Source organism: Cebidichthys violaceus, unplaced genomic scaffold (genome assembly GCF_023349555.1).
Source record: "Cebidichthys violaceus isolate CVI_PGR_0920_01 unplaced genomic scaffold, fCebVio1.0.p SCAF_10, whole genome shotgun sequence".
NCBI lineage: Eukaryota > Metazoa > Chordata > Actinopteri > Perciformes > Stichaeidae > Cebidichthys > Cebidichthys violaceus.
Genome location: NW_027176263.1, coordinates 12,098,675 through 12,241,407, shown reverse-complemented (window position 1 = coordinate 12,241,407; position 142,733 = coordinate 12,098,675). Strand labels below are relative to the sequence as shown.

The window sequence follows — 142,733 nt, the reverse complement described above, 5'->3', positions numbered from 1 at the left end:
GAAAGGATCAACTTCAGATTAAATCACACTGCATTCATATTGCTAGGAGTATTTTACTCACTGTTTCATTTGCAAGTTATGTAGCGATATTGTACTTCACTTTATATTTTGCTCCGTTAGTAGTTTCAGAAACATTTCACGACTACTTTTGTTAGTAAATATTATGTGTGTTTATGTATATATATATATATATATATATATATATATATATATATGAAGCTTCAGGATGTAAGATTGTATGACAGAAAAGGACAGACTAATGACTGAGAACTGACTTTTTTGTCCATAGCTGATGTATTTTTATCAATATGTAGCATGTTGGATTGCTGACACATTTGTCCCTTTTTTGGATACGTTTCTCAGCCAATAAGTTATTCAAAGCCATGTAATTAGTTAACTCCATATGCTTGAGGGAAGATACTATGATGAATATTTCCAATTTCTCCTTTATTGCACTGAGTGGAAGTTGAAAAGGCCCATTGAGTCTTCTGAAACGACAATAAGTCATTGTTATGTCACATTACAGTGCAAAATGTAGAACACGGTGAGATGTCGAGACTTCATATGAATGTTTTTACAGCTTTGGTTTGTCTTCAAAGTTCAGCGTAGAGATGGCATTTGATTGAAGTTTTAGATCAAAACACTTCAGTGCCAACTACAATCTAAAGTTTTGAGAGCACAGGTTTATTTCTCCATGGTTTCACATTTACGAGTGTAAGCCTGCGTCAATGGCCCGATCTGTCTGCAATCTTATGAAATGCATTAAACGCTTTGTGAGACAATGATTTGACAGGGGTGAAAATGGTCCATGAGCCCATAAGAAAGGGAAATAAGCAAAGAGCCAAAGTGCAGTTTACCTGCCTGCATCATAGCAGGCAATATTAGGGAACTTTGATTAATAATGTCTTCAGAAAGCAGCTCACGCAGCTCTTAAATCTCATCTGATACGGCTACACGAAGAATTCACTTTCTCACAACGCTGGGCTGATCCACCTTCATGGGCTTCTCACTTATTAGAGGTGAATAATTATGTAGGACTTTGTTTTTTGTTGCCCACGTATCTTCAAACAGGACGAGCGAGATGACAACTGAAGGTTATGAATATTTAATGTCACATTTGCAGCATTTATTTCAATTTCAGAGGGAGCACTGAGCTTTTAACCGGAATCACTTTAAATAAAAGAAGGCTTGTTATCTGTAAGTGCATTTAGGCTTTCTGCTTAATATGGGGCTGTTATCAACAGCGCGGTTCATTAGTAGATTTGCAATTCTTCTGTAAGAGAGCTGGGCCCTTTGAATTTCTGCTGCGAGACTACAGAGTGAATCCCAGCCCTCTGTTTTCTGCTTTTATTCCTCCAAATTCTACTGTTCTCAACATTAATTTCACTGGACAGCTGCTAAATGCTGGTTAAATGCTTTGAGGATTCTATTTGTACCTTCTGAAAGGGTTTCTAAGCACATCACCTCAAATCCATTAAATCCAGCTTTGAATCTCTTGACAGTTCTGCGAGTCATCCTTGGAGCCACATGTAACATTGCCATGTGATTACAACGCTCCTTGATCAATCTGAGTGAATCACTTCATGATTGAGCGCCTAACTCCCCAGAGTCTCGGGCCTGAAATTGTCCTTTATAGATTTGGTATTATATCTCCAGCACTCCTCCTCTGCCATTAGCCAGACTTTCACATTTTCAATTTCACCTCATCTGGAGGCGCTTGCCTCCAGATGAGGGTGGCACTGTTGCAGTGTTGAATTGTCTCCCCATTCATACATCTGGGGAGCACATCTCACAAAGTGACAGATATGCTTAGATTAAGGGTTTTAGAAGGACAGGATACCTAACTTGGTATTTGTATTAGCGTTAAGAAGTAATCCAAGCCTGGGAGAAAGCAAATCCCCTATTTTCTCTAAATGACATGGGCTAGATAGGTGACTGCAGGTTCAATCTGGTCCTATCCATCACAGGTTGTTATGGGCCAGGTAGGTGAGTCATACTGCTTAGAGCATCTTGGAGGACAGCATCTCAGCATTTCATCCACAGCAGACAGCCTGCGCCAATGTGACCTGCTTGCTGAACACTTTTCAAGGGGGGCTCAATTCAGCAGAGCGCTGCTGAGCAACGCACATCTGCATAAGTTGCTGTCAGACGGGAGATAGTATTGTGGATTGTTAGGTTATCATAAAGCGAGCAGCTTTTGTGTCGGCCTTGTGGAATACCAAGTGTTTGTATTTGCAACACAGCGTTCATCCTGGGGTATTCTTTTTTTTCTCGCTGCCCTTGTATGGTAATTCATCATTCAGGTCTCGATACATACTGTGAGACTGCCCGCTGAATGTATTCGCCACTGGCTCACACTCTGCTGTAGCCTCCCATGGGATATTTTGAACATGAAAACTATAGGGAAGACAGACCTCAATGCAAACAAGCTAGCAGAATTAGTTTCCTTGCTTTTTTGCTCTCCCAAAGAACATAAAAAGCCCTATGGGCAGAGAGGAAATGGAGGTTCAGACCGTGGGCGACCACTCTGTGGTTTCTTTACTGTGTTTTAGCCTCGAAAGCAGGTAATTTCACTTTGGTCAGAGGGAATGGAAAAAGCCTAGGTGGGCAACACGGTGGCGGTTTAATAATGGAAACCAAGGTCTCGGGGGACAAGTCCATCTTTCTGAGCAACAGAGAAAGTCCATTACCCTCAGTGTTTCTTTACCTAATGCAATGTCTTATTTGTAATTGAAAATCAGAGGTGTGTTATTGCGCACCGATCAAACAGCACATATGTGGAGTGGTGTATGCCACCTGACAGCACGCCACAGAGCCCAAAAAAATCCCTAAATGATCTAAAACGGTGGTGCCCGACCTTTTAGTCTGACCGCCATGCCACCCCACAAAGCTCAAGTACCCCTTCATCATTTTAGTTTTAGCTGAAAATGTATTTTTCTACTACTTATCCATTACTTTTAGCTGACTGTCTCTATTTTTCCATTACTTTCAGCTAACTGTTTCGGTTCATCAATTACAATAAGCTATTTCAACTCATTTAAATTTTGGATATGTCGGACTATAAACTTTTCACAAAACTCGTGAAACTGCGTTAATATTTCTGGTTCGGAATCAAAAACGCTAAACCTTTGTCATTTGCGTGACTTGCTTGTCTTTTAAACAGCGCTTGTGTTCATTTGCATTTATCTTTGGATCATTATTTCTCCCTTTCACACTTAATAGTCCTCCATTTCTGGAAGCTCATGGGTGTTCTTCCTTGTAATCTAATTAATTACTATAATGATGTGAGACCTGAATGGGTGACTCACTGTACAGTAAGCCCCCCCCCACCAGTTATCTCCTGTTGTCCTTCCCCCGTCTTCTTTGCAAGGAAGACAGGGACTGTTATCCCAACTCACTCAGGATTTACAGCTGCTTGTATATCTGCTGTTGTCAACATATTCATCACAGAAAGTGACATTTCATTATGCCGACTCTCCCCTGGGGAAAGTTAACATTAAACATCATGCTCATGCGGCATCATGATAGCCCGGAGGGTGCTTTGCGGGGGAAGAGTGTGTGTGAAAACTTCCATATTAAAAGCATAATAAAAGGAGCAGATTTTTCACTCCCACCATCCTCATGAAAAATGTACAGCGGCATATTCATTACTTCATCGAGCTAAGTGAGTGTGACAAGCGGAGAGCTGCAGCAACCGAGGGCAGGGAAGCAGCACCACAATGAAGCCCTCGGCCAGTCTCTGAGGACACGGCTACCCCCGCCGCTCGTGGGGGCTTCATCTCTGCACTCTGCTCGGATTTTATCCGAACGGTTGAGGGTGCCGCACACAGCATGAGACAGAGTTCACTCAGGCCAATTTGTCCTCTAATCTAATGCATGCATGGTCATCGGGGCGCTAATCAATTCACCGCCTTTTCAGTGTGATGAATATGACCCATGAGCTATGACTTAAGACCCTTATGCTATAAATGTGATCATGCATTTTCATCAGTTTACCAGACATACGGACATAATCCCAGAAGTGGTATGCATTAGGCTAAGCATCAGACATGGATTAGGTTCTTTGTTATGAACTGGATTGTAGGCTGTACCGTGCATACAAAGAGACGGATTTACACGGGTGTGACTTTCATGAGATATAGCCCCAAAGATATCTGCCCAATGCATCAAAACTGGATGACATGAACAACTGCAAACAATAATATCTGTCTGTCATCTGTTTATTTACTTGATTCCCTAGCGCAGTTTGCAATGAAGGATGCTGTCTGTCTGCATTTGGGAGCGTCCTCTGCCCTCTTGGATGATCCCTTCCCCCCCGTAGCCATAACTCCTCCCGGCCCTGCCTGTCTGATCCCGAGGTGTCATGCCGGGTCACCCTCAGCCCCGTTGTCTGATTACCAAAAATAATGCCCTGCCCAGAGCACATCAGCCCATATTGTCTTCAGCCACAACACTACAATTGTGACTTTGCTTTGATGACCCTCTGCAGCAGCACCAGCAGCAACAATGCCTCTTAATCCAGAGCAACAGTTTCCCTCGGATGAATGCAGCCTGCACAAACGAATGACTGCTGCACTGTAGCACGGGACCTAGCACCATTGGCAAAATGCGCGACTTAAATAATTTCTGAGACTGTGGAGGAGTCTAGAGAATAGCAGACACGCTGACTAATAACACGGGATTCAGTAACAAGAGCTGCTCCGATGGTAATGACTCCTCACTCCGGAAATATCGGATTTCCTGCGAAAAATACGGTCGTCTCAGGCTGGTATTTCAATTCCAAATGAAACAACATTAAACATTTTTTTAAATAATTGGGATACAAAGCATTGTGTGTAGTGAGGAATTACTGATATGGGAATAATTAATGGACTCCAAATGCAATAAATCATGTGGACCCCTGGACCTATATAACCTCATTCGTTAGAAATGTGTGAATGTAAAATCAGCACAGATCTCATTAGACCTAAGACTGATGCAAATGGTATGTTGGTTTTTTTCTTCTTTTTATCTGGAGAGCTCACATAAGATCTCACAAGTGTCATTTGTGCTCTCCTTTTGTGGAGGAACATTGTGTGGGAGTCAGGCATATTCACCACTCAGTTATCAGAATAACTCTAATTAGGCTATTTTTAACACATCCTTTTAAACCGCTCTTGGGTGTTTACATTTGCTAATGACAGCCTGAGTGAAAATCATCTATCAGCAAGCATCACCATCATCGCCACTGACACATTAACATGGATCCTCTCCCAAGAAAAACGCCACCTAGTCAGGGTGCTTTCACTATTCATATAAAGCATGCATATGCATCTCTAATATGTGCACCTAAACAGCATATTTATGTGGAATGTTTACATTTGCACAGTACACTTCAGACAACCCAAGCAAACTAATTAATAGGCACTGAGGCTTTTTTGCTCCAGTAAATACAAGACAGCTCTTTCAAGCCGGTGCATTCGCCAGATTACAGCGTTTGTAAAAACACCTTTTTTACATGCCTGTGATTTACATAATTTTCATTTAGTTTACCGTCAAATTTAAAAACACGGCTTGCATTTGAAGTCGACTAACTCCACTCCTGGTTGTTGTTTTAGCCGGCATGCACAGAAGAAAAATCATTTTAATATTTTTTCAGGGACGTAAAATGTGCCTGAGGTCTTCAGCATTGGCTTTATGGTCACCTTGTTGTGCTTTAATAGTATTTTTAATCGTATAATTTATCATCATAATATTGCAAAAGGGACTTGTATTTTTTCTGTGATATTTGTGGACTGTCATTTAATTCATGGGGGGGGGGGGGGGGGGGGGCAGGACAGCATACACAGGCCTGTTTTGTGGCGGTGTCGTCTGACAACACAGGCTCTATTGCTCCATCTAGTGGTCTTTTGGAGGAAAAGCAGACAACTGCTATCTTCTATAGAAACGATTTTCTTCTTCTTCAAGAAAATATACAATTCATAACGCATCACAAGAAGTAATGTAGCATTCTCTCGGGAGGGTCAGATCAGTAAACCCTGAGGCGGGGCCGAGCCTTCTCATTATTATTATTTGCCACCAAAACACATTGGAGCGCAGAAAGGGACAATAGGCGTCCCTGACGACTAACAAAACATTTTTATTTGGTCCGTGTGATAAATTATTGTAAGTTGCCAGAATCAGCAGCTCGGAGGAAACATTATTTGTCACGAATGCTCCCCCTGAATTATTGGGCTATGGCATCCAAAACAGATACTAGGGAGATGTTTATTAGATCCTTGTTCTCCATTATTATAACAAATACAGAATAAACATTCATACATAAATGTTGTGCTAAGGTATGTGGAGCTACACACCTCCACAGACAACAGGTCATGTTGCTTCTCTGCATATCAGTAATTTGATCTGAGCAGCAAACAAAAACGGTCTCTGGGCAACCAGTGCTTACTGCATCATTATGCCTGATAGCACTTCTATGACGTGCTCTGTCAACCACACACACATATATAAGACACACACACACACACACACACACACACACACACACACACACACACACTGAGTTTCTCCCCAGGCAATAATGGCAGCCGTTTTGGATCCCTACAAGCAGTTTTCTGCAGAGCTGCATGCCATCAGACGGCTGAACTCCAGCCTGTACGGTGCTGGCGGTCGAGATGGACTGGAAACTGGACGTGCTGACTCACCTTTTGCTAGATGTCACCCGCCCGCTGAGCATGTCAACCTGGCTCCATTACGAGACGACGTCCTGCTGCTGGACCCTTGCTGCGGTCAGCTGAGCGCCGGAGCGGAGGTGGACCTGGGGCTCAGAGGTCGACAGAGATTCATAGATCTTCAGCATGTGCCCTCTGCTCTGTGGGTGCCTCCAGGTTTCAGGGAGAGGCCACAAACGGCTCCCAAGCCCTCTGGTATCTGTGTCGACCTGAGCGAAGACAAAGCCTGGAACTCCAGGAGGATCCCTGATGCAGTCTTGAGGGCAAGACTCTGTGGTAAAATAAGCGGAGATTAGATCTATATTTTCTTCAAATAACACCATTGACATTAATACTTGTATGCATTGCCAACCGTGATGTATATCAAATCATGTGCAGGTTGGACGCTGTATCTACTGTAGAGTAGTCAAAGCTGGCTTACCTACAGGACAACTGCCCCAGGGCCCCTAACACTCAAACTGAATCTAGACTAGAGCCCATCGACAGAAAATTAGTTGGCAAATCTTTAATTTTAACTATAATTGTTCAAGCAAAACTGCCAACCACTATCTGGTTCCAGCTTCTCAAATGTAAAGATTTCTTGCACACATAGCATATGAACATATCCAATAAATACAAATTAGAGGAGGAGTAACTCAACACTATGTTGAAAAGCAGCATTTCACTACTGTTAAAACTCCACAAGACATATGCAGCAAATACAACTGCTGCCAGTGCTGCTGTTATGTGCAGATGCATCCCTTGATTGCACCATTAATAATAAGGGCCCTAAGGTGGCTCCTGCACTTCTACCTATGTATTGGTTATAGTGGGACTTTGCCATAATCTAGTTTTATTGCCTTTATTTTTCTGCTGTCTGTTTGTGTGCATTTAAATCTGTTAAATAAGACTTTGGATAGTGCAGTGCCCCCTACTGGTCATTCGACAACAGTAGTGAACACAGGGCGACTGTTTCTCCTGCTTAAATATATATTTTCACGTTGTTGCTGTTATTACGTAAGTACTTTGTTTTATTAAATATAGATAGTGTAAGCAGAATATAGTTGCTGTATTTTGTTGATAATTGAGTCTCAAGTTAAGCTAATTGATAGTTAGCATAACATTAGCTGTTAGCTAACTTAGTAAGTTACAGCCATGTGACTCTGCATCTTAAGTTTCTTTAAATGTGTATTTGTTCTGTGTATATTGGTTTAATTCTGCTTTCCATTTGTGCTTTTATTGTAGTTTCACAGATGTAAATATTTACTAAATATCCAAGAAAGTTTATCTGAGGATTTTGACCTTGGACAGGTGGTAATCAAGGGGGCTTATATCTGTGTTCCCACTGTCTGTTCCTCACCTCAATATCCTCTTACATTCACAGCATTCATATCGTGACAAACAACTATTAGCTATGTAAAGATATAGAGAGTAATGGCTACCTGGGCAGTAAAGGAAGTCGCTCTCCCACTCTGTGTGCCGTTATTCAAGTTTCAACTTTCTTTGTTGACATATCAGGGCCGGCCGCGCATACTTTCTGTGCATGCTCGTGCATGTGAGCGTGCCACACTAGCTAGCTCACAGCCGCCGCTCTGCAAGGCGCTCATATCCGGTTTCAGCTGATTTTGCCGCTACGACCGACAGCGTCCACGCCCTCGCGGAAGCGTAGCATCCATCCTCTGGTTCCTCCTCGGGTACACGCTGTTAGCTCTGCCGGCATCACTAGCTGTGAGCCGCGTCGCGTGCAATAGAAATACCCCCAACATCTGCATGGGGCCTTTTCACAGCAGCCATTTTTTACGTGTCATTGCAGGCTAAACACAGGTGTAAGAAATACCATTATTTATGGCCCTGTTCCATTTAGGTTTGTCAGGACTGAGTTATGTATGCTGGCTCATTGGAAGGCTGTGACACAATAAATTGAATGGGACCGTAATTTATTTAATCAACTTGTTTACCATGCTGTGACATGTCAAATGGCTGCTGTGAAAAGGGCCTATTATGCAAATGTGAGAGGTTTTATCTTCTCAGCAATGCTTTTTCCCCCCTATGTCAAATACATGCTTCCCTTGGTCGATATGTCAAAATCAACCACCTACAGCTTATAGTCTACAGATGTTATACTTCTTGCAACATATGCCATCAAAGTTGCAGATGCAGTCAGACAGTTTTCTTTACTTTAGACAATCTCCACATTGGCTGAATGGATTTGCACCATTCAAAATTGAAACATCCATCTCACTTTGTTCATTCGAGAAGATAGCCTATACTAATCTCTTGCAATGGGGACCCTGGGAACACAGGGATGACCCCGTAATGGGTGACAAGAGTGGTAGTTTAGTTAGTTTCTGGGCAAACAAACCCTGTAATATTATATGAACTGACATTTGTAGTCTGCTGTGTTCTCTGTTCTCGGTGGTTGCTCTAAGGCTGCGGGATTCATACACAAGTCACAGTGTGGGAGGAAGAAGGGTCAATATACATGGTTGATTTTTGCCCCAGGGCCTGACCTTGAGAGCAGTTACTACTGTGCATAAAGTTGGCAATTAGGCATGTGTCCCAGATACTCAATAGTTGCTTCATCCTAAGGTTCGACTGATCCAGTTGATGTTCAACCACACTCACTGAGGACGTCAACTGAAGCAATGTTGCACAGCAGATTCCCTGATAAACACACTGGACCTCAGGTGGGTGATGACTGTATTGGCTTTTCTACAAGTCATTTGCATAACAGCATGTGTTTACTACATGGACTCCAACAGATCCTTATTTATTATCATTTATTTATTATTTATTTTCCCCTGCTTCTGAGCACATAAACACTCATTCATCCATTCATTCAATCAACTGCAGTGTCGCAGCAAATTTGCCCAAATTAATGCTGGCTTGGTTTCTAGCAAACAATAGTTATTATTTTGTTTCATCAGATGCCTGGTCAATTAGTCACTTAGCCATGACAACACAATCACATTAAGTATGAAAGAGTAATCCATCAACACATCGTTTTTAGTCTCACCACACATGATAAAGCATCACATTAGCCCACTGTCATGTAGGCAGGTATTTCCTTTGAGTGTCATGCTTTATTATTTTGTTTCGGAGTCTCCTTTTTGAAGTAATCACGATTACCCTGATGTACATTATTATGGTTTAGGAGAAGCTCTGCAGCACTCAGCTGTAGTGAAGAGCTTAAAGTGTTTTCTAGTGAATGGAGGCTTGATTCATATCTGTGTTGAAGCGCTTTGAGACGTGGGAGGAGAGTGTTGAAGACACTGCTGCATGTCGACGCGTAAACACATCACATTATCTGATTGACTCAATCAAGAGAGTATGTCAGGAGTTTTGTCTTTATGTTTTGTAGTCGTTTAGACAAGCTCCTGACATGTACAATTTGATACAAATATTCCAGAATACTTGATGCTGTTGATCTCTTGATTCAATGGTTCAATATCCTATGTTGTCGTCTTTTAGGTAAACATCTCAACATCTGGATTTGCAGATCGTTACAGACCTACAAGAATCAGAGGTCCTCTGAGAGATCATTAGGCTGATATAATACTGTTTATACTAAAAACTAATGGTTCTACTTATATGACATTTTAAGTGAATGTGATCATATGTACATGGATTTTTAATATGGTGCAGGTTAAAAAAAAGAAATACACATAATAATCAAAATACATTATCATTATGTCAAATAATAGTGTTTATGTACAACATGAAGAAAGGGAGAAAAATAGAGTAAAATACAGAAAATGATCCACACTAACTAGTGACCAATTAGCATCTTGCGTTTTAATCTCCTTTCTCTTTTGGCATTGCTGCCTGGGCCTTTAGATAGACACAAAATATATCCCCTGACAGTATAACTAAGAATGTTGTTTGTTTTTGTTGTTTCAGGATGTCTTCTCTTCTCATCTGAAGCCGTGGAGACACAACTCACCGGCAGTTCAGCGCTTCAGATACACTTCTGCAACACAGAGGTCAGAACACACTGACCTTTAGTAGTCTCCTTTCCATCATAGTGAAGCTAAACAAAGCTCACCTCCCACATGAATCATTATGTACAGTCCACGCACAGTGTCATTTTGCCTTGAGGGTTTTTGAGAGTGAGCAGGTTTGATTTGTGTGCTCCGGTGATGTCGTCAGGGAGCGGTGTGTCCTCTTGTTGTGTTAATTCCTGCTCAATGAAATCATGTAGCTGGACTGTGGCCTTGCTCAAAGTCTCAGGAAAGACTTGGCTCCCCAGTTACTAAGCCATCTAATATACTTTGTGCAACAGAGGGGGCTGTTTAAGAATCCAAATTAAAGCTAATAACTTTTGAGTTAATCATTTTCAGCCAAGGCACTCGGCTCCGATGTTTACTGGTAGGTTTTTCGTTCCTTTGCAGGAGTTATGAGGAAGTTAGTTGGGATTCAAAGTTACCCCGGCGCTTGAAGGCACCAGACACAACCCTGGAGAAAATGGCCGACCCAGTGAGTGAGCTTACCTCATCGAGGCGCTACGGGAGTCGACCTCAGCTGTGGCAGGTGAGCCATGGAGAACAAACGGTGACCAACTCTGCCAAGGCTGGAGCTCAGTGGTTTTCTTTCTCTGCAGCTGTGGGCTCCTAGAAATTGAAACTCACCCACAACTGACTGAAGGAAATTTGATTTTTTAATAGCTGATTACCAGAGGTGCAAATATTACATGAAAATTCTCCACGGAGTAGAACTGCTGTGCTGAAGTAATTAAGCAGTGGGTGGTTTTCAAGGACGTCACTTACTATTAAGAAAAATCAATCTAATTGTGTTACCTGAATGTAATTATGGTTAGAATAAAAAAACAAACTGTTATTTTCCCCCAAAATTATAACCACGTTTGCGATTAAGAAGTACATTTGTTTTATATTTGGTTTTAGTGAAAGGGATAAAAATGTCATTCCACCATGTTCAGAAGTTTGTGTTATTTGTGCTGTACAGCAATATGCCTCTGGTGCCTTAAGGTGGAGTCTGCAATTCTAATCCACTCACTTTTTGTCACTTTTTGTCAAATTCACTGCATATCGTTCTGTGTGTGCGCTTAAAAAAAAAAAGAAGAGAGAATCACACCGAGCAACACAAAACTATTCCAACCAATCAGCAACAGGGAAAGGCCATGAATGTTGAAAAGATAAAGGCAGTGGGAGCGAGAGAGACGGTACATTTTTGTTTTACTTGTCTGGGTGTTGGTTCAGATATCAACAATCTTGCTCCAGAATCACTGACTCCACCTTTTAAAGGGACAGTATGTAGGATTTGGTGGCATCTAGCGGTGTGATTGCAGGTTGCAACCAACTGAATTCCCTTGCGTTCACTCCTCCCTTTCCAAGACTGCGGTAACGTGAGCAGTCGGGTGCAAAACCGAGCCAACGCAAATATAGCGGACTCTGCGAAGAAGACCCGCTCACTTTGTAGATATGTATGGCTCTCAATGCTAACAAAAAAATAACAACTCTTAGTTTCATTATTCACTAAACTTATATATAAATATTGTTAAATTAATTTCTGCCAATAGATCACCTGAAGTGAAACACACTGGCCCTTTAAAACAATGCAGCACATTGTCTGGTCAGTTTTTGACCCGTTGGCCCACGATGTAAAATGCAGAATAGAAACTGAAGCAGGCATAAAGTACAAGGCTCGTAATTATTGCCATCAATATGTTGACATGTTTCCACTGGTCTCAGTGAGCTGCTTTCTTGAATCCACTCTGTTGCCCTGGCCCTCCTCTCTGACTGTCATTGGCGCTGCTATGGCTGCTTTCACCAGCAGCTCTGAATGCATCCACTAATTATTTTTGATAGACTTAGATGTCGCTATTTTATGCGATTTCAACTTCTTCTTGACAGCCACAAAGGAACCACACTGGTTCGGCCCACTCAACTGGGACACAACACAGCCCTCTCTTTGTGTTGTGTGTGTATGGGTGGGTTTTTTTTTCACTGCATCGGCCCAATTTGTGTAGCACCCCAGTGGAAAACTTCTTGGTAATCGCAGAGCGAGGCACTCCTACCTTGTTGTAGCTTCCTCTGTGCAATAGACTTTCGTAGATGTTCAGAAACTGTAACACTTTAATGAGCCGCTGAGTGATATCCTCTTTCATTACTATGACCGTGGGCACTGTGGGTAATTTTGAGTGACACACCATTCTCCTGCCATTACTCACAAAAAGAAGTGAAAATGTGTATTAATCCGTGGCTGAAAGTGGTCCCCAACGAAATGCCTTATTTACTAATGTTTGAGCGATGTTTGCTAAAAAGCCATATCGCCTGGCTATTTTAGGAAATCACAAATTAAACAATAAATTTGTGACTTTATATTGAATATATTAAAGATTTACATGTTCAATGGGAACAATGGGCTGAGAGCCAAGAAGCCAGAAGTGCCAGAGTACAGAGAGACACGTAGAAAAATCTATAACGTCCTTTAACGTCTTCAAATCCGTGTGATAATAATTTACTGATGATGAAATCCTGCATGCACCGTTTATCAACCTTAACATTGTCACGTGTCTACCACTGTATGTGTGTGTGTGTGTGTGTGTGTTTACACAGTGAAGTGAGGTTGTGTAGGTGTCTTAATGAAGCTGTCTGATGCATTCTGCTAAAAGATCTGCTGTTACTGTTCTTTCCAAGTCGATCGGAGTTGAGTGGGGCAGGCAGCAGCTTCGATCGAGGAATGATGCCAGGAAGCCCATATCATTGTAAGTTTCCAACAAGCAGTCTCTTCCGTCTCAGGAGCAGCAAATAATGATGATCACTGGCTTTAAAGCGACATCTCTCTCTCCTCCTTCCAGCTGCAGTGGATGTCCGAGGTCAGGTCAAATCCCTCTGTACACGTGAGTATGAGGTCACCGCAGATGTCTTACACATTTCAGTTCACAATATTGACTGTCAGTGTCTCTGGAGCTGACCGTTGTGCGTGGGTTTTGTTATGTGTGTGCAGTGGTACGATCGGCTCTGAGAACATGCAAAACATCGACGACATGGATGGAGACTTTCACCCTCTGACCCTGAAGAGGAGCATCGTGCCCTCATACGTGCCTACAGCTCGGTAAGACACACACACACACACACACACACACACACACACACACACACACACATACTCACATTCACTGAGGATCTCAAGAGCTCCATTAATTCAGCGTGAAATTTATTTTGCACTTGACATATTTTGTTTATTATTACACCCTGGGTGACTCAAGCACATTCTAAAACAGCTTATACCTTTGAGATTCCTCTCACATGGCGATGTTCATTCTCCTGTAACAGATTCTGATAAGTAATGTGTAGACTTGTGATATGTGCCAGGAGAACCACCATCCCTGGATATACGGGCAAGGCTGCTTATGCAAACTCTGCTGCTGATGCTGCAGTCTCTGTCCCAGCTGTCTCCAGTCCTGCAGGCTCCTCCGGGTGAGTCTTCACAGTGACTTTTATGAGGCCCCTTAGGCAGCAAAATAAACCATTACCTGACAAGGACTCAAAGCAAACACTACTTTATTTGTTGCTAGCGGGTATTTGATGAATCTGTAAAAAAAAAAGAAGAAATTCTTTTCTCTTTCTATTCTTTTGTTTCCTCTGTTGCACACTGAGACGTTCTTGTCCCAGCTCGACTCATATCCTCAATACACATTCATTTTAATACGTTGGACATGAATGCTCACAAATGTCCACTGGAGGGCGGTCTAATGCACTCCACGGACACCGTGCCTCAGGTTCTAGTCTGACTTCAGCATACAGATGTGCACATATTTTACTGCTATTCATTTATGAATGAAACGCAGCTCAGATTAAGCATCATTAATATCAAGACTGCAGTGGGTTATACTCAGTAAATGAATAATTTAAAGTGTTTGGTACATTTTTCAGCAAGTATTTCATTAGTATTGAGTGCTAAAGGACGAAGCCAAGTAGTCGTTTTATAAAGAGTCAAACCTTCTTGACAATCCTGGCAATCCTCACCAAGAAATATTGATTCTGAATCACCAGAGGCAAATATAACAAAACAAATTCAGTCAAATGAAGAAAAATACTTGGTATCTGTTTGTTTTTTTAAAGAGAAATAATAAAGCCTAAAATGAGAAATAGTTGTAATACCTACAGTTTTATTTGCAAATGGGCATGCAAAACAAACAATTAATTTAATTAATGCAATAAATAATGAATGATCCATTTTTTTCTTCTTTTTGCATTTCATTCAGAATATTTAGATGTTTAGCTTGTTCCTTTATGTATTTGACTGACATCACTTTTGCCATTTTCATCAGCCACATGTTTTTCTTTTTTTTCTTTTTTTTTGGATGAGTGGGCCGATGAGATACAAGTTAATGGTCAGTTGATAAAGGCTACAGTAATTGAAAATGTTCAGACAGTGATTAAAAACAATGGATGTCGTTCCCGAAGATAGACAGGAAGGAAATTGGAAGTCTTGGAAAACTGGGCCTGAAAATGACAAGAAGGTTAATTTGAGGGCAAAATAACATTCTTGCGTAGAGGAGACTTCACAGCAAGCGTTCCGATTTTCTTCAATGGCATCAAGAGCAGTGGAAAATATTTCCTTTCAGAAAATGTAAAAAAAAAAAAAAAAGTGTCAGCTTAACAGTGATAATGTCAGTGTACAATGAATAAGAATGTAAGCACTTTTAACACAGCTCACTGTGTAGAGCCAACATCCCTCCGCTCTGGGAGTGCTGTCTGTCTGTTAAGGAGGCGTAAACCTGTTTCCTAGTTGGGCCCCAGTTAAGCGAACTTTACCGGCTTTTGGAGCAGGCATCTCCAGATGGCTGAATCCAGAGCAGCTCGCGGTAATCGTGGTTTTTCACAACCTAGATCCATTTTCCTGGTGCCCGACAGCCCCTGAGATCTGTTTCCTCTGCTGATTAGGCTGGCCTCCCATATTTTTTCCCCAAAACAGAAAAAAAGACAAGCACTTGGATTGATTAACTGTCTGCAGCAACTGTCAGACGACCTCTGGATTTTTGCTCACCAGAGCTCGCTCATTACACAAGTGCTTATGGGTATTTTTTAAGTATCAGCCTGTAGCAGTCTCAGTTATTTAGTGTTTCATTTTTACGTGATCCAGAATAAATGATAATTTACTGACTTAAAATGGTGATATCTTCACAGTCCTGCTTTTGGCCATGCGGCGCCCCTGTCTCGAATGGTGACCACTGTGACCCCCTGCAACCCCTTCCTGAGACCTGTGCTTCCTGTCACCCGCAAGCACGCAAGGAGGCAGTAGACAAAGCCGACGAGAAAGTTTTGAAGGTGTCAGCTTCCCTTTTTATGCCATCCAATCTGTTTGTATGAATACGTCTATAATGATGTGATGTCAGTGACTGATTCGGAGTGAGTTGGAGAATAATGAGATGCCCCATTATCATAATTTCCCTGATTTAGATGAGTGGTTTTCTAACTCCGGGTAGTGAGCTCTCGCATTGTCCTCTTAAACATTCGCTCTCTCACTGACTCGCTCACTAGCTCATTGTGTGTGTTTGTGCGTGTGTGTGTGTGTGTGTGTGTGTGTGTGTGTGTGTGTGTGTCTGTGTCTGTGTCTGTGTCTATTTCAGCCCACACACTTTGTGTTTCATGAAGGGCAAAGAGAGGGACCAAACAGAAAATATTGAGGGAAGTAAGGGTTGTATGCACTAATGTTACATTTTTATCAGTATAAAAAACAAACAATGGCAAGTATAACAGATCCATTATTAGTCCCATTTTAGTATTAACCCAAGCTAATTTGGTCAAAGTACATATTAAACACAGTCTGCAGTTTAAGCTGCACACATAATTTGAGCTCTTAGTTGTTCTCTAGATGTGACTGTCATGCAAATTGACATTATTATGAAGTGTCTGCCAGCTATAGCTTCATGTCTGTGGTTTGTGCAGCTTCACGCTTAGACAGGAAATAGGGATGAGCTGGTTTTCCTGTTTCTCTTCATCTATATTTTGTTTAGATTTACATTGCACAAGGATTTCTACTTGAACACGCTGGTGATTTTGTGAGGGCTTAAGATTGCGTGATCACCGATGCATCACAATTCTAAATCACATCTCAATTACCTTACACAGCTTGTCATTAAAGGGACACTTCAATGATTAAGTATTGCCCTTCAATACAGGTTTAGGGGAGTCACAAGAGAAGATTTTAAAAAGACTGGTCAGATTTGAAGCAGCAGAGGCTGAAATACCATGAGTTTTAGTCTAGAGTATGGGCCAGACTCCAAAGGTGTCAGATCCTACATTTCCCACAATGCAGCTCAATAGCATCTTTTATTAGTCATCACCAGGGTTCATTTTTTTATAAAAAAAAATGAATTACTCATTACATATTACACATTGAAAAGGCAATTATCTTACTCAACTAGTTACTCAACAATACAAATAATAATTATTTGTTACTTTTTTGTATTCGTTATTCAGTACAGCTGCGTAAAAAGGGGACTTTAAAAACTGAAAATCTACTACACATATTTACCATGTGTAGCAATTAAAAACAATACATTGGTTTTTGCAGTCTGCCTTTGTTTGGAGGTCACAGGCCTCACACATCCTCCAGCTCTGAACAAACCCAGGTGATTCCAAGGCTAATGGGCAATGTTAGCAAGCCAGCTAAGAACACACGTTTAAATACAATAACTTTGGAGTTCCCGGGAGTCCCATTTCCCGCCTTTTGATAGACGCTAACTGCCTCCCCGTACCTCCAGGCCCTGCGTCAAGCTAACATGTCCTGGACCGGGCCGGTCCCTCCACTCAGTGCAGAACTGATATCAACCCTCCATCAAACTCCCAGTAAGACAGCACACAAGTCGCCTCCCAAAGTCAAAGTAACGGAGCATCGCTGGGTTTAATAACTGAAACAGTCAGTTGCAACTGAATTTCCAACTGCAAACCCACATTGGCTACTACCCTTAACTAAAAAAAGTGATCATGTTACTGTAACACTTTGTGGCAATGTGTTACCAAACAACACTTCACTTCATATTTAAAAGATTTGAAACTCCCCCTTCAACAGTTCAGACGTGTTGAGATTGATCGTTTTGTTTGCACTGTAGTGAATCCAGTAAATCTAAAGAGTGCACTCTTCTTTTTTGGCCTGATATCAGCAAACAGCTCAGATGGTGATTGACGTCTAGTAATCACCAATTAATGTGGTGGACAAACTCGACTGAGAAAGCCAGCATTCAATGTTCACCACTTTGTTAACACTCGGCTACTGTTAACTTAAGCATTTTCAAACTGATTAATGATCATTATTTCACCCGTTTAGGACGTTAGAAGATGTTTTAATAGTAACGGCAGTATCAGCAATATGACGCTACAGCTAGAAAACAGTTAGGGAGGCGTCGCTTAAAGACTGGAAGCAGGGAAACAGCTAACCTGAGTCAGTGTGAAGGTAACAAAATCTGCCCAGCAGCAGAAAACCATTCGGTAGCACTTCTTATTACAGCTCTGTAACATGGTAATAGTGGGTTAATAGTTTGATAATAAATAGGTAGTAATTATGTAATGCCATGCAATTACTAAAGAATGAACCAGGTAATTACTTGGTATTAACAATGGGTAATATTAGACTGAAATGTATACAACAGGGTAAAAAGGGGGATAACGGGGAATCACATTTAAAGATCGCAACAAGGCAAAACAGTTATATTTTGGTGACAATAAGGTAACCTGCGAACAATAAAATGTTTTTATCAGTGCAAGCTTTGGATTAAAAATGGTAATGCGGTGACATTGATGTGTTAAAATGACTCGATAATTATGAGGTATTCTGGGCTGATGTTTTCACAATATTATATGCTACTATCAGCGTAACACCTTCAAAATCACCTGACCATATTGCTGAAATTCGTGTTCCAAACGTTCCGTTTTCTTCCAAGGAAATCCTGTACAAAGAAATTTAATGCTGTTACCTGCAAAACACACTTGTTTCTGTGTAATAACGATGAATCACGATTTCTCACTACTTTCAACTAAACGCATTTTATTTTATTGATGCCTTGTTTGACATTTCAAAACTTCATTACTCAAAATGTCAAATTGTTTCTTTAAACTTGGCATCGCACCCAAGTTTGTACGTTTGCTGTTGTATTTAAAACTAATAAAATGGCGTAAACCTCCTCATGGCAATCACAACTCTATTTGCTAAAAGCGCCCTCCTCCTCCTCCTCCTCCTCCTTCTTAGATTTTCCAGCCTGTGGTCTGAATCTCATCACTGGCTCCTTTTCAAAACAGGCTCACAAACATCGTGATTGATTCAGCCACTATCCTCCAGGATCTCTCAATGCCTGCCTGGGCTGGAGATTAATTTCCTCTTCCTCATCTTAATTTTTACTCATCTCCGCTCCATAAAAAGGCTAAATGTCAAGCATGCCTGACTCCTTCTAGTGACACGTCTACTCCAGCAGATAATTACCATAAGGAAATAGATGCTTTAGTGTGCAGAGGGGAATTTAATTTACTCTGACATCCTCGCAGCATAATGCATTCCTAAAGAAAGAGAGTTTTTCACTTTGCAATTGACTTTTTAGATAAATTGGACTATTTAATGTGATTATCAGTCTTGAACGCCTTTGACTTATTAAGGTGTTGAAACCAATTAAGGGTTACATGCTGCCCGTGCTTCCAAATGTGAAACAGTGAATACTGCTTAAAGATCCATGAAATAAGAACCAGCCGGAGCCTATTGTTCGGTAGTCGAGCGGCTACATTGCCTGATGATGTTTTGAGACTTGCCAGGTAATGACATTAATTACAGCAACATGGCTTGCATCAGGTTGTGGATTAACCTGGAGGAGCAGAGGGTTGTGTTTAGTTTGATTTGCAGCCGTGGATTACATATCGTAAAAACCTTAACAGCTGCAGAATTTAGTAATTGTGTGAAACCTTGAAGCCCTCTGCGGAAATTTCCATCAATTTGCCGGCATATCCCCTTGAATAATACTGTGTTTTGTAGAAAGCAGACGTTAGGAGGATGATCAGCAACTCAGCCAGCAGTGAGTGTTGATCCCACCTCTGCGGCAACTTCTCTAAAATCTTGACTGTATGCGAACGAGTGAAGCTGCTGTGTCACTGGGACGGGACAGTATCTCCGGGGCATGGAAGACCACAGTCATGATCGGACCCCTCTGCGTTCGCTGATAGCGCACGAGTCACGTTTCAGTCCCAACATTCCCTCCGTGCGGAGGAGTCCTTCCTGCAGCTTTTTCTTCACACCTGCATTGTGCGTCCAAAAACCTGCATTCTCTGACCTCTTTTATAGAGAAATGCAGCACCGGGCTGTGAGGAAGTCGGCGAGCGTTGCTGCAATTCGTGATGCGGCCGTGAAGACACAGTAGGCCACAGTGCTCCTGCCCAAAGTTCCTCCTTTTGCAACCAACTGCCTGAATGTTGTGCCTCTTCGGAGATAAGGGCAGCCTCCCACGAAAGGTGACTCAGCAATCCACACACACACACACACGGCCTCTCCTGAGATAAGGGTGCTCTGCAGGGACTGAGGACAGTGGGATACTGGGGGGGTCACAAGCACAGAAAACAGGGGAAGGCAAATTCACAGAGTATAACCACAATTTATTCTGGGAAATTGAGTACAAACTAGTGCAATTTATTCAGCATAAAGGGGAAAAACTCAATAGTATAAGCTTTGAGTGCATCAGTAATTTGAAATACAGTAATTACAGCAGAGAACCAAATCGCCAGATATTAATGTGAGACAATAATGAGTTATTTTAGAGGTGCAACTCATTTTTTATTTAGAATTCCCATCAATATTAATCGACAATTTATATTTATTTTAATGATTTCAGGCAGTACATCGGCACCCATCACTCTGTGGCTTTAGCTACGCGACTGTGCAAGAGATGGACATTTAGATTTCCATTATAAGAAAATTGAAAAGTAGTTATTAGACATCTTTAAAGGCCTGGCCTTATATGTTCATACTATCAGCATGAATGATGGCAGAATGGTGGGAGATGAAGTGGTGCTGTATGCAGTAAAGGCTTAGACTGTGGTGACGGTTTACTCATTTACATTCAATGTTGTGGATCTCAGTTTCAAGTCATTTTCCAGCAGTTTTGAATTTAGGTGATTTACTTTTGCAGCAAAACGTCTACAAAGTTGAGGGTCACACGGGGCTCATCCAAAACTGAAATGTCCCCGATGGCTTTGGATTCGCAGAGCCAGTGGCTTCAGCGTTGGTTTGCACACAAAACCAGAGGGAAGACCACATTTCAGTGAACATAATCCACTTCTACGAGACGGAGCCAGTGACTCTGCATGTCAAAACAGAAAGTAACAAAGAGTGAAATGTTTGAAGAAAAAAAAATGTGCTCAGGTTGTGACATCTGGACACTCTCTGATGTGATGAGGCGGGACAGACCGAATGCTTTGACTCCAAGGGCAGCCATAACTGGAGAGAAAGAGCAAAGGCAAATGATGAAACATTAAAGAGAGAAAGAGAAAGAAACTCATTATATGGGAAAGGAAACACTTGTGTTAATTTCATGGACTGCCAGAACAGGTGACAGAAGGGGAGCTGTCCAATATGCAAGTAAGGAGAGCCTCCCCCCCCCCTCCCTCAGCTTCCTCGGTGAGAATGAAATAAATAAACAATGAATGGTCCACTCTCCTCGCGCGCCTCATCCCATCTCATGCATGGCTGCCAGTAATGGTCTACTGGGTGTCAGCTTTTATTGGCACGGCACAAAGCAAGTGCCAAGGGCTCGGCGGCTCGACTCCCCGCCGCAGACTCGGCCTGTGGATAAAAGCGAGCAAAATGCCCCAGCCGAGCTCAGAGACATAGTCATGTTGGGCTGGAACGAGGAAGTGCAGTGGAGAGGGGAGGGACTCAGGGCGCAGCTCCATGGGGCCGCTGCGGCGCTGCGACCTTCTGCACATGGAGCCGGGGAGAGTTGGAAGAACTTCATACTGCAAACTCAAGGAATAGCAGGTAAAGTGACTTCCATCGCGCTTTTCAGCTCCACGCCGACCTCGGGGGCTCGAACGACACCTTTAAATTAAACTTCTTCTCAAGAGTTTTAGGAAACATTTGGCACCTGACTGGAAGAAAAAAAAGAGAAAAGAAAAGACTCTCCTTATAGTTTCGGTGCAGGTGCGCCGCAGCATCAGATCCCGTTTGGTGCGCGTTATTCTCCGCCGGTCAGGACATGTAGCGGATTAACAAAGCAGAGTACCTTATAATTAGGAAATACAGAAAACTATTGTCACTTTTCCGTGTCGTTCGTTACTAAATAGTTAGCTTTTTAACGGAAGTAGTGGAATGTTCCCCTTTTTTTCCTGTCTCTTTTTCTCTTGGGAACACATGGATAAATTATTTCACAATCACTTGGATTTATTTAAAAACACTAATGTAATGTCTAAGATATCCTACTAATTATCGAGGCATTTCGCTTTAATTCTAACCTGTTTAATAGGTTGTTACGCTTCTGTCACAGCACCTGTTGCAACAGATGTGCGCGCTCAGTAAACTTCAGATAATCCCTCTGTAGGCCTGTCTGAAGTTTGATAAAATATTAAAATACACATTTTAGATGAAAAAACAACGACTTTTGATTAAGACGCAATTTTTGTCCGGGGCCAAAAACCGAAACCGTAAATGTGAAAATACTTTAGCGCTGCTTAAACAGGAAATCACTATGCAAACTCTAGCGCTCGTATACATTAATAATCGATACATCTGATAATTTTGTATTCACCTGTTCGAACCACAGTCTCAGTTAGTTGTTAAACGTCTGTGTGAAGGGAAGAAAAAACACACACATGTAGGCAGGACTGATGAAACTTTTTACAGTGAGGTGGAAAGTAGTTCATCAACGCCCAGACAGAAAAACCGAGAGGCAAACTGTTGAGGAAATAAAGTGTTTTCATCTTTTCAACACCTACAAAAAAAGTTCCTGCTTGTCGAAGTTGAGCATCTGCAAAAAAAAAATACATATATATATATATATATATATATATTTTGGCTTTTGATCAAATTAAGAATTAATGTAACTTCATAATTTTATCTTTAAAGTGGCGCTGCTCAGATGTAAAGCACCAAGTCAATGAGTTTCCATTAGTTTCTTTTCAAAGCTTAAACTGCAGGAGAGCATCTTTGTTTGATGTAATATGATTTATTTATTTTTTTAGCAAATATGAACGCATTTGAATTTTGCTTTCAAGTGAAATGTCATTTTTCTATGAGTTTGACACATTAAAGGGAAGTTGATAATTCACTCAAATCACACTTAAATGCAAATATCCAACATGAAACTAACACTCGGCAAAGTTAGTAGAAAAGATACGTTTGTTTCAGATCTTAGACAGATTAAAAACTCAGAAAGGAACCCCGGTACCTGCACACATAAGACTTTTTCATATCTCAGTTGGAAAGAGAAGTGCGGAAAGTGCTGCAAATCTGTCTGCAGATACATCATCTTTCTTGTCAGTAGAAACAGAAGTAGGAGGAGGGGGGGGGGCAGAGGAAGGCAGGCAGTTATTAAAATGATTGTACTGTCTGAATAGCAGAGTAGTGAAGTGTATCAGATGCAAATGAAGGAAACTTCTCTTCAGCGCACCTTTAGTCTCCCCTCACCCCCTCGGCGGGCTCCCAGAACACATCCGCTAACACTATCTACCCACTCACACCCATACATTTCATGAATTACCGATGAGAGTCTCCATGTGCATATGAACAAAGGTGACCGTGCACCACATTGCTTGGCAGTGTGGGCTAATCTCTAATCCTAATGGCTGATAAGAAAGCAGCCACAGCTTCATTACTACTCATACGACCCACGCACGGGTGTGAAAATTATGAATTCAGATGTTTTCATTAATCGTCAGTAGGTCTGTTTCGTGACTGTCTGAAGTGGAAACTTTTAGTTATTGTGCGTGAGAATAGAGAATTATGATTCGTACCGTTTGTGCATGTAATCGGAGTGAGGTCAGCATTAATGTGCGAGGAAACTGAGTTTATATAGTGTCAAAATATTATGTATACTTATATACGTGTTTTATTTCAGCCAAACGTCTAATTGTCATAAGCAGAAACATGAAACAAATATTTAACATGAACCTCCTGGGCCATAAATCACACTTTTATTTATTTTTTAAATGTTTAATCATTCAATTAAAGGTTAAAGATTTTTTTTTATCAAATTACGCTGTAATGTTGGATTATAATAAAAAAATATATTTCGGGATTATTTTTAAAACATGACATAAAACTTGTTTCAATTCTAACTGAAACACAAAAATGTCTTTTCCTCTATTTCTGTACTTGAGTGTTGCTTTGTGCGATCCAGTGTTGACTGTGCATTTTAAGTGTGTACCATGTGCGCTCATTTAAACAAACACACCAGTGTCTTAAGCTTCCTCCTGGGTATCCAAACTTTGCTGGTGTGGTCCTCAGTATCTGTTAACGGTTTTGTTGTTTCTCATCTCCACCCTGCTCCCTGGTGTTGCTTTTGCACCCCACTATGAGCAGACGCCTCTAACCCCCCCCCCCCCCCACCAAACACACGCATGCACACACAGACAGACACACACACACACACACACACACACACACAGGAGGAGGACCGAGAATTCTGTCAACCCACAAGCCTCTTCCTGCCTCTCCTCACTTGACATATAGTCAGACCAAAACTTTTCCAGTCCCCCTGTGCTGTGTCAAAAGTATTTTCTGTGACTTCCATTTCACTGGTTGAAAGATTCCACCTGTCCCCAGTTCATACACACACACACACACACACACACACACACACACACACACACACACACACACACACACACACACACACACACACACACACACATCCCCCAACAACAACCAGGACATGAGCAATAAGGTGTGAAAATCCTGCTATTTTCATAATTTCTGTTTGATTTGATTAAATAAATGACAAAAAAGTCATGACTGTTAAGTTGGATGAAAATATTTAAGGTACACAGTAGATGGTCTTTTAAAAAATAAAAATGTCATCAAAGTAGGACTTTAAACTTTGATGAGTTAAAATTCTAAATCACAACTAAAACCTAAATGGGATAAGTTTTTAAAATAGTACAAATAAAATGTTGGTAACACGTAGAATATAAAAACAGCATGAAAAGAGAATCACAAAATAGCAACTTCCTGAATATTCTCCGTGCACCTTACTTTCCACATGCCTACGCAAGTGGGTTTTGGCTGAACGTAGGAACTCTCTTTTTTATTTCTGCTGAAGCCCCCCCGCTGACACATCCGTGTTTCCCCTTCGCGCCATCTGCCCAGAAAAAAAAAAAATGGCACATGAGAATATACCCGCCCTCTGCCCCCGACCTCCAAACTCCAGATGCTGAAGAAGCGCGCTGCAGAGGCAAAGCTCAGCACAGTAACACGCACCACCCCGGTGTTGTGCTGAACAAATCTTCTGCACCAGTGACCTTTGCCCCCCTCCTCACACTTGCATCCTGGGCGTCTGCATGCCGCCGAGCTCCTGACTTGACTCCGCAGAATGTTGTGCGTTGCGACAGAGCGGCCCGGTCGCTTCCCACTATTTGTTCCAAATGTGTGGAGCCATCTGTCAGTAAAACAGGAAGGCCTAGGTTCCCCTTCTCCCTTGGGCTTGTTTCGCTATTTTCGGGAGCTTCACTTCTCCCTGTGAGGCTGCTTGGACTGGGCAGCGGCCCCACCAAGGGCTTCTTGAAGTGGCGGAGCTGGGGCTGAGGCTGTCGGGCCCATCTGCTGCAGGCTTGAGGGCCATCCATTATTAATGGGGCCACGAGCACTGGTGACTCCTCAGATATTCAGCCCTGGCCGGAGGATTGCTTCTAAAAAAAAAAAAAAAAAAAATTCATAAATAAAGAGAACTTCTCTGTCCTTCGGCCTGCTTTTCTGTCTCTTTTCTTTTCTCCGCGCCTTCCTGTTGGGTTCGCTCTCCTGACCTCTTGCCCTCCCATTGCTGTCTACATCTCTGCCTCTATAACTATCTCGCTGCTCTTCTGTCCCCCTCTCCTCTCTATTACTCTCCCTCTCTGTCCTCCCCGCTCTTTGTTTCTGATTGTGGCTCGCATGCGTCTGTGCCCAGGCCACGGGCTCAGCGATGCATGCTCAGTAAATTAGAGAGAACACGAGCGCCGATCAGCTGTGAGCGGCAAACACCCGCATCCTCGTGACCCGGGGCCAGTTAATTTTCTGCTTAATTTTGCGGCAGTCAGTTTGCATTTTTGGATGATTACGTGGCAGGAAATTAACAATAAATAACAAATGTGGTCTGAAAGCCTGTTCCCAGCGACCCGCCGCTACCAGCGGGCCCCGTCAGCTGGAGCCTAGCCACTCTCCGAGCTCAGTCTCTCTGTCAGACTTGTAATGAAAATGTCTGTGATTCTTTGTAATGTAATGTGGGGGACAGTGGTGTGTCTGCGGCGGTGACGAGTGATCTCACTGAGGTGACAAAGTCACGCCGAGAAGTACACCCTTTACTCCACTCTGGCTTTTTATAATGTTGTTTTCTCCGCCTGCACTTGATTAAACTCACACACATCTACATCTCCATCTCTCTCCCATTAGAGTACTTGCACCGCATGGAGACGGAGGAGGCCCAGGAAATGGCCCAGATGCCAGGTAAAAGACTACCCACTGCATGATTGAGCTGTAGAGTGCAGAAAGTAGACACAATAGGCCCAACAAACAGGCTCTTACAGCGCCCGGAGGTAATTTTGCATCTCCTGAATGAGACACGTCGTGGGGCCGTGTGGTGAGTGATGCGTGTTTGCTGGTGTGTGTCTCCCCAGGCCGGGACAGCCCCCCCAACGACACATCCGAGGAGGCAGAGGAACCGATGGCCGTCCCCGAGGACCTGTCAGCCAGCTCCACCCACCAGCTGAACAACAGAGGGGACAAAGGTATGAGGCAACGTCTCACCAAACGCACCCACAGCCACCCAGAACATCACTGATGCTTGTGCGAATTAAGAATGAAGTAATCCAAGTGCGTGATTGCTACGTTAAATTGAGTGTATCCATGAAGCAGCAATCAAAACGAGTCAAACCCACCGCAGTGCCTTTCCCAACAGTAATGTGTTCACTCCCAAAGCATCCAAATCAGTGTAAAATGGTTAAATGAAAGTAATGTCAGTATCAAAAGCATTACATATATATTCATAAAAAAGGCATTAAAATGTTTTTACAACCTAATCCCATACACATCCAGTGGGAGATATTTGCCGTTCCAAATCCCTTGGAAAAATTAATTTAAAGCTGCAAAGAGACACATTTAGGTCATTGGCAGAAAAGGTAAAAGGAAAAAAAAAAGATCCCTTTGATCCATGGCATGTCATTAATAAGCTGAATCTTAAGGAATAGCTAATGTGGCCTTGATTTGAGTTTGTGAACATCAAGCCAGGGAATATCATGGTGAAAATAAGGATGAAGCATGCTAGGGGGATTCACATCGAGGCGCCGTATATTTATCTCAAGTCCCCTAACATGGGTGGTTTGTGAAAAATCAGGGGGAATCATTATTGGTCATTAAAAGCTAATCAGTTTTACATGACAGCAAGATGAATCAGACATAAAATTCAGTTTTCATAGCTTAAATAATACAGGTAATGTTTCTAAGTTGTTGTATATTTATGAAATTATAAACATTTTGATACGTTCACTGAATGTCCAAAATGATAGGGAACGTCACCACTTTGAAGATGCACTCAGATGAGGTGAATTCACATGAGGGCCATTGTCATTCATTTATTTGATTTATTAAATCGTCACCAATCACAAAGAAAGGAGATATGGAAGACAGGAACGTAAAGACTTGGACAAGTTTGAGATGTGAAATGTGCCTGAAGAGGTGCAACTCAGTTCAACTGAAATAGGATGTGCAAGAGTTTCCTAAGAAGAACTTGCCATCATACAGTTTCAACACTCCTGGAGATAAAGAGTTCAGGAAGAGGGCCGAGCTCAGAGAGATCAGTGCATCACTACACCACATAGGTCACACACCTGCACACACACACACACACACACACACACACACACACACACACACACACACACGCTTACTCACAAAGGCTCTCTGTTTGACTTTACAACTGTTGAGCTCAGAGCTCAGAAATCGGTTCTGAACAAGTGCTGCGATGGCAACAATCAACACGTTAAATCGAGTTAGGGAGCTTTTGTAGAGCCATGTTTTATACGACTGTGTACATGTTGAGAGGGCACAGCTGTCTGTGGCGTGTATGACTTTATGTACTACATGTGAGTTTCTGTTCATTCCCTATAAGAGTGCGATCACTTTGCGTGTGTGTGTACGTGTGTCTATATAGGGGCAGAGAGAAAGAAGGGAAGTGCAAGTATCTGGTACATCTATGCATGGCTGCCTCTGTGATAAAAGGCAGAATGAGTTATAATTATCACCCAGGATCATGTGCTGCTCAGTTCTTTGTCGTGAAAAAAGTAAAAAAGCAGGGGAACTATATGTGGGACACGGACCTCATAGTATCGAAAGCTCAAAACCTCAAAACCCAGGTTGTTTCCTGTTACGAATAAGTCTTCACAGCATGGGATCGTCACTGTCACTGCGCATTCACAACGCTGCAAGGTTTTTGTTGCCCATATCAGTGTGTTCAGTAAATTGTCACAAAAATGCAAACTAAATTCATTTAATTGTCTTCTGTTGCTTCAAATGAAAATTTTAATGGAAGCATGTTTGGTTAAAGGCAGTAAAGGCGGTACGATGGCCTTCTCGACATCCTAGTGAAATGATTTTTCTTTCACTTTCGGTGATTCAGATAATAGCCTTTGCTATTTCAGAGACATGAGACTAAGAGGGAGACTGAACTGTCTAGTTCCCAAAAACGTGGAGGCGAGTTTCAGAAAAAAAAAAAGTGTGAGGGGAAAAGCAGGCTGTTTTTGGCATTGAGAGTGTTACTGGCGTGGTTTAACACATGTGGTCCCACTCTTTTGCACACAGGGTTATTTTCAGGCAGTGAGAGCAGCACAAGTCAGTAACAGGAACCTCCAGCAGGCTCCCTGTGTTTCCACACTGCAGAACTAACGCACTTGCTAAATGGCTTCCAATCTTCCAATTATTTCTTATTATACAAAAATCCGTCTTTTACACTAGTACAATAGCTTTTTTTAGATATATATTAGTAAGTCACTTCTCTCAGTATTTGTCATTGATGCATTCTACCCCTTCATCTGTAACATGAGGATTAGATTCACATCAGGTTATAACTATTATATTGCGACCTTTTTTGTTTGTCTGACCCTTGCTTCCCAAAACGAGCAAATCAGGATGTGTGACCGTGACAAACAAGATAAAAAGTAAAAAGCCTTCTTCCTATTCCCAATTCAGTCACAACTTCCCCATATCCATGAGAAGTGTGGAGGGGGGGGGGGGGGGGGGGGGGGGGGGGGGGGCAGCCCAGCGTTCATAGTTCCCTTCTGGCTGCTTTAGCTGGCTGAAAACCTGACAACCACAGAGAAACACAAAGGTTTTTTAAAGTTCATCGTTCAAAGAATTCTGAAATAAATGTGAAGAAACACAATTCTTTTCTTATGTAGCCTACAGTATACACCTTTTTATATTTTTATTACATGTTTCATTGTTTTTAAATTATCTCCTGCCAATACTGAGCAATAGTTCCATTCAGCCTTTTTATTGGTACATCATTTTACAACTCCCTGTTGACATTAGTAACGTATTTTAGTTACCCAGAAAACTGTGGCAACCAGAGGTTATGTGGCTAAAACCATAAATTCAATTAAGAGTGTTGAAGTGGTGTAGCCACTTGTAGAGTTTTGCTTTCGAGCTCTGTGATATGCAAATGGGACAAACCTGAACACTTGCCCGAAAGAAAATCCCTCCTCCTTACGTGAAGTGCTTATGCCTGACTGAAACCCGGTAGTGGTTCAAGTGAGATATTCATATCTCATACCTATTATTTGTAACGTGCAAAGTAAAGTCTCCGAAAGACATGACTCCGGCTGCTTAGTGCAGGTTGTAATCAAACGTGTCTTAAGTGAGTGTTTCCCAACCAGGTGTGTTTTCGGGGGAGTACTTCTGTTGTTGCATGGAGGAGTAATACAAAAATTAAGATAGAAATTACAATTTCAATTTAAAAAAAAAAAAAAAAATCTCATATTGAGTCACGGGAACACCACTTGTTGAGAGTGTGTGTAATGTAGTAGTAGTAGTAGTGTAGAAAAGGAGAAACAGTTAGCTAACAGTAATAAAGAAACTGTTTGAATAGTTAACGTTAGCTAACAGTAATGGATAAACTGTTTGAATAGTTAACGTTAGCTAACAGTAACAAAGAAACTGTTTGAATAGTTAACGTTAGCTAACAGTAATGGATAAACTGTTTGAATAGTTAACGTTAGCTAACAGTAATGGATAAACTGTTTGAATAGTTAACGTTAGCTAACAGTAACAAAGAAACTGTTTGAATAGTTAACGTTAGCTAACAGTAATGGATAAACTGTTTGAATAGTTAACGTTAGCTAACAGTAATGGATACGTTGATAAAATAGTTATGATATGGATAAAAGGTTAAATAGTTGAAAGTAATGGATAAATAGAGAAATGATGTTAGCTAAAAGGTTAAAATAGTCTGAGTTAGCTTAGAGTAATGGATACACATTTAAAATAGTTAGCTAACAGTAATGAATACATGGGTAAAATAGCTAACGTTAGAAGAGCTCAAAATAGTTAATGTTGTGGATAAAAGGTTATATAGTTGAAAGTAATTGATAAATAGAGAAAAGTAATGGATAAATGCTGGATATATTAAAAAAAGAAAGATGTAATGGATAATACCGAAACTCATCATCAGCTTTTGCACTTTAGTAGAACATAAGCACCATTTTGTTTTTACAAACAGTGAAGCCTTTCGTTTTCTATGCGTGCACGGCTGGTGTCTCTCTTATCTCATCTGCTCAGCAACAAGACGCAAGAGTTTGTCCACAGAATTTTAACAGATGAGCAGATTGTTGTTGAAAAAATGCGTGGAGATGGACGATGGGATTATGCTACTTTGATTCGGAAAAGCGATCATAAACATCTCATGATCCTACTCTGTTAGTGTGCTCCATCTCATCCTATCTGACATTCTGTACACTAGGCGATTTATGTGCTCACGTTGAAAACAAAACTCCTACAAAAGGAAAAAAAGCAACAACAACCAGGTTTCAGTTACAGGCTGTTTAACAATTCCTTTCCCGTGCTTCCCTTTCTGTCACTTCTCCATAATTCTTGGTATTTCAGTTAGGCTGGCCCTCTTTCTGAAGCTTCCCCTTTTCCATGGATTCCTATATTTCATGATTTCCACTTCTTCCTCTTCACTTGTACAAACAGAGGTAGAGGCATGGGGAAATCAGGCTGCCACCGTGACATGCAAACCACAAGCTGTGTAGCTGTGGGACTTGCAAGATCTGTCAGTTCTCTTAACTGCTCTGTGGTGGGAAAAGAAGGAGCAGGTAGTTCGGCACAGAGGACACTTCTCTTTTGTGATCACTTTGGGAACACCACACATTTAGTAGAGATTATGGTTTAGTATAAATTATAGTTGGCATTCATCAATCATGCAGCATTTAGTTTCTGTACTCTGAAAGGCTTGCATTAGGAGGATTAAAACCCGTCTAAATAGTGAAATGGCCGAATGTGAGTTTGTCTTGTGTGTGCCTGCGTGTGCACATCGCACTCTCTTGCTCTGATAGTTACCGCCGTCGTCCCTAGTTTCACACTGCTTCCTGTGTCTCTGTTTCCTGTTTATCTTGCTGTCATTTGTTTTACCAAAGTGTGATGGTGCTAGATGATCTGTGTGTTTCTTCATCACTGACATCCTCAAACAGTAAGCACGCTATCCACCTGTGTATCCCTATGCAGCTATGCTGCAGGGAAATAAATAGGCAGTATGGTCTACGGTTTAGATGAGCAGGTTGATCTTATCTGAAGATTGTTGATTTTTCACCGGCTTTATTCACAAAAATGTCTAAAGTAAAAGGGGAAGCTTTTGATGCAGCATCCTGGTAAACATGAAAATGTTGCATTGTGCACTAAAGGAGGTTTTTCCTTGCAAAGCCGTTGTTGCCCTAGTTATATTATAGTGCAGTTGCAGTGCCGTTAAACACAGAGTCTATCACGACAGAGGAGCGAGGGGATGAACAGAAACACATTGGCTACAATAAAGCCAGGTCCTATTAAAGTTCAGTTTCATGGCTGCAAGAAACACAGTTTGAGTTCGTCAATTTAGTCTTTATAAAATGAGAAAGTATGTAATTTATTTGAACAAGTAAAAAAATGTCACACATAATGTGAAAAAAAAGAAGAGAGCTTTAAGGAAGCATCTCACCAAAATAAAATACAAAACATGAGACGAGGAATAATTTATCTATGACAATCTGAAAAATAAATATATATATTATAAATATATAAATAAGAAGTTGGGAAAGAAAAGTACAAAATAAAGACAAAAAGAATTAAAGATTAAGAAGAACAATATTAATGGCATACTTAAACTATGTTTTTACTTAGAATGAACAAACCAAGTCATACCAAACAAAATGAAATAGTTCTCTTGCATTTTTAGAAATAATCAGTGAGATAAAGTCGATATAACGACCAAACATTTATCAGAAACATCAATTCTTTCAGTGAAGACAGACATTCATGTTCACAAAATCGTTTCACTTTCCTATTATGAAACCTTTCAGGCCAGGCAAACGCAACTCCAAGGCTACACCACAATGTTACAATAAGCAGCTCTATCTATTCTCATGTCACAGTATCAATATCACACTGATAATTGCCCATCTTTAGTACATAACATCATGAAAGAATCATGCTCGTATTCTAAACCGTGGCCCCCCCTTGCCCTCTTTTCCAGCCTGTAACATTAAAGTTGAGGCTCGCAGTGATGAGGAGAATGGGCTGGCCTGTGACATGAATGGCGTGGAGGAGGAAGAGTGCGCGGAAGACTTGCGCGTGATCGATGCCTCGGGGGCCAAGGTGAACGGCTCACAGCCGAGCCTCGAAGCCAAGGCCTTCTCCTCGGCCGGCGGTATCCGGCTGCCCAACGGGAAGCTCAAGTGCGATATCTGTGGGATAGTTTGCATTGGCCCCAATGTGTTGATGGTGCACAAGCGAAGCCACACTGGTAAGCCACCTGCAATACTTCTTGCCCTTCCTTTACACCCATGTTCACTGTCAGTATGAGAGGATGGATGAGGGGTAGAAAGGTGTCTGCCGTGGCTCCCGCACATGTGTAGAGCATTTCTTCTGACTTTAAATGGCATAAATGAAGCTTAGATTGGTTGTCCCCTACTAACACCAGCAGTATCATTATGCATAAATAAACTTTAGAGCCTGTTCTTATGTTTGCAGTCACCCTTATACTCAGTCGTTTGGCTGTATGCATGTCAGCCTTCCTATCGTGCGTGAAATAGACTTTGAGCATACCATTAGCATTCATTATTGTTCATCTAAATGACTCTGAACTACCACATAACAAGCAACAGTAACTTATCAAATTATTACAGCGATAAAGTAGCAGAGAAGAACTTGGTCCGAAAAAACATGCCCTCAGTTGAGAAACAGGATATATCTGCGGCAATTAAATGGAATCTCTATGAAGTGACAATTATCTGGCTATTAAAAGTTTTTTCAAATTTCAAAATTGATATTCTATTGTAATGAAGCCAAACCAGTGGTGGGGAACATTTTTGAAAAAGGCACTTAGCTGTCAAGCTTTAGAAACTAATGAAACTCAAAATGGAAGAAAGGAACACTAGACTAATGTAAATGCAAAAGAAAGTACAATAAAAGATATAATGAAGTGCCTCCTATTTAAATAGAAAATACTCTGTGGTGAGTCTTTGCTCCTGAAATGCATTTTTAATGAATTTCCTTTTTTATATATTTTTGCTGCTTCACTGGTGACTCTTATTTTATGGGGGGCCTTTGAGAAAAAAAGAAAAAAAAAGCCATATTAAAACGTTCTCACAGAATGCCACAACACTCGGAGAGGCTGGATATTGGTTTATTCCAGAAGCGCTGATCAGGAAGACTGGCTCTCAACACAAAGTGTTTCCTTCGCTTTATTCAAATGAGGCTGAATTTGCATTGTGATGTGCCGCTCTTATTTTAGAGACGAAGAAGAGGAAAAAATGAGATTTTCAGATCAAATTGACCTAGGCAATGGTGCATTACGGAACTGGCAGGCTGAGTCTGAAAGGCTCTTGTTCGATCAGAGCGGCAGAAGCCGGTGGGGCAGGGGGAGCACGGAGAGATGGAGTGTCACTCTGCTGTGAAACCCTCTCTCAGGCTGCTGGAGCGCTCTCTGCCCCGGAGACGCTCCGTCATCCGGCTTGTTCTGGCGCTCGGCGTGCTTGTAGTGCAGCGACCCCACATTTCCTGCAGCGCGCTCCTTCATCCACGCGTTAAAAGACAGAGACGTTGTGCTTTTGTCGTTGTCAGTGGAGGGATCGAACACAGAGAGGTCAGGGAGAGTGGTGCAATGAAGACAAACATTAAAAATCAAGAATATAAAATAAAAACATATATAAAAGTGAGTGCCAGTAAAACCTACGCATTGTGTTTTGAGCTGCCTCTTTACAATAGTGTGCATCTGTTGTGTTGTTGTCCTCAGGAGAACGTCCGTTCCAGTGCAGTCAGTGCGGTGCCTCTTTCACCCAGAAGGGCAACCTGCTGCGTCACATTAAGCTCCATTCGGGGGAGAAACCCTTCAAGTGTCACCTGTGCAGCTACGCCTGTCGCAGGAGGGACGCCCTCACCGGCCATTTGCGCACCCACTCGGGTGAGTAAGCAAAGGTCACCCTCACTGAAAATGTATGCACTCGTGGTAACTCCTGGACTGCCTTTACAAAAGGCATGTCCTGTTTCGCAGTGCATACGGTGAGAGATTAGTGCTATGTAAGGGGAAGTTGACAGGGTGTAGATATGGTGTCACTTTTTTTTTCTTTTTTTTCTGCAAATGCTTTGCAGAAGTATGTGCTAATGAAATATTTGGGTGTAAACAGCACACTTACAAAGCCCGCTCTGAATAGCTCAGCAGAACAGTGAACTGCAAAATGATTCTTGCACAGCAGTTTCAACTTAAATCAATTTAATTTGCTGTCTTTGATTACCGTGAAAGGCTTAAAACCAACAGCGTCTGTCAGTACTTTCTACTAGGTTTGTGACACTCAGCTCCAAGACCATTCATTCTTACCAAAGGCTTTAAAACAGGTCACAATGAATATAATGTCATTTCTCAAAAAGGCTGAGCAATTTCCTAAAATCAGCAGGGCACAGTAGTTTTTGGCAAACATTGCTCAAACTGCAGTAAATAGTGTATTTGTTGGGGACCACGTTCAGCCATGGATTAATACACATTTGGTGCTCTTGTAAGTTTTTACTTTGAAGCAGCAGGACTTTGGGATTGACTGAACACCAAAAATAAACAAGGGCCGTAGCCAGACTTTTAGAAATACTGAGGTCATTGCTCCCTTTTTTCAAAATTCATTTACAATTTCAATAGATTTTATTCCACAACCTTGGCTCTATTATTATCTAGTTTAAAAGCCTTCTCCACAAGACCAGGAATAAACTTCTGATGGGGAAATACCTTATTTATTTATTTTGTTGCCATCATTTTTTTAAATATACACTCGACAGCTCATAAAATACCCACTATGAGTACGTTTTTATTTGTAAAATGTAAACTCCCCCAAGTTGCCTCCCAAATTCCCCCCAAAAAACACAGAGGACATGACCTCAGTGGTAGCTACAAAGATCACCTGTCAATCAAACAGTGTGGGCGGTACTGCCAGGTCCTTTTTCATTGGGTTTTCTCTCTATGAACCCTTTGTAGGCGGTACTCTTTTCTTTGTCTTACCACTCTTCACGCTAAATACCCAGTTTGTCTTCTTCCATTTTTTCCCGTCAAACTGGAAGTGTAAAATCAGTTCCTGTATTTTTCCAGGGAAAGAGCCACCAAAAGGCCAGTTAGAACAGCAGAATAGCTTAGGCTGAATCTCTATTGTGTTACGAAACCAAAATATATATAAAGGTAATATCATCAACCATGACATACAATATAGCACTGCCTTGTTCACTGATCTAATGTGGGTTTTTCTCTCTGCAGTTGGAAAACCCCACAAGTGTGCGTACTGTGGGCGGAGTTACAAGCAGCGCAGCTCTCTCGAGGAGCACAAGGAGCGGTGTCACAACTACCTCCAGTGCATGGGGCTGCAGAACAACATCTACACAGGTTGGTGCCTCACGAGACGCACACTTCACTTTCACCCAAATCTGAGGGCCCACTTTACCCTGAGTGCAGGACGCGCTATGCATGCAGCAGCAGTGCACCTTGAAGCTGTTACTAAATGCTCCAACAGGTCAGGTCATTTCCATTCGAATATATCATGCAGAAGTTCTTCAGCTGTGTTAAATGATTGCAGGGATAATTTAGTCAATTTAATCATGTTGTCAGGATAAAGTTCTGTTTTTATCCATGTTTACCCAGCAGTCATATATTGAATGAACTGAGATATTTCATGTGCAGGGTGCTGTAAACCTCTGCACTTAAGCCTAGAAAAACACGTATACCTCATCTGTGAGCATGAACTAATACTTTATTTATAGACCAAGTGTGTCTAGACTCTGTGTTCTGTGAGAACACTATACCATCAGACCAGAAAATACCACCGTGTGTTGTCAGGCACTAGCTCATCACTTTGAACAGGACAAATTCAAATCTCTTTGACTCTGAAATCTACTTTTCTGTCTTGCTTTCCAGTAGTAAAGGAAGAAAGCAACCAGAATGAGCAGAGGGAAGACTTAAGCCAGACGGGATCTGACAGAGCCTTGGTGCTAGACAGACTAGCTAATAATGTAGCTAAGCGTAAGAGCACTATGCCACAGAAGTTTGTGGGTAAGGGCTGAAATCTGCTTCTTTTGTGTAATATACAATATCGCTGCTTTTGCTGATACATTTGTGTAACCGCTGCGCCTGTGAAAGCTGCATAGGTGAAGCTGCAATGTGTTTTGTGTTTATTACGTTGTCTTTGCAGAATGCATGCAGTGTGACAGAAAAAAAAGTATATTTTTACAATTCAGCCTCAACAGGAATTGTGCCTTTAACTTGTTTGAACACTGTTAGAAAAGCCTATGTTTGAATGTTGAAATGGTGTTTAATCATGTATATTGATATTACATTCAGATGATGATAATGTTCATAATAAAAGACAGAGAAAAAGCTGAAAGTTAGGAGGCTCAGGAAAAAAGCCAGTATGAGACTAGAAATACCAATATGAGACCAGAAGAAACAAAAACAGTGAGTCGTTGTCTAACTCAGCTAGAGAGGAGCAGGCTCGGTATTAATGTGGTGTAATCACAGGACGGAGGTGAAAGTTCAAGCGTGTCAGTGAAGTATAACCTCCACATTGCTCTTGTGTCTCTCTCCCAACCCTCAGGCGACAAACGTCTGTCAGACCTGTCCTACGACGGAGGAGCAGGTGAGATGATTCAGCCCCACGTCATCGACCAGGCCATCAACAGCGCCATCAGCTACCTGGGGGCAGAGTCGCTCCGGCCTCTGGTCCAGACCTCCCTGGCCTCCTCTTCTGACGTGGGCCTCAGCTCCTTGTACCCGCTGCACAAGCCGGCGCCCGAGGGCCACGTGGGGACGGGCCTCAGCCTGACGGCCAAAGACAGCGCGGCCGAGAACCTGCTGCTCCTCTCCAACTCCAAGTCGGCCTCCAGCGAGAAGGACGGCTCGCCCAGCCACAGCGGCCAGGACTCCACGGACACCGAGAGCAACAATGAGGATCGCTCCGGTGGGGCGCCGTCCGGCCTCATCTACCTGACCAACCACATCACCTCGGGGGTGAGGAACGGTATGCTCCCTCTGGTGAAGGAGGAGCAGCAGAGGCAGTACGAGGCCACCCGGCCCAGCATGGAGATGGCGTCCGAGGGCTTCAAGGTGGTGACGGCGGACGGGGTGCAGGTGAGGGTGTACCGGTGCGAACACTGCCGCGTTCTCTTCCTGGACCACGTCATGTACACCATTCACATGGGCTGCCATGGCTTCAGAGACCCCTTCGAGTGCAACCTCTGTGGTCACCAGAGTCAAGACCGATACGAGTTCTCCTCGCACATGACGCGGGGGGAGCATCGCTACTGAGCCCCGTCCACCAGACAACACACACCTCCACACAGACAAACAGGTGTGTGTGTGCACACACACACACACACACACACACACACTCAGTCATGCAGACATGCAGCTGATATACATGCATAAGAAATACAAGATGTAAAATACACTGTTGATGTCTGAAAGTTGTGTTTTTTTATACAAAGTATGCATGTTTGTGGAACACAGATTCATGTACAACTATAAAATCAAGACTTTTATTTCCCCTTTCAAATGCTATGTTCAAATGGAAGAGTAGTCTTTTTTTTTTTTTTAAACAAAATGATGTTCAGTGAAGATAACACAGCAGAGTTACTGAGCCACAATCCTACAGAGGGTTAAATGATGTATTTACAGTTTGCCACATGTATAAAATATGTCTTTTCTTTTGGAAAACCATGCAGCAACTTTTTTTCTAGATTTAGTATAGAAACGATTACCATCCTCACATTTACAAATCTGTATATTGAAGTGTCCGAAATGTTCTGCAGTTGTTTCCAGTGCAGTAAAAACCATTTTAGAAAATGAAATACAATCAATAAAAACAATCAGTGTAGATAACCCCACACGTCCCTTTCAAAGTTTCAACCTGTTCTTGTATTTGTAACAACCTACATATTATTTATATCACATTTACACGCCTGTCTGTTTTTGTATTTATTACAGTGATCGATGTTTGTTTGTAGAGTAGTTAATAAAAGCTGCATCTCTTTCTGTCCAACTGTACTAAATGTGTTTGAGGTGAAAACAGGACCGCTGCTGGGTTTTATTTTGAATTTTATCAGAAGAAAATGTTATCCTGGACTTTTGTTTTGGCACCTGATGGCTAAGAATCGTTTCACTCAGAAAGAAAACGAGCCATTTGAGGTTTGAAGGAGCTTTATGCTTGCAAAATATCAATAAAGGATATTTTATATATGCACAAAGAGCGGGCTAGTGTTGTGTGTTACTGTGGATGAGTGTAGTAATAAGGAGGAAGTTTAGTTTTAATGACTAAAGGTCCACTGCTAACAGACCTGCAGCTACCTGCAGGGGTCATCTCTATAAATTCATATGGATATTTTTATTACTATTAACCAGCTGTCAAAATGTCCACGTTAAACTGAAAATCATTCCTGGAGTTAATGAAAAGTTTTTACCTTCTTAAAAAATATGGAGATTTCATTTCTCACTCTCGAACCTTCTGAAATAATTAAGTTTAGATGTCATTCAAGATGCTGCTCTCTCCTGCCTGTCAAGGAAGAGCCAAGAAAGAGGGCATGACTGGCATTTGTGTACACAACACACAAACACTGAGAACATCTACTGTGAGAGGAGAATAAATAAACACCTCTCCACATACGATTACCATGAGTGGTTTCAAAGTATTTTGATGTTGCATAAAAGAGCTAATTTCCGTCAAATATCGATCTTTTCTTCAGTGTGGTTGTAGTTCTAAACCATACGCTCACATATTCTTTTTCACGAAAAACATTCCCTCATATGAATTCACCAAGGATGCCAAACAGAAGGCTGAAACATCACAGGGGCATTTGTCCACACAGAGACCCTCGTGTTAAAATTGTGACATCAAGGGAGTACATTGTAGCATAAGCAGCAGACACACACACACACACACACACACACACACACACACACACCAGCATGTGGACATGTGCCGTGTCCAGGACCTGAAGAGTGTGGTCCTCTGAGGAGCAGCGAAGGATCGGGCACTGGAGCAGAAGGCAGGGGCCGGGGCTCTGAGGGCCGGGCCCGTCTGCGGAGGCTCGGTCGGGGCCGGCAGGAGGAGCTCGGTGGCGGCAGCCTCGTCCAGATGGCTGCTGTGTGATTTAGCAGAAACGGGAAGCAGCTGTGGCCAGCGCCGAGGCTCCCCCCCACACACACACCCCCACATCCCCACGCTTGACTGGGACCCAACAGGGGAGGGAGGGCATTTGCATGAGAGGGATTAATCTGGCCAAACAATTCTGGCCCTGCCAGAATCCCAAATCTCACTTCCCCTTTCAAGCAGCTGAAACACTCTTAAGAATCAGATTCAACCAATTCAGCCAAGGATCCAACAAGACGTTAGTACTCAAGGTGTTTCACACTTTACATGACCGTGTGCCATTAATAGAAGGCCACAATAGAACATTCACTGCATACTTTGTGAATTCAGTCGCTGTTTCAGCTTGTGTTTCCCAACATGTGGGGCCAAATTTCAGCATCAAGTTTGGGGTCTTCACCCAGTAACTAAATATACTCACTCAATGGCTGTACTTAAGTACAATTTTGAGGTACTGGTACTTTAATTGAGTATTTATACTGTGCGCTTTATACTTTTCCCAACCCATCTGGCTTGTGAGATCTTACAAAGAAGCAATGTCTACTTGGGGCCTCTTGTCTCGTTTTAGATGCCTATGAGTTGTTAGCAGTTCCACCAAAGACACGTTTCCCTTCTAGACTTCTCTAGACATGGTTTCATTTTGGCTGCTTGAGGCCCGAGGAGGTAGAAGTACTCAATATCTTACGTGCAAAAGATAATGGAAAAGAAAAGAATATATACATTTGCGTCGCAGAACCTTTTCCTCAGATTCATCTTGTGACCCGTTTGGATTATTAAAGTAGCTAACTGTCTGTAAAGTAGTAGAAGTAAAAAGCTACTCACGCACTGGTGCATCAGTATTACAGATTAATAATATAACACATTTTCAGGAAAGAGTGTTTACTTATAATCCTTACGTTTTTAGGCAGGATTGGTTTTGGTGACACCTGTGCTCACTGGTGGTAACAGCTGTTTGAAATGACTTTGTCAGGAGTAACTGCCACTGGTGTATATTTAAATTTATAGTGCAGCCAAACAAACTTGTGTTGTTTTGCTAATACGTTTGTCAATAATTATTGCAAATGTAATCTGATTTCAGTCAAGTAGTTTTCTGAAATAATTATAAATAAACTGGACTACATGCTACATCGTTTGCTATAAATTTCCCAATTTAAATTCAAATTCAGTGCAGAAATGGCGGACCCCGCCACCAACAATGAGAACTGCTGGATAGAGAAGTGATTACAGAATGTAGATGCATTCAATGACTATTGTTGGAAAAATGCATACATAATATAAAAGAATTGGGTTTCATTTAATACAAATCTTAAGGGTTATAATTTCGGTATATTTTGCTGTAGAATACTTCTATGCTTTTACTCAGGTACATTTCTAATACAGGACCTTATTTTGTTTAAAGGAGTATTTTTACTTCAGTAAAGGTTCTGTACAATAAAGCAACTACAAAAAAAACTTACTTAAATACTCAGCTGATGTTATACAATTTATACCTTGATTTCAAATGTCAGTATTACAGATTTAAAGAACAAGCACATAGGCAGTCAAATTACATATTTTTTTTCAATACACCTTAGCTATATGTGAAGTGTGTTTGTGACCACACAACCCCAGATGTGACCACTGCTGCACAGCCACACACTGCACACTTACAACATATGGCACGTCCAGTGGATTTCTGTGCATCTGTCCCGGTCCAGCTGTGTGTGTGTGTGTGTGTGTGTGTGTGTGTGGGGGGGGGGGGGGGGTGACAACTTCCACTGCAAAGTTTCAATACAGTGGCCAACCACACGTCTGAAATATTTATCAGGGATCTGACAAAAAGATGAAAAATAAATGAAAGTCTTCTTTCATGGGCTTCCAAATTTTCAAAGATTGTCCCATTAAATTTACATGAGAATGTCATTTCATGTGCGCACAATCTATAATGGTCCTCCTCCGTAGTGGATGTATGACCAGCGACAAAACATCAACACTGTTAAGAGTCTCTGTTGACCAGAGCGACCACTTGGCGATGGATTAACCAAGTTTCTGCTGTGTGGAGGAGAGCGAGTGGACATCTTAGAGCCGGGAGATTAACTGGACAGACAGAAATACGTACAGTTGTGGTCAAAAGTTTACATACACTTGTAAAGAACATAATGTCATGGCTCTCTTGACTTTCCAGTTATTTCTACAACTCTGATTTTTCTCTGATAGAGTGATTGGAACAGATACTTCTTTGTCACAAAAAACATTCATGAAGTTTGGTTCTTTCATGACTTTATTATGGGTTAACAGAAAAAGTGACAAAATCTGCTGGGTCAAAAATATACATACAGCAACATGAATTAGCAATTTTGGTGACTTAGAAAGTTGTGTCAACGAAATGAGCTTCATAGCATGGCCTCTTAACTTCTTGTGAGTGATTATGAGTGACTACAGCTGGTGACTTCTCTGAGGCCATTTAAATAGGGCTCATTGGATACAAACGCCCACAAACGCTACAATGGGAAAGTCAAAGGAGCTCAGCATGGATCTGAAAATAATGTATATTTTTGACCCAGCAGATTTGATCACTTTTTCTGTTAACCGATAATAAAGTCATGAAAGAACCAAACTTCATGAATGTTTTTTGTGACAAAGAAGTATCTGTTCCAATCACTCTATCAGAGAAAAATCAGAGTTGTAGAAATAACTGGAAACTCAAGAGAGCCATGACATTATGTTCTTTACAAGTGTATGTAAACTTTTGACCACAACTGTACATCTACGGCGGCCATGACCCCTGTGGATCAGGGCGAGCGCTACAGTTCAACTTATGGAGCTCATGCTTCTTTACTAATGAAAAGAAGGTATTGCAGTAACAGATTTTCCTGTTGAGTCCACTGCTGTCTTAATCACCAACAGGAAGGGAGGGAAAGATTTCTTTTTTTTTTTCTTTTTTTTTTAACAGCTTGAAACCAATCTCTGTGTTGCCCAACTTCTGTGGATAATTAGCACATACAGCCTCAGGAACAATTCAGGAATAATACCAGAGATGTGACAATAAAGCTCTTAGCAAAACACGCGCTGCCCTCTGTGGATTAGATGAGAGTACGGAGGATCGAGTAAGAGAAAACGCCACAATACACTGGAGATCATTTCAATTTATTAGGAAAACATACAATGTTGGCAATGCAATTAAAGCAATTTAAATAGATTGATTTGAAACACAGTTCAAGCAAACAACATGGTGTCTAACGCTTACACCAAACCAGAAAGCAACAGTGAAGTGAACATCCAAATAAAACAGTCCGGCCCTTACAAATTTATGAAAATTATTTGAATGCATAATGAGCAGAGGGATATTTCTCTCTCTCTTGTTTTGCCAGGTGCTCCTGCTATTTCGTCCACCCACGCTGTGTGCTTCGTGTGCAACAAGGAAAATATTGGAAATCTCTAGATTCCTCCAGAGTCGAAAGTTTTATCTCAACTCAGTTCAAAATAACACCCATAACTTAAAACAGACCGGGACCAGGAGCCCCGCTTAACGTCCACATCCAAAAGTCTTATTCCAGTCTTCATACTGCTCCAGGTCTTTCGACGAGACGCTGGGTCGTACCGTCTTCAGGGCCTCCTGGAAGTCACAGTAGAGGATTGCTCGCACCTGATCTGCAGTGATAGTGGCGATGTCACTGAGCTGGATGCTGCGGATGGGCCCCAGCGCCGCCTCTCGACACAGCTGAGTCATGTCGGCCCCGGAGAAGCCCTCGGTGGCGTTCACCACGCTCTCCAGCTCCTGCTCCCTCAGCTGGTTCCTCTCCTGAGTCATGAGGTTCGTTACTATCTGCCGACGGGCGGCTGCCTCGGGCAGGGGGATGTATAGCCTCTTGGCGAGGCGTCGCCGAGCAGCCTCGTCTATCTCTCGAGGCCGGTTGGTGGCGCCCACCACCAGGATGCGTTCCTCGGCGGCCGTTGCCGCCCCGTCCAGCTGAACCAAGAACTCCGTCTTTATCCTACGCGACGAGTCGTGCTCCCCGTCTGTCCGCTGGGACAATAGCGAGTCGATTTCATCAATGAAAATGACCGCGGGCTGGTGGCAGCGGGCAATGGCAAACAGGGCTCGCACCATTTTCTCTCCCTCGCCCACCCACTTGGATGTGAGCGATGAAGCGCTGATGCTAAAGAAGGTGGCGCCCGACTGGCAAGCTATGCATTTACCGATCAGAGTTTTCCCGGTCCCCGGGGGTCCAAACAACAGGATGCCTTTGGGTGGACCACGGAGGCCAGTAAAGATGTCGGGTCGCAGCATGGGCCAAACCACAATCTCCTTTATGGTGGTTTTGGCAAACTCCAGGCCCGCTATGTCATCCCAGGCGACGGGAGGCCCGTGGTCCATGATCTCGCTCATGATCAGCTCGATTATCTTTGGCTCAAAGTTTTTCAGACGCTCATCCAGGATCTGAGGCTCCTGGTTGGAACTACGGCTCGCCCCTCCATCTTCCTCCTCCTGTCGCGGAATGGGTGACACAAATTTAGAAAATGTACCTCGGGGCCTGTTGGCACCCAGAGATTTCTTCAAAGTTGCTGCCATTCCTGTGGTCTGACCCCTCTGGGGCTGATTGGAGTGTTTCTTCTGTTGATCCACAATGAACTGCTCGTGAGCCGTTTTGAAGTTGCCTCCAGCTCGCGGGTCAGTGCCTGCTTGACCTCCGTGTTGCCCCCTGCCACCATCCCCTCCATCTGGGTTGTAAAAAGTCTTCCGCTTCGACGGGTTGGAGATGGGGAAGAAGGAGGACTGAGAGTTCCGTGTCCCCCCTGAAGGACCAGGGTTTCCCTGTGGAGGAACTGGAGAAGAATGACTAAACATAGACTGCGGTCGGGCTGGAGGTCGGGACAGCGAGTTTGGATTACCTGACATCCCCTCAGAGCCTATTGGCCTCTCTAAAGTCATATTAGTTGCAGGATTGCAGGTGGTGCTGTTGACCTCTGTTTTAGGCTGAGGTGGACGTACGGGTTTGAACAATGCAGCCTCTGACCTGCCCTCTCCCCCCACAGATATGTTAACATCTCCCAGTGCCACGAGGGAGCCTCCTCCCCCTGTCCCTGCCCGAAACATCCTCTGCACGCAGGGCAGCTCCAGCACACTCTCCGTGGTCAGCGACGACTCCCATTTGTCGCTGTAGTTCCTCTGACTGCGGGCCAGATGCAGCGCGCTCTCCGCGTAGTTGTTGAGCCCCGTGCGGGGGTCATCCGAGTCCAGCACCGAGGCGTAGCGCTCCGAGTAGGTCCTGAGCAGGCTGGCCGTGCCGGCCTGAGAGAGCTGGGAGCTTGCCCATGCATACTGAATGGAGAGGACGTGGGCCCGGTAGGCATCGGCCGTCTGTTCAGGTGTACAGTTGCCAGATGAAATGTCAAAGGACCTCCTCTGCCATTCGTCCAGGTGTGCTCCACTCATGCCTGGCCTGCTCCAGTCTGATGAAGGAGAAGGGACCCAAGTTATTAAAAATACATGAGCTCAGTAAAAGCCAAGGTACGCATCATCACTGACTCCATACACACAAAAAAAAAAGTTACATCTAATTAAATGATATACAGTTATATGAACAGGCATATGATACAGGGACCCATTGATTTAGTATGCTTACTGCATACGTTCAGTTAATAGCATGGCCAAAGCATGGATGTATACATCCCACTCATTAGCATCTCTGCCTTAAGTTAAGACCCTCCCAGCCTGGTGACGTCAAATGCCCAAAAGTCTTTGCAACTCCACCACTTTCATTTTTGAAAACATGCTTTGCTGGTCTGCATACAACAGTTTAATTTAACCTCTAAACATCGTTGTTTTATCAGTCTTGACCAAGCTTCTCCAGAGTCACAGAGGGGAATATAAAACTGTTGTCACGTGATGAATAGCGACGTTACATTACAATGTGTAAAAGTTGTCTAACGCCCCTTTGAGCAGCTAGGCTGACGTTAAATATCTAATTTGATGAATGTGACGTTAGTTGTAACGTTACTCGGGGGAAGTTCACTGGCAAAACGTATGCAGTGTCATTTAGCTTTTAGTAAACATTCATTCAACTGACAGGGGAGCCTAGCATGTATTCCCCGTGACATGCAGTTATGCCTGAGGTCCTACTCATTTACAACATACAGGCATCACGTGTTCAATGGAAATACACTGCAACACACAACAGGCCACAATACTGAGGATGACGGACGACACTTACTATTAGGAATATCCTCTGATTCTCTGACAAAGCAAATAGGTGCTAGACTAAACATACAGGGGTTTAAAGCTGCTGTTTACTTGTTCCCGCCACTTGTTTCTTCTTCAGCTGAACGACTTCCTGTCACGTCCCAATTCGTTCTCAGGAAAACCTAAATTTGTCTTTCAGAATCGCTTTCACCTAATGTAGAGACCTCCAGCCAAAACTAAACTAATTGTATATGTATTGGATTTGCAAAACATTGATTTATGATGAAAATATGAGAATAATAAAGAGCTAAGCTGAGGCAAATAACTTATTTTGAAAATGTCGGAACGGGGCCCATAACTTGTCACAACTCGGGAGTGCTGCATTTATCCCCTAGGTCCGCCCCAGAGAGCGGCCACGATCTGTTATGTGTTATTATGCCGCTCTATCAATTTCCACGTAACGCTTCTTGATTCGTGATGATATATTACAGACTACGAGACAGTCTTACCCATAGTGAGAACATTTCTTTTGAGCATTAAAACTTTATTCTCCAGACTGTGGTATCAACCAAAGACACAAGTGTCCGACCTGCGGACGTGTAGTCAGGTCTACGGCGCCATCTTCTGGCCGAAGCCACAACCACAATGCGATAAATGTAACGATTAGATTGTCGCTTTATCGTGTGGCATGCTGGGAAATGTAGTACCAGCTTTGTTGAAATTCAGTCAGGCACTGACTTTCAACGTAAATATGTTTAAAGGGGAAGATAACTTTACACAAATTGCATTCAAAATGGTGTTTATTAACTTATAATGTGTGTTATAAATATTGAAATATGTATTACTCGTGTTATTAGTGTACGCGCAAACTACACTAACCACAAACGTGGAGCTTTTTGTTTATTCTGTCGACAGTGGATGACAGCGACTGTCGAGCTGCTGAGTATCAAAGAATACGCCGTGGGAAAAAGAGCCGCATTCGTGATATTGTGTAGCTAAATAGGTAGTTAGTTATTATTTTTGCACTACTTGGTATTAAAATCTCTGTCTTTGAGGAGAGATACAGAAAAAAAGTTTCTTGAATAGCTATTCATAGTGGTCGCAGTCCGTTAGCTAAACCGGAGACGGGATCTCAATTATCGTTCATCCAGACGGGACCAGCCCCAGGAGCCGGTTGCAGCAGTCAGTCACACCCTTGTCTGGGTTTAGGGAACCCTGTCTGCACAGCGACCTTACATTGCTATCCTCCACATGTTACGGTGTTTTATTCAAACAAATACTAATAACCTCAGGCTTCTGAATCGGAGCTTCAGAACAATACTGGGAGTTAGCGGTTAACTGGGAAGTGTGGGCTGGATATGACTGACTCATCGTCATGGCACGGACCGAGGAGATAACCCCGAACAGTCTGTCTGCTGCAGTGTCAACCAGACAGTCTCATACCTAGCTACACAGCGAAGTTATCCAGACGTTAAACTGTTCCTATTACATACTTCCCCTCGTAGTCAGCGTGGCAGCATGAATACCCCGATGTACACGTTTGTCACCCGTGACGAGAACAGCACTGTTTATGCAGAAGTTTCCAAAATCCTCCTCTCGACCGGACAATGGAAGAGGCTGAAAAGAGACAATCCCAGATTCAACCTAATGCTTGGTGAACGGAACAGACTGCCCTTTGGACGTCTGGGTAAATATGTTTTTATCTCTTATTTCACTTGATGCTGACACGAGTTTGTTTGTGTGCCATATTTGGTGTGAAGGACGAGACAGCTGCCGTGACTGCGCAGGGCTGCTTCCTCCAGCATCCTGTGGAAAGATGGTCTCTCTCGTTTAGATGTGCACGCATGTGTTTTAATCCATGTCATCACGTGGGTCCCCATAGGTCACGAGCCAGGACTGGTGCAGCTGGTGAATTACTACAGAGGAGCAGACAAGCTTTGCAGAAAGGCGCCCCTGGTTAAGTGAGTATTTCCCTTTTTTAATTGACACATCTGTATCTTTTGCTGTCATTCATGTGTACTTTTTTTGTGCATGAATTATTTAATGGGGGGGGTTACATTAGCTGACCATTTCTCTTCTCTGCCATTAGGCTCATAAAGACCAGCCCAGAGCTGTCCGACTCCTCTAATTGGTTTCCAGAATCCTACATCATCTATCCCACTGACCTCAAGACCCCGGTTGCTCCAGCCACGAATGGCATCAGCCATCTGAAGAGCAATCCCAGGACGGATGAGCGGGAAGTGTTCTTGGCCTCCTATCACTCTAAAAAGGAAAGTGGGGAGGGCACAGTGTGGATAGCCAAGTCTTCCGCCGGAGCTAAAGGTAAAATCTGTTATCCATGTATTATTGTTTTAAATCCTAGATAGGAGTAAGCCTTAGTCAGACATTTCCCCTCTGGTGTCACACTTTCTGAGCTATTCTGAAGAGTTTTTTTCCTTTTTTTGTCAACTGTTTTAAGTTGTGGTACATGGCACCAGTGGCAGCGTCACATGTTTGTTCTGTCTTGCAACAGGTGCTGGTATTTTGATATCCCACGATGCTAATCAGCTGCTGGAGTACATCGATAATCAGGGGCAGGTCCACGTCATTCAGAAGTACCTGGAGAAACCTCTGCTTCTGGAGCCGGGACATCGGAAGTTTGACATCAGGCAAGTGGTTTTTTTACGTGTAACCCACTGAGAACACGCCAGTCTGTCCGGACTTTGTAACTGACGCTGTTATTACGCTGTGCCGTTGCTAGGAGCTGGGTGCTAGTGGACCATCACTACAACATCTATTTATACCGGGAGGGTGTGCTGCGGACGTCCTCGGAGCCCTACAACAGCTCTGACCTCCAGGACATGACCAGCCACCTGACGAACCACTGCATCCAGAAGGAGCACTCCCACAACTACGGACGATACGAGGAGGGCAATGAGATGTTCTTTGACGAGTTCAGGCTGTACCTGCTGAACACTCACAACGTCACCCTGGAGGCCTCCATATTACCTCAGATCAAGCAGATCATAAAGTAGGTCCTTCTTGTTTTTGCTGCTGTTTTTATCATTGGATCTCACGTAACAGAAAGCATTGCTACGCTATCACACATCCCATTGAAACATGAAATACATAATGGGTTTTTTCAGTCTCACACTGTATCCAAACACAAAAACTAGCATATTCGTGTGCGTCTTCAAACTCTACTACTGAAAAAATGCTGACTGAGTTGTCAATTCAAATCTGTCCTAGTTGACAGTGAACGTAAATAACATGTTCTCGTTCAAGTTACTTGATAAGTCAATGATGTATTACTCTTATATCTAACTGGATACAAACGAGACAGATTAGACGAGACAACGCTTTTGTACGATGACATTTGGCAAATGTGAAAGCCACTGACTTCAGCTTGTAGAAAGTAGCATAAAATCATATTATATTTGCGGGGACTTTGATAGGATTGTTCACTAAAAACAAAAACAGGCTTTCAAATGCACCCTGTAGGCTCATACAGGCCTTTTTAGACGAGGTAGCGGCTCTAGGGATGTTGATCTGTCAGTTGGTCCACCGCTTTGGTTAAGACTGAAACATCTCCACAACTATTCAGTGGATTGACGTGGAACATTCACAGTCATCTGGTCAGACTTTCATGTTGTCCTTTACTTAGGTTCATGACCAAATACAGATCAAATCGGCTGTACTTTGTGTTTTGTGCTAATTAGCAGATGTTAAAATGCAAACCCGCTAAACTAACGCGATGAACGTGGTAGAGCTCATCTTTAATTAGCTCCACTGCGTGTTACTACTGTGACTCTACCATATCTAAGCTACCACCACCAAGGAACAGGTGGGGCCTTGGCCGTTAGCATTGTACTGTGCACTTCTTGTTCCAGCGGCGGTAGAGGTCTGTAAAGAAGCGCTCCTGGTGAATCGTATCGAGTGTTTGCACGCGGCGGGGCGTTGTCGAGGTGTTTTGTCGAGCAGCCAGGCGATTTGGAAATGATTTTACCGTCTGGTTTCACAGGAGCTGTCTGACATGTATTGAGCCGACAATCAGCACCAAGCACCTGTCCTACCAGAGCTTCCAACTCTTCGGATTTGATTTCATGGTGGACGAGAGCTTCAAAGTGTGGCTCATTGAGATCAATGGAGCGCCGGCCTGTGCGCAGTCAGTACCCTTCAGCCCGTCGTTTGTGTTCAAAATGTTTCTTTCTGTTCTATTTGTCTGTCGTTACTGTTTTTATTCCCCCGTCCATGAATCGTACAGCCTTGTTCTCTGTCTCCTATTCACATCTGTACCTGCAGTCTGCATTTAGACTTCTCTTGGTCTCCGTTTACAATATGGAGAAAACAAGCTTTGAATCCATTCCCCTTGTTACGTCAAAATGTCTTTGGTGAAACGTTAGAATATTTGTTTGTTTGTTGTTTTTCTTCCTTGGAGGGTCAGAGTCAGAAATAGGAAAGCTTTGAAAACAGTATAATTGTTTCAAAGATAAACATTAGAATTTCCTCTGCTGGATATTAAATTAGTCACCTTCCCCCTCCAGGAAACTATATCCGGAGCTGTGTCAAGGCATCGTGGATGTGGCCGTTTCCAGTGTCTTCGCCCTGAACAGCGGCGGTGACTCCTCATCTGCATCCTCATCCCCTTATTCTTCCTCCCCGTCCTCCACCTCCCTCTTCACCACCAACTCCTGCTCCTCCCCCAAACTGAGAGGGCCTCTCCACGTGGGCCCTTTCACTCGACTGTAAGCACACGCGAATCCCCCCCCCCCCCCCCCCCCCCCCCCTCGTCTCCTCCGTACGGCTTCTTCGCACTCCGTCCTCACATCTGAACTCTACCTGAGAAGTAGCACGTCCCGGCGAGCATGGAGAGGGACTCTTTCTTTCTACGGAAATCACCGAGCTGCAGAGACGATCTCTGCTCTCCTGATACGAATGTTAAGAATGTGAAGACGCCGACGAGCGGATTCTGGGAGTTTCTGAATTGAGGACGGACGTCCTTCCATCTCAGTCCCACCACCAGACTGTAGTGCCTTACATTTCCAGCCACGCTCCCTTACAAAGACTGCCAGTTAGCTTGCTCTGTTGCTGTGACTCCTACTTCTTCTATAAGCCTCTTTGCACTGTTGCCCAGTAAAGTCGATGCGATCATGATCAGTCCACAAGAATGAACATAAAACTAGACACTTGGCATTTGAGATCTTAGTGAATTTGTGTAATTCTGAATGTTATTTTTCTCATTAGACATGTTGTTTTTTTGTTTTTTTTAAATCTACTTTTATTGCAGCTTGTCTGCAGCTATCTGTACCCCTTAGTCTCATTTAGGAATGTGAACAGCGATCAATAGTTTAAACTTAAAAAGACTAAAATACTAACCCAACTGTCTGATGAGCTGAACAATCAAGCCGTCAAGATCAACATTCCTCTCAAGCTAACCGCGTGGACGCAACATTTCATTTACATTCAGGGCAGCTGGGTGATCTAACTGAACAGGGAGACCGTCCGTCACCTAAACCCAGGTTTAAGTCCGTCCTAACAAGTGTCCCTGACCTCCGACCCCCCTACGGCAGAGAGGAAAGACAGAAGAGAACTCCCATGAAGTATTTGTTCTCAGCAAACCTTACTAAACGTAGTCCAGCTGAAGATATTTTTGAGATATTTGTCATTTGAAGAGAGCATGTTTGTGTGAAAGCATGTAGTAGAATGCGTCCTCATTCAGGCCCCCGCATCGGCACCTTTCAGCCCAGTTTGTAAAAAGAGCTGCCCTAGTGTCTGTTTTATTGTGTGAAGAGCTGGACTGTCATTGTGAGGTGTTGTCAATAAGTGTGTGGATTATGTTTGTTTTGAACCGTCGTCATGAAAGTAGAGTAGCTTGTACGAAGAGTGATAAAGAGCCCAAAGTGACAGGACGCGAGAACATCCGACGCTACTTCATGCTTTCTACAGCGGTCTTCTTCAACATACAGATGTGTTGTTACCAAAGAGACGGTTCTTCATCCCATCAATGCCTCTTCGGTTACTGTTAGTGTTTGATCAAGTGTTTCTACACTTGTTTTTATTATTATTATTACTATTATATTATTATTCCTTTACTTTTCTTTTGGTTAATCTCTTTGTAAATAGATGAGACATTAGATGTGTAACTGTCCAAGAGGACTTCAGACCTAGCTGGAAATTTGTGACAGCTGCACTTTGGGGAAGTCGACTCAACTGTTTAACTCTAGGCGCTCATTTAGGACTTGTAGTTGGCGTGTCTGTCGTCATGGTAGAATCCCTGCTGTTCCTCTCTTCTATCCTCAATTCAAACATGTGAGGCTTCACTTCCCATGTTGCGAGTACCATCCGTTAAGGGACAACATCAGAGCATTTATTTATGTTTTTAAAACGTGTGTTCTTTGTGTTTACAAGCTGACTCTTGGGAAATATGGGATATGTAAGTGACTGAAGCTCAGAGAGATGGAGTAGTTACAAAGCAGGTCACACTGTCAACACATGTGGATATTATGGGATTAATCCCAGTGAGTAATCACATATGATGAATCCGTTCCTGTGATGTATTGCAGAGCCCTGATGTTGCTGAAATGATGTATGAAAGTTTGGAAAAATATCAGTGTTAGCAGAAAATTGGTATTTTTGTGTTGGCAAATGGGTCACAAGTGTTTGCTGATTTTCTTTAAATTTTTTTTTATTATCGGAAGCAAACTGTCAGTATTTGTTTGAATTCAATTTTTAAGGGAAATGTCTTTTCATCAAAGGGAAAGTTGCCTTATTGGGAATTACATTTTGATAAAAAGAAGCAATGAACCTCCAGAGTTCAAAAGCACCTTCATGTGTTTGTATTTAAGAGATTCTTCCTCATTCATTATACGACCTCTTGAATTCAATGATGTCATTTTCTCAATTTATAATGTTTTCCTCATATTTCTCATGGATTTCCTCATCTTTACCAAAGATTATATTCCTGCTGTATTTTCAGCGTCAAACTATGTTTTGTATTTGCTGTAATCTGGATGTTATCACATTAACTGGCCAACAGGATCCATAATCAAGGCTCATATTCAGAGGGACGTCTGTGCTGTGTTTTTGTTAGCTGATGTTTTATCCAAACTCTTGCATGAACATCTGTCTTCATCAGACACAATATTACTAGAATAAAATAATATTACTAGTATCAAGCCATGTCATGTGTATATTTCTGCTTCATGTGGTTCATTTCCCAAAATGTTTGACTGTTTCTCTACTATATATATACTTCTCAATATGAAGCAACATTAAACAGAACAAGATGAATGCACCTTAAGAAACACTGAGTGGCCAGAAAGAGGCTGATGTGATGTGAAATGCAACAACAGCCCTGTAACAGATGTTCAGTTGTTGTTTCCTGTGTGTTGACTTAATGGTGTTTTTTGAATTTCAGTTTAAGTGAATTGAATTATGTATTTCGGTGTTTCTTGTCTGTGTGTAATGAGACGACTGGAGTCACTATACTGCAGCACGCCTGGCAAAATAACAGACGTAAAAGTGTTGTCTCTGTTGCAAATATTGAACGATTTTTCATTTAAGCAGCAACAATAATCGACAGGATGTAACATTCATTTTTGTTATCCATAGCAAATTGAGTATTTTAAGGTATTGATAATCAAAATGTCCCGACAGCTCTGGTGGAGATGGACTCATCCTGAGGACGGCTGCTGTCTTCCAGATGTTTTTACGGTCAGGTCACTAAGCTCCTCACTGATCTTGATGAGAGATTTAATAATTAATGACGTTTACGAGGCTGTGCCACGTGTGTAAAATGCGCAGAACGCCTCTTTCAATGTGGAGACGTCGATCCTGCTGCTGTGTGATTTAGTGTTTAATAAACTAAAAGGAAAAGATACTAAATACAAAAAAACAGAGTAAACAAACACATTAGTGCAAGGATAACTTATTGGTAAAAGGCGTTACTTTAACTCTTTACAGACTTAAGAACATTAGCATAAACAATGCATTTGAGCATTGTTTATGCTAATGTGATAGAGCAAAGTGAAAGAGCCATAACTCAACTACATGTTGGAAGCTCCAAAATAAAGATGAAATGAACAGTTAGTAATAGCAGAAAGACGTCAACCCATAAGTAGCTGTTCTTGAGACTGGAGCCACACGTCTGTCAAGCTTGACTGAGGACGCAGTCAGACGTGAACATTTCTTCGTCGTCACATGTGGACTTGATCTCGGGCCTTTTGCAGGCTGATTGGATGAAACTTTAGAGGACAGAGGTGACATGTGTCTGTAAAAACCCACGCGTACTAAATGGACATGATTCCATTGTTGTACTTCTACAGGTGCATCACTTCTACAAGCTCATCGTTGGTACAAAAACAAAACCTCCAGCGGTCAAGAAAAGTTTTTCACAAGCTTCACTCAACATTTTTGTCCAAGTTAAGGCTCCTACTGAGAACTTCTTACATCCTGACAACGACTAAAGACTCACAGAGAACCTTTAAAGCGACACAACTAACTTCCATCACGGAACATGTGAGATTTGAACTCTTTGAAAGTCGACGGTGTTTTCTATGTGTTTTACCGATGAGGCTGTCTCAAAATGACGGCCTCAACCTACTGATGATAATAATTTCATCTTGTTATGTATAAAGTGATTCATATCACAAATGTATATCACCCAGCTCCCATCTGGGACACACAGTGGTATTGTGAATTTAAGAGTCATGAGGACATTATATTTTCTCATCATTTCGTGGCGATTTCATAGATTTGTTTGTGTGAACATGAAACTAGAACATAAAACCATGTGACATGTTTACTGTGCTCATGGAGCCTCATTCTAACATGTGTGTACCACAGAGAGCAAGCAGGCCTGCAGCTTGCAGACAGTGTCCATGCTGCAGGGACGACCAGGTCACACGTTTCACTCTCATATTTTGGATAGAAAAAAAAGTTGATGTCGTAAATTGTTCACAATGACGTAATTCGAGAACTAGAGAACCAGACCGCTTTACAAAATGGCAAGCACATGGTGGACTAGTCAAGAGTGAGATGTGTGTGTGTGTGGGGGGGGGGGGGGTCAACGGGTTACATAAACACAGAGCTTATGTCCAAGTGGCCGCTGTTTGAGTCCCTACAAAACTAAAAGTAAATGTTCAAATGTTTTCACGTCGGGCATTAGCTATGCGAGACATTAGACACTAATAGGTCATGTGACTCGTTTGTCCCCCTTTAGTCATGTGAGCTGACAGTCACTTAGTAGTGACGCAAGTTGTTAACGTCAACCAGGCTCTTTTTCTAAACCTGTTCAAAGGGTTTTGTTGCCTAATCCTAACTTCCTGTGAAGATGGAAGTTCACTTTGAAAAGACACCGTGCATGTAACACGTAGAAGCTGACACGCCTCCCTGCCACGTCCAAAGCTATTACTAGAGGGGAACCTAGAGCGTCAGAGTTTGAAGCTTAGGGCCGCTGACCAGGCGTCGGTATTTGACGAGTTGGGAGTGAGAGCGTGTCGTCTATTCACAGGTGTGATCCCACTACTGAGCACCACGGAGGCTTTGACCTGCTCCGTCTCAGACCTGGGCCGGTGCTCCCCGCCATAGAGGACCTGGTGGTCCTGGGCTCCCCCAGAAGAACCATATCCGTACCGGAATGTAATAAGGCATAACATTTACGTGATATAAGCAATAGTATTGTTTCTGATAATATGTTTGGTATGTTTGGTATGTCTAATAACCTATATATATATATATATATATATATATATATATATATATATATATATATATATATATATATATATAATTTAGATTTTCATTTTGTTCTTATTTGGAGGGCAGAATTTAACATATCCTCCAATGACTATGCTCAGAGGATATGCCACATTTCAAGTATGTAGATTCAACAGGATTTGGAATAGATCTTCTTTTTATACGTACAGCCAGTCAAGGTTTACAGTTATTTTTAGGGAATTAAAGTAATGCTCACCTTAGATTATCAACAAAAAAAAGAGTTTATATTCACAAATTTCCCTAGAAATGAATGCTATTAAAGTTTTTACTATGTGACACCCAAAACACAGTTACTCAATTATTATAAATCATATATTTTAACAATGCATCTGCTGTTTAATTTACATATAGATGTAGTTGCAACCGATAACTCATTATCATGTATTTATATGCTTTTTATAAGTGAATATATTACACAAATAGTATCACAAATGAATGATATTTGTTGTTTCAACAAGTTGAAATAGAAAGAAGGGAGGGTTTATGACATGGTGACTGCTGGAGGTTACACAATTTTTATTTCTTCTGCTGTGATATATACAGTACATGACAACTTGTATTTTCACAATGTATTCATTCTGGGAATAAAAACAACTAAACTTGGCTTCATCAGTACATTAGAAAACAAAATGATCTCAAGTTTCCCTGATTTTCACCCCAGCAATGGCTCCATGTGAACCTGAATTGGAATCCAGATGAATACGGAGGCATCAGGAATGTTCATGCAAGAGTTTGGATAAAACACCACCTCACAAAAACCCAGCACAGACATCCCTCTGAATATGAGCCTTGATTATGGATCCTGTTGGCCAATTGATGTGATAAAGTCCAGATTACAGCAACTACAAAACATAGTTTGACGCTGAAAATACAGCAGGAATCTTGTCTCTGGTAAAGATGAGGAAAACATGATGAACTGAGGAAATTAGATGATTGAAATGTAAGAGGTCTTATACAGATTGAGGCTGAATATTTCAGGTGCATTTCTTCTTTACATCAATATGCAATTCCCCATAATGCACCCTTCCCTTTGATGGAAAGACATTTCCCTTAAAATCTTAATTAAAACAAACACAGACAGTTTGCTTCCGATAATCAAAAAACTCTGCAATGACTGTGACCCATTTGCCAACACAATCATCACATAAATACAAAAATTCTGCTAATATTGATATTTTTCCAAACTTTCCTCCATCATTTCAGCTACATCAGGGCTCTGCAATACATCACAGAAATCAATTAATCATATGTTATTATTCACTGGGATTAATCCCATAATATCCACATGTGTTGACAGTGTGACCTGCTCTGTGACTCCATCTCTCTGAGCTTCAGTCACTTCAAACTGTAAACCACGTCTTGTGCTACTGAACCATGAGCTCTCTGTATTGTTTCACAACTACTGTTCATATTTTAGGCTGATATAATAATCACTCAATGAAAACAACAAACTTACAACAAGATAGAAAATCACATTTTGAGATGTTTGTGATCCAGATTGTTATAACTTGAAGAGTTATTATGGAGATATTTTCGTTATCTGAACAGAAAAACAAAAACAAAAGTGTTTGTTTGTGACTATTCACTTCTCCATCAAGTTCATTGGACGTTATAAAGCGCCCCGTTACTTTGCTGTATCTGTGGTGCTGCACTGACTTCTGTGATTGATGCTCATTGCTCCTCTCCTCCAGGTGGAGGCGCTGTAGGACAAACAAACACAACTGGTTTCTGAACGTTTTCGTGGGAACTAGAATATAAAGAAGCAGTGATGAAGCTGCTGTAACATGTAAACACGTTGTTGTTGTTGTTGTTGTTGTATCAGCAGTAAAAAGACTGGGTCCCGCTGTGTTACTCAGGCTGCACTACAGCGTCTATTCACAGGCGCGATCCCACTACTGAGCGGCACGGGGGCTTTGACCTGCTCCGTCTCCGACCTGGGTCGGTGCACCCCTCCTTAGACGACCTGGTGGTCCCGGGCTCCCCCAGGAGCACCATATCGATACCGAACTTAGTGCGGACACCCGATCGGCATAGTCCGCTGCAGCTCAGAGCTCCTGAGCTCAAACGATCCTCCAGCCTCAGCCTCCCGGTAACTTGGATTACAGGCGCGCGCCACCGCACCCGGCGAGACAGCTATTCGTTCAGAGAGGTTTGGGTTTCTACAAACGTGACGTCATCAGGGTATACGATCAAGCGGCATCTAGCGATGAAAAAAACCTGCAGCTGCAACGTTGAAGGCTGATCAGTATTTGTACGATTTACCTAAAACCTTATTTCAATAATGATTAATACTTTATCTCGTATCTTTAAACATCTGTGTGCTCAGTATGAGTTTGTATCATCCACAGTCATGCGCAGTTGATGTTTTTCATAATGTCAACAGATTGCATGATACAATAACTTATATTCACAATCTGTTATTCAAATATAAAGAAGTTATGCTTGTTCTGACGCTTAATAACAAGACAGTATATTGAGCTGAGTAGCTTAAAAGTGGATCACAATGTGACATATTTTCTTTATTTGAAGAATAAAATTAATAAGTTTCTGGAACTACTTTTGTCTCCAACATTTCAATGACAGAGGTGCAACATGACAGCAACCTCATCACACCTAAATCACAATTTAGGTGTGATGAGGTTTAAAAAGCCCTTTAACCTTTTCTGATTGTAAACTTCTTAGACTGGTAATTTGTTGTTATTTATGAGCCTCTGGTTTATTTAGTGAAGTCTGGTTCAGCCACACAGCTTCTTTCATTTGTTGTCTATTAGTTCTCTTGTCAGGACTTTGTAGATGTGTACTGACTGAGCTCTCTTTACACCTTCTGACTCTCCTGTGTTGTTACTTCTGATAAGGTGGTACGATTCACATCTTTATAATATATTAACCCTGTTATTATTGTGGCAAAAATGCCCCAAACTGTATCTTAATAACCCACACACCATGCATTCTGGGAAGTGTGTGAACAACCTCTCAAAAGAAGTTGATTTGATGAGTTTAGTTTAACAATTCGTTTTACATTTAGTCAAAAGATACATTGTATAAGTTCTGAAATGGTTCAACAATTAAGAAACACAAGTCAACAAAACTTTCTGCAGAGATTGATGGTCTTTATTGAGCTTTGAGAGGAGCTGGAGGTGATCGTAGAGGAGGAGGAGGAGGAAGAAGAAGCATCTCTGATGCACTTCTGTTGTAGACGGTCCTTGATCAGCTCCTGGTAGATCTGGAAGTCTGTGAAGTCTACCAGGGCCTGGAGAAAACCACAAAGAAAACGTTCAAGTTATTTTCCTAAACTTCCGCTGACGTTGCAGGGAGGTTTACACAGTGGAGATGCTGGCAGTGTTGGCTGCACTACAAAGGGTGGAAAAAACTAGACATGAAAAGGAGTTGATAGGCTCAGACTCATTCTCAGCCTTAGCAAGTTTAAGGTTTTTTCATTCAAACAGTCATCAAGATATACTGTATGAAGTCCTTCAGTCAGCCAGAAGAATAACAAATAAGGGAGGTCAGGGCTTTAAAGAAAAGAAATATATTTATATATTTATAAATAAAATTGGGGCATTGTGCGCTAAACAAAACATTGCAAATTATAGGGAAACACCAGACAGGCTTGTGTGAGGGATGTCAGGAAGAGGAGTCAGTTGAGCATGTAGTTTTGAGTTGTAGGGAGTATGAGACGAAGAGAGAGATGAAGAGGAATTATAGGTGCAGGAATGCACACTAAAAGGATCACTGAGCATGCGTGAGAAAGCACAGGTTAGGGTTCTGTTATCTTTCTCAATTAAGGGAAACAGGTTTTTTAAAGGATAGGAAGGATAAGCAGGGATATGGTGCAACGGTGGTTGTCAAGGGCTAGAATTTTATAGTCGGTCTATTTTTTATTTCAATTGTTGGCCAACAGGATCCATAATCAAGGCTCATATTCAGAGGGACGTCTGTGCTGTGTTTTTGTGAGGTGATGTTTTATCCAAACTCTTGCAAGAACATTTGTCTTCATCAGACACAATATTACTAGAATAAAATAATATTACTAGTATCAAGCCATGTCATGTGTATATTTCTGCTTCATGTGGTTAATTTCCAAAAATGTAGGACTCTTACTCTACTATATATACTTCTCAATATGAAGCAACATTAAACAGAACAAGACAAGAGTTTTGGACCATGAATGCAGCTTCAGAAACACTGAGTGGCCAGAAAGAGGCTGATGTGAAATGCAACAACAGCCCTGTAACAGATGTTCAGTTGTTTTTTAATTTCAGTTTAAGTGAATTGAATTATGAATTTCAGTGTTTCTTGTCTGTGTGTAATGATAGTCTCATCTGTGTAATGAGATGACTAGAGTCATTTATACTGCAGCACTAGTTTCACTTCTACCAGACCCAGCCAGGGGAACAACAGCATGCCTGACATTCAATGTTACTTAATGTGAGCTAAAATGGAATAAACATTGAAACATGTTAAAATACAGAGCTTCATCGGTGAGTCTTCGATCTTTGTTCACAACACACTTAGGGTTTCCCTCCAAGGTCACTCTTTGGCCCCTTTTGTGTTTACATGGCAATCCCAGGGGTCCTTAATCCAAAACATGGTGAGCGGCTGCGTGTTTAGTCCGTTCACATCGATGCATGGGTTTAACATGGGGTAGAGAGGCTCTGTGCACTGCACACAGAAGGAGTGGAGCAGGGTCATGGCATCAGCGTCGTAGAATGACAGCTCTCCCTTCTGGAGATTTGCCAGTATGCCCAGCTTTCTGACTCTCTTCCCCACTGACAGCTGCTTCTCCTGGGTGTCATGGCATGCCAGGTACTGTCCATCTCCATGGTAGATGCACCAGGATGCATTGTTCACACCCAGGCTGGAGGAGCTCTGACTTGGTGCATCTCCTTTATCGACTGGCCCGGTGGTCACACCCACTAGCCAGTAAGGTTTCTCCTGAACAATGACCTCCCAGTAGTGCCTGCCAGTAGTAAAACTCTCCTGAGCGAGGACGCTGTACTGGAAGTCATATAGCTGAGGGCTCAGAGCTTCACCGACAGGCTGCCTTCTCCAGCACACCTGTTTCCTGTCCTGGGATATTTCCAGTTTTGGATGTGCTGACTTGGAGTCCAGAGCAGGAGAACTTAGACCTGCAAATACAAATCTACATTCAGAACACAACTACAGAGATAGCGATTAGATTGCAAATTATAGGATACTAACATGACCACATTCGTGGGAAGTGTTGGGACAGCGCCACTGAGAGGTCATCCACCAGCCTCTCCACTGTTCTCAGCTTCTCAAGGTCACACAGATCTTTGTCTACCTCCGGGATTGGTGCTAAATCCAAAGGGTTGCTACAATAAAAAAATGAAAAGTATTAAAAGGCAAAAATCATACCAAAAAAACGAAGTTAGGATAGAAAAAGTAGAGCATAGCTACACTCACCAAAGAGTCTGTGCTGTGATTTGCTGTTGAAATTAAACAGGTCATGTGTTACTGTTCGTATTGCAATCGCAGAAAACATTTTAGCTGCATTTGTACTTTCACATGATCACAATAACACGCCATCATAATAATAGGTAACCTACCTGTAGGAATCGCAGCTCAGTTTTCTCTTGGAGGAGTGATTTGCTGGAGGCTCTGAGGCTGTCTATCTCTTTGATCTGAGCCTCCATGTCGCCCCTCTGGGCCTCCAGCCACTCTGTCATGTACGTCTCCTCTGCGTCTATGATCTGCATCATCAGACGCTCATCACCATCCAGCACAACGCGAATCCTGCTGTACTTGTCCGAGATTCTTTCTCTGAAATCTGCAGCAGACTTCTATGGGAAAAAACACATTATACAAAAAAAATACATACAAGATGGGATTCTGCAAATAAAACAACAGAATAGTTAAAAGGAGGTATTTCATATTGTCTGTACCACTGTTTGTGTATACAATGACTCCAGGTCCCTGATGGCGTGTTCTGCTTCACTTCTCCTCTTCAGCAGCTGGTTCATAATGGTCTCTAACATGCTCTAAATAGAGAAATACAACAGGCCTAAACAACATGAAAGCCCTGACAGAGAAATAAAGAAACAATCACGACATTTACAAGAAAATAAAACACACTAGTCAATGATAAAACACTACTAATATCCACCTGGAAGTCTGCGCAGGCCTCATGGAGTTGGAGCGCTTTGTGGTTCTTGTGCATGCCAACCAGGACACACAGACAGCACACAGGGACCCTCTCCTCCATACAGAAGAGCTTGAGCTCCTCACGGTGCTCCCTGCACTTCAGAGACAGCGGATCCCCCGTCACCTCCACAACTGTGTGCTCCCTCAGAGCAGACCTCTGCTGGTGCAGCAGGGCGTGAGCTTGGCACAGTGCGGCGTCACAGGTCAGACAGGTCCTGATGGCCACCGAAGGTGTCTCTATGCAGTGGTCACAGTGGATAGCTGAAGATGATGTGGTAGCCCTGCTTGGTGTTGTTGTCCATGGCTCTGTTGTTGACGGCCTGTTAGTGGCAAAGTCCTTTACTTTGGTCTGAAGGCTGGTGTTTATCTCCAGCGTGACATCAGAGGGGAGGAATATCTGACACTCTGGACAGAAGAAAGGCCCCTCATCAGACCCCTCTGTTTCCCAGACAGCCTGGATACAGGTGAGACAGAAGTCATGTCCGCATGGCAGCGTCACAGGATTTGTGAAGAAATCCTGGCAAACTGGACACTTCAAAGTTTCCACGACAGTCCCCATAGCTCTGCTTGCACCTGCTATGGCAGCTCAGTGTGCACTGTGCTCCTGGCCTTTCTGCTCATGAATGTTTCACAGGCCTCTGTTGGCATGCATACGTCACTCATGTGCCCCAGTGTCAGGTTACTAAAGATGAGATGATATCTTCCAGGAGCTTATTCAAGCCATTGACTCTCAGGAGACCACACACAATTGAGTGGCACATTTCCAACAAACTGAATCAAGTAGATTAAATTACAAATTATTTGTTCTAAATTCAGCACAATTTAAATTCAATCAAATTAAGCTAATTAATTTTAGTGTGAAAATCAACTATTGACTTTGTGTTCAGTAATTTGACAAAATAATCTGAATTCAAGGTCCACTTATTTAGCTTTATTATGAGCTTTTAACCACATGTTTAGGTCATCAGTAAATTGAGTTTGGTGGAATGTCATTCAAGTGAACCTTAAATTGAGATTATTTTGTACAAAATGTGGCAAATTATTCAGTGACAGTTAAAAGCAGTTACAGTATTATATATATATATATATATATATATATATATATATATATATATATATATATATATATATATATATATATATTCAGATCAACCCTCCACCTTTTAATTTGTCAATAACATGGTCTCATTTTAAAAACGAATATATGTTATATTAGATTTCAGCTTCTTAGAGATGTCTATTTTTATTTAAGCGCAGTTGTGTTTACAATAAGTGAATCAATATCTTCATTAACATGTAGCGTTATCTCATGTTAAACAATAATTCATCATTTGGGTTTGTCTTTTACAGTATGCTATTTGCACTTAATTGTATGTAGAGATTTTCTATTAGTGCAGCAATTTGTTTGTTTTCTTGAAACTATGAACTAGAATGAACTGTATGTTTCTTTTACCCTCCTTCCCTGTGCTTGTGCTTCCAATAGCTACGTCCACCAATCAAAAGCACTATTTCTGCGTACGTAAAGACTGAATCCTTCTCTCTACGTGAACGTATCATGGATGTATTGGCGTATCCAGATGTCCTACGTAACCTACGTTCGTGCATCGCTCAACTACGGCACTTCTCAAACAACGTGGGCTGTGGATGTGGCACCAAAGCATCGCCCCGGACCTCGCTGACTACGTGTCTCCTGCAGTGCACTCACAAGTGTAGTTGTAGTTGGTTTTCAAGGTTTTCACCCTGTGAGGTAAGGAGTCCTTTTGTTCAACATGTATTCGGTCCGTTTGGTTTAAAATAGCCGCTGAGCTTGGCAGTGAGGCAGCTAATGCTAGCTAACGTCAGCTAGCCCCAGGTCCTTTCTGACAGCAGAAACACCAAACAATAGCTACAGTTTATCTTTAATAACTTGCTAATTTCAATGGCTTCGTATATGTTAGAGCTTATTTATATGAACAGCACCTATCAAAGACATATTACCTCACATTACCAGCTGTGAGGTAATATGTCTTTAAGTCACTAAACTCAAAACAACATAATAGTCACTGGATAAGTGTGTCAAGTTCAAGTAACCCGAAAACACTATTCTAATAATACCATCATGGCACATGATGCAAAGCTTCCCTGTGAGATAGAATAATGTGAATTGATTTTGTTGTATTTGATCCTCTTTACAGTATTGTGAAGATATCGTATCCTAAAGCTGCTTGTCTCTGATGAGGTTATTGCACTTGTTGTTGGAGTAACCTGACAGTAATCTGTTTGTGTGTTCATCACAGCTGTCCTCAGGTGTTGCGTGCCATGCTTGCCAGACTGGCCTTGTGCTCTCGCTCGCCATCCAGAATCCGGCAGTCAAATGTCTGTCCGGTCTCCATCAGAGCGTTTGCCCAGGCTAAATGTAAGTAACCAGCCACCTTCTTTGTCATACCCGAACGGGGCAATATGAACTTTATGCCTCCAAACTCTTTGCTGATGTGTAAATAATGGTGTCTTTGTTATTCTCTACAGTCCCACGTCCCCATGGGAAGTCTTTGGCCCACCGCAGTGAGTTAAAGCAGGCCAAACGTATTGTAGTGAAGCTGGGAAGTGCTGTGGTGACACGGGATGAGTGTGGTCTGGCACTGGGGCGACTGGCCTCAATAGTAGAACAGGTAACGCTTCATTAATATTGTTGATACAGACCAGAGAGACACTGTGATGATGGCTGCGTGAACATAATGTTATGTGGGGGTCAAGGAAGACATAAAGACAAACTGGAACGTCGGAGGGATCTTGGCTGAGAAAGAAGAGCTTGAATGTTGAATAGCCTGTGTGTGTCCTGTCAGGTTGCCATGCTGCAGAATCAAGGAAGGGAGATGATGATCGTCACCAGTGGTGCTGTGGCGTTTGGGAAGCAGAGACTGAGACATGAGATCCTGCTGTCTCAGAGCGTCAGACAAGCCTTGCATTCTGGACAGAACCAACTCAAAGAAATGGTGAGTAATGATCTTGAATGCTGTGAATTGTAGTCCACTTGTTGAGGAATTGTTAAATATTAGACAATATTTGTTAAATTCTGACCACAGTCTTGTTAACTTTTAGTGAAATTCCTGTTTTTCAGTCAGTTCCAGTTTTCGAGGCGCGGGCCTGTGCAGCTGCTGGACAGAGCGGTCTGATGGCGTTGTATGAAGCTATGTTCACCCAATACAGCACCTGCACTGCACAGGTATGCACTTTACTATTCTCACAGAGTAAAATGCTGACAGAGTTCAAATCTCACTTAATTCTCTACATTTCCGTCCACGTCTGCAGATTCTCGTCACCAACCTGGATTTTCACGATGAGCAGAAGCGTCGCAACCTGAACAGCACGCTCCACGAACTGCTGCGGATGAACATAGTTCCTATCATCAACACCAACGATGCCGTTGTTCCGCCCCCTGTTCCCAACAGTGACCTGCAGGGGGTAAATGTGGGTACTGTGTGAAGGGCATGCTGGGAGTGCTGAGTGTGGTCCAGAATTGTGATGGTGGATTGCTTAATTCATGCGTAAATGAAAGACGTATGTTGCATTCTACTTCCATTTCCACCCTCATTAACATTAAACTTCATGGGCACATTGTTTTCATTTTCAGGCTGCTTTAAATGTTGACTACTTGTTCAAACTGTGGTGGTTTGCTTTTTGCCATTCTTGTGTGCACAGACCTGCTTGTTTTATTGCTTTTTAGAAAGAAGTGACCATGTGGTGTTGGTTTTACAAATGGATGGGACCGGAAGGCTTTTGTTGCATGGAAGCAACAGATAAGCTATTATTCTACAGTATCGTGTGAGATCCAGTCATTTTCCCTTTGGCTTAATGACATTTCTGTTTGTTTTTCAGGTAATAAGCATCAAAGATAATGACAGCTTGGCTGCACGGCTGGCTGTTGAAATGAAAGCAGATCTCCTCATTGCCCTGTCTGATGTAGAAGGTACAGAAATCACCTCCAATTTCATGATTAGTTAGGATTTACTTTCCATGTGTGCATTAACATTACATCTCTTTGCGTGATATTTCATGTTTCAGAAGGTCTGCTGAATCGCTCAGGATCATTTTTGATCAATTTAATTTATCAAATTTCATTTTAAATGTCAAAATTGATGAAGAATACTCATTGTGAGTTACACCAAACTCAAAGTGATCCCCGCCAAGAGGTTTTTTGTCTTATCAACCATATTTACAATAATATGAAACAGAAAAAAACTCTAATCTGTGTAACAGTAACAATTATTGTTTGATAATTATACATAATAAAAAATCACTTAAAGGGCCACAGATTTTACACACACAGTTCAGTTTACTTGTCATGAGGAGAACTACTCAGCCTGTGAAAACAGCTGTATAACGTCTGTGGCTGTGGAGCGACTTTAACAGAGGAAGGTTTTGTTGCTTGCCTTGGGACTTAAACTTGTTAACAGAAAGCAGGTGCTACAAACCGGAAGTGTGGGGTTTCAAAGAAATGGACATCTGGAAGGCAGAGGGGGGCTAATGAAGGATGCTACTGAGTTACTGTACATTATAGGGAATTTAGGAACCAGTGTTTTTTTTTAGCTTTTTCTGTACTAGAGACATAACGGCAGGATATCTCAACATCAGCTGCTCTGTTGTTTTTTTTTGTGAGTCCCCAAACTTTAGTGCAATGCTAAATCACGGGTGAACTTTAAAAAGTTAATCAGGAATCAAAATCCTCATCAGTTAATCAGCTGATCATTTCAGCAACAATCTGCCGTCACTGCGTTGCTTTTATTAATGAACATCTTACTTCGGTGAGTTTACCTGTTAATATAAACTCTCTGTATATTGTCTGGCCTCTTGGTCTATCAGTCAATGTGACTGCTTCGGTTCCATGTAGGATAATAGATAAAATGCTATTTTACAGGTTTATACGACAGTCCCCCAGGAACAGATGATGCCAAGCTCATTGATATATTCTATCCTGGAGACCAGCAGTCAATCACGTACGGCACTAAATCCAGAGTCGGCATTGGCGGTATGGAAGCCAAGGTCAGTGTGACAGTCGATATGTTATCTCAAAGTGTAAACAGGACTGATGAAAAAGTTGCATTATACTCAATCATGTTGTCGTCTGAATCAGGTGAAAGCAGCGCTTTGGGCTCTGCAGGGCGGGACGTCTGTTGTCATCGCCAACGGCACACATCCTAAAGTCACAGGGCATGTCATCACAGATATCGTGGAGGGGAAGAAAGTTGGCACCTTCTTCTCTGAAGTGAAACCCGCAGGTATTGGGTAAAACCATGTGGAAAGAGCATTTCATTCACTTGTTGTGTTTGTGTCTTTATATTTGACGCTTGTATCATTAACACCACCAGGGCCGACTGTGGAGCAGCAGACGGAGATGGCCCGGCATGCAGGCAGGTCTCTGGCCTCCCTGGACCCAGAACAGGTGAGGTTCTTGCTCCCTCAGTATGGTCTGGTATTAAAAGGCTTTCGTATTTGAAGAGGATGGAATGGCATATATTTAGCACTGATGTATTCATATTTAATCCCACAAGACGTGTAGTTAAGTTCTAGGTTAAGTCCCCTAAATTCAGTGTATTGGCGTCATTATACTGTTCCTAAATTAATTTAAATTACAAGAGGGAGAGATCATCTCATGCCTAACACTCAGCAAACATAATATATTAAAAAAGCTATTAAACTGGAAAAAAGTGAATCATTTTCACATCAGGATGCAGGGAGTCACCAAACTCATTAAGTGGCTGTAATTACTCTTGATTCTGGTATTTGTTGATCATATATCGAGGTGTGTTTGTTTTTCCAGAGAGAGGAGATCATCTGCTCTCTTGCTGAGCTGCTTACAGAGAAGAAAGATGAGATCCTTAGTGCCAACAAGAGAGACATGGAGTTAGCAACAACGTCAGGTACAGAGGCACAGAGAAGACTCACAGATCATAGTAATCCACCGCTGCATGCGATCGTCTGACTCAAATCCTGGGTTCTGCCAGTGGTTTTCATTCATCTGTAGCACTTCTACTTAGGAACGCTGGCATATGAAGGAGGCTTGCATCATCTGCATTGGGTAGAATTTCTCTTAGCTCTGGTGTGCATCAGCTATGTTGTCAGTAAGAGGCTTGTGAATGCATAGTACTTGTAAGTTTAGAAGTTTGCTTGCAGTCATTGCTCCTCTGATCTTCTGAGTATCGCATTGTCGGTGTTCTTTACCCGTTCGTAGGTCGTCTCTCCCAGCCTCTGATCGACCGTCTGAGTCTGTCACCTGCTAAGCTGAACAGCCTTGCCATTGGCCTCCGTCAGCTTGCTGTGTCCTCCAGAGAGAGTGTGGGTCGGGTGCTGAGGAGGACCAGGGTGGCCAACAACCTAGAGCTGGAACAGATCACTGTGCCCATCGGTGTCTTGCTGGTCATCTTTGAGTCGCGTCCTGATTGTCTCCCACAGGTCAGTAAACCCAAACTCTCAGCCTGTAGACTTAAGGCCTTTACACACCAGGGCCGTGATGAATGAACGGCAAAATGTGAAATACACATTTGCCAATATTTTGGCATATTTTTTCAAAACTATTTGGAACGGCAGCAAAGCAAATTTGCGTCAGTTGCAACACTTTTTAAATAAAAGGTTGCAATAGATTCATGCAGGCAGAGGATCAACTGCCCGGATCCTTTTGACCCAGAGTAGCGTCTGGCAGGCTGTCTGAGGTAAATCGTTGTATAGCCTAAGCCACTGTTAGCTGTTTTATTGAGTTTCCTTCATAAAAATGCTCTGAGTGAATTTGAGTTCCCTCTGGTAAACAGTCACCAGTGTATATGTCTAAGGCTTTTATTGTAGAAGGTAAGAACAGAAGCAGTGAATCTGGTCTGCGCTGCCTTTATCAAGGTTGAAAAAAGTACTTAAGTTTGCCGTCTTGGGTCAGACTACGTAGCCTCTCTGTCTTTGTGTTCTATAATGTATTTATTGAATTTGTCCGTTCTGCACCACGTGATCGGTTGATGCCTTTATTCGCAGTGCGATAGCTAAAAAAAATTGACATTGTCTATTAAAAAAAAGAAAGAAAATGTCGCTTTTTTGCCACGTAATATTCACGTTCTGTGTAAAAGTACTCATGACAAAAAGCAAAAGTTTGGAAAAAAATATAGATTAGACTACAGGGAAAAAAAGCCCCTGGTGTGTAAAGGCGTTACATCACCATCAGACTTTGCACAACATCGTCATTGAAAGTCCCATTGTCACATATTTAATACTGCGTTTCAGGTGTCAGCTCTGGCTATAGCCAGTGGAAACGCTTTGCTGCTGAAGGGGGGCAAAGAAGCTTCCAACACCAATAGAATTCTACATCAACTCACTCAGGAAGCACTTTCCATTCATGGAGTGGCAGATGCCATTCAACTGGTAAGACTGAAAGCATTGCGTTATTGAAACACAGTTTTCACACGGTGACAATATTGTCGATGTAACATTATAAACTTTATCCTGACGTGTAGGTGAGCACGCGTGAAGAAGTCGAGGATCTGTGCCGACTAGACAAGTTGATCGACCTGATCATTCCGAGGGGCTCGTCTGAGCTCGTTCGGAACATCCAAAAGGCGGCTAAGGGTATTCCTGTTCTGGGCCACAGCGAGGGCGTCTGTCACGTCTACATAGACAGTGAGGCCAGCATAGACAAAGCTATAGATATTGGTAAGGTTTACCTTTCTGCAATCATTTTGCTCATGGTGTTATGAAAGTTGTCAATATTTCACATGTTGCTCAAGAGTTACGAACTTGTTGGTGTAACACAGAACTGCTGAATATACAGGCGCTAACTTGTGTTTTATTCCAGTCAGGGACTCAAAATGCGACTACCCTGCAGCCTGCAATGCCATGGAGACCCTCCTTCTTCACAGGGATTTGCTGCGAACTCCTATATTTGATCAGATCATTGATTTGCTGAGAACCGAACATGTAAGAAATATGCACAGAGACTTTTACACATTTTATTTAGGACAATGAGGGTTTTTTTGTTTATTTTTGACCGATTATTTCATTATTTAGTTGATAAATCATTGTGCCATTGCCTTCTCTCAGGTGAAGATCCATGCAGGCCCCCGGTTTGCATCCTATTTAACTTTCAGCCCGTCCGAGGTGAAGTCTCTGAGGACAGAGTATGGGGACCTGGAGTGCTGCATTGAGGTGGTAGACAGCATGCAGGAAGCTGTGGACCACATCCACAAATACGGCAGCTCCCACACCGATGTCATTGTTACAGAAAACGAAGAGACAGCCGAGCAGTTTCTGCAGCAGGTGGACAGCGCCTGTGTATTCTGGAACTCCAGCTCTCGCTTTGCCGATGGCTACCGCTTTGGCTTAGGTGTGTACAGTAACAAGCGTGGGTTTACTTCTTACTGCCTCCTGAGAAAATGGGAAAATGTACATTCTTTTGTAAATGGATCTAACCTACTACTGGTTTGAAAATGAGTTAATTTTGCGTTGCTTATTTTGCAGGAGCTGAGGTTGGTATCAGTACGGCACGGATACATGCCAGAGGTCCGGTGGGTTTGGAGGGGCTTCTGACCACCAAATGGGTCCTTCGGGGGGAAGGGCACACTGTGGCTGACTTCTCTGAGCAAGGGAGTATGAAATACCTTCATGAAAACCTCCCTGTCCCCCAGGGGGGCTTTAATTAGGGGCCCAACCAAAGAGCCATCAACAGGAAGCAAGATAACTGATGTCTACCCAGAGTTTATTAAGAGGTCTGCCAGTAGCACTTCAACGTTTAAGCTGCTGCTTCTTCACCAGAAAAAAGGCTACTTTTACTGGACAACCTGCGCATAAACATGTGAACCAGATTTTTAGGCAAATACCAGTCTCCAGAGACAATGCTGGATTGTTACATGACTGGTGAGAAGGAAATGTATTCTGGCATGTCAAACACAGATGAAGCTCTTTCCTCTGTAAGGTCTTTTTTTTTATAGTAGTAAGAAAAAAGATCACTGACTCAGCTATCATTTTCTAACTTATTTTTCTACATAGAAACCTCTTGCCCTGGGCCTTTTTGTAATTTACTGTAAGCAATGTTGTGCTGGATCTTGGTTCAGATTGATTTTGCTGTCCTTTCTCTTTGCACAAATGATTTAATAAATATGAAATATTGTGTTTTTTTGCACCTGTCACATTTTACTCATTATGGCCTTGCTTTTCACTGCAACATAAAAGTCTTGTACCTCTATGGAAACGGCACAATCATAGCTAGAATAAAGTAGAACTCAAAAATGTCTTTTGTGCAGTATAACAATATAATACTACAGTTATAATACTAGACATCTTTTTTTTTTAAAGCACACATTGAATTTCTTTGAAAATGTGTTTAACAAAATTAAAAAAACAATGGAATCTATATACCCAACATTTTTACAAGTGCCCACAATAATCTCTAGAAATGAAGAAATTAGCTTTTAACGCAACAACAATTACTTAGACTCTCCATATATATATTTTACAACTTTCAGATCATGTGCTTTTCCAAAGGTGTTTCTTACTGTTCTGGACAGCCACATTCTAAGCCAGGGCGAACAGCGTGCATTCATATCTACCTCCCGACTGCGTCTCGCTGTCTCCCACATCTGGAAATAACAGCGCACTGCTTTTGGACAACTACATGGCTGATTGTTAAACGTTTTCAGTTTTCAAAGCTCCCACTTTTCCTCAACGCAGCACTGGTGACGTTTTTGATAAGGGCGTGGTTTGATAGTCACAGTACCACAGTCTTGCCTACTGCTGCTGCTGCTGCCAAATTTAGCTGTCATCTGAGTCGATGTTAAAGATGGCAGGAAACAAGTCTTATACTATAGTTGAATATTTTGGTGGGGATTGCGGTTACCGGTGTGGTTACTGTAAAAATGATGAAGGAAACTTTTCTCACGGTAAGAGTCTTATCCGGTAACGTTAGCGAAGAAACACAGCTGGTAGTTGTTGTTGAACTGGACTGTGCTAACGACCTAGCCCCGTCTACTTGCTTGTTTTGAGAGGGGGGTTAAACTGTAATCCTAATGTCAGTACACGAGTAAATTGTGTTATATCTGCTGCACTCAACTTACACTGCAAGGCCAGTACATTACATGTAACTGAGTGTATGTTAGCGTTCACCTCACGGTGCTTGAACAGTGTCATGTTAGTATTAACTCAGCTTTTAGCTTTTAGCATTATACAGCCCAACTCTTTCATTATGGGGAAAACAACTAAAGTCATTCTACTCATTGAGTAGAATGAGGTCAGATAATTAAGTAAGGTTTGGCTAGTGTTTGTTGAATTACTACAGTTGGACAACAATGTTTACTCAAGTCTAACGCTGTAATATGAGTAGCTTAGCAGTAGGCTTGCTAACATCTATACTAGCATCAAGCTAGCTGACAGAGAACCAAGGATGTTGCTCTCACATGCGAAAGTGCAGCTCTCTCGCTTTCATTTGATCCGAGACACTGGGACCAGAGGCGTTTATGTGACCTGCTGAAATGCTATCTTGCATTCAACGTAAACATGTTGGTGTGGAGAGCTCAGATGTGATGGTCAGTACGAGGACAGGGGTTCTATTTAACTTTACACAGATCGTAAACATGAGATCGATAGTAAACAGATTGCAACGTGTTTACTCTATGTACTGCACGTCATCTCAACAGGCTGCTTTGTTACTGTTACTGTGGCGGTATCATCAGAGATAAAGACATAGTGACACTGGTTCAGTGCTGGAGTGTTTTTATTCTATGTTTAGTTTAAGGAGATGAAAAACATCTTCATCCAGCTGCTGAAGAGTCTTCCTCCCTGATCCAGTTGTGAACAGTGGCCTGGGCTCACTTCCGTGTGAACCCATGGTTTGTTTCAAGGGATAATGAAAGCACACAAGGACACAACAACAGCCAGTGGATCAAGCATTTAATTACGCCAGTTTGCATTTATATTTCCTCCTAATTCTCACATTGTCTAATCTTCAGATGCTGTGCCACCACTTTTTACTTCGCTTACCATTTCAAATGCCTAATCACAAATGAAGTGACAGACAACTAAAATATTTCTTTATGCATCTGTTTGTAAGCCAAGTAAATGTACGACTTTAACAGCCGCAAAACGTTGAACATAAAAAGCTCTGTTTATCTTTTGGCAATCGGTGGGACAAAACTGCAAAACATCTGTGTAAGAAGATAGGAAGGGATTTTCCTTGTGGGACTGAATGGTGCCACTCAGAGTAGGTGAACAGGGGCGAGACAGGTTGACTATAATTAGTGTTCAGGCAGCTCCTAATGCAGTCAATGAGCGATTTGGCTCAGAACCAGCAGACGAGACTTGTCGTCTAAGCTAAGATAAGAGTGGTAATCTGGATATGTTGCATCATGTGGGAAATGGCGAGATCTCAGGAGGAAGTGAGACTGTACTTCCTGTGTGCGTCTTGGCAGTTATCAGTAACACTATAGGTTCCTTTCAGTAGACTTACAACGACAGAAATGAGCCAATTATTTCAAGCCACTAAGGTCCAGATACATATTTTCAGGCTGCACTAAAAAAAAAAAAAACAAGGTTGTTCTTCCTCTGTAATCTGTCATGTTACATTCTTACTGTAGTGCTTATATTGTCCTGGGAAGACATACAAAATCAGACCAACAGAAAGATTATCAGTACATGATCAGTGTTTCTGTTGTCCTGTAAACTTTTCCGAGCAGCTGCATCGGTGCGATAGTGTTTCCCTCTGCGTGACCGGTGCGGTGATGTTATCAACATATGCGACCCCACACTAAAGAGCACAGCATCTGCGCCCCTCTGTGTTACTGTGTCTGTCACGCCTCAGGGGAGGCTGAAAAAAACGGATCAGGTGTGAACAATGGAAAGGCTCGCCTGTGCCGTGATGATAGCAGTGATGATAGCAGCTGTTGCGCGCGCATGAAGCTCACGTGGCATGATGTACTCTGGAACCTTTATTAAGGTCCGACTTCCTGCCTGACTTGTTATCAGGCCTTTTCATGGACAGGTTTTTGGGCTTTTGTGTCATTTGTTTGGCCCCTCCCTGTCCTCCTGTCCCTATTTACTAACTCTTAAAAGTTTTTAAGATGATGATCACTTGATGTATACGGTTTTAAATATATCATACTTTCTTTATACTCCATTTGGAGCATTCTCAATGCTTCATAAAACAGATTACTACATTTGGTAATTCATACTTATATTCATATGACAACTGGACTGCTCTGTAATTGCAGAAGTCATAAAATTGGGGTCATAGAGCAGAAACTCCTGAGAGATGATGTTCTACATGTGTGGTGAGGCCATACATGTGTGATATGTAAACACAACAAAAGGATCTTAAATTATAGATACTTGTTGTGTATTTTCTTGGGTCTCACTCTTGTTCATACCAGTGTTTTCACTTACACTTAAATACAAGGTCTCCTCCTTCTGCTCGCCTCTTTCTGCTCTGTCTTCAGTCGGCGGATAACAGAAAATTCATTTTTTAATGTTTAAAAATGTTTAAAACTTTCAGAACTACCTTTATAAATATCTATTCTATCACATTTTATAAAGCTGTATTATGCATTTGATCTGGTGTGATTTTTTTTTACTGTGTTCAGTTTTTATACCAGTGAAAAACTCCCACTGGATGCGAATACTGTTAATGTCATGTATGTGACTGTGAGTAGCTTCACCACTGACAGTGATTTGGAAAGACACACTCTATGGAAGACCAAATATTTTGACACACTCTGCTTATCAGATCTGTTAATTATTATGCTGAGTTTTATATGGTGAGTATGACTGATCAAAGTAGAAACTGGTGTAATCTTTTAAAATAAAGTCTGCCGGCCTTAGAACCAGCTCCAGTCATCCGCTGCTTCATGGTTGTGGTGTCTCTCTTTAGGATCACTCTGTCCCGTCTCTGGCTGAACACCATTCTCCTGGGACATACAACGTTATGCTCAGTTCCAAACTCAGTGTGTGTTGTGTGAACTGTTATACAGTGAATTCCCTCTGTTGTTTTAGATGCAAACTGATAGTGGTCTTGTCATCAAGTGTTTTGGTGTGTGAGTAAACTGTGTATGCTTGCGGAGCAGAAGGTCACGAGTTAAAACGGGGAGCTAAGACCTCAGCTCTGGGAAGTAGGATCCGAGCTGCTGTGGACACAAATAACACTTTTTTGAATGTTACCATCGAGGACTGTGGGAATCTTTGATTTAAGCTGAAACAAAAATGTGGATCCCCCCCACCAGCCTCTGTAATCAGCTTATTGACAAACCACTCTTTACTTGCATACATGCCTCCATTTTCAGGCTAAGAAAAATGTCTATTTATAACTGTCTCTTTTATCTGTTAATCAAGCTTCCTTTCAGAGATGGCATGCTTTAATGGATGTTTGAAATGTATAGTGTAAAATCAATTAAATGTTTCAAAGTTCCTTTTTGTTATCTGCAGGGATGTGGTCTCACACCATGACTGTACAAGACTACCAAGACCTCATAGACAGAGGGTGGAGAAGGTGAGTAGTTGTCTCTGCCGTCATGGAATCCTGCTCGCTTTTGGATACTTCAAATAATCACTCAATCGGTATTTAGTGAAGGCAATCTGTTCTTTCCTTTTTCAGAAGTGGGAAATACGTCTACAAGCCCAAACTGAACAAGACATGCTGTCCACAGTATACCATCAGGTAATATCGCCCATCAGACTTGTTCTCATATGATTCATAGCGGACAAGACAAGAATAACAGGGAACACATGAGGATGACCCATAATAGTTTGATAGATATATTAGATACTTGTATAACATCAGAAATGTATACAAATATGTGTTCTTCATAAACCTTTTATGCTCTCTGTCAAGATGTCATGCACTGAAGTTCCAGCCTTCTAAGTCCCACAAGAAAGTCCTGAAAAAGATTAGCAAATTCATTTCCAACGGGGAATTACCGAAAGAACAGAATGATGGTGAGAGTGTTTTCATTTTTGTACAGTTTGCATGTGTATTGTCTGATCAATTTCTCTGTATTGGTATACAAAACATGCATGAAAAACACAGCAGTCAGCAGCCAACACTATTGGACAGGACGTGCATCAGAGCGCATGGTTGGAACTCGGCAAAAGCTCATAACCGTTTTGGCTCTGTGGCTAAGTAGTACGCATTTTCTGGTGTGAGCAATTTTGTGCCTTGCAGGGGAGCCAATGGACTCCGTGTGTGACGAAGCAGGTCCACGGGAACCGAGTAGTGTCTGCCCCTCCGAAGTGAAGCGTGCTGCGATCACAGACATTGAGAAGGAGCTACCGGAGTGTCCCGCTATCACAGAAGTTCAGAAGGAGGTAGCGGGCGCCGTTCCTGCCGACTCGGAGACATCAAGAAAGGATCCGGAGTCTGTCGCGGATGAGAGAACAACAGCAGCAGCAGCAGCTCCTAAACCAGGTGAGAAATCTGGTTCACTGGTAATAATCATCAACTATCAGTGTTGTTCTTATGTGACCGGAAATGGGAATAAAACACTAGTTACCTGATAGTAACTAAGTTACAGCTGCTACTGTGGTTTTCCTTCATCAGCATAGCTCTTCAGCTGTTTTTTGCTTATTCATCAAACTTTTTTTTTTTTCCCCACAAAGAACCTAAACCTTGATGTCATTGATCGCAAAAAAAAATCTACTATTTTTTGATGATCACTTATCAACACTTCTGAAATTTTAAGCTTTTGTTACTCAAATTTGAGAGTAAGTGGAAACTTTTTGGGTTTTGGACTGCTGTCAAATAAAAGAAGCACATTTTACAAATTTGAACATACTTTTTTCACCATTTTCTTACAAAACAGTTGATTGAAACGATAATCGGCAGGTTAATAAATCATGATTATCGTTGCAGCAGCGCTAGCCCTGTATGAATGAATGAACTTAATGCAGCTAATGTTAAATGTACGCTGGTTCATGCAGCCTTAGTGTGAAATTGATCGACATTCCAGCAGCTGCATTTACACAGAACGAGGATTGGTTACCTGCTTTTACTGCGGTCCTACTGCACCTCCCAAAAAGTTGTTTATTTAAGTTGTCTGATATTCTTTGAAACTGCAGTCGGGACAACTTAAAAGTGGTGACGGTAGCTTAAATGACAAATTTACCACAATCATAAGCAAAACTGCCACTGCGATATTCAACTATAGCTGTAGCACCGTTGCTCGCCAGAGTGTGTCACTGTTCACCTTGTGATATACTCCACTGTGTTTTGAGGTTTTGGCTTATCTGTCATGTTCCCCTCCTCACTTTCCAGTACAGGATATCCTCATAGCCAACACGCGGTAATGAATTAATAACGCTCGCAGTGAGGAGATAATAAACTCCTTTTTAGACACAGGAAGCAGAACTTCTAACAACTGCTCATGTTTCAGGCCTCAACCGCTTTTTCCCTCTCAAACATCTAATGAGAACACGCTCGTTAATCAGAAGGCAGGAAAGCTCAGCGTTGGCACCGGTCGATTCAGAGGCAGACATAAACACACAGAGCAAACTTTCAGCAGTGCCAGTGTCCTTCTGTTCTCACACCTGTGTCAGCACCACAGTCCTCTTCGTCAGACTGTCAAGACTGTCAGAAATAACACGCCTATTCAGAGGAAGAGGAAGCAGGTAGGATTTACTATGTTGGATCAGCGGTCCTCCGCTCCCCCGTTATTCACCTCCAACAGAAAACACCTGGACATATCTTTCCTCTAGTTTTATGACCGGAGTGCTTTATAGCTTTGGGCAGGTTCCAGTTCTGGCTTGAGAAAACATGGCTCTCCATTTCCATATAGCGTGCACAAAGCCAGAGGTAAACAGATGCAGAGGTACATATGGAATGCTGTGCTTTGCAAAGCTGTCCCAGGATCTGCTTTTTATGGATTCACAAGTAGTGAGACTTGCATACATGCATTTGTATTCTTGAAATTCAGTATTTTATCAATGTGTTGTGTGTGTGTGTGTTGGAGTAAACCCCAGGGAGCTAGTCAGGAATGAAATGTAAGCTGAAATCGTTTTTCTCTAAAGGGAGTTATTTTGCTGTGATAATTTATGATCAAAATGTTATAATTTAAAATGATTTTATGACAAAGTGATTTCTTGGGTAAGGCTTTAGGCAATTATAGGAGAGAGACGACGAGCAGGGGAAACTTTGACGCACATAAGAACACACAGCGATCTGTGTTTCCCTAACAGAGAAGGGGGGGGGTTAGGACCAGGGATCGAGAACAGGCTGCACACCCCGTGCGCTGATATTGGTTGGGGGTTACACCCCCCACCTGGGGCCCAAAGGCTCTTTGCTGATGCCCAGAAACGTCCACAACACAGAAGAAATAATAATAAAAAAAATAAAAAAAATATGAGAAATAATAAAATGCAGACAAAGGTCTGTGTAGATACAGACAGTGCCGCACACTTATAGGAGATCATAAGTGGTGATTGAGAGGGATTAGTTGTACAGAGAGTACAGTTTCCCAGAGTTGTTTCTATAATATGACCCTGCATAGCACCATGTTAATATTTTAGTGGCTGCTCTCAGATAACTGCATCGTCCTCCCACAGTAAATTCATGTAGTGTCACCATGTGTTTACATGCACGAAAGCAAGTATGTCACAATTCTAGACCGACTCGTATGTGTGTTTCGGGGAAGAGGGAGAGTGTCACGGCTTTTATGAAGCGCTAACTGCTGGAGCGGGATTATGTGTCGTCCACAGGAACTGATCTGTCAGACTTTATCTTCACCACGGCTGCATACGCTGTCCTCAGGAGTACCTGTGTCTGTTTGTGCAAGACCGAGAGAAAGTGTATCTGTGTGTGTGTGTGTGTGTGTGTGTGTGTGTGTGTGTGTGTCGGTCTGTCTTGACTTTGTCGCGTCTATTCCGGGAGAGGAAAACCCTCCGACCTCACCATAACTCCCAGGGTTGTATGTTTATATCACAGGGCTTGCTCAGAAATACTTACCTCCTTTAGTGCCTCTAGTCATTTACCATTAAAGACCAATACAGCAAACAGGGATCTTGAGATGATACCAGAACCAGGTCATTTTCCATAATAATAATAATAATAATAATAATACATTTTATTTGTATAGCGCTTTAAAAGGCAATTTACATGGTAAAAACAGAAACAATAAAAGCAATTACAATACAAACAAAAGCGATGACATAACAGTAAAGCACAAAAACATACATAACTAGCATCACAGGTTGAAACAAATTGTTTCCCAAGAACACAGCAGTTGGTGAAACTTCACAGCTTTAGTTACGTTATACTAGAGTGGTTTGCTGTTCCTGTAGTCCTCAAGTTTTTAGTTCACCCTATACATTCAAAATCAGGATTTGAAGATAAATCATGAAATAAGCCAGAATCTGCAGATACTTCCTGTCTGTTTTTTTTTTTTACTATTCACAAGACAGACGCTGCACCTTAACAGTAGAAGAAGTAGTTTGAGTCAGCTGAAGCTGAACGCTTCCAGTGACGCGTGGCCAGTGCCAGAGTTTCCCTCTTTTCCCCCCGTCAGGACCAGGCGTCCCTCTCTCCCCCGTTACGTCGACGCAGGGGAAAGTTGGTAAGCGAGCTGATGGCGGCGGCTGGCAATAGGACAAGCAGGAAATGGCTCTCGTTTCCTTATTGCTCCAAACAGGATGTAGGCGTGTAAACTGTTGACATGGGATGCCCGGAGAGCTGCGGGGCTTGGAAAGAGCCCAGAAGGTGGTGGTGGTGGGGGGGGATCGAGGAGGGGGACAGAGAGAGGGAAACTGGGAGAGATTCAGTTGCTTCAGAGAATGTTAATGTTACTCTTGTTGAGAGGGAAAAACGGAGAAAGTGCTTCTTCTGCTAGTAGCAACCTTTATATATGGTGAGCAGAGCTCCTCATTCACGTGCCCACAGCAGATAACTTAGATCTGGTATTTTTTACCATTTTAGAGATGAAACACCCATGGATTCATTATGGCCCCCGTTTCTGCTTCTTCTGTTCTTTTTTTTATTTCTAAATACACACTAGCTAGCAGCTAACCCTTTGGGCTCGCACAGATCATATTGTTTTATAGCTCCCTAAGCAACGATGTAATCTAAAGTTCAAGTTTCTGTTGAGACTGTCTTCTGCGGGGGGGGGGGGGCACACAAAATGAAACATGGCAGCCAATCTGCCCGAAGAGGCAGGCAGAAATCTGCACTCCTCAATACCAGCAGCTTGAAGCTACCACCTCTCTTACTTCTGTGTTTAGTCTTATTCCTAAAGCGTAGTTTATTCTCACCGGCGAGAGGTTTGCACGCTAGGAACGACGTTATTACGGCATTCACTAAGATGGCCAAATCGTTTTGAAATCTTAAAACAATCTTCATTTGAGTACATTTTTTGCCAGTCAAATCAAATTGTTTCTGGATATTCAACTAGGATATTGCTTCTTTATAATGCATTTAATACCTGACTTCTGCCTTTACCGGGCTTGTATAAAGACAATTAAGTAGTCCATTAATTAGAGATATGAGGTTGCAGTTTATTACAATTCCTCCTCTGCATTGTGGAGGTTGGTTTCTGGCTGTTAGACCTGTAACACTCGTTGTCTTCTTGCTTCTTCACAGTACACTTTGATTGTACGCCCTCTTCAAGTTTCAGATAATAATTTAACAAACAGCGGATTGAGCATAAACACCTGTTGTGCGTGAGCGGAGGATGAACAAAGCTGAAGTCATATTCTCACCTGGCAATGATTTGAAAAATGATTTTGTATAAAAATAGTTAAAGGTTTTCGTAGCACGCCACCTAACCAGTACCTTTGGAAAACTTTGACAACCCCCCCCCCCCCCCCTCTCTCTCTCTTCTGTCTGGGGTGCAGGGATGGGTGCTGATCCTGGTCGGCCGCCATGTCGGAAGGCCAGAGACTTAAGAAAGGAGCGACGTCTTCAGAAGGAGCAGATTAGACAACACGCTGATGGGGACTCTTCCATTGTCTCTCCTACTCCACCCACTCAGGCACAGACCAAGCAACCCAAACTCCTGGAAGATTTCATCAGTGAGTCATTGCCTGACAACTTTTCTCATTGCCTTGAGGTAAGCAGAAATATAGAGGAGGTACTTTCTTTTCTCCTTTTTATGGGACTTGGAATGAACATTAGCCTGTTGGGATGATTCCAGCTATCATTAGGAAATCGTGTCTTTGTTTGAGCTCTCTGTCTCCATAATGTTTGGATTCACTTAGCCTGAAAATATGGTTTCATAGAGCCCTCTTCTCCAGCTCCAGTGACTTCACCATGTGTTTATGTGTGCAGAGAGGATAGCTGGCCAGAGCAGAGTGGAAAAAACACTTCTTCCCAGTTTAAAACTCAACCAAATGACAGGCACACCACACAAACTGGGTCACGTTACCCTGCTGACGACATTAAGACCACAGCTCAGCCGATATGAGAGGACCTGGAAATGAACTTTTGGCAGGGGGCATAACGATGTAGAAAGATCTCTGGCGAAGGCCTCGAGCTAAGGTTGGTAGAGTAACGTCATTCTTGGTCTTGACCAAGATTTGAGCCAGATGCAGTGAGGAACCAGGCGGTGTCTGTCTCTTGTCTTTGTACCCTCTGAGACTAGACCGGCAAGACCTTCTCCCAGTCAGCTCTTTCCAATTGGATTCATTTGTTTGCCTGCAATTATGGTTCCATTTTACTAAGTGGGCATGAACACAAGGTCATCCTGTGCAAAGGGAGGTTAATTATACGTCTCACAAGTGAAATAATTGAGAGATGCTGTTTATTACATGTGGCTAGGCTGCATCAGATCTGTGGCTAAAGGACAATTGGGATGATAAGCAGTTGAGTGAATCTGCTGCAGAGTGGTGGGCCTCTGTTGACTGAGCTGCAGGCTTTGAGAGGTTTTCACACCAGTACCAGGAGATATGTGTTTACAGTCGAGCATTTAAATGTAGTAGCAGCTCAATGTCATCATCCACACATCTGTTAAAGATATCTTGACTGATGAGAATGCTCTACATGATACATAGGACATTTTTTAAAGTACATTTAGACAGGAAATGAAAAAGAAGAAATGTGGCTCACCTTTTCTTACGGCTCTGTTGCCGTATCTCTCTTACCGTTATTGGTGTAGAGTACTTAGAGCAGCATATTACTATTGAAATAATAGCAAAGAGTTAAGTCACAGCAACAGGACAGACGATTTTAGATTTACTGCATGCACAGTCCGGTAGTTACCTCAGTCCTGGCCTTAAAGGGGAACACCACCTAAACTTATAATCCAAATGTTATTTCCATGGCCTTGGAAAGTTCAATCCATATTTGTGAACATGATCTACTCTCTCACAAAGCCAGAAACCAGAGAAGTTAGTCTCAAATTTAAAGTATAATGTGTCGAGCTGCTCTGTAACCAATCAATGAGAAACAGATTTTTGTTTATTTTCTTTTTAAAATCCAAATGAGCTTCACTCTATTGTAGTGTTGCAAGTTCAAAAAACTGAAAATGTACTGAAAACTCAGAACATCACCCTGGTTGTCATCTATAATATATTTACCAATTCATTGTCTATGGAGCAGTTCTGCACTTATTACGTAATGACATCACCAATATGAGTTTCTGGTTTTTGGATTTGGGAGAGCGTTGATCATGTTTAGTAATGTTTTTTGGACTGTCTTGGACGATAGGAATGAAATAGCCGTAGTTCCCCTTTAAATACAGCTGTGGTTCCAGTGACCACCACCAGGGGTCAGTGTGCCAACGTAGAGCCACCTCAGGAAAGTGTGGAACTGTGGACCCACCATTCCCCTCTAGAGTCTTCTCTACTGTCTCCACACTTTGCTCATGCTTTCATAGTGTTTTCTTCTAAATCTCCTATTGATAACAGGCATTAATTATGCAATCTATTGGCTCTTCTATTGTATTACCTTATAATGGTGTTCTTCAAAGTCTTGAATATCCATGTTCAGAGCAACATATCTTTCATTAAAGCTTTGATAAACCGTGATCTTTCAGTTTAATTAAAGTTAAACAAAAGCCACTGGTGTTATGTTGCTTTAGTTGAACGTTCATAAAGCGGTGTCAGACTGCTAGTGTTAAATTTCAAGACCGTTATGAGAATTGCTAAAAATTTCATTTCCACGCTGTCCACTATCTACCACAGTGTTGTTTCACCAAAAATGATTTCAGCCTGTCAAAATATATCTCTAGATTTAGAACGGAATTAAAAAGGACAGAACTTCAGCATTGTCCTTTTTATGTAAGAGGCCCAACGTGTCTGTTTGACTAAAGATGTGGATGCCAAGTGGACATATGAGAGAAACCCGCTCGGGTCCAACTCAAACAAACCCCAGGTTCAATTCCTCTAGTCTGTCCGTCCAGGGGATTCTTATGGCTCAGCCTCCGTGGCCAACAAAAGCTTCCAAACGAAGAGACGGTTAATTAAATGGGGCCCGAGGATGTAGCTGTTGAATTCTTCTCTTAGTTTTGTGTGACATTAGCGGCACAACAGTTTTCCTTTCCACACGTCTTTATATCACAGGCTTCTCATTATTCTCCCAGTTAACACTGATTCATAGCACTGCAGACATGTACTTATTTTGTATGCAGCTTTCACGTCTATGGACTTATTCATGCATTTGCTAACTTTTGCGTTTTACTTACTTGGGTTGGGTTAGCTGAACTTGGATTCATGTCAATGTGTGTCCTGCTCATCATAAGTATTTTTAAAGACATTGTGGCCAAGATATATTGCGACTAGGATTTTTCTATATTATCTATTTATATAGTCTCGCGACAAGTCATCCAAGGAACATTTTCCTTAATCTGAAACTTCTCTGCACGCTGTAATTTATATTCATCAGGATCAAGAATAAAGTCTAAGATGACATGGTGAAGCACTGGAAATGGGTTCATATGCACAATATGAGGGGAAGATAAAAAAGTACAATTTCTAATGACTATTTCTTCTTTTTGAGTACCTCCACGACTACTTGAGTTTTCTATAACAATCTTGTTGTTTTGAGTTACACCTGCTATTTTTGTGTGGAGATGACATAACACACCCTCTTTGTATTGTTCTTGTTTTCCCATTAAGCTACAGCTATGCTTACCAACGGCTGTTATCAGTGAAAACAAGGATATTTACTAAAGAAGAGTAACAAAACTGTCAAACTGGAAATGTCCCCATTTTATTTGTAAAATCTTCACAGGCGTGTCGCCCGGCCCGGCGAGGGTGTTTGTGTCAGTCTCTCTCTCCCTTCACACTCTCCTCACACTATTTCTCTTTGGTTTGTGACGATATCTTCCACTTGTCTTATTCTCTGTACTTCTTCCATTTTGATGTTAACCTTTGTCTGCCCGTATTCTTTTTGAAGGTGAGGCTAGTGCGCTCCAGTCCCCCTAGCCCGCAGTTCAAAGCCTCTTTCGACGCCTCCTACCAGGTGTACAAACTCTACCAGATGGCCATTCACAAGGACCCTCCTGACAAACCCTCCGAGAGCCAGGTCAGAGGGTGGGGGGCATAGGTCGACCTGCTCAAGGGGTGCCCAGGGAGGGAGGGACAGGGTCGACAAGTTTGGGTACCTACAAAGACATCAAAAGCATTTTTATCTTGCTCTAATTTCTTATGAATAATTTATATTGGTTCTTTTCTAGTTTTATATCATCTTATGGACAAAAATGTATCATTGCCTCAACAATTTATTTATTGTAAGTGCAGTATGTGATTACGTTTTAAACAAATGCAACACAGGTAGTAGTTTTTGTTGAAAAAATATTGAACAATAAAATATTTTTTTTTTTGATTCATTTAACCCTTGTGCATCTATTTAATCTATTTAAACAAGTTGCCCGAGTGTCCCACAGTCTGGGACATGATATATATATATATTTTTAAAGCTTTCTCTTAAATCTTTTAACCAACATCAGTCCTGATCATAACTACTAATATATATATTCATTTTCAAAATGTTAACCCTTTAAAATATCAGTTTATTTACATAATGCCACTGTTGTTTCTTTTATGAAACCCCGCCCACAAAAATTCTATTATTTTTGTTCACTATATGCTCGGGGGATTCAGTCTGGGAGATGTCAATACTTAACAACATTAATTTTCATGCATTTTCTATGTTTTTGGAATGAAAAAATAGCACATTTCCCCCAAATGGCAAAAAAAATGTCTCAATCTGTTTTAAAATAATAAAAAGTGAAATGATAGAATGCATGGTGGGTTTCAATGGGGATGGGGACCTTTCTGTTTTTCGGTCACAGTGTTTACTATCGACTTATTATAGGAGACGAGGTTAAACAAGGAAAACAAAATTTACACCCTTGCTAAAATGTATGCCATATGCATTGACGCGCCAAAATGATCAAAAAAACTAAAATAGTCCCTAGTGATGCACAAGGGTTAAATCTGAATGAACGGTAGGTAATGGACTGTATTGTCAAAAAATTGATTTGTGCTTCAACTTTGCTGCATCTAACAGACAGTTGAGAAATCTAGGGAAACCAAACAAAATGCTGTATGAATGAAAAATAAGTTAATGTGTTCATATTAAAGAGAGCGTATGTGTATAAGAGCGAGAGGGAATCGAGGGGAAAACGTTTCCATACGCCGTGGTTGAGAGCAGTGTTTCTCCAGGTGTCTGAGTGGTTCGTCACTGTTTCAGTCTGTTGTTTTGAGGGGGTTTAAGTTCGTTAGCTGAACCCTCTCGACCTTGACGCGCCATAATTCACATACATCATAGTTGTGTCTGAACCACCGCGGTATGATGACATTTTACTTGTCTTTGTGCGTGCGGCCTGTTTTACCTTCTTGAGAGGAGACTAGTGATGGAAGAGTCTCTATGTGTCTATCTGAGATGGTCTATGGAGACACCATTTTGGATATTCTGCTGCTCTGGATACCTTACACACTCTGACGCTGTGTTGAGTCTTGAATTATCTGCCAATCTGCGGTAAAAGCTGGGCGGTGCACTAGCCTCATCTTCAAGTCACTTTATAATTTTGAAAACACACTTTCTGTCTCCTAGAATCCTATTGTTTTCTTTCATTCATGTGTTCTTTTTGCACAGCAGTCTCAAACTCAAAACGGACAAGTTTGCCTTGAGGACTAGGAGACTGATGTGAACCCTAAGATGCCAAAACACGTGTATAAGACTGTTTGAAACCTCTGTTGAATCCTGCACTGTCAAGTCCTCCAAAGCACCTATGATTTTTCTTCTTGTTCTTTTAAAAAAAAAAAAAAATTCTAACAACTCACCGTCCTTTTATTCATTGTCAACCCTTATAAAACCTCCCTCCACCTTATTGCTCCTTTCCCTCCACACCCTGTGCTTGAAGGTGAGGCTAGTGCCGGTCAACTTTGAGGACCCTCAATTCACAGCGTCCTATCAGCAGTCGGTGGCGCTGTACGCCCGCTACCAGATGGCCATTCACGGTGATGACCCCAGCGAATGTAGTGAGAGCGAGGTACTGCATGATTATTATTCTGCACCTACTGTAGGGCACTACTGCACATGCTTGTTCCAGCACCTTGCTGCTTTTTCAAATTAATGTCGTTTTTAATCTCAAGTAGCAATGTGTAGGATTTAGTGGCATCTAGCGGTGAGGTTTAGGATTGCAGTCAACTGAATTACCCCTCCACTCACCCCTCACTCTCCAAGCGTGTCAGAGAACCTTCGGTGGCCTTCGGGTAACTTCAAAACGGCTGCTGTAGAAACATGGCGGTGCAACATGGCAGACTTTGTGAAGAGGACCCGCTCCGTATGCAGATATAAACGGCTGATTCTAAGCTAATCAAAACACAACCAATTATATTTTCATGAATATTATATTTCAGTGTTGCCAATAAATCCCCCTAAATCTTACACACTGGACCTTTAGTTCTTATTATGTTGGACTGTTTGGTGAAACAAGCACTCTTCAGATGTCAACTTGGACTTTTCTGTGATTTTGTAGACTAAATAATCATCCGAGTCAGTGATCGTTGTAATTATTGACAGGTTAATTGATAATGAAAGTGATCCCTAGTTGTGGCCCAATTTGATACTGATCTCTTTGTTAATTTGTTGTCTTTGCACCTGGATCAACCACAGTTTATCCCTCTGTCCATCACATGAGCAGTGTGCATGCTATTTGGAGAATTGCAGCATTCATTGGACCTCGATAAATTGTTATGATTATAAGAACGTTTTTCATGCACGCAATTCTTTGAACTTTAAACTCTATAAAAGACAGAGAGAAGAAGTTCACTGGTTCATGCAGTGAATGAGAAGTATTGTCTAGCAATGAATAAGAATGGGCATCACCAATTATAGATTCATAAAGTTTGAAAATAATTTTATAAGTCTCAGCAAATTGGACTATAAAATATATACACAGACCTACATTTCTCCACTTAACATATGAATAAAAGTCTAGTCGGGACGTATAACTGCTGGACATGCTCACTAACCTGAGAGGGCCTTTTGTCCCTCAGGGCTGGAAAAACAACCTCCTCCTCCACCCTCCTGCCAGCAGGCCTCAGTAAATTACTTGAATTCTCCAGCTTGTAAAAGTAAGGTAATTAATAAATAATAAAAGCTGTCAGATTGGGCAGACTGTGGCAGATTCTTTCCTAGTGCCATAACACTAGCTCTATTAAAGGGAGCGTGTGTTTGTGCGTGTTATGTGTGCACCTCAGCTTCAGCTCAGGTTTATAACCTGTAGTGGGATCGGATGGGTTCAAGAACTAGAGGAATAACTTTAAAAAAAAGGAAAGGTGTGAGGCTGCACAAACAACTCTGCGGTCTGTTCGTTTGTCAGATTTTTATTGATGGACTTTCCAAGTTGTATACTGACTGAATGTAGTGTAGTGTCAAAGCACAGACTGGATTAATTACTCCTATAGGACATGTAATTGGACATTGTAATTGACCTCGACAGCTCTACCATAAGGAATGGTATATGCAGGACTCTACATTGCAGCTAGGGCCGAGCGATAATTCAATATGATAATTTATTGTTGTTCAATGGAATCATATCGTGATGAAATTATATATCAAGATATATTCAAGGCTTTCATCCTCCTGGGATCGGCCTCTGTAAAGTGCCTCCTCTGCTCTATCCTGAATACTAGGACTGGAGTTGCCATGCTTTTTTTTTTTTTTTTTTTAACCGCCTTTGTTGGACTCACTACTGTGGCAGCCACTCCTGAGCCCACAGTAGGAAACACTACTGATTTTATTTTCTTGCCCGTCAACCTCGAGGTTAACTCACCCGTTGTCTTCCCAGAAGCTCAGAGCCCCCCGTCGTCCTGTGGCATTCATAAAGAAATGGAAAACACATTGTTGATGTGGTGATGGCACATTTTGGTGCAATGCCATTCTATGCCTGCTGCTGCTACCTAGGAAGTTGGGTCATTTAGTATTTGTTGAGGTATTTATTAATCCATTAAAGTATTACCTTGGGACAGAATGTGGAATGCCGTCAGCCTGGCTCAGAGCCAGGCGATAGGAGAGATTGTGTTCAATTACTCTGCCAAAATTGTGCTACCATTAGACAGTAGGATGTCCTAAAGGGGACTGGCTTTGTTTGTTTAAGGATCTATGCATTTCCTGTCATACCATGACTGGAAGGGAGCCAGACATTATTCCTTCCACAACCAATCATGGTTTCCTGACAGAGTTGAAGCACAAACTAGCAACTATTTAGACGCATGTATGCATATACACACAGACACACACACACACACACACACACACACACACACACACACACACACACACACACAAATATGCACACACTCTTACTCACACTTAGTGGTCTTAACTGTTTTGCTGAGCCGTGACTCTGAGTTCCTGCACATGTGGCATTCATTTTGAGGAAAACAAATCCTGTTAAATCTGTATTTACTCTTCTTGATGGCTGGGACCTTAACCAAGACGCATGAAAAAAAAAAAGAAGTATATGGAAAAAGCTGCGAAATGGCAATAAAATTTGTCAGTAAAGATGGAAGAAATGAACGAGGAAAATTGCTATTTGCAACATGGTTATGCACAATAACGAGACATTCAATGAAACTTTCTATAAGCAACATTCCTTTTATGGCAGAGTTGAAGTATTTTGTTTGTATTTACCCATTGATCTGTGTACTACGGCGAGGATCCTGCAGCTCCTCTGCTGCACACTGAAACACAGATCTAGTCAGCAAATGTTTGGTGAAGAGAGAAAGAAAGACGTTGTTTTCTTATTGTTTTTTAATGTGATAGAGGCAAATCAGGCACATTGTCCCTAAAATAAGTACAGCCATTTAAGCTAAAGAGCACAACGACGAGAGGTCTAAGTAGCAATTAGGTATGTGTTTGTATGTACCGTATGTGTGAGTGAAGACACGACCGCGCGTGTGTGTGTGTGTGTGTGTGTGTGTGTGTGTGTGTGTGTGTGTGTGTGTGTGTGTGTGTGTGTGTGTGTGTGTGTGTGCCGGCTGCTTGCCCTTCTAATCGTACACAGATGAGTGTTTACTATAGGAAAGGGAGAGTTCGAGAGGAAGTGATGGACTCCATGTGTTGTAGATGAGGACGTTCCAGAGGGCACTGTGGACACGGCTCCGTTCACAGGCATATGTGTTGTTGTATTAGAGATGCAGAGAGACAGGGGAAGCTGAGAATGTATTCACATGTTAGTTCCCTTGCCATCTCCAAGCCTGAGTGACGGCACCTACACATTAGACTGTCTGTCTCCTGCAGAGTGTGTGTGTGTGTGTGTGTGTGTGTGTGTGTGTGTTAAAGAGTCTGTTTGTTTGAGTGTCTGTGTCAGCCTGGCAGGGCCGTGTGGTCTGTTGATTGTCAGTGGCCAGAGAGAGGTCAGCCCTGCCAGGCTCCAGGAGAGAGCGGCCTCACCCAGCCAAGCAGGGTTGACACAGCAGTGGAAAGTTGCTCCTCTCTTTCCTCTTAGTATGATTACCCATCAGCCCCCACGATGAGCGCCTGGTAAAGGCGCAGGAGGAGGAGGAGGAGGAGGAGGGACCGAGGACTGCTATAAGCTGTCAGAACTTAACATGAAGCACACATCCAAGTATGCATTTGCATACATGAACAGGCTCTAATGTGTGAACGCTCACACACACTTGTCTAATGAAATAATACGGCATCGACAAAGCCGATTGGAGATTCCACACACGCACAGCAGCCAGGGTCTTTCATAAATGATGTCATCTAATAACTGCAGCTGTTGCTCTGTTGGTAAACCATTTTGTTTTTTGTGAGGTTTGAACAAAAGTTTCATTTGTGCCCTCTGGCAATATTGCACATTGGGAGGCGTTGCTGTTGATAATTTGTTAACTGGCAGCATGCAGTAGTCACAAGTAGTCAAAGTTAGGAGAGGAAAATTACCCTTTACTGGCATGCTTACACAGGTGGGGAACTTGATAAGCATGTTTGTGCATGAGCAAAAATCATTATCAACGAAACAGATGTAGTTGCTGCAGTTTCCTCATTGGTCATGGAAAGTGTAAAATGTGCACAAAATACTCCCGTTTAGCAGGTTTATAAAATACATTTAAATGAAAGAATATGTATAAGTACAAATGCATTCAGTGAGTTGCCAATATTTCACTACTGCTAAAAGTTTAAAGACAAATTCTTCCTGGGGTAGATGTAGGCTCAAGGACTATTGCAGTTACTGCATGGAAAGACTTTGCACAAGTACACTTGGCCCTGTGCAGGAGCATGTGAGGTTAAGATGACAGATCATGACACGAGCAACATCCCCTCTACTTCTGTCCGTCCTGGTATGAGGTTGAGTCGGGGGTAAAGACGGTGTGTTGCATCTTGTTGAAGTCTTCGGCACTGCAGGGTGAACAGTTTGTGAGTCTTTTATAGCTCGCGGCATTACCTCTCCGCAAAAAAAGTGCATGCATCGTTTTTATTTTAGTTCTGTTGTTTTTAAGTTCTGCACACTAGTTGTCTTCTTGCAGAATCTTGCGTAATTTTATATCAAGACTTATTTTCCTGACTGGAACTGGAATATTTTTGGTGGATTTTAGTCATTTTTATGACTGGAATCCAACTCAAGTGGGCGACTTTGAAAGTTAGTGAAAAGTGTTTGCTCCAGGCTAAGGTAAAATAGAAATGACAGACGACGGTGCATCATTCTGTAGCCCCTCGCTGCCAAAACATCCTGCGTGTTGGAGAGCACTGCGTAAGTGTCATCAACACACACACACACACACACACACATACACATACACACACACCAGCTGTGGCAGACAAACAGAGAAACACACACACACACACACACACACACACACACACACACACACACACACACACCAGCTGTGGCAGACAAACAGAGAAACACACACACACTCTTTTGGAGGAGTTCGGGAAACTGTCAGGATTTTGAGTTGCACCTAAGCCAGGACTGTCCCACCCATCGACCCATGCCGTCAGCAGTCGATGCTGTTACTAGCTGTACTGCTGTGCACACAGACGGAGGATTTTGGTGTGCTTGTAGGACTTTTTTCAACTTGTAGAGCATGTTAGTTTTAATAAAAGGGAAAGACTGATATCCGTCCCAGTATGGGGCTGTACAGAGCTGCAGTGTGAACTTGGACTCATCCATTTATTGACAGAGACTCCGTGAGAGTTTAGTTTTATTCCAAATACCAGCCGTGCTGACAGAAACGCCACGAGTGGCAGAGAAGCTAGTAGAGCCTTGGTTTGAATGAGGACAAACAAGACAAAACCCCCAGTATTTACAGCAGCCTTACACAAGAGTGTGATAATGTAATAACATAATTATTTATATATATATTATATGCCCTCGGTGATTATTTCTTCCTATCTGTAACGCCTCTCTATCTTGTGTTTATGATACTTTGTTGCTATTCTAGACTCTTGTCCTGATCACCAGACGGCGGAACCGAGGTTGAACACTTCTGCAAATGAAAGACACAGCTGGAATTGTAGCGTTTCCTCGTGAAATATGAACTTGAAAACTGTGGTGTGGCGTGTGAGGGTGAGATAGACGGGGCAAACCAAAAGCTGTCCATCACTGCTCCGCTGTGGCCGTGCTGGTTCTCATTATAGATCGGGTTTCGGCCCGAAACATGGCAGCGTGCTCCGTTTTGTCTTCCAGTCCCGCAGGTCAGCTCGTCTGTAAACACACTGCTCTCAACCCCCGGCGCTAAAGAACGAAGGAGCGCAGGAAAATATGTAGAGAATGGAAGAAAGATTTAATGGTTCCACAGACATAAAGTCCCCCAGTAATTGATATCTCATGTGTATTTTGTAGCATGTTTCGAGGTAGGCTGTTTTGACGGCAACTCTGATTATTTAAGCCGTCAATATATGGCCTTCCTGGATTGTGAGCCTCAGTTGATAGGCTAAATGTTTTCATTTGTGTAACTACAGTTTTTATATGTGACATCCAAGTGAGGGAAAAAACAGGGAGGGAAGAACTATATAGGAAAGCAAAGGAGATGTGTATGGTTTTCATTTAAGCCTTTTCAAAAAGAGTTGGTGACCCACAGAACTAACTGTTTTTCTCTGTCCCCCCCCCCTCTGCCTCCCTCCACAGTTCCGGAGATTTCTCTGTGATTCACCACTAGAGGTATGTATTTCCTTTGGCCTGTTGACAGTTTAATAAACCCCCTTTTTTAAATGTCTCTATTCATCCATATGTGTTACCTGTAATGATTTATCAACAAAGAAAATGTCCTCCTGGTGAAATTACTGTCATGGAGATGACGATAATGGTTTGAAAAAATAAGTCCAGCGTTTCAGTTTAGTTCTTCATCAAACACTCTCGAAAGGGGGCTAAATGCACACTAGTTCCCCTCGTCCAGCACATGCCTACCCATCCACCTTTGCTCTCTCTCTCTCTCTCTCTCTCTCTCTCTCTCTCTCTCTCTCTCTCTCTCTCTCTCTCTCTCTCTCTCTCTCTCTCTCTCTCTCTCTCTCTCTCTCTCTCTCTTCAAGAGCCCTCCAGCTGGATTGAGCGGGGGGTTAAGGGATTCAGGAAGGGGTTTTTGTTTCATATTGGAGGGGTTTTAATTTAGCCCTGTCTAAGTGAAAGGGGGTGCTGAGGGAGGAAAACAGTGAAATATGGTGTCCAGACTGTGTTGCAACGGTTTTGCAGAAGGTCTTCAGACCAGTCCTTTCCTGTGGCCTTCACAGAACGGGACTTACCTCTGCTCTTCACTTTGTGTGGTGTGGTACACATTAAAGCATCAGAAGCTGATGGTATGTTTTTGCTGTCATTAGGCAAAATTCCACAGTAACATTGGAGGGCTGAACAATTAAAGAGATGAAGAGAAAATGTTGCTTACAATTTGTATTGTGCAACCCTGTCGTACAATGAAAAATAAAAACCTTGTAACTTGTAAACTAATAGCACCATTTTCTCTCCGTCTCTGAAACGCTTCGTAGATATCGTCAGACTCTCTTTTCAATAAGTTTGACTTTTTGAAGGCGGCAGTTGCAAATGCTGGAATAGCAGCGTTTCCTGCAGGATATTCCACCATTGAATCAGGGTTTCACTGAAGTAATGTGCAAGGGCATCTGCATTTGTAAAGCCACCAATAGGATTTACTAAAGCCTGAAAACAGCCCAGAGAAGGTGCAGAAGCCTAGTTTTCTCTCAGACCACTTTAATTAACATACGCTGAAGGGTTATTATCGTTTTTTTGCCTAATGTCGCCAAAAATGTACTGCCTGTCCCAGCTTTAAATGAATACAATATTGCTTCAAATCCATTGACTGATTTGATTTTTAGATGCTTATAATCTGGAAGAGGATTCACTGTTAAACCGTGGTATTCTCTGTGGTCACTGAGTGAGATATGCAGCCAGGCAGCACTGAGCACTCAGCAGGCCCGGTGAGCTGCAACCTTCACAAACACCAGTGGACCTGTTGGGTCAGGACAATTACACCAGCAATTAGACCCAGGATGGGCACTTGTAACGGCCACTTTAATAGGATTGAGGTCCAGGAGCACACACAACCCGACTGACACAGGGACGCACAAACACAGTCACTTTGTGTTGCCCCGTGGGCCCCCTCAGGTCTTCACTAATGAACATCATTAGTGTTTATAGGAAACAAGCTTTTATCACCTCGTCAAGGCTGGCGGCCAGGCACACTGAATTAGACACACACGCACGCACACACACACACACACACACACACACACACACTCACACGTACCGTGGCATACTGCCTCACATATCTTCCTGCCTCTACTGTCCCGTCCTCTCAGACGGGTTCAGGAGGCCGTCTCCGTTCCTTTGGCCTCCTCTCGCCCAACGTGTTTTTATCCCCCCCCCCCCCCACCCTTGGCTTCTCCCTTCTCTGTCCAAATGCTCTCCATTTCAGAGTGATTATGCGCTACCTCTGCGTGTCGGCCTACATCTGTCTCCAATCAGAGTGCTATTAAAATACACACACACAGACACTCACCACATGGACCTGCATACTGTGTGGTTCATCAGCTCTCATGTGAGCCGGTATTTATACAAATGTATGCAAACGGCATACTTACAAATCCAACTACAGCTAATTAGGATCCAGGTCGTCTGACTTATGTCTGACTGACTGACTGTCTTATTTGTGTGTTGTTGTGTTTCGCTTCACCAAAACTCCGAAGTAATTAACATCAGCTGTCCCTGATTCTTCTGTTGTTGTTTTTTTTAATACATCTACGCCCACAAACAGACACGTAAACACATTCGTGCAGTCTGATAAACAGTGGCACATCAGTACCTGCAGACATGGCGAGCAGCAGCCATGCAGGTGTCTGTCACTGCACTTGACCTCGGTGAGGTCTAAGTGGCTTGTGCTGGAGAAGCTCTGTTTTATGGGCTGTGCAGGGTTTGTGCAATCATTCTGTTTCTGTTTATTTTTCTTAACAGCCTCCTAATGTGTCTAACCAAGGGGCAAACACTCATTAAAAGGGGTGTTAGCCAATTAGTCAGTCAGTTTTTTTTATGGCCACAGCTCTCAACCCTTCCCTCTGTCTGTATCTCTGTGTTTTGGTCTCTTTTTCTTTCCCTGAGAGATAAGAGACAGACAATTTCCGTTATGTAAATATACGGAGATACACATCAGCAGGGAATGCACCAGCTGACATACCATAGTAGTGAAGACACAGAGCGCACTGTCCATGCCTCGGCTGTACAGTAAGCCAAAAACAGAAAAGACGACCAGCTGCATCTACTGTAAAACAGTAGAACCGTTCTGTAAATGACTTAGAGTAAATTTCCCTTTGTCCTTTACAGCACGGCAGAACTACATATGTTTGCGTACTGACGTGTACGTGATGATGGTGCTCATGATGTGAGCTGTGCTACGCCTGCAGCCTGCTCGCAGGCCTTGCTCTGTGCGGTTGTGAGTGGATGCACATTTGTCAGGGAAAGAAGGAGAGAGAGAGAGAGAGACTTTGAAATGTGTGAGTTCAACATCTGTTTGTGATCAGAGCCAGAATCACAAAGGCATCATTGCTGCAGTAGGTCTAACAACTCGATGTTGTAGATTTCCACGGTTGATGAGTTGATGTTGAGCATAAACAAAATGAACCCTCATCCCCCACTGATTAGATTTCAACCTAAAAGCAATGAACAGACAGAATGTGCTATTTATTCACAACAATGACCCTAACCACACTTGGAATAAGAAACTGCACTTGTTTTAGTGTGTCTTCAAAATAATATGTTTATTAACCACATAGTACAGGCTGATGAATGAATCCTAAATAACATAAAACAAGAAAATAAAGAAAACTGCAAATGAATATAATAAATAGAAACATGGGAAAATCATTACCGGGGGGGGGGGGAATCAATCTGAAAAACAAGCAAGAAACTAAACTAAACCCATGCTCATCCCAAATATATTGTGTGATTCACTATTGAATAAACTCAAAGCTAATTCCAAAATCTTTTCAACTAAAATCTGTCACATTATCTTAGCAGAAGCCACGTCTTTGTGTATTCTGTTATTGGAAAACAATTATCCAGAAAACTGTTTTGATCAGATGCTTTGTGGCGTTTCATCCCATTGACTGAAACGCTGCCCTTTCTGTCCAAATTGGGCTTTTCCATCAATGTGTTACTCATAAAACACAGCAATGAATGTTTAAAAGGCATCAGTGCGCTGCAGAATCTAGCAAGGCCACACATTGTTCCACTGACTTTCAACCGCATACAATAATGTCCTTTGAAGTGTTTGTAAAAAATATTACAGGAAAAACATCCTCAGTAGCAACAAAGGACATTTTCGTTTCACACATGACACGATTAGAACTGGCATAGTAATTTCTAAAAATGGGAATGAATTTGTCCTGTTAAATGTTTGGAGATGTTATCAATAATATGACATCATGTGGAAAATGTTGCACCCATTGTGGTTAAATAATCGCACAAACCTAATACAAAGTTTGTGTCAGTATACAGTCAGTCAATTCTTCTTTATATTGTTTCTCCAGTGCAAATTCTCCTTCAAATCCATTTATCTACCATGTTGGACCATCATTGGATCCAGATCGGGCTTATGGGTGGCATTTGCTAGAAAAAGCAACTCAACACATGCTACACAGAAAGGTTCTGAAAGTCAGTATCCTACACTAAGTTCCCGTTTCTGACATTTTTACGTGGTTGAAACCATCACTGCTCACAGGGTCCTGTGTTTAGGCCATATGAGAGCGATTTGGGGCTGCAGAGGAAACTCTGGGTGGTTTGAAGTGTTCCAGAGAATGTTTAGATTGTTGTCACAGTGGCAAGGACACAACCATTAAGCTGTCGTCTGAGGTGACGCGCAGGTCAGTCAGACAAGATCGGCCTTGAACATGGTACGAACTCCCAAACAAACATGCAAACTCAGACGGACATTGCTTCTTTTGCGCAGGCATTCACAGCTATAGAATTGTGCTCCAGCATTTATGCTTGAGGTGGGGTAAGAAAAAGAAATCACTCTTTCTTACACACTCTGATCACCTCTCGCTCTTTCCCTTTTACTTACAACTTCTTAACTGACACAGAGGGGCCTCTGACAAAGCCTCCAGTGTTTCTGGGGGAACTGGTGCCAAGAAATAACAGGCTGCCTGCTTTCACAGACGGACAGATCCCCCAACCTTCAACACACACACACACACACACACACACACACACACACACACACACACACACACATACACATAGAGGGCTTGCTCCAGATGTGGCGCCTGTCACCCTTTAACACTCCCACCTGCCCCCCAAGTAACTGTTGTTTTTTCTTTTCTTGATTCTTCCCTCCTTTTTGCCTAAACCCACAACATTTTTATCTCGTATCATATGGCCTCTGATGTGGGGCAGCATTTAGACAATTTAATCATCCCTTCCCACTCAACTACCCCCACACACACACGCAAAAGTAAATGGACTCTGGTGTATATTGTGTCAGACAAGTAATCAGACCTGAGTGTTCAAGAGGCCTGAGCTAGTGGGATATCATTTTTTTCATTTTTTACTACCAGCTCTACTTAAGAAAACCTTGCATGGTGGTAAGGAGGAATGTTACACACCACTGGTGATGTTCAGCCCTGTGGGGTCACAGAGCTGTGTGTGTGTGTGTGTGTGTGTGTGTGTGTGTGTGTGTGTGTGTGTGTGTGTGTGTGTGTGTGTGTGTGTGTGTGTGTGTGTGTGTGTGTGTGTGTGTGTGTGTGTGTGTGTGCGCACGCCTTGTTTTTGTTTGGCCAGGTTTAATTTGATCAGAGTGTGGGCCCAGTGGCGCGATGGATTAGTGAGCTAGCTTTCTCAGTGTTGTGATAACTAGCAGCGTCTGCGCTACTTAACTGAGTCCAGATGAATGTCGGTGAAGGAGAAGGATCCTTTTACTAGTGCGCTGAAGAAAGACACACACACACACACACACACACACACACACACACACACACACACACACACACACACACACACACACACACACACCAATACCCCAGCTTACTATGACTTTTAACCCTAACCCCAAGCCTCTAGTCTTAAGCCTCCGTGATAAAAGCAGTAAAGTGACTTGATTGAAAAACCCAGCATGTGGATCCCTATGAGAAACGCAACGTGTGTCAAACACTTAACTGTTTTATTAATGGGGTGGACTCAAGCGCACGGGTGGACACCTACACCCACATTCTTTCATGCCACATGGAGAGAGCAGACACAGACGTATAGGAGAAAAGCTTGGCAACACTCCACCACCGCCTGGTGAAATGGATTTTTGCTCATGCAGGGTCTTTTATTAAAAGTCCTCTCCTGGAGTGTTTCTGTGGCCAGCTCCCCCCCACCCCCCCACCTCCCCTCCCCCAACTCCACCCAGCTCTCGCTCCACATTTGGGAGCCATTAGCAGGCTGAATGTGAGGCTACTGTACACCCCCACACATTATGTGTGAGGCCTGGCGGGGAAAAGCCTGGATTATGATACACCATCATACAGGTGTGTGTGTGTGTGTGTGTGTGTGTGTGTGTGCGTGTGCGTGTGTGTGTGGGACAGTACAAAAACAGACCTATTAAATACCACATTCTCATTCCACTGTGATTTATATGTTTTACTTACAAACTCTAAGGCATACAAGCGTACAGTTTTGACCAGTGACCGCCTTCTCTTACCGATTTTCTCTCTGTGCCTCTCTCCAGGCGGAACATTCCCCCGATGGGCCCGAGGTGGGCTACGGCTCCTTCCACCAGCAGTACTGGCTGGACGGGCGCATCGTGGCGGTGGGGGTGATCGATATCCTGCCTACATGTGTGTCCTCCGTCTACCTTTACTACCACCCAGACTTTGCCTCGCTCTCTCTGGGCTCCTACTCTGCTCTCAGGTTGGTTGCAAGGACTTAGACCATGCACAAAACATGCCGCAAAAAGTATTAGATGGTGGAGATTGCTGGCAGCGCCGATGGCATGTCTGGAATGGTGTCCGTGTTCATTCTTGATAATATCCATATTTTTGTTGCTTCATGTCACAAACAGGATGCTGCAGTTTGTTCTGATGGATATTAAAGTTTGTCAGATGAAGCCCAGTGGTGCTCAATGCAAATTATGAAGTAGCATAAAAGCTTTAGGGGTATCCAGATTATTTACAGTAACTATACTGTGTCTTTAAAACGAACAGAGTAACGACTCAATATCGCTCTTTTAAGAGAGGAGTTGCTTTGCCTCTCGTTGGTGACCATTCCATTCTTTGTTCTCGCTTTTATTCTTCCTCCCTTTTCATCCCTCACACTTGCCCTCCTTTCGACCTGCTCTCTGCCTGACTCTTGATCTTTTCGTCTCCTCCCAAATTTTTATCTTCCCTTAGAACTGTATACTATAAGTGCCATAATACCGTAGGTCGTGGAAAAGTACCTCTTTCTTCACACTTGATTGGCCGAGGCAATGCTCCGTTTGTGGTTCAGCTGACGACAGCTCTCTCTGCCAAGATGAAATAAGAGAACACACACACACACACACGCTACAGGCGCACATATCTGGCGTTTCCTGTAAAATGTAACCCAATAATGTGAGAATGGCTTTTTCAAATATTTCTGCACAGATGTGGGGAAACTGCAGGGCCTCGTCTTCAAAGTTGCCGTGTGCAGGTGCGAGCGGTTGTTCGTGTGCGTGTAGCGCACACTGAGTCAGCCCGAGCGGTTCGGACGGACGGGCTCTGCTCGTAGTGAGGGAACTTCATCACTTATTATTTTAAGAGTCCGACTCCAAGAGTAACACAGAGTGCTTGGTGTGTGGAGGAGGCCTCGGAGGAGGGAGCCAGCGGGACTAAAATCCTCCCGTTTGTTTACAGACACCAGAGCCCGGGCCTTTGATCAGGTCTGGACACTCCCTAGTCTGCTGGGCCTGGCTGACTCTGTCCAAAACTTACTGTTCAGAATGCATATGCGCACACCCCCACACAACGTGTGCAAACAGTTACAACATTAGATGGTGCCTCTTCTTCACAGTAAACCCAACTGCATTGGAACTTGGGCTGTTCAACCATGTACAAGTGCACCCCTTTAAAATAATAATGTGCTTAATATGTTAACAGTGTAGCAGAACTTAGTTTTGTTTTGTTTTTGGGGAACCCTGTTTTGTCATCATCATCTGAGAAAACAGCCGTAGAGTTTTGATTATGTTACAGTTGTGGTGAAAGATGTATGTTTCAAAAGTACAAAAACAAGTGTATGGTCCTCTGTACGTGTGTGTGTGTGTGTGTGTGTGTGTGTGTGTGTGATTCAGCAGTAGAAACAGGAGAGGGGGGTGTTGAGAAATGTCTTGCAGGAGTGTAGCTCCCTCTGCCACGGGCCCAGAGGACAGGAGGAGGAGGAGGAGGAGGAGGAGAAGTAAAGAGGCACATAATGAGGTGCCTGAGGCGCTGTGTGTAGGAAACACAGCTGGTGTCCAACCTCGATCACTTTCTTATGGGGATGTCTCGATTATGTTGTGTTTCCCCTGATCCTCATCCAAGTTCTTAAATATTCAGTAATTGCTGATACTGCACTCATCAAAAAATAAATGGTGGCAAAATGCACACATAGGCTGCAGTCGGCCTACTTTAGAATAAGTAAAACTATTTCGATTTTACATAGCTGAAAAATTCTGCATTGCAGCTTTCCATTAATGATTTTTTTTTATTTTTAAAGTAATATGTTGAATAGTTGTGCATAGTTTTTGAGCATTTTAAGTTCCATGTCCACAGCAACATGTTAGAATTGTATTACACTTAATATAGCAGAGGCAAAGCAACATTTAGTTTCAACACAAAGGGGCTCTGCACACATGGCTTGCTCGAAGCCATGTCATGTCAGTTAAACTGCTGGCTGCTGTTGGTTGTGTGCCATTTAGTTCACATGCCCTCACTCACAACTTTGCACATTTTTAATTTTTCAGGGATCCCGTTGGAGCATTTATTCAAGCCACTTAAACAAGGGATTGGAAAAGGATCAGGCTTTACATAAACAATAAAGGCATGGATTCGCAGACCGGCTCGGGGCATCCCCAGTGTTTTTATATGTACAGTTCATACATACGCCATGTGATTTCAGGTTCATTTCCCCAGTTGAATGAACCTCTGTGTGCTTCCCATCACTTGTAGCTCACTCTGTGTTTCAGATCAGGCCACACTGTGCCTGTAGTGTTTTTGGTAATGAAATGTTTTCGCATGCATGCGAGGCTGCAGTAAGCACCTTGTGGTATGGTATGCACTATTAGGGGGTGTGTGTGTGTGTGTGTGTGTGTGTGTGTGTGTGTGTGTGTACATCAGTATGAGGGAAGCTGTGCAGAAGCATAGGGCTTGATAATTGGCTTGTGCTGGAGTGTCAGATGGCTGAAGAGGGGATAATGGCGGACTCAAGCTGCTGCCATGGGGGTGGAGGTTGGGGTGTGAAGGCCTCAAGTGAAGGGGGGGCGCAGGGCTTTTTTGTGAATGGGCCCCTCGCCTCTCTTGACCCCCCCTCCCCCAATTCAGGCCTGCCGGGCGCTTTTGTGGAAAGGGGCTGGGAACCCAGGAACCTGGCAGCAAGCGGGTGACCTTCTAGCACCTCGCTCTAGCTGCCTCTCCTCTCCCTCCCTTTCTCTTTCTTGACCCTCCTCTTTTATATTCTCCTCCTGCTCCCTCTCTCTCCCTCTCTCTCCCCCTCCCCGGCTCGGCCTGCTTTGTCCCATGTCTTATTTTTCAGTGCATCTATTTTATTTTAAGGCCTCTTTCTCTCTCTGTTAGGTAGTGTAAGAAAGGGAATTCTCCCCCTTCATTTAAGCGGGTGAAACACAGAGGGTGGAAGGAAGAGTGAAACAAAAAGAGAGAAGAAAGCGGAGCTGGAATTTAGTTATGGAATACTGAAGGAAACAGCAGAGGGAAAGGAGAAAATGGGCTTTTAGAGAAAGGAGGCAATTAAGGAAGAAACTATTGGGGGGAAAAAATAAAGCGGGCAGGACATTTACTGTATTTGAAGAAGCCATATAAATCTTCCAAGTTCTAAATCTTTATTTTACACGCTCTCTCCCTCCTTTTTCACCTCCTTCTTTTCTGTTGGAGGGCTCAATGCTGATAAAGAGAAGGCAGTTGTTTTTGTGTAATGAAATGAGACCAAGAAAAGCTGCCTTATTGAGTGTGGGTGTTTACTTCCTTCATGCTAGGCACTGCTCTAGTCAGAGCTGCTAGCACCAATTTTATTTCTTTATTCTCTTATTTAAATGCTGTTGATATAATATAACTAACCTGTAAGAAGAAATACTTTTTAGGTATTGCAATATTAATTAGTATATTTTAAATTTGCTTTGTCTGGCTTATTGTTCTGCTGATCATCTCTGGTGTGTCTTTAGTGTTCACAGTCTTACTGCGCGTACATATGTTTTGTTTCTAAAACACAGTGTGGACATAAACGTACATTAAAAACGGTGAAATTTAAAACTCTGCGCACTGCAATGCAGCAGCTCCAACCAGGATGAGCTAAAGAGGGGAAAGTGTCGCTGGAGTGAGCCACCATTGTAAGAGGCAACAGCACCGAGCTGCATGCATGTGTGCTGTTTCTGAAAGCCTGAGCCTTTTCTTACAGTGCCGCTCTGAAAAGGTGTGTCTGTGTGTTTCCTGCCACAGGGAGATCGCTTTCACCAGGCAGCTGCAGAAACAGTCCCCCAAGCTGTCCTACTACTACCTGGGCTTTTACATCCACTCCTGTCCCAAGATGCGGTATAAGGTATGCATTGTCTCACACTGACATGTACAACAAGTTTCTCATGTTTTTTTCACCTTCATTTATACAGCATCTCCATGTGCTGAAAAGAGGTTTGATACTTTGATCAGAACATAGATGTCGAAACATTTCCACATCACTTTTCCACATGGTGTTATACTAGTATTAGGGCTGAACAATTTTACCCAGCATTTATATAACAACATTAATATATGAAAATAAATATGAATCTTACTGATTCTCATCTTACTTAGCCGGTCACGCTCTGCGCAATACCCGACTCTGTCGAGCTTCTGCATGTCTGAACCCAAATAAGTCCAGATAACGGATGTACTGTTCCCCTCTGACATGTAAGTCATATCTTTCTCTTCAATGTTCAGTTCTGCTGAGATCATTTTCACACAGTACTACTGCTAGCATCAAAGCTTGGCGTGGCATGTTGCATTTCTTCAACTACTCCCTCTTGCACATGTCACATGATGCTTAGGGTAGCGCCTTTGCACGTGAAGCCCGCGGTGCTGTTTCCGACCTTCTGATTGGATAGATTGTGCAGCTTTAATAAAACAAAACGTTTATTTTATTTATTGCATTTGTTACATCGCAAAGGCGATTTTTAAATTGATGAATCGTTCAGTCCTAACTGGTATTACATTTAATATTTCAGTCTTTTGGCAACATCGAGAGGATTGCCGCAACACTAGATGGCCCTAGTGTGAGTTAAACTGCTGCCAGTGTATATTAAATATTACATATATCATGCAAACTTTGGATTTGATAAAACATACTTCTGCCCCTAAAACACGACGGCAACACTGTTCCTTTCTTTTATCTGTTCATGATAGCTAGTTGTAATGTAGTTCATATGAACGATGCTATATGACTAACTGTCCTTTTACCGTACCGTTAACATGTGTGGAGGACAGACAACAAAGCTGCAAAGTAGAGCTGTCTTATGAGCACATCAGGACGATGAGTCTGTGTCAGTCTCCAGTGTTGATGCCTGTCTCATCATATTTACCTATATCTCTTCCTGTCTGTCAGGCCAGTGACAACGTAGTTTGTTCTGCTGATTACTTTTGCATAATGTAGGTTTCCAGCCCATCTCTTTTTCCTCTTCTACTTTTGTTATTATAGCTGCCGAGGCCTCTACGTGGGCCTACCTCTGTGCTTCTCTCTCATTTGCACACCTGCTCTAATTTTGTATGTATTGCAGTTTGGAATTCTGCTCTTTCAAGCTTAGTGACACATATCAAGTATACTTTTTAGGATGACATAGTAGATTAGGCTTTACCTAAAATATAAACATTTAACAATGTGTTTGTAACAATTCAAAGGTAGATCAGGGAAGCTTTGTCAGAGATCCACTGTAGCTATCACGATGACGTGTGCATGCAAATGCATTTTTAATCAAATGCACATGGAAGCATTATTAAATCCAAACAGCAGGTTAATGTTAATGTGCAGTAAACCTCAAAGGTAGGAGGGCTAAAAACAAGGAGAAATTCAAGTGAGAGTGTGAGAGAGAAATACAAAAAACAGACAGAGGAGAGGTACAAGCAAGGAAGAGAGGCTGCTGAAGACATTAAAGATTGAGAGGAAGGTCACACTGCTGGCAGCAACGGTAACTCGGTAGCAAGGAGTGTACTGCTCATGTGTGCACATACATGCGTAGTTTTTACACAAGTGTAGTTGATGTACTTTTCCGCATAATGCACATGCACACAGGAGCCACTAGACTCACATTCACAGCAAACGCCACTTAAAGATCTATAGCTTCAGAAGTATGGTGAAACAAAGAAGCCTTTCCAAGTCCAGTACTTTTGGCCAAGATTTACCATTCACCCCTTCTTTCTCTCATCCATCTACTAATTCCTCCATTTCTCTGTCATTTCATTCAGATGTTCCCAGAGATTGTTCTTGTTCATGGGAGACTGATGTCTTGTTGGGGATTATGGCAAAGTGCCACATCTTTTTGTCCATTAAAGCTTGTTTTGGGGTTTGCGTAGTGCTTTGCCCGTTTTCTGTGTATGGAATGCATGTGAGTGTGTTAGCTCTGTTTACGTCTCTGTGTGTTGAATCTTGATCACGCTGTTTGCCTGAGAACGCTGTTACCACAGCACCTAACCCCCCCTGCGCTGGTATTTACTCCCCCAACCCCCCATATCTGTTCTTGTGTGTTTGCCATTGCGGCGTCTTGTTCACAAACCTCCCCACTTCTTCCTATTTCACCCTTGTGGAGGAACACAGAACAAGGGTGAGAAGGTTGCCCAGTTCCCACCTTTTGGGCTCTCGCACTCCCACAGAAACACAGCCGCACTCCAACACACCCTCACCACATGCACAGTGTCTCGCTCTATTGTCTGATTTGCATATGAGCCCAAGTAGTTCATTAATGCACAGACATACTGTGGAATTGTTCAAGCCGCTAAGATGGGGAGCCCCTAAACTCCACTGTTATTGTGTTGGAGGTTTTCTGGTTTCTGGATCTTCGTCCTGCTGCTTGCCTCTCTAAAGACCAAAACACCAGCACTTGAACCCTACTGGACACCACTCAAACCCCTTAAACACCACTCCCTCTCTCCATTTTACCCATGCTGCCCCCTCTTCAGGGAACTCCCTCTACCCATCCGTTCACCCTAATGTGGAGACATGTAAAATACGTGGCTGCCATGTTAGCCTTCAGTGCACGCTGGTGGTGCTTTTCACTCCCAAATTATGAGCTTTTGGGAAATATTTGGATACGTATAAATGTACTTGAATAATAAAAAAGGGAATATTAAAAGGGCTGATATAATTGTCAGCTTGTAAGCGCTTCAAATCAGTGCTGGAGTATCTAGCCAAGCTTTTCAGATTGGTCTGTGATTATCATGATGTCACCATCCTTCCAGATGGTGACATCATCAGGTAAGCATTAAAATAAAATTAAGAGAAAGCAATAGATTTTTTATATTAATGTACAGCAAAGCTTAAGATCACAAGTTCATTTTAGTCATTGATCTACGTTAATGTGGTAGACATGCGGTGGAAGCTTAGATTGCCTAACTCAACTCAACATGCTGAGAGGAATACAAAAAAAAATCGTATCTTTCTAAAATCAGTTTTCTCTCGGTGGAATTTCATACAGTACTCTCATTCCTTGAGGAGTAATAGAAGTGCATTGTTTATGTAACTTACACCAGCAGCATAATGAAAGGCCTTTTCATGGTGAAAGTGTTCAAAGACATACCAGAGAGTTTATAAAACTAGTAGTAAGGTTTCTCTTTTTTTAAGCCTCTGCCTGAGCTGTTTTTTTGTTATTGTTGTCCTCTTGTATGTTCTTGCTTTTTGTGTGTTGGGGATTTGGCTGTGTAAGGCTACAGTCTGAGAGTGGACTGACTCGTATCTGCTTTTATTTTTTAGAGTGTTCTTGAGTTTTGAGTTGGTGGGGAAAAAAATGTTGTGACTTTTCTGCCAGGTCACATCTCTGCATGCACAGGGGAACAGCTCCATGTGTGATGGGTTTAAAAGGTCTCAGCAGTGCCAAAGCCTGGACATGGTCCTGTAGCGCAGCCTTAAAGGGTCCTAGAAGACTTGGAGTCCAGCCAGGAGCAGAGGGCTGCCTGGCCAGTGTCAGACCCTCACCTTTGTTCTCAAAGCTAGGACGGAGCGTCCCACAGAGCCTTGCTGTTTTGGCTGCTGGGTTCAGGGTTAGACGTGACATCCTGCCCCTGGCTCCTGTCCCTGGTCCTTTGGCCCTCCCATGGCCCTCTCTGGCCCTCTGATGCTGAGCTGTAGAGAGCAGAAGGTGAAGCAGTTGGAGGCTAAATGAGACCAAAGGTCTTGGCCCTTCTGCCACTCTTTTTTTTTTTTTTTTTCTTTCTTCTTTACTTTGCTCTCATGTGAATCTAAAAGTCATCTGAATTAACTGCTCCTGTGACTTCAGACAGTAACTGAGACTTTGTGGCTTAAAGTGCTTTTTTCTCTGTGTTGAGTGAATGCACATTTCTTGGGGCTTCCATAACAAAAAAGAAATTGTCACTGCATGCTCGGTAAAAATCTGGCACCATCGAGACATTTTGCAATAACCCTCTATCTAGATGCAGCTATAGTTTATAGATTTCCTTTCATTGCCTGGGCTTCATGTTCTTGACATGGTCTGCCTGACCCATCGCTTCGACTCGCATGGTTTTTCTCACCATGTTTTATTCCCTTGTCCTCCAATAACTCCACCATCCAGCTTCAGCAGCTCACAAAACATACTCAGAGTTTCATTAGCTTTCATTTGATACATTTCCACTTTTCGTTTTGGACAGAGCGAGGAGTTAAAGATCGGTGCCACGTCGTAGTGGTTTTCCATTTCTTTGCAGAGGTGTGTGTGTGTGTATGTGAGATCTTGTACATGTCGGTTGTTTTTAAGTACTGAATAAGCAGACTTTGATGATAACAAACGAGGCAGACACCCACTTGGCTTTACCAATCTGCAGTACCTGGTTTTAACAGATCAAGCACTTTTCAAGTGTGGCACATACACACGCACACACGCACACACGCACACGCACACGCACACACACAATACCCAGTTAGTGAGGGAGTTATATGAAGTGGCTCTTACTCTTGTTATTATTGTTCACAGTGAAAGAATGTCTCGTTCTGAGCCCAGGAAACCATTACATTTTCCACAGAGGGGAAGAAAGAAGGAGTGAGCAAAATAAGTGAAAGGAGGAGGAAGAGGACAGATGAAGAGAGAAAAAGAGGAGTGACAAAATGTGTGCCAAACGAGAAAAGGAGGCAAGATGAAAAGGATTATTCGTTTCCCGGCGGTACTTCACTGACTTTTAAAGAGTCCTTTTTTGCGGCAGCTGCACCTCCGTTCCCTTTCAGACCAGCTCCTCCTCGCTCACAAACAACAAACACCGTCAGAGAGGCGGTCAGTTCTCTAGCAACAGCCAGCAGTTTACCACATGGCTTTTGAATTCAGTGGACCTGAAATGAATCCATCCAGGTGTCGGCCACCGTGTGGAAGAGTATGCTGGGAACACGACCGATGAAAGAATTTGACGTTGGTTTCAGTCAGTTGCTGCTCTGCTAATGTTTTCCTTAATCAGTGTGTGGCTGCGGGCTTTTCTGTCACCTGCTGCATGAGTTTCGTTCTCATCAATTAGACATGACAAATTGCCTCCCAGCTCAGGCACAGGACCTCATTTTCTCAGGATGCACATGAGCTGCACACAGATGTTTTTTTTTTTTAAGTTGAATAGTGATGAATACAAAAGGACTCTTTCCTTTTCGCACTGATTTAATTTCAGATCAATCAAATCCTGAATAGCTGGTCCAAAAGGAAAAACAATTCTCATCTTTGTGAATCATTGCCGTGTCATTGATAACCTGCAGCGTGTGTATATATATATATATATATATATATATATATATATATATATATATATATATATATATATATATATATATATATATATATATATATATATATATATATATATTAATGTAATAAATCTCTCCTTCAAACGGTCCCGCCTCCTCTCCAGGTACGCAGTCGCAGGTTGTGACATGCTGAAAGGCTCCGAGCTGCAGCTCTCAGGACCCTGCATGTGTGTTATTTACACTCGAGGGGCTCATTCAGACAGTATGTTATGTGTTCGTGTGTGACCTCACATTCTGCATGTCACTTGTTGTACATCTGGGCAGATTAAGAGTGACAGTGAGTGAGTTTGGGGCATCTAGAGGTGGGTGTTTCCCATGTAGGGCCCCATCCCTGCATACCATTCTGTACAGTACACAGCTTCTTTTTTTTAATATGTTGGGTTTTTTTCATGAGGGCATTTTTTTCCTCCATTCCTTTCCTTTCTCGGCGTAAACTTTCTAACCTCTTTGAAACATTTTGATGAGTTGCATTGAAAAGGTTTACGGTGAACAGCAGTGTTAGTGTGGACCTGTGGGTTTATGCTTCAGAGGCCTTGCAGGTCCAGGCGCAGTGCAGCCAACCCCCCCCCCCCCTTTCCTTCTCTTTCTGTCCCTCTTTTTTTGTTTCCGTTCGTCTTTCAGCAACTGTTTAAGAAACCAGCCACCATGCTGGTCAGGATGAAAGATTGATAGAGAGAGAAGGGATCAGTGTGAACAAACTCAACTGATTTCGTTCAAAGATAAAACATGGCATCACATTTTCTCATATCTGCATGATACAATGCACTAAATCATGACGGCTCGAATAGAGGTGGTATGAAGTTACTGTGCTGAGTGCAGTGTTCCATGTTGAGTCTGATGGGCTCATGTGTTTACCGCTATATTTCTTTTTTTGTCTTTTCTTTTCTGCTTTATTCTCCTCAGATGAAACGATATTCAGTTCGTTTTTATACATTCTTTTTTCTTTTTGCCAACAGCAATACCTTCCAACAATGCTCGACTTAGAAAACCTGTGCCCGTCAAAATAAGATCAAACCCAACTAGGCCCATTTTCACCCTCTCTGTGAAATTTATAAGCTAAAGCATACCTCTTTTACTGCCGTCCAGCTCCCCTCCCCCTGTCTTAAATTGGAGCCTTTTTGACAGAAACGTTTCTGTTTGACTTAGCTCGACAGGAGACCACCAACAATGCAACCTCTCAGCAGAAACATTTGTTCAAGTTTTTAATAATTTCTCTTCTCTTTTATGCTTCATCATCTCTTTTTTTTGATTTTTTTTTAAAACCATGTGTCCTGCCACGGTTGTGTTTTTAACAAATCATCAACAGGCTACAGCAGAGTCTCGGGGCAGCCACTGCTTGGCTTCCCTAGGAGGTGCGCTGACAGCGTGATGGTCTGAGGGGGCAGAGCTCAAGAGGTCAGGTCAGACCATTCAGTCTCACTGTGTGTGGAAGGACGAAGTTGGGCGGGGGGGGGGGGGGTAGCAGGAGGTGAGGAGCGAGGGGAAGGTGTGAAGGTCACGAGGGCGAAAATGAGAGTTTGGAGACGGTGTCATGCTGAGGAGATCCAGAGCCCACTAGCTGCCAGCCTGAGGTGTTTGCCTTGCCATTAACTTCACCACTATTTATTTTCAAACCTGCTGCAGCTGCGCCACATTGTCTGAAACGCCTGGTTTCTTTTTGGCAAGGGAATGTAGATCTTTGATAAGCACTACTGGACAGAATGAGCCGCTCTCATAAATGCAGTCGGACACTTATTCAGAGTGTGGGTGGAGGGCCTTGCAGTTAGCAGTTTGAAGGTGGGGTTTTAAGACCGAGATTAGGGGCTGCGGCTCCGACTGCAAGTCAGTAAGCTGTGGTCTGTGTCAGACAGGCGTAACAGCTCGCCTGCCCATAAAGACCAGAGGAGATAAAGAGATAAAAGTGCCCCCAGTCTGTGAGCTGATGCCCATAAAAGTGCTGCCATTGGTTCTCAGGGCTCCGTAGAAATGTGATCCTGTAAAAATATTTTCTTCTCATTAACCTGTCATCCGTGGAGCCATGACGCATAGCCGGGCCAGGGAGTGCTGGGGACAGAGTGGGGTGGGTGGAGGGGATTGTGCGGGTTGTCTAGGGGCCCAAGAGGGAGACTTACCAGCCTAGATGCTTTATTTGAAGGTCGTCCTGTGGTAATGTGTCGAGCAGGGTGAAAAGGCCTTTGGTGGGCCCCGGAGTGTTTAAACAGCAGCAGTTAACGTAAATCTCCCCAAACGAAGATGCACTCATACACACACACACACACACACACCCCCCACACACAAATGTATGTGTACATTTAGTCACAGACTGTGGTGAAAGTGGGCCTCTGTGGTCTATTCTGAGACACGGCTTGTTTGGACATGTCTTTCATTGCCGCTGTCCCTCTGTCCAGCCTGCTTCGTTTTTGGTGCTATTTGTCTAGCTGCATGTGTGTTTGTGTGAGCGGCGCTGTTTACGTGTGTCCATCAGCGGCAAGAGGCCCCCTCTGCCGTGCCCCCTTGTCTGGGCAGAACGTATGCGTTTCAACAGTCTTAATGCGATAGAAGGGGCGTATTGTGAGAGGGCTATGTTTGAGAGAGTGTACGGATGTAGGGATCAGGGCTTCTGTTTATTGTTTTTTTTTTTGACTAAGATTGGATGAATGTGACCCTGGGTCAGAGTGCTGGCCCGGGCCACCATAGGTTAGGTCTGCTCGGCTTCGGGTCACGCTAGGCCCCTTTGTATACTCACCGGGTTCAGGCTGGCCCTGAGTGACAACCAGCTGAATAACGTACTGCAAGGAGACCACAAATGTGACACGGTGACCGTATTTGTCTGTTTGGGTCAAATGTCCTTGTTTCTGCTGAGAGTGCTTGACAAGTGTTTAATCCTGACCTAATATCCCATTCGCTATTGCATTGAACCGCCTAGAATATAAATCAGGCTGCTTATTTGTATTGCATGTTATTTTTGGATATCTTTTGCCCGGAGCAAACAGAGCAAGGTCTAACATTAGTGAGCTCATCTATTTTGCGACCAGCCTGACATCACACTCTCGGAGCCGCTCTGTCTCACACTGAAGTGGGTGTTCAGTTGACCAGCAGATTACTGTATAACTTAATGCTCTTTCCTGTAGAGATTTTAAGCTGTTCTGACACTGTTAACAAAAATAGGCTTGTTGAGACTGCATTTAGACATTCTGCACAGTGCCTGACTTGTGCGCACACGCATAAAGGGACACCTCAGCTCGGGGTAGGGTGGGTGGAAACCCAACTGGAGATATGAGCAGGAAATCAGCAGCAGATGTGGGTGTAAAGTATCGCAGATGGAGGCAGGGAAACCCTCTTACTAGGACACCAAGTCCACCTCCTGTCTTCTGGTCTTTCTTCCACCGAGCCTGAAAGAGGATCACTTTGAACCATGACACTGCTGTGCCACTGCGAAGCAATAAATGATCTCATCCTCAAAAAGTCTCCCTCTAATGCAGGATGTGCTCGTGTCTGAGATCTCCCTCGTATCGACACATGATAGTGGGGCTAATAATAAAAAGACAGTGTCATAAAAGTAGTAGAAAGCAAGGGAGACACAAGAGGAACACAAGAACAAAGGGTAGGAATAATGATTTATAAAGTGAAACTTTAGTGATTTAAAGGGAAATTTGCAGATGTTCAACTTTATCTCTATCTTCCTGAGTTAGGGATAGAGTGTGGAAAAATACCTGCAGGTGCGCATCTGCAAAACCGTTGTTCTTCCTTCATCCAGTGATGTAATTCGACGCATTTGGAGACGATAAAGAACTACAGAGTGCTACTTCAGCTGTGGTAGCTGTCAAAAACATCTTTGTTTTATTCACTTGTGTTGCAATCTAGCTACGTTTCCAACAGTGCAGAGAACGGTATGGACAAGGATTATTTACAGTGTACATTATACAGTGTTTTGGCTGACTCGCATATTAAGCCGTATTTGGCCGGCGAGAGTTATGTTGGACGCTGTCGCCGACGACAACCTCGAGAGAAAGAGCCGCGTGTTACTATCCATGAAAGTTTTCCTCCTCACGGGACAGACTTGTGCTGGAGATCCTCTCAAGGATCCTGGAGATAAACTTGTAAAACCAAGACCAGCAGGGCGATTTTGGGGAGATATTTGTCAATCAAATTTGCTAATTTAATGGCCTACCAAGGGAAACCAAGAGAGCTTGGGTAATGTAGCACAACTTGACACACAATGCATCTTGGTCCAGGAGAAATCACTTTTCTTGGTCAATACAACACCTACTGGGACATAGATTTATTGTCAGTGGACTACATTTACCATCAGCACTGATTGAACATCTATATTTCGCTTTAAGGTGATATTAATTCTGCTGGCCTTAGCTCCTCATCGATTTTCTATTTTCTCAATTTAATGATTAATTGCTCGGTCTATGTAATGTCAGAATATTTCCCAAAGCCCAAGTGGATTTTTTTGAAATCGCTTTTTTTATTGTCTGACCACAACCCAAAGATATTCAATTTACAGTGATTTAAGACAGAAAAGCATCAAATCCTCACATTTGAGAAGCTGAAACCGGAGAAATATTTGGCATTGAATAATTTGTTGATTATCAAAACAACTGCTGATTTAATTTTCAGATTAATCAATTAAATGTTTTGTTTCAGCTCTACATGTAATGCCAGAGTCAAAGGATGGCTGCAGTAATCCACGAATCTGTCCACAACTCACACCAACGTCAGAGTTCTTCCTCGTTTTGCTCCTCACAAACCCATTTTGTGATGCACAAAACGCATCACTTCCTGTGCTGTCTAGAAGCTGTGTTCTGATTAAGAGCGACCTGGCGAGCGTTTCAAATACAGCAGCAAAATGTTAAAGTTTGACTAAACTGTTTTACTGGTGATGTGCTGAGGAAGAATGTGAATTCGTTTTTTTTTACCTGTCGACCATTTTGGACAACCTGGAGATGTGAAAGAGACGATGACAGCTGTCTCAACTCTACACACACCAAACTCATAGTCAGGCAAGGAGGAAGCAAAGAAGCAGGAGGCAAAAGCGGTGTAGGTTTTCACAAGGATTCCTTGGCTGCAGCGAGGCACTCCATTTATGCGTCTGATTAATTGCTTTTCATATAAATCATCATAGGTACGGGCCTGAGGCATCGCTCTGTATCTTGAGGGGTGTGAGAAAACAAGACAAGAATAAGGGGGGGGGGGGTGCACAATGAAGAAGAGGAACAAGGTGACAGTTATGCCTTTGAGTGGTTGAGTTGGTAATAAAGTTCCCTCTGACAGCAGGGCCTCTGCTATCTGTGTGTGTGTGTGTGTGTGTGTGTGTGTGTGTGTGTGTGTGTGTGTGTGTGTGTGTGTGTGTGTGTGTGTGTGTGTGTGTGTGTGTGTGTGTGTGTGTGTGTGTGTGTGTGTGTGTGTGTGTGTGTGTGGCCTGAAAAGAATGAGCGATGCTGTGTGACAGAGGGAGCTCGGCGTGATAATAGATCCGCAAAGTATTTCGTAACTACATGTCAAGCCCTGGTGGAGATGTGTGTTTATTTACTTTTGATGAATGAGGTTGTGCAATTGTTTACCCAGGGGCAGCTTGTTATTCAAATGAGGTCGAGTAATTTCCCCCTCCGTCTTGTTAAAGTTCATTTCATCGGGAAGAAGATTGCCTCCCTATGAACGGTGACCTCTGCGCATTACTTAACAAACACACTGAAAAACAATAGATCTGTCTGACTGAGTGCATTCTCCGACTTGTAAGTGTACAGTCTCCATTTTGTTTTATGTGGCGGCGATTGAATGCAGCTCTTTATTTTTCTAATCCGTCTGTTTTCCCTCTCGTCTCCATCTCACCCTCTGTCTGCTTAGCTCTTCCCCCACGTCAGTCTCTTTCCAAGCCCCCCCCCCCTCTTCATCCCAGTCTTCCAACATCCTCTCAGTCCTGGGCCCCTTTCATCCTGGCACCCAGACTGCTCCTATCAGTTCGCCTCAGTCCTCGTCTCAGTGACGTTAAATACCATCCCGTTACCCATCTGCACCTAATTTTTCTCTCGTCCCTCCCCGTCTTCATCCAATCTTCCTCTCTTTTCTCACACCTCCGACAGCAGCCAAGTCTGTCCCGCTAAAGTTTGTACATGTTTCCTTCTTTCTCCACTTGTTTTTTCATCCCCCAGCTCCTTTTCCGTCTCTCTAAACGAGCCTTTCAGGGGTTGTCAGTCATCGGCATCACCTCCGTATCCGTCTGAACATGCGAGCACAGAAAGGAGGGAAGGATGGAGGGATGGTGACGGATTGGTTTGTGAGGGAGGGAGGGAGGGAGGGAGGGTTTGGGCATTTAGAAAGGGAGGAACAGAGCCACTGAAGAGAGGAGGACCAAACCAAAAAGATATTCTTTGTCTGGGAAACCCTCAACCTGTTGATCGGCCGTGTAGCTAACTCAATTGAGTGGACACATTCAAAAACACATGTATACTTGCACACACAGATAAACCATCACTTCCTGAGGCCTTTTTCACAACACTCGCTAACATAGTTGGCCATTTAACTCCCAGCTATTAGATTGGCTCTTAGACTCTTCACACCAGTCTTCTCTCTCAAGGATGTAAGTTTCAGGAAACCATTACTGCATCCTCTGTTCTAAGTTACTGCTAGATAACGTGATGGATGTTGTGAGCAAGCTGACGCTGAAGCAGAAAACACTGGGCTGAAGAAGAGCCAAGGGAAGCTGCAGGGGTAGCTGTGAATTACAGGGCCTTCAAGCCAACCTGGGGAAGGAAGCAAATAAAGAAAGTCAGTGGTAAGCTCAGTCTTCAGTCCAATAAAGAGAAGAAGCTGACAGAAGCTTTTTGGTACTCTCATCTTTCTTCTTTTCCCTCTCCTCTGTCCAGACCACTAATAGCTGTGTCCTCTCACACTCCTCTGTCCTTCTCTTCAGCCTTTCCTCCGTTCAGCGGGAGAATTGCGCGTGTGCCATGACTTTACTGTTTCTCTCTCTCTCTCTCTCTCTCTCTCTCTCTTTGGTCAGATAGACCTCTCTTTCTGTTGAAGCGTCACAGCAAAGGACTGGAAATATCATTTTGGACTGTAAACACAAAACAGAGGCCTTCAGAAATCAGGAATCCACTTTGTATCAGTGTGCATATATAAAAGAAATAAAGTGCAACACAAAAACACAACTGCTTTTCTTCATGGACTAGTGGCATTCTCAAAGGTCTGTCCTCGCTTGTTTTCATTCTTCTCCTCTCTCTCTTACGCTTTCTCTTTAAAGACTAGCTACTCCGTTCGCACCTCTTGTTTCTGCTCTGTTTCTCCCTTCCACCGTCCCTATATACGCTCCCGGGCCGGGTTGAAGTGCAATGTCGGTGTGCCGAGTCCTATAGCGGTAAAGTATGCGTGTCTCACTGTGTCTCTACTGCTGGGCAGGTGTGTGTGTGTGTGTGTGTGTGTGTGTGTGTGTGTGTGTGTGTGTGTGTGTGTGTGTTTGTGTGTGTGTTTGTGCTTTTCTGCATAGAGAGGCGTGTCCCACTGCGGTGTTGAAGGAGCCTATAGAGGTGTGGCAGAGTGTGCGAGTGTCAAGCTGACTGCGCTGACAGTTGTAGAAGGCTGTAGGTTGTCGGGACACGGAGAGCATCCGATCAATGTGTGTGTCCACCGCTGCTACAGATGCATGGCATTCCACCACCATCCATCTGTTAGCGGAGGCACTTGAAGCACGTTGGCGTCTTTTTCTTCCGTCTGACATGCCTTCCCCCCCCCCCCCCCCCCCACAGCACAGCCTGTACATCAGCTTTGGCCTGTGTGATTCTATCAATTGAGTAATACTTTTTGCCGTTTCTCCCTGCACCCCTTCGCTTAGTTATGGAGCGCAGCAAAAAGGTGGCTGAAGGTGAGGAGGGAAAAGCCTGACTGAGTGAATCCTTTGCACTCTACTGTTTTCCATTTCTCAGTGCTGTAAAGCAGCGTAGTTCATTCTCATGGCGTCCTATCCTGCATGTAATAACAAGCAGCATATTTTCCATAAAGGCCCACTGACGGATGGGTCGTGGTCAGAGCACCACGGATGGTATTTCCTTTGTCTTGCTTATTTTGAGTTCGTAATGACATCTGCATTCGTTTTTTTTCTCTCTCTCGTCCTGCACTTTTTGACCTCAGCTGTGTATGAAACCGTGTGTTGATGAAATTTTGGAGTCTTTGCCCTCCAGTTTATTCTCTCTAAAAAAATAGATATTATTGTGGGTTTGTTGCAGGCGCCTGCATGTACAGAGCTATATCAGCAGTTTGTGTTTGTTTGGTGGCGTGTGATAGAACACAGGTCTCTGATAATGGAGTCGCCTCCTTTTCTGTTCATTCAACCCCTTCACTCTTTTTCTCTCTGTGCCCTGCAGCTGTTTTTGTTCAGCTTGGTTTACTTTCCATCCAAAATGTTAGGTCAAATACAGACTTGTACCCATTTCACAAGCACACATTACAATATGCTGGTGTGTTTACATTTCCTGCTCGGCCTCGCAGACAACATAACACTCCTGACACAGAGACTCAAACAAAGAACTTAAACAGAGCAGAGCTTGATCCAGGTCTCACCCCTGATCCTGACCCTGAGGTCACTTTACAACTTGTCAAACCTTTGACCCTAAAAGGTTACGAGCGTAGTGTGTAGGGCCGTCCTCGACCAAAGAAAATCTTTGCTGACTTACACTCATACGATTTTTGTTGATTAAATCTATTTTCCACACAAAAGCACCACTCTATTGTGTTTACCAGAGATATGGTCTTAACTGTATTGGGAATAATTCATTCAGCATGAATAAAGCATAAAAAAAAGACTAATCGACCAAATGTATCTTCATCGACTGTAAGGCCAAAATGGCCGATAATTTGTGTAAGAAGAAACAGCCCTAGTAGTGTCAATTAGTGTTACCAAGGCTGTAAAAATGTATTGTTTTTAATATTGATTTATCCGTTTTGTGTTTTAATTAGTCTATGAAATGTCATAAAATAGTTAACAATGCTCAAAACCGAAAAATATGTATTTAATTTGCTTGTTGAGTCCAACAAACGATATTAAGGAATTTATGGCAATATAAAATAATGAAGGAAATTCTGACATTTAAGAAACCGTTAAAAGCCAGAGTTTGGCATTTTCCCCGGACAAAACGGTTCATAACTAATCGATTTTCAAGCAGGAGTTCTAACCCTCTTTCTCCCTCTCTCTGTCCCTTTTGTATCCCCAGGGGCAGTACCGGCCTTCAGACCTCCTGTGCCCAGAAACCTATGCCTGGGTACCAATAGAGCAATGCGTACCCCAGTTGGAGAACTCCCGCTATGCTCGATTCAACCAGGATCCTGATGCAGGTACAACTATGTAGCCCCCTACCGTTACCATTATTCATTCAGCGTCTGAAACTTACTGAGCTGCCACTTTGAGCGCCGTCTTAGAATCCTCCAGTTCTTCCTACACGCTGTTCTGGATGAACCCGTGAACCTTGTGTTGACGTCTGATCCAGTTTCACGGTGGTGCTGTATTGAAATCTGTGTGCTTGCTCCGAGGCAGCCTGCAGTCACTGAACAGGGGTGAACAGCTCGCGCAGTCCTCACTCCACCATGATCCTTCAGCATGGTCAGAGCAGAGCCAGCGGAGTCATTATGGAAGGACCGTGTTGCCATTAGATGAATAGTGATATTTGCTCTAATAAACCACGTGCAGAAGGTAGACTGGCAGACGGCCATCGCCTGGACTGGCGAGTTGTGAGAAGGGGGCCAGGGAGAGTTTTTAATAGAATCTGAGAGGAAAGATTTGAATGTTTTTTTTTTTTTTTTTGCATAGATGCATGGCTAGAGAGACTATATACATTATATACGATACATTTTTTATCTCCTTTATTACTCCTTTAATTAATCAGTCTCTGCTCACTCTGCTGTATGGATTCAGCATTTTTGTGCTCTTGGTGGTTTTCAGTGAATGTTCTGTAGCTCCCACAAAAATCTTACTGAAAATGTTCGCATGTTATGTTATATGCACGCGGAGCAGAAAGACTCCCACCTCATGTAGAGTGACATGGTCCAGTGTAGGGCACTGCTCAGCCTCGGAATGAAGAAGTTAAATACGCTTTACTGTACAGATAGTGGATACTGTATGATAGGAGATGACTGGAGGTTGTTGGTATGAGGGAACATTGTGCATGGATTTAAACATAGGCACATACATAATATGGATATTGCTAGTGTTTGTAACCCGAGTGGTTGCGCATGCAGAGGCCAGCCGTCTCCTGTTTACTCTTTCCCATTAATCTGCATCACCGAACAGGCACCGAACAGGAAAGAGACACTGATAGACGGTAATGGGAGATGTCAAGTAGACTAGGATTGATAGATGAAGAGTCAGAGATGGAGAGTAGAAGAATAGATGGAAAGAGAGAGTGGGGAGACGTGCTGAAAATGATTTTATAGAGATTTGAAGTGAAAGGGAGGCAGGCTGGTGGTTGTGTGCTGGCACTAGAAGAGAGAGAAGTACAATACAATGAGAGACAGATTGACAGGGAGGTGGAGGAGGAAAGAAGGATATGTGATTCTGAAGAAAGGCAGCTCAAGAGTTTGTTGTAGTGAGGTCATACCTGGACTCATGCCATGCAGAGATGTAAAAACCAACACAAATGATGAACTTCAAAGAACAAAGATCTCTCTGGCACTGATCAGGAGGCAACCTCTGGATCTGAAAAGTGAAGCCAGTGCTGAAGTGCCTTGAACTTGCATTCTCTCTACTGGCCATCAGGGGGCGACTCCTCCAATTGCTAAAAGAAGTCTGATTGTATAGAAGTCTATGAGAAAATGACTCTACTTCTCACTTGATTTATTACCTCAGTAGACATTGTAAACATGAGTTTATGGTCTCAATCTAGTTTCAAGTCTTCTTTAATACAGCATGATGTTCATTTAGTATGTTAGGTTCCCATTTATAGTAAACTAGATGATAAACCACCCCTATGCTTTAGGGTGGGCTACCACACCGTTGTCCGCTCTTGGAGTTGTCCATGTTGTCGTCTTACAACTTTAACCCTTTCACAGTTTGTTTTCAGTTCATGAAAGTTAATTGTACCGGTTTTGGTCGTTTAAAAATGTCTTATTTGGCATTCGGTTGTACTTGGATGCATCCTCGCTTGTCACTTCTGATTGCAAAAAAACAAGATGGCACAGCCAAAATTAAGAACTCAAACCAATGGGTTGTTATACAGTCTGTGGCATTGATGCCACTTTCCAAAATAAAATGTTAACACTTGTCTCAAGGAAATAAGGACTCTACATTTTTGATTTCATGGCTAGCCTTTCTTGTTGACTCAAGTGGTGGTGAAAGCACCACACCCGGGGAAAAATGACCTTTAATAGAGTATTTGTAGGATGGTTATTTAACAGGTTGCCATAAACAGCTTAGCTGGTGGCAGGTCTGACATTTTCTTGTCAGTTATACCACTAATTCCAAAATGGGCACAAATGACTGAGGACCAGGTGGCGGTTTCAGAGTTAGTTGTTTTTACTGCGGCCAGAGTGTTTGTGTGCCTGTGGCTCTTGCGGTGCCTCCATTGCTGCGTGGACTGATGATCTTGGACGAGTCCTGACATTTTTTTTATCGAAGGCCTGGCTGTCCGAAAAGCAGTCTCGTTAAATTTCAGTGCTAGCTGTCTTGATGGTTAGCTCTCAGGTCTGTTGCCAAGCTGCGTGGTGCCAGACTGTGTGGAGGGTTCTGTCGTCTCCAGAAATACACCCAGTGGTCAGTCTGCAGTGTCATCGTCAGGTTAGCAGCATGGTACGCTGTTTAGGCCTGTGGCCCGGTCCTAATTGGCAGTATATCAATGTGTGGCTTCTTTGTGGCCTTAATAAAGACATGTTGCAATTTCATGGCCTGGGGAAGTCCTGACTGCAATTCATGGTGTAGGAATCTCCTATGTAAAAAAATCAGCTGCAGCTCGTCCAGAATGCTGAGACCTCACAAACCCAAAGAGAGTGGAGCACATTACTCGGGCCTAAATACATCTCTGATTTACTTGTACGTTGCGAAGCATCCAGACCCCTCGGGTGATGTGTAGGGGGCTTACTGAGTGTTACCTGGGTCAAAACTAAGGGAGGTGAGGCAGCTTCTAGTTTCTAACCTGTGGAACAAGCCAACTGAGTACCTGAGGTCTGCTGAAACTGTAATAATGTTCACTGTGGCTTTCCAATAAATTAGATGAATACCTTCTGTTTTTAATCTGTAACTATTTATTTGCTTGCTTTTGCTTAATGTTTTTATTGCTTTTTAAAATCCAATTTCTCTCAAATCTACAGCTATTTATTTGCACGTTCTCGCTTTGCTTGTTTTTATTGTCTTTTAATTGCAATTTTAATGTTTTCTTAACGTCTCATGATTAATATATATCTAGGCCCGTTTAAAGTACTTTGAACAGCGGTGCCTTGTCTTAGCTATTTTAGTGTGTTGTGTTTTTTTTTTTGCTCACTATGCTTTCATGAAATAGGAGTGTCACACTCATCTTTGTTTCTTACTGTTGATTTACAACAAACATACAACAGAATGTATTGTCAAATACAGCTCCTGAAATTTGTATCCATAACCCTGTCAACAGAGTTAAGCTAAGTTTGTGATGCATCAAATAAATGTGCTACTGTGAGATAAATTACAAAGCTCGGTAGAGATAAGGGTTAGGATTGTAGGAATATACATATTTTCAAAGAATTCATACGACAAGTCAGAGCATGTTTTTAGCGGATCAAAAGACATTCTGTAAGATGCTCTGAAGTATCTCCTACTCCTTGAAGTCTTTTAGTACTTGGTTGAATGCATGTTACTTGTCTTTTTGTCGAGCCCAAAATAACAATTACACTTACAGTACAATCTCCAGTCGTGTCCATACACAGACTGATAATACAACTTGGAATACTTGAAAGTGAGAACCTGAGAACAAAGGATCTAAAAATAACATTTTTGTTTAAGAAATTTCAGTTTTCAAACTGTCAGCAAATTCCCCAACTAAGGCCTGCCTCGAACTCCAAACCTCACCCAGGGGTGAAAGAGAATTAGGGTTGCTGGGTGTGTGTTCAGATTGTGAACCCGGGTGACCAGGTTACAGAGCTAGTCTTAATGAGGTGTGTCAAGACGGCTAATCCAAAGTTTACACTACTCTGTCCAAAGCAGGCTCACATTGATTACATGCCTGTTGCTGACACATCGAGGGCCCTAGGGCTCCAGCAAAAGTACATACAGTACACACACACACACACACACACACACACACATTCTACACAGCACATATGTGTTATCTCTCACACACTCATAATCTAGTGTTTGCTTGAGGGAGAAAGAAGTAGGGGCATTGCCCGCTCAGCAGGATAAACACACCAAAAAATGTGTGACATAAGTAGTCACCCCCTGGACCTCGAGTGCGTCCAGCAGGCGCCAAACCAGAAGCACGCAATTACGCACTGCGATACACAAACTACACAATGCATTTAGAAAAATACCTTAACTGTTAACATGGAATATTGGTCTCATACGAACGCGATATCCTGACAGCACCCACCACCCATGACCCCTTCTGCCTTCTTCACTATGTTTCTAGCTTTTACAGTTTTCACTTTCATATCTTGTCTCACTGTCAGAGCCACTTTGCTCTGCTCTTCAGAAGGCTTTCTGCCACTTAGCCTGACTCGTGCTAATGTCCCCATTCAGAGTGGAGGGGAGACGGATATCACTCCTCTCTCAGTTTCTTGTTAGAAAGCGGGAGGTAGCTGTTTCTAGTTTTTTCTATCCCCGGATCTGCTGCACTTCTACTGCTGCGGAAGAACCTGTTTCTCATTTTAGTAACAATAATGAAAATAATATCCTTTAAAAGCCAGGGGAATTCTCTTGTTGCTTTCTTTACGGAGGAGGTCAAAATTCATGGTCGGCTACAGAGATGCAGGGTCAGCTGGACGGATGTGTGCCAACACAGGGGCTTGAACCCAGGTCTTATGGTCAAAGTGCAGTCTTCTTAGTCACTCTACTACATCACCATTTTGGCCTCTTTCTTTTCAAACGTATGCTCTGTTTTGGATCTTGCGACATTGGGTCATAGGAGACGGTCATAACCTGATGGCCCGCCTTTGACCGGCGTCCGGTGTTAAGCAAGTGTTCTGAAAGCTGGAGATGGATGGGAAGAGAGAGAGGAGCGTGGCGAAGTGTCGAGGCCCCTTAGCCTCGACTCTGACCCTCTCACTCCCTCACCGACCTTCACCACTCCTCTTCCCCCCGACCCTTGAACCCCCGACCCAGAGGAGCCGTGACCTCAGAGCGACGTGTCACTGAACGTCCGGTGGGCCTGGCGGGAACGGGGTCTGGAGCCACTCAAGATGGGGGGGGGGGCACTGGGGCACTGGTGGAGGACGGAGTGAGTAAAGAAGCAATGAAAGATGTTTATGTGAGGAGCGGATGTTTGGATTGCCTTGAGTAAGAGAGAAGGAGAGATGGGGCCTATGCACTGTGTTACTGTTGAGGTTAATAGACCTTCTTAAAGCTACATGCTGCTCTGTGATATGTTCACTACTTTATATCTTCACAAGGGGAGAGTGGTGCATTAGAGCAATGTCACATTTGAGTAAACAAATGTGCCTCTGCGTAACTGTTGCGCAAGTGGGCTGTCACACTAATAAAGAAAATGAGAGAGGCGCTTAGAGAGACAATGCTGAGGCTAGCTTAAGTTATTCAGGAAGCATCAAACATTGAAATACTTTTGACTTTTATCCCATCAGGAACCCATTAATTCTTCGTGGACCGAAATTACATAACATGTTTACATCTTTTTAAAAACCCATTTCCCCCCTCATGGTGAGACTTAACATACTGCTGATTTTCTTAGTTTAAAAGTTTATATCAAGCATTCCTCAATTATGTGACTCAGCAGTTTCTGGAGAAGGGGAAAGACACAGTGGTTAGGGCATTACTGAGCAGGGAAATGAGGCTAATACATAAAATATGAATCTACAGGGAACTGTGAAATAAAAAAAAATAAAAATTGAAATATGAAAATGTCTATGGAGATTTGGGGGTGTGAGAGCTAAAGAGCCTCAGGGCTTTGTGTTTATAACGAGCACTCTTCTGTCCTCTGGCTTGATTTTCAGTTAGCGTCTGTGCTAAGTTGAACATTTGGATATTCACTCACTGTCAAGTCACGAGTCACACACGTGACTGTTTGAATTCTCTCTTTTGTGAGATCTCAACGTTTTCCCAAAGTGCATTTTATCTGCAACAAGGTCGATTAACTCATGTTGCTTTTAACAAGTTTCTGATCACTCCCAGCCCTCCGAATAGTCAAGGTTCAGCCGGAGTGCCTCTTACACCAGGGATTCCTTTTAACATCTGGCACAAGAGAAAAGACTTGTTTGTGGCATTACATCACCGTTTAGAAGCTTTTCTCTCTGTTGTCTTGTTTTTCCAGTTTATTAGGTGATCAGGTGGGAGTCAGCAGACCTGTGGCGAATATTTTAGGAATTAGGCAGAAATATGTGCAGTCGGCTCACTCGTACCACCTGGGTGCTCAGCTGTGAGCCACATGGGTGTTGTCATGGGGAGTGGTAGTGGCGGGTGGGAGGCCTCTGAGCTCTATTAATACCAAATCTAACTCGCTCCTGTTTGACTGATGTGTCGCCATGGGCCTGGCAAGCTATTCCACTCCACTCCGTAGCCTGGCCTGAAGTTTATTTTCATCTGCTTCCTCTTAGCTAGGCCAGACCAGGATTGCTCCAGACAGGACAGACTGGTTGGATGAAGTACTGTAGAGTTTCTAAAGGGGGGGGTGTACATTTCAGAAGGCACGGTATGAATTTAAAATTGTTGTAACAGCAGAATGCTCGGAGAAGACGAGCTGAGGGGCTTCGCGAAGAGATAAAAGCATTTTAAGAGGAAAATTAGAGGGACTAGAGCAGGGATGTCACATACTTACTGAACTCTCAGTGAATGCAAATGAAGGACTCCTCAATTCTGACTGGAGTGAAAGATTAGAGCTCACGATGGATTTTGAGACCACTTGCATTCACACATGTGCGGTATATCTGGGTTAGGTTGGCTCAGTTGATAGCGCCTGCTGTGACGCTCCCTCGCATGTCGTTTTGGCGCCAGCTGTGGGCAGCTTGGCTCAACCTCGCACTCCTGGAGGCAGCTGTTTTAGTGTCAGAGAGAGGGTCATCTGGTTTTTACCCCTTTTTTATTTTTTTTTTCCATCCGACTCTCCAGAGGACCATTTGTAGCTGCTGAACACGCACAGTGTAGAGATTAGCAGTGTTTTCACTGGTCTGATGGGAGCTGGCAGCGTACGATACAGGACCTAATGAAATGCCGAGTTTGGCAAGGCAGCGGGGAGCGAGGCCCCGTAAACAAGGCCAACTAACTATCCTGCTCACACACCACCGTGACTCCACGTTTAGGGCAAAGGGGAATTAGAGCTGTGTGTGTGTGTGTGTGTGTGTGTGTGTGTGTGTGTGTGTGTGTGTGTGTGTGTGTCTGCTCCTCCAACAGCTTCTCGGAACAATGGCGTATCCTCGCCAAGTCACTCGGAGGTTAACTCATAAGAACGGGGGAAAATAAGGCCAATGTTAATTGTGCTTGATGTGTCTACGCTGCTCCTTATTATGTCCTTGTGTTTGTGTCCAGGAGATGCTCGGGTGCTGAAGGACGTGGGCAGAGCTCTGGTGCTATACAGACGGGCCGTGATGCCCTACGCAGCCTACTCCCGCAAGCGCAAAGGCTCCAGCGACGAGATGGAGGTGCAGCAGTACGCCGACTTGGTTGGCCAGCACTGTGCCGAGAGGATCCTGCTCTACCGCGCCTAAACACACAGCGTCGCACCACTGCACCTTTTTAATACGTACGTGAATACACAGCCCACAGCAACGTCTGTCTGTTCACGTATGTCCGTGCGTCTTCCTCACTGTCTGTGAAAGTGCTTTCTGCTGCCGCTCCCAGTAGTCTGACCGCGCTTAGCTCTACAAAAGCTGGAACAAACGCAGTAGCCTCTCACTATCTATGTATGTATCCATTCACCCGTTGGCCTCATTCATCACTTATGTCTCATTCACATTTATTTACGTTTTATTCGTCAATTAATCCTGCAGCATCCATTCTCACTTTAGTTCGACTGCCTCCTGTTGTTTGATTTGTCTCCCTTCAGGGACCGGCCCCTCGAATGTTATTTTAATGTTCTGAATTAATCGCTTTGATTTTTTTGTCAACCTCAATTCTTAAGTAGCTGGTGTTCCTGGTGATGATGCTACACACACACACACACACACACACACACACACACACACACACACACACACACACACACACACACACACACACACACACACACACACACACACACAGGTGACAGCTCTCCTCTGAACTGACACAGGTTTAGATGTAAGCATGTTGTCCTTTGAATGTTCAGTGATTTTGGTTGTCCGTCGCTTCCATTATATCTCCAAACTTCACTGCACCACGACATGATTTTTTATTTTATTTTTTCAATCACTGGGTTTATTGATAGCAACAAACTTGCTGTTTTTAATGTTTTTGTCTGTAATATTTATAGCTTTATTTGCTTTTCTTTTAATATTGACACTGTTATTTTTTGTTAAGCCAAATAAATGGGTTGTATATTCCTTGCTCGAATTTTGTGGCTTTCCTTTGCATGCTAATTATTCAACACAACCCTGAATCCACCGGCAGTGGGATTTTGGGAACAATAATGCATTAAAAGTCGTCGCAGTGTGCCGTGAGAGATCATCAGCTGTGCCGTGGAAAAATATCATTTAGTTGCTGCAAATCATTTTCCATTGTTGAGCATCTGAGTCTGCAACATAGTGGCTGGCTAAGTAATTAAATACTCTTCCATGCCAGTGGGTGGCAGTAAGTAGCGCATTAATGACCTTGTTAATTAAAACGGTAGAATTAAATGATGCGCGGGACAGGTTGCGTGACAAGACGAATAGCGATGGAGAAATATTTGAAAAGGAAAAATGCAGACTCTGAACTGGGCCCTGGACAAAATTCTAACCCAGATGAAAAGCCTAGTATGAGTGCTGGTCAAAAGAAAGAAAAAAACAGTGAGCTTGAGCCAATACAGGGAAAGTTCTCTTTCTTTTGGATTTACTTTCACCGGGGATCCGACTGCACCGGCTCCGTTATGCTCGGTGTGTGGGGAAAAGCTATCCAACAATGGTCCCAAGCAAGCTTATATGTCAATGTGTCATTTTGTAACTGTTTTGGTTGTTGGTGTGCCGCAGGATCTTTTTAATGTAATAACTGTACCGCGGCTCAGAAAAGGTTGAAAAACACTGGTCTAGCTGGCACAAACTGTGTATATTTGTGTAAAGATGTACACATACTAAAAACACATGCCCAGAGATACATGCTTGACTTGAGACTTGTTGAATTGGGCCAAGCAACAGGTGTTGGATATATGAGCCGGCAGAACACAAAACGCCTATTGCCTCTCGCCCTCAGAGTGTCAACAGCAGGTCATCGCTCAGCCAGAGCAGGGCTCGGCTCAGCTGGTGCCAGCAGCCAGGCTTGCTAGTTTAACTTTAACTAGTTATGTAACCGATTTCAGATTTAACAGATACCCTGGTAAGAGTGTTAACTCAAAAAAAACAAAACTATGTGTAAATGTATCTGCAACCCCTTTTTGGGCTTTACATTAATCACAGAAGGTATCTGATGACTAGTGTATATTTTAATGCTTTAAACCAGATCAATGGCAATTCGTTGCCGGCAACAGCTGTGGCTGGAAGCATTATGTTCCTCTTGTCTTTTTGTCCGTCCAGTCCTCAGGAAAGTACAAAGGCAATTTCTTCAAACCTGGGACAAACATCCACCTGGACTCAAGGATTAACTGCGTAGAATCTGGTCGCTGTGAGCAATAACTTTAAGAGTTGAGTTTCACACAAATGTCTGATTAGATAAAATGATGAGGTTTTGGACCAGTTTACATCCAAAGGATGTAAACTGCAACGTGACTGGTTGATGGAGGCATAAAACCATGAAGCGGTAATTCTAGTTTCTTTTTCTTTGAATCAGAATTCTTTTGAGTCAGAATTCAAATCTGGACATCATTAGCCAAGTTGTGTGTGGGATAGCTCTAACATAGCGGGTCAAGTATCCTATTCTTCTGGATGCGCACCTAGAAACACACCTTCATGCAGCTAACTGAGTGAAAAGAGTAGCCACAGACTGTAAAACGTCAGCTTGGCCCTGGACTAGACTTGTATTTGTGCAGCAGCTCTGCTCTCCAGTGGGGCCTGACATGCCACCCATTATGCCAGCCTGCGTGTCTGCACCCAATCCCAAGAATACAGTTGAGAGAGTCAGTATCTGAAGTTTAAGCTCAACCTGGGTTTAAGAGCAGCCTGTGTCCTCAAGAATTAGGATGGATTGACAGGCTAATTCTCCAAGAGGGGAACACTGACGCTGGCTAGTGGCCCTGTTGGATTGACTGTTTCTTTCCCACATTAGGCATGCTTCCCCTTGGACTTAATGTGCACTCACACAGGCACAGGCACACACACACACACACACACACACACACACACACACACACTCCTGGCACTGTCACAAGTAGTTAGTCTTGGTGGACGCCACACATAAGAAAACATGTGCCAGTGCTGTGGTGGACCTCTTTCTGTCAAAACAAGTGGCCTGGACCGGTCGGCTGTTTTATAATGAGTCCATAATGCTGCAAAACACAGCATGGCAGAGTTTGGACATTACCCTGATATATAATTGTGTCACTGCTCATAATTCTTATTAGGTATGAGGTCTGTACTGACCATGCTCTGCTGCTGAAATACTGTTCAGCCAAAGGTCAACATTCACAGAATAAAGGGGCTTGGAAAGAAGGCTACATTTTCATGTCAGACCTGAGTCACAGAGATGGTTTAAATATCCCTATGGTTTATTTTAGGCTGTGTTGGTGCCAAATGGTTGGGGTTTGTCACACTGGAAAATAAAGAGACTGCCAAGAAGCTGGGAAAGGAGAGTATGACCCTGTAGTAAGATAACCTAAAGAGCTATTATTCTATTCTGAAGAAAATGTATGTGTGCACTAAAAATTGCACACTGACTATCTTCATGTTTATTATTTGCATGTGACATGTTGTATGGGAGTTGAATGTCAGTTAAGGTTGAAGTAGTGAAAAGAATGGAAATGCCTGTTGAATTTTAGGAGCCAAAATTTGGTAAAAATTAGTTGAATTGTAATAAGTGAAAGCATTTGCAAATGTGGTTTCAAGTTGTGTCCAATCTGCAGTTGAAATGTCAGCTTGTGAAAGTAGTGGAAGTGTCTGCTGAGATGAAAGCTGCTGAAATGTCAGTCAATGTGTCAGCCATGAAAGACTATTTTAAAGAGTAAAAGATGAAAGAACTTGAAAAGTTAGTTGAGATGTGAAAGATGAAAGGAATTGAAATTTCAGTTGAAGAAGTTGTAGTGCCAGAATTAGTCGAAGTGTGTGCATTGTTAATAGTTGAAGTGTCACTTGTTATGAGGGCAGTCTAAATGTCAGTATAAGCTCAAGTAAATGGCTATTGGCTGTCGGTTAGAAGTATTTGTATCTCTATTCCGTTCCTCCTCCTCTCCACTATCTGCGGTGGCAGTCTCCACACATTTATTGTGGCCAAGTGAAAATGCCAGGGGACCCACAGAGGAAAGAAGATGTGCCAGCGTGAAATAGTGTGGGAAGGAAAAGTATGTCCGTAAATGAAGGAAAAGAGACGCCATTCCTGACATATTTCCCTTTTTCCAAACGTCTAATCCAAACTGTGTGAAATCGTTGCAGATAAATATGGAATCATATCCCTCAGCTGTTGACATGAATGTCTCTAAATGATATGTGCTGTCTTGGTGACTAATATTTGCTTTTGTGGTATATAACAGGGAAAAGTGGATTTAGGAAAAGAACAGTTGTGCAGATTTCTATCTTTTTTTAAATAATCGTTTTCCCTTCCAGTAGGAAAGAAATGCTGACGGAGTTGCAGCGCATGCATCATCCACAAACATCCCCTGATCACATCTACTGTATGTGAGTAACCCGGGGCTCCATGTAGCCTCTGAAGGGTCATTACATGACGCTGTCTTCCTGTTTGTAACTATGAAATCTGTAGGCAGTGAGCGGTTGGATCCCTTTCTTTTTGCAATACACACAAGCTTTGTTTCATCATACCCGGGGGCAGAATGTAAACACTGCCTCTGCCCACAGTATGTACTATGTGTGTGTTTTATGTGTGTGTGTGTGTGTGTGTGTGTGTGTGTGTGTATGTGTGTATGTGTTTGCTCTTGCTGAGCGTGGGCCGCTTGTTTGTATTGGCTCCCCATTAGGACAGAGTGAATTTACAAGTTTTTTTTTATTCTCCCTTGCTCACTCCTCTGTCCACCATCCCATGTTTGTGTACGAGTGTCTGTATGTCGTGTGTTGTCTGTGCCATTGCAACGCGGACGTGTATTATTGGCCCATGTTTGTACTGGCACCCAAGGTAGGCCCCCCAGACCAGCGGAAGCTCCCAGGCCAGAGGAAGTGCCGGGCTCCTTTGTGAACCAGTCCCCCCCGGATTAAGCGTATCGCACCCTAAATGCAGGCCCTTTCTCCCAGGGATTAGCTAGGGGACAGGGGGGGCGCCCACTCCCACTGGGGCCCTGTCACCCAAATTCAACACACCGTCACCAGACCGCTCCCTAGCCCCCTTGCTAGGATACAGGACATGAGGGGACACATTGTGCCCCTAGAGACAATGCTAAAGTGATTAGCCTGAGTTATTAGGGGACCATAGCAAATGCATTTTGACACAGGGCTTCAAATTGATCCAAATCGCTGAAAATATTCACAAGAATCAGGTTGTTGTGTACATATGTTTAGTCAGTCTGATGAAAGTCAAGAGTGAACTATTTAAGCTCAGTCGATTTATTTGCTAAATAATTTTAATTAATTTGCATGTGTGATACTACGGTCAAAGTGATGTTTTTAGTTCATAGGGAAAAGAGAATTCCCCTCCAACCCTCCCAGATTTCTCCAGGTGTTTCTCAGGTGAAGTGTTTCAGGCTCAACACAAACTTCTTATTATTAAACAAAAAAGCAAACATTAAAGAAACTTTCCCAAAAAAGAATATAAATTTGTGTGATCTGTTATTTCTTCTTTTCAACCCCATTAATCATCTCATGACCCCTCCAATTTATGTTGTTACCATTTGAAGGCCTGATCCCTAAATTGGGACCCAGTAGACTAAACTAACTGTATATAAAGTAAATAAAACTAGTTCCACCACTGCCAGCTAGTACTTTCATTTTTCATACTTAAAGTACATGTTGCCGTTAATATTTCTCTACTTTTACTCAAGTAGGATTTAAAATGCAGAACCTTTGCTTGTAAAAGAGTATTTGTAAAGTATTGGTACTTTTACTTAAGTAAAGGATGTCCGCACATGAGGTTAAACTATAACTGAAAACAAGCTTTGTAGAACAAAAGCTGCAGGGTAATTCATCATTATCAATTCATTGTGTGACTTTAAAGGTGAACCAGGGTGCACAGGCAATGAGAAGAGAGCCCCTCTGGCATTAAAGTGCTGCTGTGTCGGCATGGAGACACAGACAATGACTGCAGGGAGATAAATGTTGTCTTCATATAAACCCCCTCTATGGTGTTAATGCTTCCCTCCCTACAGGTCTTTACCACATTAATGTCTCTCTTCTGTTTACCCCTTCATTGTCTTCTCCCCTGCTCCTCTGGCACAGGCTTGTGCATCTCTTTCTCTTGGAGGCAGTCATACATATTCCCACTGGCATTAGAATACTAATGTGTCAGGGTGAATAGAGTAGAGCTTTCGGCGGTTGTGGGAGTCGACCCACCTCTCAATATGTGCGCTGTCTGTACTGGGGAATCTAAATCTTCTTTTGATTGCTCTCTCCCTGCTGCTTTTATGCCTCAATCTCATTTAACTCCGCTCCGGAAACTTCCCTCTCCCTGTCGCCTGTCGCCTATCCCCTCCAGTTTCTACTGGATATGGGAAATATATATTCCAGGAGTTTGGAACAGGTAGAGGTGAAAGTCACAACCAACACCAACCACCTCCTAAACTTCTCTGTCTTATATTCTTGGCACATGAAAGCAAACACAGCCAGTATTTGCAGAGCTCTAAATCTTCGCTTGTTGAATGCTGCCGTTGTTGCTTGTTGAGGGCAGTGCTTGGCATCGTCACGGCGACCTGCTGGGTCTGAGGGGGAGCTGGCCCGTGGAGGAGAACAGCAAAACGTCTGTATAATATAAGATATGAAATGTTGATATTTATGGCCTAATTACCACTATTTATGGTCACTGTCATTTATAAACATACCTTGTCAACTGATACCAATGCCAATATCAACATTGTCTGTCAACTGCATGATAATAATGCATACAAGCTATTCAAATTGTTTTTATTTTAAACATAAATGTGGAAACAAAAATGACTGATGGTCTATTAGTGCCACTGCCATGAATAAACATACCTGTTATCTTGGACATTAGCATAAATAATGGACAGATTCATGTTTAAAAAAAAAAAAAGATTTAAAAATATAAAAAAGGAAAGAAAAATTGTCTAATCAACCAAAAATGTCACGACCCCCCTGCAGTACCTCCGCGGACCCCTAACCCTAACCCTGCTGAAGACCTCTGGCCTAAAGGCTACATAACTCCAGGCTGGAGAGTGAAGTCATAGCAGATAAACTGATTCCTTTTGACACTGGTTTCCTTCACTGTGTCCTTCATGGTGTTTGTCTTGATGGAGGTGTCGTAGCAGACAGTATACCATGCATTTGCTGTGCGTTTCTAAGAAATCTCTATGATTACCTTATAAGCGACAAGACGCTACCTAAATTTCCTGCACAGCATCTCACTTTCGTCCTTCTCTCACACCTCGTTTCTTGTTCTAAATGCAGTTGGCCCTTAAAATCTGACCAATAAAGAAAACAATCTTTACCCCTAACAGCCTATAATATCTTAATAAGCCATTTTTCCCACCAGTAACAGTTGTTTTTTATGATTAGATTTCACTTAAGTACTTACAGGGTAGGTTGTTGATTGTCAAAGTGGCTAAAAAGGGGTTTGTTACACTTTATCACTACAAATAGTACACAGAGTTCATGAACATGGTTGACCCATGCACTAATATATTCATAAAGTTATATTGACGTGAACAGCCTATAAACCTATACAAATATATAAATCACTGGAAGATCGTTTTCAGAACTATATGTATTATACAGCTGTACAGCATCACCTCCCCCTTTTTTCTCCCCATGTCCCCCTGTTAGAGAATCCTCTACACATGAGCAGCCATTCCTGATTAGCCACACATTTGAGAAATGCCAGAAATGTTTCATGCGCCTTGTCTCAGGAGCAGGCAGATGTCCATGCAGGACTGATAAGGACTATGGGTCGTGGAGCTAAGAGTTTCAGAGGAGAGGCACTGTGTGCCATGGGGCCACTATTTGGTTTAGAGGATGAACCCTAAGCCAGCTTCTGCTCCTCTAGATGTTGCCAAGAATCCTTTTTTGAAAGAGAAACTGATGTCTTTCTCCGAGTAATAAGATGACCGAACTGAAATCAGTCCATCATTAACCACCTGAGACCGTTAAGCCATTTGCCAAAACACTTAACTGAACAAATATTTTTATTTCTGGCAAAACGTGGGCACAGGCCGCCAAGCTGCCTGGCTCGGGATGACAGTGGAAGAGAGTGCGGCTATTGGTGGAGCTGCCTTGTGTGGATGGATGAGGAAGGGGGGGGGGGGGTAGAGGAGCACATTGCATTGTGGGAATAAGGTGTAGCAGCATTTTTCACGGACTGCACGTACAGTTTGATGATCTTTATGATATTATTTAGTATAAGTTTGTGATCATAGCTGCCAAAGTTAGGATTTGAATACAATGCACTACAATATGACCCCACCATTGTGCCTACTAAGTAAGTGTACTCTCAAAAACACAGAATAATGTGAAACTATGCAAATCTAATTAAAATGTCAAGTACTGAGAGTTCAGGTAACAGCCGATACATCAATATAAACCACAATCGTATTACGTACTTTGGTTGATGTGGTTTGCTTGGACAGTGTGCGCAGAGAGAGAATTCTTGTCTGGGTTTTGACTTTGCGGTTGCTGCATGGCGCCCGTAAAATCGAACCAAATAAGGGCCGTGGCCAGATATCATGCTCAATGCAAAAGCAGGAGCCTCTGAGCAATAAGGAGATAGTAGAAGAGACTCACTGATCCTAGAAATCCCTCGTGGCATGCAGCCTGGCCTGCTCTCATTCAGCCGCTGTGGCCCCTGGATCGGTGCCCACTGGTGGCTCGCAGAGCCTCAGAGAACTACAAAGTGTTCCACACTGCTGGGGTTGTTGAATGTGTGTGAGTGTGCAGGCTTAAAGTGATCTTTGCAGGTTTATTGCAGACTTTTCGGCTGCATGAACAGGGATGCACTGACTATTCCTTCATACCAGCACTCATCCAAGTCAAAACAGCTACATTAAGTAGAAATATCTCACTACTCATTTCTTTGACATTGTTCATCTTTGGGTCACTGCTTTTTGAAAGACAGCTTGGGCCAAAGTCCCAAGTCCCTTTCAGCAGTGATTCAAAGGACGCTTGCTCGGGTCAGCATATGAGGCCGCAACATGGAAAGTTGTTGGCAGAGGGTATTTCTCAGAAAATATCCCCTCCGCTGGTTAGCAAGCCACAAAATCCTTGCTTTGGCCAGAGGACTTTGCTGAATGTGCAAGAAAAAATTGGGGGTAGCAGATGAGAAAAAGGGAAGAAAACAGTGGACTGCCATACAAATTAAATGCAGATTCTGTATGTATGATTTTTATGTCAAAAAGGGAGGAAAAAAAAGTAGAAGATGAAAAATGGAGAGAAATAAACATCATCGGGCTGGCTGGGCCTCTTGTTTCATTTGGCGAATTGAGGCTCAGTACCATTACAGCCCAGTCATTACCCAGGAATCCAGAGTTAGGGAAAAGAAAACCAGGTCTTTCCTTCACTCGGTTTCTCTCAGTCTCTACATCCTAAACTTCTCTTTGCTCTTTTTCTGTTTCTCATCTTCTCCTTTCCTTGTTGTCTCACTTGCCTCTCTCTGGTTTGTTCCCGCTATCTGTCCTCTGTCTGTTACCCATTTTTAAGACTAGTAATTGACTTACTAGCCCCTAAAAGACACCAACATGCTGCATAGAGGGACTATTTCAGCCATTTTGGGGTCTTAAGAATAAGTCTACTGTTGGTGTGAGCTTGGACTAAAAGAGATTATCAAGTACGCCACTTTAAAAAAACACAAGATAATTTGAGGTTAGTGTTTATGAGGCACTCAGGCGGCCAATACTGTAATATGAAGAATAATATTACAAAAACCTGATCTGCAGAGCTGCGGGAAAGGAAGTGTTTTGGGCTCTGGTCACGTTATTGGTGTTATTCTTCATGAAATGGGCTCCTTTCTGGTGGGAACGAGGAGCCTCAGTGTGAGCCCACGTCGGTTTGTGGCCTCTGGGTTTTACTGTTCAGTAAACAGATCAAGGAAGAAGATGGTCGACGCCACACATGTAGAGAACCCGAGAAACTTCAGCTCTTGAATCAAAAACGTCTGTGCAGGAAAGCTCTCGAAGCCTGGTGCCAGCTTCACCGCACAGGATAAAGCGGCTTGAAGTGAGGGGGGAGGAGAGGCTCGTCGAGGTGGGGAACAAAAATTGAGAAGTGGGTGAAAGAAAATGGATCTTTTGTGCCCCTAAGACTTAAAAAAAAATTGCAGCCGTATGCAAATCAGAGTTAAGATTTCATGTCTCCTATTTTTCAATTCAAAAATGCATAGTGATGAAAGTAATTGGTGTCACTGGATATAGAGGCAGATGGAGTGAGATACCCAGAGACATAGACAGAAACAGTCATGCATGACTTGCATTATGCCTGATCACCACACTGGAACCAGGTTGTCGTCGTGGAAATTACCATCACAAACTAGTCACTGAAACTCGCTCTCATTCGCAGGGAAAGACATATTCTCCTTTTAAGATAACACCCCTTGTGGCTCTTCAAAAATGTTCTTGCAGTACTTTTTTCCACTTCTTTAATCTGTGTGTGCGTGTGTGTGCGTGTGTCCGAGGCTACCCCTTCAGATTATCTCATCTTCTGACAGAAAGACTCCTCTCTCCCTTCCATTAGTTTCCTCTTAATTCTCCTTCGGTTCTTTAAAGCAGCTGGCTTCAGACAGGGTGTTGCTGAGTTTCTGGCCTGCTGGCCTGCAGAGGCCACTTTCCATCACGCTGATGTGTGTCTGGAGACAGGACCGGGCCTCTGCTGGCTGGGATACCCACCCACGGCCCCTCAATGAAGGGGTGAGATATGGGGCTGCGGTCGGGTACCTGCATGGTGTTGGGTGCAAACCTGATAACATGGAGAGAAAACAAGCAAAAGATTAAAATATCAGCAGTCACAATGTTCTAAATAAAGCAGTGGGCACACGATTCCCTAGACCTGGAAATTATACTAAGGCATCCTCACCAGAACATCACCAAAAAACTGTTAATTTCCAGAATAATGTTGGCATTGCACAGTGAAACAATTATTGTAACAGGGTTTTTTTGTCTTCACTATCACAGCAAGTTCTAATTCAAGTTACAGATACACAGAGGCTGGCCTGGAACATACAGAGTTTGATTTGGTCCGTTAAATGGTTGAGACGTGTCTGTTAGACAGAGATGTCACTGTTTCAAAATCTAGACAAGACAGTTAAAGTAAGTAAATAGCTCAATTGACAACTTGTCAACTGACAGCAAATCACCATATAAACACACAAAAACCACTCTAGAGATCTTAATCTCATGTAATGTGTCACCCACAGTATTGCTTGGATTTAGTTCAAACTTCAAGCCATCACATTAATTAAGAAACGTTGTACTAAAACATTAAAGGTGGTGCAGTAAAGCTAAATATGTGGAATGATGGGTAAAATGCATTTTTTTCATGTTAATATCTAACTAGGTATGCACAAATAAGCAGTTTGTATTGCTTTTGCAGATATATCAATAATTTGTTTAACTAAATTAAAACATATGGAGCTTAACATTTCAAAATGTATCTCCTTTTACAATTAAACTAGACAAGCCAAGCTCCACTATAATATATACTGTTACCACTTTTTATAGATTTTATACAGATATTTGAAAATCTTTTTAGTTGTTCAATTTCTCTCATTTACAATTATACCTTTCATTCTCTGTGTAATTTGCCACAACTTATACAGTAAGAAGTATATTAAATAAATAAATAAATTGTATACACCATTTCAACTTCCAAAACAAATTGTTTACATGGTATTTGCATCTCTTTTTTCTGGATAAACTGAGCTATCAGAATGTGTAGGCTGCGCTACAGTGGTGTCACATCGCCATAAATACAAAAGAAAAAGAAAATGTAAATTGAATTTTAGATATTTATTACAATCACACATAACACAATAGTGAAGACCTTTGGCTCTGATTGGCAACACAATCAGAAACGATAGTATTGCCTATATAACGTAAATGTCATGCCTGACTGCAAATACTTGTTTGGCCACAATTGTGATTATTCCGAAACAAGAAACATTAAAGTTTCACAAAGACCTGTACCTCTGCTTTTACCACTGACATACAGTTGTGTATATTTGCACGCCATGACAGCTTGATCCAGAAAAAACAGCTTAAGACTATAAACTGTAAAGTTTTCTTACAGAAGATCACTTATTGGCACAACAGAGGCAACTGTTCCTGCTCTGTTGCAGACACAGTACATGATTTCCACAAAATAAAAATAACATTCATGAATGCGTCGAGTGAAAAGGCATAACGATGGACTGATTTGTGACTGTGCTTGTTTTAAATAATGCAATAAAAAAAGTTTCAACAATCCCATTTTATATGGCTAGCTAACTTGAAGAAATTTCGTAAAGTGATATCGATATTCCAACATGATCTCACTACAAAATTTGGTAACGTTACGTTAGCTAACCTGTCTGAAGACATCCCTCACATTCTTTAGTCTTATGTCCTGTTTGGACAATGCCAACGTAGGAAACATACATTTTCATCTAGATCTGATAGGATGCAATGTGTGTATGTTTGTAACGCAACGTCCAGTGACATGAAGCGCACACTGGGTGTTCCACAAGGGTCAGTGTTAGGTCCCGTAACATTAAGCCTGTAGATCAATGATCTCACTCAACAGTGTCATGAACTGCAAATGAACGCAGATTACTCTGTTGTATACACACATACATAAACAGATGAGTTAGCAGCTCCCCAGCTAGCAATTGTGTTGGAAATGATCACACACTGGCTTGATTAATCACTTCTGTCTAAATATTAAAAAGACAAAGGGTGTGTTTTTCTCTCAAACTATGGTAGAACCTCTTAATTCTGATATTTTCATCAAAGATGAAAGGTTTGATATAATCATTGATTTTGAATATCTTGGCGTAATACTGGATCCAAATTTAAACTTCAAGAAAAAAAATGGTTAAAACCATAACGTACAACTCGGCATCAATAGGATATGAATGAATGAAAGAATAAATGGGAATACATCTTTCCCTTGAGTGATTACTGAAAAAGATCAATATTGTGTTGGTAATAAGAACTGAAAACACATCAAAGCCAAATTGGTACCAAACACTAAATATCCTGCGATGTCGTAAGACACAGGGCTGTGCTCCGAGCCTCCTGCCAGGAGCATCTGTGTCATTGTGCCGTGGGGAGGGTGGCATCAGTGTCAGTCTTTTCACACCACCCACCATCCCTTGTTGGTAGATTTAGCATGGTGCTTTCTTTCTTTTCAAAGAGTCTGGAGGGCCAGAGGAAAAGACAGAAAGAGACCCTGTTCAAGACTGGACGAGGTGGAGTCACTGGGCACCGTGCCCACTTGCTCTCCTCTCTTCCTCCCCCACTAACAAGGGCAAAAGTGAGAGGCTCAAGCTTTTGTCAGTCATGTTGTGAGTGGCAGGCCCAGGCCAAATGATTTTTTTATGTGTGTGTGTGTGTGTCTGTGTCTGTAGGGGGGGGGGGCTTGTCAGTCAGAGGGGCTGACAGACAGGCGGGCTGTGGGAACGGGTGACAGAGGCCATCCGAGGCCTTCATGGGCTAACTTGGGGGCCTTTTATGGGTTTATCAAACAGCTGACCCCCCCATCACCCCGTACACAGGAAACGCTCTGGCAGATGAATGGAGAGATCATGTCAATGTGGAGGATGGGACTTGGGACAAGAGGCTGGGTGGGTATGAGTCACGTGGAGGGGGGAATTGTGGATGAACTTGGTAGGTTGGGGTGGTGGTTCTTAGACGAGGATTTAGCTCATCCCTCTCTCATTTTAACATCATAAATGGAGAAATTCATACATCTTAAAAGCTTAAAGGAATAGTTTTGGTTTCTTGCCAATAATTAGATGAGAATGCAGTTTAACACAAAGACTGGAAACAGGGGAAGACAGCAAGCCTGCCTCTGTCCAAAGGTAACAACATCTTGCCATCTAGCTCTCTGCGAGACGGAAAATAAGTATATTTCACAACATGTCAAATTATTCTTTACAAACTACTCTTGTAGATTAAATGTCACAAAAAATGTTCCTTCTCTTGAGATCATCGAGTAGCCTTCATGGTGCAGTCTGTCAGATACTGAGCTTGAGGCTAACTGTGTGAGTCGATGCTGATCCCCTTAAAACAGTCTTTTGTCGTTTCTCTGCCTCAGCCCGGCGGTTGAGTACACTATTGGTAAACAGATCATGTAGCATTGCAGCAGTGAAGCGAGCAGTCGCAGACACATCAGATGGATGATAGAGAAGGATGGCAAAAGTTAGCAAGAGGGAGGGGGAGTTATGACAAGAGAAGGGGAGAGAATAAGAGCATTCTGAAGAGTTTCAGTGTGAGATACAAACATTACAGGCCTATATGTTAGTCACAATAAAATATCTGCAATATTGGACAAGGATCTTAATCCTCGTGTGACTTTTAAAATCTATATACTGTAAATCCACTTCTTACATAAACTGCTTTTTATCAACCTTCCATATGGGGAGTTTAACACAGAGCATATTTCACCCAGAGACAGATATGTGAAAGAATAACATAAGAAGTGAGTTGAGCTGGACATCAATCTCCCGTTCAAAGCGCGTGGAGCTGAACACATTTATATGAATCTGACCTGGGACCTCTATAACTGAGTTTAAGGTCAGTGAAAGTGAGCCGCCTGCCTCTCTCTCTCTTTCTCTGTGTCTGGGTTGGTTTGGTCCTAGCTGGGCTGTCTGGATTTAAGGCCAGGGCCCCTGTACTCTGCGTCTGTGTGTCTGGGTTCGGGTGTCCTCCTCTATCCAGCCTGGCTTATTTATGACCTGAGCCAAGCCTGGTCCAACAGCCAGAGACAGAGAGGAGAGGAGGGGAGGGATTGAGCACTGCATAACCCCAGTGCATTCCGCACACAAGAGCTGACTGACACACATTTGCGCAAAACACACAGAAACACTACAGATAAGAGATGGAAATATCTCCCATGATCTCATATCAGAAACTGTGAGTGCTAGGCTGTAGAGTGGGCCACTTTCCCTCCTTAAATATTTGTTCTCACCCCTTACTCTCTCTCTGTCTGCTTTTCTTTGTCCAGTAATCACCTTAGGCATCTATTTCACGTTGATGGCCCAGGATTTACCCGTAATAATGCCATTTTTTAAATAATTTCTCTCAGCCCTTTAAATTGAGTTCTTTTCAACACTTATGTAAGCAGGCCAAATGCGAACACTTTTTTATTTACAGCCACACCTGATGAAAGAGAGCGAGTGTTGCACAACATCTACATCACAGTCTCCTACTGTGTCCTTTAAATCACGCTAAATTGTACACATTTTGGACATTTTGAAAACATTTTCACCCTCTGGTTGGAGCACAATTCAGTGTTTGTCAAGAAAATATCAGCAGGTCTGGCTGCAGGGAGAATCAATTTTGTGACGCCCTTCATTGCTTCCATTTTCTGCCCCATTTCAGTTGACCTTTGAGATGTTTAGATGGAACATTTTGAACCTCAGTGCTTTATGTTATGAGAGCAGATATACTGTAGATGCTGATGGTGTACAGGTATTCTCAGATGGAATTGGGTTTCATGCCGGTGTATCAAAGTCCTTTTTCTAGGTTCTGGAGGTTCTGGAGCCTCATTATAGAAGCTTGGATTAGAGAGGATACTGCTCAAAAACTGGATCCAGGTGAAGGCTCCCGCTGCTCTTATGCATTCTTTTTTTCATCCCTTCCAGCTGTTTTTTCACCCTTTCCCCCAAATGTAAAGCCCCCTACCTTACATCACTGCTCAGTAATCTCTGTGGCAGTGGGCTATACAGTATGTGGTTAGACAGGGAGGCAGGGGCACCAGGGTCTTTCTGTGGTGGACATGTGAAAAAAGAAGGGAAGGGTAAGAGAGTGCTTCACTGCACCTCTCTGTTTTTTTGGTTTTTTTTTCGAATTCCCTTCCTTTTTTTGTGGTTAAATGCCGCGGAAAATTGGACGGCCTGGCAAAGCAGAGGTGGATGTTTTCCCCCGAAGCAGAGTGCGGATGGCGCACATTCCAGGGGAAAGCTGTGTAAATCCCTCCATTGATTTGGTGCGAAACCCTCCTGACCTCTGGAATACATTAGCAGATTAGCCATCGAGGCCATGTGCACACGGCTCTCTTAGCTCAGCCGCCAGCCTATTCAGACTCCATGCCAGCAGCAGTCTGCCCATGGCCCCCCAAACACAGAGCCTGGATACCAGGGGCAGATGGGCCCACACCCGCTCTTGTACTCTCAAAGCCCAATTACAACTCTGTGTGCATGTACTTAATGTGTATTCACTTGGAGTTATGTGCACGTTGTGTGCTTCATATATGTCTTGGAGTGGTGCAGCACGATTACTGAATTTGAAGTGGAAAGGTTTTGAGTTTTCCTTATTAACTTAAGATACTCCTCAACCCTCACTTTCTAGTGTCGGACTCCCTATTTTCTTTGATTTACAAGTTGATTGGTGCCGCACTGCTTCGCACAGTCTGACTTAAACACAAAAAGACACAGCTATCTGTGATCGATTTCATGAAAATGTTACCGTCTGATGTCTACAACTGTAGCTGCATCATCTTTTCTATATGTCTTAATGGCTGCATTGTGCCTTGTGTGTGTGTGTGTGTGTGTGTGTTTGGGGTGGCAGGTCTGTGGTGTGTTTTGGGGCTTTCTTTGGTAGAGCCTCATAGCTTGCAATGGGAATGGGGCCAATTCTTCATCCCATCCAGCTTGACACACCGGTGGTTATGTGTTTCTGTGTTTGAAGTTGGGACCTACATATGCAGGTAGGAGCGATTATGCTTTAACTCGTTTTTTTAGGGCCCTAAAAGCTGAAAACCTCCAACTCAGGCTGTAAATCAATGAGCATAGGGAGACTTTCTAATTTTGTCCTGTTGTCCTGAACAGTATATTGGTATTATTAACTTTTACCAGACCCCGAATGTGAATCTGGTCGCCAGCTTTCCCATTGTATTGCAACCTTTGGACATGTGCTTTTCATAACATTGTACTCTCATATAAAAGCTAACAGAGTGTTAATGGATTGAGCAAGTGGCCATTGACCTGGTATTGTGCATGTGTGTGTTTGGATGCGTGCGTCTTGTTTGGGGTGAGGGGTGGTGCTCTGGGTCAGGGGGACAGGCATCATGGTCACAGGCCACAAGGCCCACCAGGACCCCTGTGCCCCCCTCAGTGGGGACACATGGCCCGACGCCTAGCGACAGACCCCCACACCATAGGCAGGCAGTTCACTCACCAGCCAAGCAGCCTGACGCCCAGATGGTGGCTCCATCTTCTATTCATCTGTCATCAGTGTGTTCTCTGTTTGTTTTCTCTGAAGACTGAATGATACACTAACCTCTGGGAGTAATAAAGATATGGCCCATTCTACTGTACTCTACTTTACTGCCCACTTAAACCACCCTGGCACACTTTATTCCTTACAACTGTACTGTCTACTACTCTACTCTACTGTACTTTACATCTTTACTCACAACACCCTCTCACACTTCATTCTCTACAACTGTACTGTACTTTATTCTACTCTACTCCTCTATTCTACACTACCATACTCTATTATATTCTATTGTGCTGTCTTGTACTGATTTGCGCTCTACTGTACTCTACTTATCTGCACGATTACATGCTACACTGACATTTACTGAATATTACTGATCTGTATTCTACCATACTCTACCCTATTCTGTTCTACTCAAATATACTCTATTCTGCTCTACTCAGATTTGATCGTATGCATGTCTGTGCTGCTGCAGTGGAGTAAACAAGCTCCTCGTCTAGACTGGCTGGGGGCTGTGATGGTGGAACACATTCAATGAAATACACATGGCACTCATGCCACCACCACACGTTTACCACCGAATGAGTTATCACTACCAGACATCTTTTCTGCACAGACAGATTGATGGTTGCATAAAATGTCCAAAAACATCTGATAACAAAAAAAAATCAAAGAGTTTTAAATTTAATCTTGAAAGCTTGTTGAGACTTTCTCCACCCTCTGTTTTAACCCAGCGTGGTTGAGAAGTTACCCTGTTTGTGGTGCCTTTTGTGAGTGAATTTCTTTCTTTTCCCTGGCTAATGTTTACACAGTGATCGATTTGGCACGTCGGAGTAATGCTAGATAAACAACAACTGATCACCACCATTAGCACATCAAGCCTCGGGACCGGCTGCGCTCTGCTAGAGAACAATTTGGCTCCACAGTTGGAGGGAAAAACAGAGAGCCCAAAGGTGCCGTGTTTTCACGCCATCTTTGATTTACGCCGCGTCTAAGACTGATCCTTGGGTCAT

At 42.8% G+C, this 142,733-nt stretch overlaps 7 protein-coding genes and 1 long non-coding RNA gene across 20 annotated transcripts; 5 read left to right on the top strand and 3 right to left on the bottom strand.

The window, feature by feature from the left end:
- Positions 1-6,559: 6,559 nt before the first annotated feature.
- Positions 6,560-20,048, top strand: LOC137878455 (protein SPMIP7). Its single transcript, XM_068718767.1, has 10 exons — positions 6,560-6,986; positions 9,279-9,376; positions 10,590-10,672; positions 11,081-11,219; positions 13,346-13,413; positions 13,507-13,548; positions 13,656-13,763; positions 14,024-14,128; positions 15,842-15,982; positions 19,980-20,048. Exons 1-9 carry the CDS (start codon positions 6,560-6,562, stop codon positions 15,954-15,956), a joined length of 1,185 nt encoding a protein of 394 aa, XP_068574868.1. The 3' UTR covers positions 15,957-15,982; positions 19,980-20,048.
- Positions 20,049-20,266: 218 nt separating this feature from the next.
- On the bottom strand, positions 20,267-22,538 carry LOC137884254 (uncharacterized). Its single transcript, XR_011104717.1, has 2 exons — positions 22,435-22,538; positions 20,267-21,128 (listed from the first exon to the last, which is right to left on the bottom strand). It is a non-coding gene; the product is annotated as an uncharacterized lncRNA (long non-coding RNA).
- Positions 21,198-38,830, top strand: ikzf1 (IKAROS family zinc finger 1 (Ikaros)). 9 transcript variants are annotated; one of them, XM_068725919.1, is made up of 8 exons: positions 21,198-21,668; positions 26,271-26,324; positions 26,495-26,605; positions 32,593-32,862; positions 34,354-34,521; positions 35,851-35,976; positions 36,508-36,639; positions 37,181-38,830. In XM_068725919.1, the coding sequence occupies exons 1-8, from the start codon at positions 21,335-21,337 to the stop codon at positions 37,888-37,890; spliced, it is 1,905 nt and encodes a 634-aa protein (XP_068582020.1). In that variant the 5' UTR covers positions 21,198-21,334; the 3' UTR covers positions 37,891-38,830. The 9 variants fall into 9 exon arrangements, with proteins under 9 accessions (XP_068582020.1, XP_068582010.1, XP_068582047.1 ...); XM_068725909.1 differs by having other exon boundaries at positions 36,505-36,639; XM_068725946.1 differs by lacking the exon at positions 32,593-32,862.
- Positions 38,831-42,837: 4,007 nt separating this feature from the next.
- Positions 42,838-46,011, bottom strand: fignl1 (fidgetin-like 1). Its single transcript, XM_068718089.1, has 2 exons — positions 45,922-46,011; positions 42,838-45,160 (listed from the first exon to the last, which is right to left on the bottom strand). Exons 1-2 carry the CDS (start codon positions 45,974-45,976, stop codon positions 43,233-43,235), a joined length of 1,983 nt encoding a protein of 660 aa, XP_068574190.1. The 5' UTR covers positions 45,977-46,011; the 3' UTR covers positions 42,838-43,232.
- Positions 46,012-46,821: 810 nt separating this feature from the next.
- Positions 46,822-50,635, top strand: ttl (tubulin tyrosine ligase). Its single transcript, XM_068725897.1, has 7 exons — positions 46,822-47,577; positions 47,773-47,851; positions 47,980-48,212; positions 48,403-48,538; positions 48,631-48,900; positions 49,891-50,034; positions 50,414-50,635. The coding sequence occupies exons 1-7, from the start codon at positions 47,409-47,411 to the stop codon at positions 50,616-50,618; spliced, it is 1,236 nt and encodes a 411-aa protein (XP_068581998.1). The 5' UTR covers positions 46,822-47,408; the 3' UTR covers positions 50,619-50,635.
- Positions 50,636-58,725: 8,090 nt separating this feature from the next.
- On the bottom strand, positions 58,726-62,370 carry LOC137878449 (E3 ubiquitin-protein ligase TRIM11-like). Its single transcript, XM_068718759.1, has 7 exons — positions 61,774-62,370; positions 61,553-61,648; positions 61,217-61,450; positions 61,074-61,096; positions 60,849-60,982; positions 60,204-60,775; positions 58,726-58,896 (listed from the first exon to the last, which is right to left on the bottom strand). The coding sequence occupies exons 1-7, from the start codon at positions 62,368-62,370 to the stop codon at positions 58,726-58,728; spliced, it is 1,827 nt and encodes a 608-aa protein (XP_068574860.1).
- Positions 62,371-63,432: 1,062 nt separating this feature from the next.
- LOC137884182 (delta-1-pyrroline-5-carboxylate synthase-like) lies at positions 63,433-70,931 on the top strand. Of its 2 annotated transcripts, none has more exons than XM_068725888.1 (17): positions 63,433-63,558; positions 64,088-64,206; positions 64,317-64,459; positions 64,634-64,783; positions 64,909-65,013; positions 65,100-65,252; positions 65,667-65,757; positions 66,706-66,830; positions 66,922-67,066; positions 67,157-67,230; positions 67,609-67,708; positions 68,020-68,240; positions 69,051-69,188; positions 69,281-69,476; positions 69,619-69,740; positions 69,864-70,146; positions 70,281-70,931. In XM_068725888.1, exons 2-17 carry the CDS (start codon positions 64,110-64,112, stop codon positions 70,460-70,462), a joined length of 2,325 nt encoding a protein of 774 aa, XP_068581989.1. In that variant the 5' UTR covers positions 63,433-63,558; positions 64,088-64,109; the 3' UTR covers positions 70,463-70,931. The 2 variants fall into 2 exon arrangements, with proteins under 2 accessions (XP_068581989.1, XP_068581980.1); XM_068725879.1 differs by having other exon boundaries at positions 65,100-65,258.
- A 614-nt stretch (positions 70,932-71,545) lies between these two features.
- LOC137884148 (arginyl-tRNA--protein transferase 1) lies at positions 71,546-125,464 on the top strand. 4 transcript variants are annotated; one of them, XM_068725869.1, is made up of 13 exons: positions 71,546-71,698; positions 75,228-75,291; positions 75,397-75,459; positions 75,634-75,737; positions 75,964-76,206; positions 80,619-80,833; positions 84,118-84,246; positions 86,090-86,218; positions 92,309-92,341; positions 98,391-98,572; positions 102,325-102,424; positions 117,034-117,154; positions 124,473-125,464. In XM_068725869.1, the coding sequence occupies exons 1-13, from the start codon at positions 71,590-71,592 to the stop codon at positions 124,649-124,651; spliced, it is 1,671 nt and encodes a 556-aa protein (XP_068581970.1). In that variant the 5' UTR covers positions 71,546-71,589; the 3' UTR covers positions 124,652-125,464. The 4 variants fall into 4 exon arrangements, with proteins under 4 accessions (XP_068581970.1, XP_068581965.1, XP_068581957.1 ...); XM_068725864.1 differs by lacking the exon at positions 84,118-84,246; XM_068725856.1 differs by lacking the exon at positions 86,090-86,218.
- The last annotated feature ends 17,269 nt before the right edge of the window (positions 125,465-142,733 follow it).

Bases quoted from the DNA above. Each gene is read 5' to 3' on its own strand.
- LOC137878455 (XM_068718767.1), top strand. From the start codon at position 6,560: ATGGCAGCCGTTTTGGATCCCTACAAGCAGTTTTCTGCAGAGCTGCAT. The intron at 9,377-10,589 runs GTGGGTGATGAC...TTGTTGTTTCAG, and splicing joins ATAAACACACTGGACCTCAG to GATGTCTTCTCTTCTCATCT. The intron at 11,220-13,345 runs GTGAGCCATGGA...GTTCTTTCCAAG, and splicing joins GTCGACCTCAGCTGTGGCAG to TCGATCGGAGTTGAGTGGGG.
- ikzf1 (XM_068725909.1), top strand. From the start codon at position 21,335: ATGGTCCACTCTCCTCGCGCGCCTCATCCCATCTCATGCATGGCTGCC. The intron at 26,606-32,592 runs GTATGAGGCAAC...CCTCTTTTCCAG, and splicing joins GAACAACAGAGGGGACAAAG to CCTGTAACATTAAAGTTGAG. The intron at 35,977-36,504 runs GTTGGTGCCTCA...CTTGCTTTCCAG, and splicing joins GCAGAACAACATCTACACAG to TAGTAAAGGAAGAAAGCAAC.
- fignl1 (XM_068718089.1), bottom strand. From the start codon at position 45,976: ATGTTTAGTCTAGCACCTATTTGCTTTGTCAGAGAATCAGAGGATATT. The intron at 45,161-45,921 runs GTAAGTGTCGTC...CTCCTTCATCAG, and splicing joins ATCAGAGGATATTCCTAATA to ACTGGAGCAGGCCAGGCATG.
- ttl (XM_068725897.1), top strand. From the start codon at position 47,409: ATGAATACCCCGATGTACACGTTTGTCACCCGTGACGAGAACAGCACT. The intron at 47,578-47,772 runs GTAAATATGTTT...GGGTCCCCATAG, and splicing joins ACTGCCCTTTGGACGTCTGG to GTCACGAGCCAGGACTGGTG. The intron at 48,213-48,402 runs GTAAAATCTGTT...GTCTTGCAACAG, and splicing joins GTCTTCCGCCGGAGCTAAAG to GTGCTGGTATTTTGATATCC.
- LOC137878449 (XM_068718759.1), bottom strand. From the start codon at position 62,370: ATGGGGACTGTCGTGGAAACTTTGAAGTGTCCAGTTTGCCAGGATTTC. The intron at 61,649-61,773 runs GTGGATATTAGT...TTCTCTATTTAG, and splicing joins AGGCCTGCGCAGACTTCCAG to AGCATGTTAGAGACCATTAT. The intron at 60,983-61,073 runs GTGAGTGTAGCT...TTTTTATTGTAG, and splicing joins ATCACAGCACAGACTCTTTG to CAACCCTTTGGATTTAGCAC.
- LOC137884182 (XM_068725879.1), top strand. From the start codon at position 64,110: ATGCTTGCCAGACTGGCCTTGTGCTCTCGCTCGCCATCCAGAATCCGG. The intron at 64,207-64,316 runs GTAAGTAACCAG...TATTCTCTACAG, and splicing joins AGCGTTTGCCCAGGCTAAAT to TCCCACGTCCCCATGGGAAG. The intron at 69,741-69,863 runs GTAAGAAATATG...GCCTTCTCTCAG, and splicing joins ATTTGCTGAGAACCGAACAT to GTGAAGATCCATGCAGGCCC.
- LOC137884148 (XM_068725869.1), top strand. From the start codon at position 71,590: ATGTTAAAGATGGCAGGAAACAAGTCTTATACTATAGTTGAATATTTT. The intron at 75,292-75,396 runs GTGAGTAGTTGT...TTCCTTTTTCAG, and splicing joins ATAGACAGAGGGTGGAGAAG to AAGTGGGAAATACGTCTACA. The intron at 75,738-75,963 runs GTGAGAGTGTTT...TGTGCCTTGCAG, and splicing joins ACCGAAAGAACAGAATGATG to GGGAGCCAATGGACTCCGTG.